The sequence below is a fragment of the Elgaria multicarinata genome, chromosome 1 (assembly GCF_023053635.1).
Source record: "Elgaria multicarinata webbii isolate HBS135686 ecotype San Diego chromosome 1, rElgMul1.1.pri, whole genome shotgun sequence".
In the NCBI taxonomy this organism is placed as follows: Eukaryota; Metazoa; Chordata; class Lepidosauria; order Squamata; family Anguidae; genus Elgaria; species Elgaria multicarinata.
Genome location: NC_086171.1, coordinates 179,627,094 through 179,745,489, shown reverse-complemented (window position 1 = coordinate 179,745,489; position 118,396 = coordinate 179,627,094). Strand labels below are relative to the sequence as shown.

The following is a 118,396-nucleotide window of genomic DNA, read 5'->3' as shown; positions in this document are numbered from 1 at the left end:
TGATTTAAACAAAAGAGCCAGCAATAATTTGTGTGAATTAAACACAGAGCCAGCAATTCCAGAAGTGGGAAGTGTGCATGTATGAGAAATATACGGAAATTAGTACCAGGACAGTAAGGGACAAAACTACAATGAAATTAAAACCAAGATTGCCGCTCTAGATATACCCATAGACCTTTGCTCTAGCAACCGCTACCAGTCAATTTCCTTTGTACAAAAAAAAGTCAATTTGTTGTTTTTTTCTAAAGCAAACTTCCTCAGTTTAACTTGTTATAAAATGAGTCATATAAAGAAACTTTATATGTGTGAGGTATATTCCACTTCTGTGAAAACATTACAAACCAAACAATTTTTTCTCAGTTTATTTAAGATGCTTTTGTTGCAAGCTGAGCTAAGGAGAGAACCCTCTTATGTGTGAAGTATTATGCGGTGTGTGTGAGAGATAATAACACCTTGTAATTCATTACAGCTGTGTTGTATTTACATAAAAGAAGGCTTAGCTGTGTAGGAATTTGCTGATTAATTTATTTTTAATGGGAGTGAAGTATACTGAGGACCAAAATAAACTTTACTGTGTGTATCTTGCTGCTCCTGGAATAGATGGAAAAAGTAATGGTAGATATTTTGGCACCAAAGTACATACATTAATTCATATCTAAAATACTCATTTCAACATTAACCCCCCTGCATCCAGGACCATCTTGTCACCCTGCGGTGCCATGGAGACATGTCTGGGAATACACCACTGCCAGTCAAACGTGTGGAGGACTGAGATGCACCAGTATGAGAAGTCTTAATTCTCCAGACATGCAGAGCCTGCAGTCCAGAATCCTCAAAGTCTCTCTTCTGTGCCATGGGGCCATGTGGAGCCCAGGGGACCCTGGCCTCCATATGTTGAATGCTATTGGCTTTAGAATTTGTGTAGGCATCCAGCACCTTCCATAGTTTATGGGCCAGAACATCCCACCCCATTATCATGTTCTCTGTCCCCAGAAAATCCTGGAGAGTTTTTGAGCTGCAGGAAAAGCCAAGAGGGAAATTAACTATTAGAATATCTCCGCTCTCAGTTGTGGTCATAGAATCATAGAATAGTAGAGTTGGAAGGGGTCTATAAGGCTCAATGCAGGAATCCACCCTAAAGCATACCTGACAGATGGTTGTCCAGTATCTCCCCCTGTTGACAGATGGTCAACAGAGGGAGATACTGCACAGATTGTAATATGAGGCCTAACAAGCCCCAGATTGCACGCTGTGTCAGAAGCAGCACTGTATTGTCATAAAGATTAACTGTCGGTCAGGTCCTATTAGGGCTCTTTTTGCAATGCAGCCAAAAATCTGTCATTTTCCAAAGTCAGAAGCTGAGTGGCAGCGGTCAGCAGAGGAAAAAGGTGGTGGCCAAACAGGCCATACTTCAGAAGACAGGGCTGGTCTGAAGTACACAGGAATGGGAGGTTTGCAGGGAAAGAAATTTCCCCTTACATAGAAATGCTGACAGAACAAAAGCACCACTTTGAATCAAGGACATGTTGTCTGTTCCCCACATGTGTCCCAAGGGTTTAGCACAAAACATAGATGCCTTTTTAACTTGGCCTGGTCAGGAGTTACAAGTGGGAAAGGCTGGATCTGAGTTTGCTTGTGTTTCGTGCCTCCTCATAGGTGTAGCGGCCAGGGCTGGGATCCAAAGATCTGCTTGCATGACCAGAAGTGTACACAAGCTGCAGATTCTTCCTACACACACACACTTTATTTTGCTTCCTGAAAACTGTTCCAGAGGTTTGTGGGACTCCACAGAGCAGGGTGCAGTGTACTTGGGGGAGGCTGCAGATAGGGGAGGTAAGCCAGTGACCTGCTTTCCGCTGTGTGAAAGATGCTCTTCTGTTTGTGGAGTTCTAGATCCAAGCCCAGTTTTCCAAGGATGTGTCTCTTCATACCAGCATTAAGCAACAGTTGGTGTGCCAGGGTGCTAGACTTGGTTCCACTCCGCCTCAGGGTGAATTTTAGCATAGCCATGAATATGTTTAGACAAGCCTATTTAGACAAGCCTATTTCATTAGAATAGAGGCTGAAGTTCACTGTGAGGGCAAGTCAACTGAAGATCATAAAACACTTAGCAAGTTAAAAGTGCTATATGTATCATACCTCCTCCTGTTCAATAAAAATTGTGATCTATTGTTAAAATATCTGTTGAAACTTGTCTTTGAAGCAAACTCATTTTAGCATTCAGGGCTGGGTAAATTCAACAGCACTATTCACTCTAGAAGGATGTTTCTCCTTAAAGTTTAGGTTTCCTTTACTTGAATAGTTAATAGCTTTTGCTTCAAATGTTTATTTGGAAGATTTTTATCTAGCTACAAAAGATTTCCTCTTGCGATCTTATAGCCTCAAAACTTCCTGAAATGTGAACTGGCTGGGGAAAAACTAGATGTCACAATTGCTACCATGAAGTTCCTTACTGTACTAAGAGAAAGTGAGTAGTTAGTTGAAAGTCGTATATTTATGGCATGATACTAATTTCAAACAACAGTACTTTTCATGATGAATCAGTGGGTGTGGCTGAGTACAGAAAGCTCTGGTAAAGTACTTTCTATCAGAACTGTGATCACCTTGATGGAATCATATCTTTGCTACTATTATTTGTATGGTTATTTTTAACACTGAGTGATTTGGAGTCTTTGTACCCCACTGCAAGAACCTTGTGAGGTAGGTTCTTCTAGAGATCCACTGCTTCTAACACTTGGAAATACATCCACATGGACCAGCTCTGTGGAGTCAGCACACACGAGAATAAGTTTCTGGCTAGTTGCGTTCACACCTACAGGCACCATTTTCTGACTGATTCATGTGAGCATGAAAGCACCCTTTTAAGCTACAATATGCAAAGTTAAGACAGCCAGGATTCCACTCAGTGGGCAACACTGAGATGAGTGAAAGAGCAAAACTGATATCTTTATACAGTTTGTACTTGTTGAAGTTACAGAGATCAGCTCTTGAAAGTTGCATATTCAGTCCATTCAATAACACGTATCTATAGCTAGCCAGGGCATACAAGTGTGGCAAACACTGTTACAAACAGAGAAAAATGTGCTCTTTCACAGTTAAAACAGTTTCAAGCTAACTGTTGAAGAACCATCATGCAATGTAAAGGTTCTTTTTGCAAATAAATAGGTTTCGCAGACGTGGGACAATTCCACCCTGTTTTCCACAAGTAAACCTTTGGTCAGTAAGAGCAGTGTTGAGTTATCTTACATTGCACATTTTCACTCTTGGACTTTGGTTCTTTCACATTTAACTAATTAGTAGACTATAACTGTTGCTGGAACACCTAGAATATATTTTTTTAATCTCGTTATTAAAAAAGTAGTCTTGATGTCATCTACAACCTAGGAAAATAAATAAAGGCATAGAGAATCTTGAGATTTGCTATTCCAAAGTATAATTAAATATGTTTGCTTATGGCTTGCTACAGCTCAGAAAATAAGTCAGAAACTAGTCCATGTCATCAACTATGATTTTGAATCCACAGGAGTTACTCAAAATATACATTTTTAAGCAATCTGTTTCAAACACAATACCCTTAAAGTAACAACAGCAAAGTTTCCCCAGGGTCTTTGTGTACTAAATGTATTTCAATGATCAGGTCTTCCAAAATCTTTAAATGACTGAACATGCCCAGAAAAGGATAAACATCCACATGGACGCCACCACATCACCAATCTAGACTTTGTGGGGAAATTATAAACATGACTCAATCTATATTATTGAAGATAAACTGTATTTAAGTAGTTTCTCTCTAAGATTTACTTTCAGTTTGTTTATTCTCATCTAACCCATCACCAGTACCACACACTGATTCAGAAATATAACGCCTCCCCAGAATAGGGTGGAAATTAGTTATAGAGTATAATCAACATGCTGATAAATCCATCTCCCATCAGTGGATGATCTTTCCCAGTAGATTCATGTAGATGCTGAAAAGCACAGGGGACAAAATTGAACCCTGTGGGAGCCCAAAGGCCAAAAGGTCAAGCACAATTCCCCTAGCATCATCTTCTAAGACCTGCCTGGAAGGAAGGATTAAGGCCGCTGTAAAGCCATTCCCCCTTAGCTCCATCCCAGATGGATGTTATGGTCAACTGTACCCAAAGCCACTAAAAGGTCCAGCAGAACCAATGGGCTTGTGCTGCCCCTGTTTAGCACCTGGTGAATGCCATCTACTAGGCCAATGAAATTAGCCTCTGCAGGTCAGCTCCAGATCCAGTCTTTGAACCATCACATGACCTGCAGAGGCGAATTGTTGTGTTTTCTTTTGGTTTGCCTAACAAAGGTATTACACTAATATGGATTTTGGAATCCTTAATGAATTTGCCCAGTTTATAAAAGGAAAAACCTTTACTCAACGATATGTTCATATTTATTACATTAAATCATAGAAAAGAAATAATCTTTTATTATTCTAAACATCTTGTATCTCTACCAAGGAATTCATAAACATGGTCTCTTGGCTTTTCTAGTTCTAGTTTTTGTTATCTGGCCTCTTACAAAAGCTAGGTCACAATAAACCTATCCCATTAAACAAAGGAAAAGGAAAAATGCTTCCGGTTGCAGCCTTAAGATTTTAAGTAGATTCCATTGCTTAATTAGAAGAGGAAATTATCTAGCATATAGATTTCAGATTACAAATGAGTACAGTCAAACCAGCAGAGTGAAAAAAGTTTAAAGGTGCTTCAAATTACAAACGTCAAATTACAAACACACAGTCAGTTCACTAGAAAAGGCAGAGAGAAGTTCCAGTTCGTAAACTCCAGATTACAAATGAACAGAATAATAAAAAAAGAGAAAGTGTTTCACCATGGATGTTTTGAGTTGCAAATGAACACAGTTCATCAAAAGGGAAGAGGAAAAAAGCTTCAGCTTGTAGTCTCCCAAGGGGGTGTCTTCACGGAGCTGAGTTAGCAATACCCTAAACCCCGTGATATTGCTCCTGCAAGGTGGGATTGGCTAATCCCCATGCCAGGGAGGGAGTGCGGGGTTTTCAGCTGTCATCTGGTATTGGAGCACCGCCTGCCTTTTTCCTGGCTTTTTGTGACCAATCACTGGATGCCATCCTCTAGGAACACCCCACCCCCTGAATTGACCACAGAGTGAGGTCACAGTGGAAAAGCCAGGGTAAGTCCTTGACTTTTTTTACCACGCAGCTTTATGGAAAAGCCCCACAGTGACTGCGAATCTGTGGCTGCGTCATATAGCTCACACAGCACCAATTCACAGCCACCGCGGAGCTTTGAGTGTGTATAGACAGCTCCCAGGTAACAAATGAGCTGAGTCAGTTCATCAAAGAGGAAGTGGTTCAGTTTGCAGATGTGAAGTTGCAAATAATATTTTAGAAGGACGGGGGAAAGATTTCTAAGCATGATAAGGATGAACCCATGGTGAATGCAGAAAGAAGTAGGTGTGGCAGTTGCATGAGTAGGGTACTGACAAGCAGATACTGAGTAGCCATTTATAAAGTCAAGAAATTGAATGAGAAGTAAGGGTAGTCATAGCAGTGAGGACCTTCAGAACCCTGGACAGGTCCCGGAAGAGAGGCCACTCATCACCAAAAGTGCTGGGCCCTAATATAGTTCCTGAGCTTGACTACCTCTCCTAGGCTCCACTTCCTTGTTGGAGAATGGAGATCCTTAAAGGGGCTGGTGGGTCTCTGTCATCTATCTATTATCTCTGGCCATGGATGCTGCCTGCGACGGTGGACAGGTTCACTTCATGAGGCCATTGGAAGCGTGGGTCCGTGGATGGGTCCCAGTTTGGGGATACAGTCACTGGGGTTCCTGGCTTGGAGAGGGGTCTTGGGTATGAAAGTCTTGAATTCAGATGGTCTCTGGTTCCTGGACTTGGCCTTAGTGTCCAGGCCCAGATCTGGTGTTTCTGTGGGTCGTGCTACTGAGCCAGCCAGACCCTCTCCCTCCGAGTCAGCATCCAACTCACCGCTAGCAACCTGGGTCATAAGCAAAAGTGCTTTAAGTCAGAACTATCCAATTGCAAGCAACCAGAGTCAATTCTACAAGAGGGAGAGAGAAAATACTGCTTAATTAACGACCCACTGCTCTGTAGCAATCCTCACTTCACTTAGTTTTCCTTGATCTTCTTGCTCCAAGGACAGTGACTATTTGTGCTTCTTGCATATCCTTTGCTACTTGCCTGGGAGGTCCTGGCTGCGTAGCGTGTTCCGGTGGAGCAGGAGCAGATGCTTCCTCCTCCCGTGGCAAGGCTGAGTCCAACGTCCCCCATTCAGAGAAAGAAAAGGGCCAATATCCACTGTGGGGTAATTGACCACAGCTTCCATGGGAGGCTTCAGATCACAGGCACCTCCACCCCAGCAGCTCCTCTAGCTTCTGCACCCTAAATTATCTTCCTTGCTATCTCAGCCCAGGCAAATTGGGGAAAGCAGGAAATTATCCTTCCTTTTTCTGTAACTATTCTCCTCTTCTGTTGCTATAAGGCAGGAGTGGGCAGTTTATGGCTCTCTAGATGTTCTGGCCTAAAACTCCTATCTGCCCTAGCCAGCATAGCCAATGATGAGGGATGATGGGAGTTGTCAGCCAAAACATCTGGCAGGCCATATGTTGCCCAATTAGGTATCAATTAGGGTCAGTCATGAACATAGCAAAGTGAAATGAAATATCTACATCGAGAGCTAGTATACCAACAAATAACCAGACTCGATGGGCCTTTGACCCGATTCAGCAAGACTGTTCTGGGATGTCTTTAAGGAGAGTTTACATGGCTATGGGAGTATATAAGAATATTAATGTATCTGCAGTGGGTAAATTATTGTGCTATTTTGCATGGATCATAGCTCATTAGGAAGAAATTATGGCAGCCTTCCTCAACCTGGTGTCCTCCAGCTCTGTTGGAAGACAACTCCCAGCGCCCTCAGCCGGAATTGCTGGCTGGGTGTTGTAGTTTGGCACATTTGGAGGGCACCAGGATGGAGAAGGCTGAATTAAGCTATTCATTACCAAGAGGAAATTGTCTCGCATCACTAACAAGTACAATTCCCAAGAGAAGCTTTCATACTGACCAGCGCCAGTCATTCACTTCCTGCTCTGCCACAACCATAACGATACTTCAGAGCAGCCAAGTGCAAAAGCAGAATGTCGTCAGCGCAACCTTCACGGCAGAAGTCCAAGAAAACTTCCTGACACTGTATTTCAAGTTACGTTCGTAAACTGGGATCGTAATTGCTTTCCGTTTCAAAACGTACCCACCAACCCATCAAATGTGGGCTCCACTTTTCACATTAAGGTGCTTTGATCAAGGCTTAACCTGAGGCTTGGCTTAGCACCATGAGCACTTTTGAATGCCAGGGCTCAGCCTTGGCACACATGAAGTGATTGCAAAAAAAGAGAGAATTGCACCTGTAAGTATGTCCAGCGTACATTTTTCTCAGTGGCAAGAAAATGGAACCAGTTCCCACATATCTGGAACTTAGAGGCATGGCTTTGAGATCAGTGAATTTGATGGTTGAGCAGTCTTGAACCGCTGTACCTGGTTTCAATACATGGGCAAGCAGTTTTGGATTTTCATTGGCTACAGTTGAAGCTGGAGGTGCTCAGAGGTACTGAGCATCATTCAGGAACATTAAGGCCTGCTTCCAATCCAATTGTCTTGGCAATTATCTCAGTCCAATAAACCATGGCTCATTGGACAAAGAACTAAGCATTCGCCCACATGCTTCCTCCTTCTCTTTCATTCTCTTTTTTCTCTCATGTCTTAATACAAGATTTCAGAATTTTTGTTAAACCATAGTTTCCCATTACTTTCAAACTGGGGAAAAGTGGTTTAAACTCTGGTGACAATCCTGGCCTGCAAACCAGGATCAAACCATGGCTTGCAAGCTTGTTTTGTATTCAGAGCATAAACACAATTTCCTGGTTCTGACATACTGGGAAACTAGTTTAACAACCCCAGAAGTTTTGCATCAAGACACATAAAGGAAGGGAGAATGGGCAAACTGGGAGAATGGGCATCTAAATGGTAAATGCAGTTCAGTTTAAGCAAGTCTAAAGTGATGCATGTTGGGGCAAAAAAAAATTCCCAATTTCAAATATAATCTAATGGGATCTGAGCTAGCGGTGACTAGCCAAGAAAGAGATCTTGGGGTTGTGGAGGACAGATCAATGAAAATGTCAACCCAGTGTGCGGCTGCTGTAAAAAGAAAAGAAAAAGGCAAACCCTATGTTAGGCATAATTAGAAATGGAATTGAGAATAAAACTGCCAATGTCATACTGCCTTTATGCAAATGTATGCTGCGACCACACTTGGAATACTGTGTACAGTTCTGGACATCACACCTAAAAATGATATTGTAGAGATGGGAAAGGTGCAGAAAAGGGCAACTAAAATGATCAAGGGGCTGGAGCATCTCCCCCACGAGGGAAGGTTACAACAACTGGCATTGTTTAGCTTGAAAAAGAGGAGGCTAAGAGGAGACATGATAGAGGTGTTCAAAATTATGCATGGTGTGGAGAAAGTGGATAGGGAGACATTTTTCTCCCTCTCTCAAAATACTAGAACCTGAGGTCATCCCATGAAGCTGATTCATAGGAGATTCAAGACAGATTAAAGGAAATACTTTCCCACACATCACATAGTTAAACTATGGAATTCGCTACCGCAAGATGTAGTGATGGCCACCAATTGTATGGTTTTAAAAGGGGGTTAGATAAATCCTGGATGAGAAGGCTATCAATAGCTACTAGTCCTAATAGCTATGTGCTACCTCCAGTATCAGAGACAGTAAGCCTATATACACCAGTTGCTGGGAAACATGGGTGCGAGGGTGCTGTTGCACTGTGTCCTGCTTGTGGGTCCCTGGTCAACAACTGGTTGGCCACTGTGGGAACAGAGTGCTGGACTAGATAAATGGACATAGATCTGATGTCAGAAGTGGGCAAATTTAGAAACCTTGGTCTGATCTGGCATGGCTCCTCTTATGTTCTTAAGGGAGGAGAGAGTGTATGGGGACAATGGTGTTCTTGGTTTGATCAACCTTGGTTTATATTGGACCAAGATTGTTACGTATGAATTGGGTAAGTCTTCCCACTGGCCTATATATCTACTATATAATATATTTTTGCCCATTAGAAAAGAATGTGCCCAGATTATTTATTAAATCCGCCATGGGAGTTGTATTATACTGACTGACAAGGTAAAATAATTCTAGGAAATAAACAGCCTACGAAGTAAATTAAGATAATGGTAATTTATTCAAGACTACCCTGAGAGTTTCAATGCAGAGCAATGACTTGGATAAATGCCACATATTGCTGCTAATTACTATATTATTATTGTTGTTAATATCATTCTTTTTTCATGTGCAGTCAGAGATGTAACTGTACACACCCATATGTTTGTGAAAATTGTCTAACAAGAATGTGTATCTTGCTTCCGTCCCTCTGCTCTCAGTTTTTTTGACTTCGCCATTGCCAGACTCACAGATGCCTCCAAACGCAAGACTGACTTTCCAGGCACACAGATTGGGAAAAATGGTTGGAATGATGAAAGAACTGAATGAAAGGCATGTGGCCTACCTTTGCTGTCTCACGTCACAGGAATGTTGGGAGTTGCAGTCCAAAACATCTGGAAGACACCAGGTTGAGGGAGACTGAGGGATTTATATGGTACCCATACATTTTGTCCTGTGAGGCAAATAGCAGCTTTGCAACCTGCTTGTTCACTTGTCTCTGTCTAGCCCGGACATTGGAGGTGGTGAGAAGGAGGAGCAGTAGAGGCCACGGCCGAATTGTTCACTGGCTCTTTGCCTGTCAAGCGGTAGTGATGATGAGAAAGAGAAGGAGGAACAAGAGGATCTGGTGACAATGGTGATGAGAAGCTAGGCTTGCTGAGGGAAGGGGCCCATTGAGGGTGTCTTGCACAAGGGCCCTCCAAAACCTGGAGCCAGTCCTGGTGATCACAACAGTGTTCGGAGGAGGAGGAGGAATAAATAAATGGACATAGATCTGATGTCAGAAGTGGGCAAATTTAGAAACCAGTGGGAGAACACTTCAACTCAACTTCCCTGGATACTCCCTGCTGACTTTAAACTAGCCATTCTTGAACATCAAAAGGATTTCAAAGGGAAACTCCAGCATGAAATCACTAGGTTACAATTGATCAGGAAATTAATTTCTATCAGATGTGGCTTGAAGAGAGATTATGGTTTTTTTATCCTACTACGTGAATGCAATAGTTTATGCCAGGATGTTTGTGTTATCACCAACACTGCTTTAATGATCACTGTAACTATTTTGCTTTTACATAATTGTCACTGGCTATTCTTTTTCCATTTATTTCCCTCTGATCTCATTCCTGTCCATTCCGCCCCCACTGTCCCTCAAACCATGTGTATATAGGCCTGCCAATTTAGGATAGCATTTCATGCATCTGATGAAGCAGACTCTAGTCCATAAGAACGTATACAAATACAATAATAAATTTGCTAGTCTTTAAGGTGCCACAAGACTCTTTGGGGGAAAACCTATGTTGGTAATCAGCACGCCTCAGTGTTCCAGCTGCCCTGCATTCTTGCTAGATGGGCTATTTCACCTGTGTAGCTGCAGCAGTTCGAAGAAGGAAAGAGGCTGGGACAAATTTAGAAAGCTATGGGAGGCAGCTTCCTGGTCTCTTCCCCTTCCCATCCCTTAGACTGCACCCTTTCCCCTAGCTCTGCTCTCAGGTTTCTGAGTGCAACGAGGTAGCCTGTAGCTGGCACGGTTCACGTGCTGGCTACAAGGAGGAGGGGGAGGGAACGTGATTTACTGGCTCCGAGGTCAGAGCCCTGTCTCCAACCTCAGAGCCAGAAAAACAAACGATTCTATGTCCCACCCACCCCAGACACTGTCTAGGGGCCACAGCATTGCTTTGCATTTATTGGCCTGAACATTGTAAGGTGGGAGCAAGTTCATTTCATACTGAGCAATTTGGCACTTTTTTGTTATCTATCTAGGAGCTGACACTTAAGAGCTAAGCCACACAGTATGCTGGGGGATCCTGGTTGTCCTTCTGACTTTGTTAAAAACCATATGCAGCTATATAAGGGAGGAGAGGGATGGGAGAGCCTCCTAATTTTATCAGGGAAGTAGCACAGGGGCTGGGCACATTCTTTTCTAAATTGACCCCCTGAAGCTGCTATTTGCTCTGGAGGTGAAAAAATACATACACATACACACACACACAGAGAGAGAGAGAGAGAGAGAGAGAGCATATGAGCTGGAGGGTAGTGTGAATTAGAGCAGGAAAATGGCATGGAAGTAAAAAATTAAAAATCCCAATCCAGTGCCACCCCCTTGATCAAATGATTACCCTAACACCCCATGGTTGCATTCACTATATAACCACACACAGAATTAGAAATGCATCATGGCTCTCCTGGTTTAACATCTAGTATGGTAATTCTTTGACTCAGCCAAAGAAACATTTTAAAGTCTTAGTTATTTATGCATGTGTTTAACTCTCTCACAAATAACAGCGGGGCTTCAAAGTGTGTAACTTTGGCTGGATGTTGATTGTTTGCTGCTGAAAGCTCAATATTGAAAAAAGAAGCATGGAACATAGTTGGACCTGGACTTGGCTTTCATCTATACCAACATTGGTAGCATACATAAGAATAGTATGACGTAAGAATGGACAATACGAAGTGATGGCAGCAGCGTATAATGCATTCCACTCCTTAATATAAACTGAACAGTCAAAATGCTGACTACACTGTCCTAAATCTAAACATCATGGTAATTAAAGCATTATGAAAAGCAGTTTTCCATATACATATACGTGTGTGTGTGTGTGTGTGTGTGTGTGTGTGTGTGTAATGATACTGAGCTGGAAGGAAACGGGAGGAAGACTGGAGAGCATTCCTTAGAAAGTATTATTACTATTATTATAATTATTGCAATTTTTCTCATGTGTTAAAAAAGACAAGTGACTGACTGTGCCATAGATTCGGCAAATCACTTCAATTCAGGGTAGGGCAGGGGTTATTCAGGGTCTCCCCAATGCAGCTCAAATGAAATATGTGCATTGGAGAGACCCTGAATAACCCCTACCCTACCCTGAATTGAAGTGTTTTGCCGAATCTATGGCACAGTCAGTCACTTGCCTTTTTTAACACATGAGAAAAATTGCAATAATTATAATAATAGTAATAATACATTCTAAGGAATGCTCTCCAGTCTTCCTCCCCAGTCTCCTTCCAGACTAGCTCAGTATCATTACATTGTTTTATCATTTGTGTATACGTATAATTATCACATAACTAAACATTGAACTTAGAACAGGTTTCAACATTCACATTTCCTCTCCAGGCACAATAACTGACAGAACAGGTTCCAGGATTTTGACTGCATGAGAGAAATTGCTTTAAGGTTAGTTAGGGCGGGAACTTAACTGTGTCTCATTGCTTGAGGAAGTGTGTCTACAAGCAGCAGCAGCTCCTGCAAAGACGATCGGAAAACCTTTCTTGGGATTTCCATGAGGAAGGCAACATCAAAACGGGCCCTCAAAACTAGAGTTTTCAGGAACTGTTTCTACTTTAGCAGACAAATTGGAACAACCCGAGGTTTCTAGAAGCCAGCTTTATCCCTGGAAAGGATGGATGCTTAGAAAAGACTAAGGATAAAGGAAGCAGCTCAAGGGAACTTCATTGTGGAAAAGCTCGGCTAAGAGTGACAGAATCCAGAGACTTAACAACAAGGCAGCAAAGGCTGAAAATTTCTCTCAGAAGGGGCAACACCAAGGGTTAACATGTTTGGCTACCCAACAACAGAGGCAACGAGTTGGCTCCACAGGGGCTATGGGAACTCCCAAGGGGCCACAGGGCAATTGAAAAGTCGTCTGGAAGATCTGAAAAAGCCTTGGCGAAAGGAAATCAGTCCTTCCATGTTGCAGCATAGTGAGACTGCCCGGCTGGCTGTGGATGCCTTTCTTGAACAGGGAGAAGCTGGCTATCTGCAAGCCATTGCAAAGGAAAAGGAGCTGCCATTTCTTTCCACATTGGATATGGATTACATGAGCCAACACAGCCAAAGCATCCCAGAATCTCCTCTCAAGGGACGAGAGGCTGGGCTCACAAGACAGGATAGCGGAGACAGGGCTTCTCTCCTCTCTGGAGTCACATCTGGGACCTATTTCCCCTTTATGTCAGACGTCGATCCCCCACAGCTGGAGCTGGGTTGGCCAGTGGCATTGCCCGTCACCACGTTTGACCAAACAGAAGTCACTTTGTATTTCCAAAGAGACAAGGCCAACAATGTTAAGGAATTACTACGGTCTCTAATAAGCAAGGCCAAGACAGTAAGTAGAGCATTTTGTGCAGTCTGAAAGACCATGAAAGGGCTGAACTTTGGGGTGCCTTAAGTTGCACTTTGGAATTATTTATATCTAGGTGGCTCCCATTTTTTATGTTATCCTGCATAAAATATTTAGGTATTATGTTAAATATTTATTTTAGTAGTTTATTCTTATGTGAATTTTATATTTGGTGAACACCAAAAAGGGGAAAAGGAATGAGTCACACTGTAGGCTCTGAGGCTCCTTTGATATCTCAGTGTTATAGGGAGCAGTAAGTTATAACCAGTGGAGGCTGATGGCTCCAATGTCAGTGGGGCAGTGAATCCATTCCGGGTTTCAGTCAGAACCAGACAGAACTCTAAAGGAGCTATCCAATTTGATTTGCACCTTGGACAGCTCCTTTAGAGTTCTGACTGAAACCCAGAGCGGATTCACCGCCCCACTAATGTCAGAGCCACCAGTAGAAGTGGCAAAGTGATATTATAGGAGCCATCCTAAGAAATCTGAGGGCAGAATGATATTTCGCTACACACTGATTCCTTCACAGGTGACTAGGCTCACTTATATTATTCTTTATAATAAAAGTCAGTGTAACCCAGTAGTAGGAATTTTATAATCATGGAACATATGTATTTGAGCATGGCCTAGATATTATATGCAAAACTCAAAGAGAAAAGTGGTGCTAACTTGTTGATTTATCTCTCTCAACCTTTGAAAATAATTTCCCTTATGCAATAAACTGTCGAGAACATGCGTATCACCCCATAATTAAATGTCGTTGCGGCCTCTGGGGACGAGACACAATTGCTCCATGGCCCATATCTGGCCCTAGAGCCTCCACCTGGCCACACATAAAACTGTTACCCGACAGAGGCTGTAGACAGGAGAGCACTTTGGGATGAGTCAGTCAAGGAATATATCTGGAAAATATTATGCCACAATGGCCAACCCGTGTGACTTTTCTAGGAAAGATCCATGAGTGGGATGCCAGATTTCTGCTGCTCCCGATTCTGGGATATTTCCTCTGCAATCCAAGTATATTTTCCACTCCAATGTAAAATGTTTTATGTATAATAATATTTTATGTATAATATCCCCGCACAGGAATCATTCCAAACTATACTAATGGGAGGTGGATGTTATGTTATAAGAGCACCCCAGACTTCTTGTATTGGTGAATTTGTTGAACCTACTTAATGGAGAATTGTAAGAGATCTGCGGATAGAGTTGAATCCTACATACATTTTGGTCATCGGGTGTTCTATGAACAAAATGGGATTGTACAATTAAGATTACTATCTAAGGCTGGCATTATGCATCACAAGGAAAACCCTTGCTTCCAAGTGGCATCCTCCCAGCAATTTTTAATAAGACAAAAACAGATGTAAACCCAGATGGGGGAAAAATTACGTGTGTGTGTGTGTGTGTGTGTGAATCTGTGGCTATAGGAGGGGTTTAGAACCAATACAGGGTAGGGAACCCATGAGATAAACAGGCTGACAGAGATGTGTCAGAATGGATGCTCATTAAACTTGCTGGATCAAGAAGCCTTCACAATTGCATCAGTTCTGAAGTGGGCCCCCAGAAATGGATAGCGGGAGGAAGCTACAGACATTCAAATTAGACCCTACCAGGTACAGAGATGGTTTCAGGCTACACCTAGGACCCTCCAAAGGGTTGCGGGGAAGAATATACATGCAATAGTTGATCCCTCATTTTTGAAAATATAAAATGCGGCTGCTACTCAAAAACCATCTCCACCCTTAGGCAAAATACAGTTTCCTTGGTAGGTGGAACTCAGAGGAGAAGCTGGACAGTTTTTGTATTTAAAAATATGATTCTCTTGCCTGCAATCTGAAATGGCAGAGTTCATTTCATCAACTTAGAACTCTACTACCTAATTCTGCTGCAGGTGTAGCCCGGGCTTGCATCAGTCCATAAAGGATGCATACAAACTGACAAGAAAAAGCTGTGTGTTGCCTGAAGAGGAAGTAGCGCAAACATGCAAAGGGTGGAGGGATCAGGTATAGTCCCAGTTTGTACAATTATTTAGTGCTAATCTAGATTCATTGTTGAGATCAGTAACTCAATGGCTTACTGGAATGTTGTCATTATAAAATTACCGCAGAAACTGGATGCAACACGGAAATGAAGCTCATTAGTCAGTAGGGTTGCCAGGACCAGAACTTCTGAGAGCTTCCTGTAACTTCTTGAAACCTAAGATAGATGGGGAAAAGGTCATCAAGTAGGAGTTCTTCTCATTCAAGCACTATGATGGGAAAAGCACATCTTGTGAAACCCTTGTTTTCATGCTATTTTATGGTAGCTTCAAATGTCACAGATTAAGACAATATATATGGTATAAATCTTCTCTTCCATTGCGACAAGAGAGCCCGGACTGCAACTTCCCAGTATGTGCACAGTGTGTGTGTGTGTGTAAGACACAGCATAACAATTAACCTCTATCCCACTTTATTAGTTAAGTATTTTTGGCCTTCCATTTTCTCAAAGCTAACAGTGCAATCCTATGTATGTTTACTGAGAAGCAGATCTACCTGTCACCAATGGGGCTTACTACCACTAAGAATAATAATGACATTGCTTACTAGTTCCCAGTTCCTTATTTGCATGAAACTTCAGAATAGAGCTCAAGCAGTAAACTGAATAAGGACCTAAAGTTTATAAAAATAAGGATTTGGTGGTAACCCCACAGTAAGCTTTCAGCCACTCCAAATAATACACCCACATGTCTAGGAGAGTGTCCTATATGTAATGGCATTGAATTGCATCTGGCCCAAAGTATTCTGCATGCACAGGTCACTCTTAAGCATGGTGCACCATGCCAATTGTAACTAAAATAAGTAGAAAAGAATAAGGAACGGGGACTTTCCATTCCAGAATGTGCTTTGGGATACTCCAAATCATATACTCACGCATCCAGGAGAGGGTCCTCTAAAAAATGGCACTGAGTTGCATCTGACCAAAAGTTTTCCATACATTCAGAACATTCTCAAGCAGGCGCACCCACACCAATTGTACCCCAAAATACATGGAAAAGACTAAGGAACAGATGCTGTGGACTCCAGAATGAACTTTAGGCCAACCTAAATCATACATCCACACATCCAAGAAAGTGTGCTCTACAAAATGGCATTGAGTTGAGTCCAGCCCAAAGATTTCTGTACACACAAGGACACTGCCAATCATGCTGCCCCCATACCAATCATGGCAGAAATTGGCAGAAAGCAAAAGGAAATTGGTGCTGTGCATCCCAGAATGAACTTTTAGACACCTTATAGCTACATCAACAGACCCAGGAGAGCATCCTGTACAAGATGGCATTGAGTCGGGGCTGGCCCAAAATGTTCTGTATGTGCAGCGCACTCCCAAATGGGCGCACCCATACCAAATAACCCATCAGTAACCAACCACAGTCAGTGAATCACGTACAGAATTTATTGTGTTCATTGCTGTTTTTGAGGACCACAGTTTAATAGGGTAGATCCATTGTTGATCTATTTAAAATGTCTCTTATTCCTACCCCCAAAAACTGTACAGGTGATTGCGATTGTGATGGACCTCTTTACAGATATGGAAATACTCAGTGATTTGATGGCGGCTTCAAGTAGACGACATGTTCCAGTTTACCTGATTCTTGATGAAAAAAACTTGGAAAACTTTGCAGAAATGTGCAATAAAATGGATCTCACTATGGATGATTTCCCAGTATGTTTCCAGTTGGCTTTGTTAATAAATTAAGGAAATGTTACTAACACTCTCTCTCTCTCTCTCTCTCTCTCTCTCTCTCTCTCTCTCTCTCTCTCTCTCTCTCTCTCACACACACACACACACACACACACACACACACACACACACACACACACCCTCCCCACAAGGAGTTTTCTCCCAGCCAAGCTTACTTTTGGTACTGGAGCTCAACTGAGGGGGGGGGACGGGACTGAGAAGACACTTGGTGAAGATAATGCTGGGCACAGAGATGATTTAGCCCATTACTGGTACATCTCTTTTGCTCTTAAAATAAAATCACACACATAATTTGGGCAGATCTAAGTTTAAACCAATGGGCCTATTTCTGTCATATCTAATTTTGCCCTTTACCTTCAATAAAAAAGATTTTTCCTACAGCCTCCTATATCTCCAGATATAGATAGATAGTGATATATAGATATAAATATATCATAAATTTTATATAGCTATACTCACTTACCTGGGAATTATTCCCATCGAACTCAGTGGAACTTACTTCTGAGTAGGTGTGTATAGAATTGCCCTGTTATTGTTGATGAAGCAAGGGACCATGGATACTAGACCATGGACACTTCCCCTTAAAATTCACACAGCATTGATTTAGGTATAGATTGTAACAGCAAATTCCAAGTTTCACATTCATTTGTATGCTACATTCATACATAGCCTTAGCATAAAAATGAATATGTCTTGGCTCATTTGAACTTCTTATTATGCCTTTTTCTTCCCATTTCAGAATATGCGCATACGCTGTGTGAGTGGAGAAACATATTACAGTAAAGCTGGCAAGAAGCTTACAGGACAAGCGCTTGAGAAATTTGTGATGATAGACTGTGAACAAGTTCTTGCAGGGACCTACAGGTGAGAAATCATAAACAATACATCTAAGGATGCTTTAATATGCTAAGAACACCTCTTTTGCCTCTAATTGGATTGTTTTGGTTCTTGTGAATATGGTAAATGTACTACCTAATGTGGCACATTTGAATGATTCTATCTTGCTGTATTACTATATGTGACAGATGCCTGTTTTTTTTTTTTTTTCTGTTCTAGTGAATAGAAGTGGCATTAAAAGATGTGCAATAGCTGTTGGCAGTTTCCATTTGTGCCCTAGAGAAAAATGGTCTCCCTTTAGTTAGGAAATGGTGGATATTCTGTTTGTAAGTGCATAGAAATGCTAACATATACAAACACATACCTCGAGTTGGTGTGATATCACCATGCAGATGTAGGAAATTAAAAAAACAATTTATGTGTGTCTTGTGAAAGTGGTTAAGGGCTGTAATTCTAAACACGTTTACTAAGAAGTAAGCCCCAACTGATCATAATGGGATTTTCTTCTAAGCAAACATGCATAGTATTGTGCTGTGAGGCTGCAATCCTATAGACACTTACCTGGGAGTAAATCCCATCGAATTTAGTTGGAACTGCTTCCTAGGTTACATTTTTATCCCACCCAGCCATCCAGGAACTGTATATAACAGGAGTGCAGAACCTCACTTCAGGGGGGCAAATCTACCCCTCTGGAGGTCCCAATCCATTCCCTCAACCACAAATGGTTTCCTAGCTTTCATGCAACCCACCCACCCCAATTCTAAACAGTTGAAAAATATGCTGGTATTTTGGCTATTTTGCCCTGTCCCTTTTGCCATTCCTCCCAACCCTCCCACCACTGGAATGTGGCTACCAAGAGCTTCTCAAAAATGGAATTGAGCCTTCAGGCTGAAAGAGGTTCTGCGTCCCTGATGTATACACTGTCCTGTGAGGTAGAATAAGTTGAGAGAGTGACTGACCCAGGCTTTGTGGTTGAACCTTGACCTCCCCAATCTATTTCCAAGTAAACATATAGTGGATTGCAGTGACCAAATTTTAATATAAAAGAAATCTCTAAGTTTCACAAAACACTGAAGCACACTCTGTCATTTCTTGCTGATGCCATTCCATCTTTATTTCATTATCAGCAAGTGTAGTTTTCATATCTCCCTTTGTATCTGCACGCCTCAATTACTCTGCTATGCATGCCACTTTCTTGGCTTTGCCTTTATGAGGAAATAGCTTTACTTTGTTCTAACAACCGACTGTACTTGCCTGACTGATAAAACTCTTTCTTCCACCCAGACAACCCACATCTGACTCATCAACATTTGAGACATCATGAAGCCTTTAATAGTGGCCTTTCCCTCCTATTTTACCTACAGCAAACCTACCAAGCTCATAGAATGTTCCCATATTACAAACCTATCTCAAAGAATCTCAATGCATGCAAGACTCCTTTCCAAAAATGCATTTTTATGTATAAGTTTTAATAAGAAGTATTACATTATTAACTTTGGGTATCAACACATCTACCCCCAGATCCTAGAGGTCCTGGGATTAGTTGTCCTGCTTCTTCTATTCTACATAGACTCTGTTCACTCCATTCCCTCATTGAAACTAAACCAGATGTAAAAGGTGGCTTCAGGTTTTGAGGGTCCTTAGGCAGTAGCTAGCCTGGGCTCATCCGATGGTAGTAGGTTATTTCAGTAACTAGTCCCAGTAACTTATTGATCATATAACTGAAAACATGAATAGCTACCTCCCAACTTGTTCTTCATCTTTGTTAAAAAGATATTAAAGAAATCATGCTCTATACTATCGAGACTTATGTGAAATAGCTTGCTTGCCTGTTCAAGTAATAACTTCAGTTATTGCCTAATGAACATAGTATATATGAAGTCATCCTGAGACACCGATCCTCAAACTGCTTGACCTATTATTTTCAGGGTTAGATGCCACCAAATATTACCCATGGTGTAAATGATTATTAGTGTCCGTTCAGCTTCCATAGTATCTAAAGACAATGCACAGTATCTAAAGACAATGCAATATATTGGTAATTCATGCGGTCTCTAAATCCTTTCCTTTTCAGTTTTACATGGCTGTGCAGCCAAGTCCACACTGGCCTGGTGACACACTTCAGAGGAAAAATTGTTGAGGATTTTGAGAGAGAGTTCCGATGCATATATGCTGAATCTAGATCCGTAAATAAACTCAGTATCCCTGCTAATGAAAAATCCAGCCCCTCTTCTCACAGAACCTTGCAGAAAATTGAGCCAGTTTTAAAGCACATTCAACTGAATGAGAATGAAACCACAAGCCTCTCAAGTAGTCCCTCCAATTCAAGCATAGTAAGCATAAAGAGATCGCCATATTTAAACCAGCTGACTTCCACTGCAGTTTGTGAAAAGAAAGAACTGACTCCCAGTGAAACAAGAAAGAATACTGCAGGCTTATTGGGGATTAGTGACTTGATATACCAGCCCAGGGAGCTGCCAGACTCTAGCTGCAGTACATCAGCTAAATTAAAGTATCCAATCAATGATGCATCTAATCTACGGAAAATTAAGACATCTTTGCTGTCAGTATCTTCACCAGCACTAGGCGACAACACAAGAAATGGGCATGATTTGCAATTTCTACCTGAGAATATTGGACTAAAAGGAAACAATAAATTCCTCTATACTGTTCAACCAGCGGATGATGTAAACAAAATACAGAAGGATGAAAAAACAGTAACTCGTGGATACACCAAACTAGATCTCATTAACAAGCCTACTAAATCAGTAAATAGTGAGATGAGGCCCAGAATTCATGTCTCCTACGGTTTCTCTGATGATGCGCCAATGGAAAACCACAGCAACATACACAGGGATGAAAAAAGGATGACTCTTGGTCACAGTAAATTGGATCTGATCACCAACTTTAACAAGTCAAAAGCAAAGCAAATTCACAGTAGATTTGAATTGTAATCTGTATTCTGGGTTTAGCAGAAATGCTTTATCTTTGACGAATGGGTAATATGTAGGTATTAAAGTCTGTAAAAATGAATACAAAAATATTGAAGTTAAACATCCCAAATTTTTGATTGGTGTGGGCATCAGATAATATATTCTGAAAGTGGGGGAAAATAATTTTCTGTCTGAGGACATGTGCCTCATGGACATATCTAGTGATGCTTGAAGTAACTGGGGGTGGGCAGGACTAGTTGTCTAATCTGTAGCGGTTAGAGGACTGGACTGGAGAGACCTGTTTGACAGTGACGCTATTTGGTTGATCTTGGGACAGTCACCATCTCTCTGCTTAACCTGTCTCACAGAGTGGCTGTGAAGGTAAAATGTGAGGGGCATGTACATCACCCTGAGCAACTTGGAGAAAAGGCAGAATGAAAATGTCATCAATAAGTAAATAAATAAGACGGCAAGTACAAATCTCACACATTAAAGGATTCATACCAATGTTTCAATGCAGCTCTTTGGTAGGACCAGACATCACACTGCACTACTGTGCAGTTCTCTCTACTCAGAGCAGCCAGAAAAATTCGTGTTTACAGAAGAAGCTGTAGTAAACATCTGCAAAACCATGGAACAAAAGCAGTGTCTCTTAATTTCTCCCTCATTCATTTCTGCTTCTCTTCTAGACATGACAAATACAGGTATTAATATCGATGTAATAGCTGGTAGTATATAAAACACCTGCTTTAAAGATGAGAAAAATCAGAAATTAAATGAAGCTACTCTTTAAATTCCTCTGCCTTGTCAATCATAATCTCTGTTCCTGCAATAAAAGCTGTTATAGTAGGTAGTGAGATGTCAAAAATACATTGGTTTGATTAGACTATCTCTATTTAAATAGCTTGTGACCTGTGCAGCGGAAGACAGAAAAGGAAGGGCCATACTAATTGGCTCATCTCTGTGTTAAAAACAGGTTTGGTTGCACAATGTGCAACTAATTAAGGTCTGACTACTGCACTTTGATGTCCAGTATGCAAGAAGACATTCCAAAGAGTGGGTGCATTTGACTGGAAATTACCTGAACATCAGCCTGTACTACCTGAATTCTCCCTTGGTTTTGTGCATTTTGTAATGTATTTTTTTTAATTACATGAACCATGCAATTAATTTATCTCAAATAGTGGTCAGCCAGATTTTAATAATAGATTTACACATTCATAGCAGTGCTCCTTCCACTTGAGTCACTGAAAAAGAATTGGGTCACAGTCCAGCCAAAGTTACACACTTTAAAGTCCCTCTGATTTCAATGGCAGGGTTAACTGCATCTGTAATTATCTGAAATCAGAGTACTTAAAACATGTTTAGCTTTGACTAACTTATGCCATTGTTTAGCAGGTAGAAACAGGTTGTATTCACTCATAACAGTTATTTATCAAACTCAAGATTGCAAGACGTTGGTACAAGTGGGTATTATTATAACTACTGTATACAGACAGAGCATAGCTCAGTCAGTCAGCTTGTTTGATTAAACCTACAGAATGGGAGGACGATGAAGAAAGAGAGAATGAGATGGGGAGGGAGATTATTGATGCCAAATGATTAAATCAGAGGATGCTATAGATCTAATAATAATAATAATAATAATAATAATAATAATAATAAATATATTTATTTCTTACCCGCCTCTCCCTCTGGAGCGAGGTGGGGCACAACATCAAATATAAAAATACTATAAAATATATAAAACTGATTAAAAACATAAAAAAACTACTACATTACTAAAATAACAGCCAGAGATTTTAAAACGTGTCTGGGTAGGCCTGCTGGAAGAGATCAGTCTTTATGGCTTTCTTAAATTCTGGAAGACTGTTAAGTTGATGAATCTCTCCCAACAAGCCTTTTCACAAACTGGGAGGGGCAGAAGAAAAGGTCCTCTGGGTAATGGTTGTCAGCCTAGTTTTCACTGATTGAAGTAAATTCTTCCCAGAGTACCTGAATGTGTGGGGTGGATTGTATGGGAGAAGGCGATCCTGCAGGTAACCTGGACCCAAACCATGTAGGGCTTTAAAGGTAATAACCATCACTTTATACTTCTCCTGGAAACTAATTGGCAGCCAGTGAAGTGATTTTAAAATTGGTGTAATATGGTCACCCCTAGGTGTACTGGTGACCAACCTGGGTGCCATTTTTTGAACTAGTTGAAGTTTCCGGACTAGGCACAAAGGTACCTCTATGTACAACGCATTGCAGAAGTTGAGCCTTGAAGTTACTAGCACGTACACTATCGTCTTTAGGTCTTCTAACTCTAGGAGGAGGCACAGCTGGCATATCAGCCAAAGCTGATAGTAGGCACCCCTGGCCGTTGCATCTATCTGGGCTGTCATTTGGAGCGAGAGATCCAGAAGCACCCCCAAACTGTGAACACAGTCCATCCGGGGGAGTGTAACCCCATCCAGAACCGATTGACACACCTCCAAACCCGGGTTGGGGCCTTTGACAGTAAGCATCTCCATCTTGTCTGGATTCAGCTTCAGTTTGTTTTTTTCTCATCCAGCCCATTGCTGCCTCCAAGCATTCATTCAGAGGAGACACACTATCCTTAGCTGACGCTGTTGTCGAAGGCATAGAGAAATATATTTGGGTGTCCCAAACCTCGCAGAAGGATACCATGGTCGACGGTATCAAAAGTTGCTGAGGGCCTAAAAAATATGACGGTCTATGGTTGTAGGCTTAATTATTAATCTGGCCTTCCCTTATCTTAATGACCGATCTGTACCTTTGAAGCAATAAACTGTGCCAGTCTGGGCTCTTTAATCTTATAAGGAACCACCGTGGGAGATTTTTTGTTTGTAGACATTCTGTTGTGAAGCTATACTGAATAGGGTGACCATATTAAAAGGAGGACAGGGCTCCTGTATCTTTAACAGTTGCATAGAAAAGGGAATTTCAGCAGGTGTCATTTGTATATATGGAGAACCTGGTGAAATTCCCTCTTCATCACCACAGTTAAAGCTGCAAGAGCTATACTCGAGTGACCAGATTTAAAAGAGGGCAGGGCACCTGCAGCTTTAACTGGTGTGATGAAGAGGAAATTTCACCAGGTTCTCCATGCTGATGTGGTCTCATTGGCCAGTCCCTGTTAATAAACATGCTGCCCTGTTTTGTACCAGTTGAAGTTTCCGGACTGTTTTCAAAGGCAGCTCCACGCATAACGCATTGCAGTAATCCAAACGAGAGGTTATGACAGCATGGATAACAGTAGCTAGGCTATCTCTGTCCAGATAAGGGTGCAGTTGATAAAAGGTGTTCTTTGCCATTGAGTTCACCTGTGCCTCAAGTGACAGTTCTGGATCCAAGAGCACCCCCAAACTACAAACCCAATCCTTTAGGGGGAGTGCAACCCCGTCCAGAACAGGGTGAACATCACCTAGCCAGACAGGCAAACCACCTGCTAACAGTACCTCTGTTTTGTCTGGATTGAATCTCAGTTTATTGGCCCTCATCCAGTCCATTACCGTGCTCAGGCACTGATTCAATGCAGCCACTGCCGCACCTGGGTTTGATGAAAAGGAAAGGTAAAGCTGGGTGTCATCCACATATTGATGGCACCTCAATCCACATCTCCAGATAACCTCCAATCAACATCGACTGTCCAAGAAACTCAGCCTGAGAATATCTCTTTAAACTGAAGATTCTATGAGTGAACCATGATGCAATTCTCAGGCTTGCTTCTTGGTTCTAACTGCTAGTTATGCTTTCCTGCTAAGTCTCAGAGGTCTTGTTTTGTTTATCTCTCCACCCCTCCTAGTTTATTGTTTCAATATTTGTTATAAGAATAATTCACCATTTTATTGTTCTCTACCATTAAAAGAATTGTCTCTAATATTGTTATTTTAAGAATACAGGAATTTAGACTTCCGCCAATAGAAACTGCAGTTGGTCCAGAGTAGGGCCATTAAATGATTAACCCGGACTGGTCATTTAAGGTGCAGCAAGGTAGATGCTATGGTTGAAGGCAGATCCACGTGAGGCGTCCGATGCCTCATCTAGGCATGTTTTGTGGGCTGAGTTTCAGTGAATGTGACCTTAACGCAAGTTACGTGAGCAACCATGCGCTCGCTCCGTGCAGGCTCTGGATCGCTACTGGATGCCGTGGTGGGCTGGATGGGGGCCAATACACTTGAATCCTAGCAAGACGGAAGCACTGCGGGTAGGTGGACCGGGGGGCACCGAATCCAGGACACTCTACTCCAAAGAGCAATAGTAAAGCTCTAGGATGCTCCAGTTCCGTTAGGACAGGAAGTCGCTCACTCCGGGAGGCTTCCGCCTGTCACCCAGTTCGTAACTTACTTCCGTTCCATCCAAACAGACCTTTTCCGAACCAAGGGGCGCTAGTAAGAGTCAGGGACCCTGTCAACCGCCGTGAGAGACGCTCTAGCCGCCTTTTCTACTACCCGACTGGAGGGTGGAAAGCAAAGAGATAGAAAAAACTTTAAAAAACTTAAAAACGAAGATAGCCGCGCTGGTTCGTGAAGGAGGGTGGGGTGGGGAATCCACAGTTGGGCAATATATCTTTGTTGTTTGTTGTTTATTCGTTCAGTCGTTTCCGACTCTTCGTGACTTCATGGACCAGCCCACGCCAGAGCTTTCTGTTGGCGGTCGCCACCCCTAGCTCCCCCAAGGTCAAGTCTGTCACCTCCAGAATATCATCCATCCATCTTGCCCTTGGTCGGCCCCTCTTCCTTTTGCCTTCCACTTTCCCTAGCATCAGCCTCTTATCCAGGGTATCCTGTCTTCTCATTATGTGACCAAAATATATCTTTAGGCTCAACCGAAATGCCACTCCTTTGTGACCTTTTGATTGCTATTGCTCAACAGCAGATTTTAGGGTGTGTGTGGGGGGGAAATAATTGATTCATCTTACTTGTCTGGTGGGGAATTTGCAGGTTAATGTGGGTAGATTTTTAACCCCAAACGTCGGGGCGGAATTAAGAGCTCTCTAGAAATCTGGGATTTTCGCGTAGCTTTGATCGGGTAGCAGACTGCTCAGAAACAAAAACCAAAGAGAGGAAGACGTGTTTGTTCTAAAGTCATAGTTTTCAAAAAGTTTTTTTTAAAAGCATTTTAAAAAATCCTTCCCAATGCAATATCCCTATATTGCAGTTTGTGGCTGAGAGCCCTGATACCTAGGCCACTGTTAAATTGAAGCTGAGGCTGGCTAGGGTTTCCAGCCCAAAACGCCCCTCACGGTGTGCCCCCTCAGGCGCCTTCTCAGCCCAAATCCAGCAAGCAGAAGCCTTGTGCTCCAATGACCGGCAATGTACACGCGTCGTTGTGTTGTTAAATGCTTTAAAACGAAAACACACACCCCGGTCCAACGAAATAAGACCTGAATTAAAACGAGTATGACCTACTATTTGTTAGGAATGTGACACTCTCTGTGCCCAATGATAAAACAAGCTTAAAAAAAGAAAAAGAGGTAGCCATATTAGGGCGCAATCCTATGCATATTTAGACAGAAAAGTCCTGGCTGAGGAATGTTGAAAGCTCTAGGGCATTTTTCTGCCTGAACATGCATAAGATTGGCGCCCTTAGTCCGTTGAAACAAAACAGCGAAGAGTCCTAACTAAGCAATCGTAGTCCACGAAAGCTTATGGCATAATAAATTTGTTACTCTTTAACCCAGCAATAACTAGGCTAATTGTTTTAACTCCCCAAATATTCCGGATTTCTCCATGGTTTCTATGGACAGAAGATCTCTCTAGTCGGCCAGGGGAAAGACCAAAAAGAAAAAAGAAAAAAAAAAAGCGTCTAACATCAACCCGGAACATGATCTCTGTTTGTTAGTCTATATATTATCAATCCATACGAGACGGCGAGATTGAAGAAGAGGAACTGACGTCACCCCTTGTTTCCGGGCGACGGCGTCGGCGGCCTGTCCGCGTGTCTAGGAAACGGGCAAAGGCCGTCTCCACCCTTCCTCCGCTTTGCCGGTCCTTGCAGGGTTATGGCGGTCCGGGCCAGCTTCGAGAACAACAACGAGATCGGCTGCTTCTCCAAGCTCACCAATGCCTATTGCCTGGTGGCCATCGGAGGCTCTGAGGGCTTCTACAGGTGACGGGAGGGACCAAACCTCAACCCAAGGCCCGCGCGCTCCCTTCCCGCCCCCCGCGAAGGGTTCCTTTAAAGGCCCGACTCGTGTGTCTGTTCGTTGGGCGGGAAGCTTCGGTCGCTTTTCTCTTAGGCTCTCCGGGTTGGAAGCCCAAGAGACCCTCGTCCGGGGCCGCTTAGGCCCCAGACGTGAGGAAGGGGGAGGGAGGCAGCTGCCCTTCTCTAGTCACCTCATGCCACTGCAACCGTTTCCTTGGGTTCCCCGCCCCCCTCCAAAATATTTATGTCGTTTATACAGAACCCTTCAAGGTGGCTTCAACTGCCAGTGGTGGTTTCCCGAGTTCTTGATGATGGGTTTTCATTTCCTCATTCGCTGCATTTAAGAGTTGCTGTTTTTGACCATTAAAGAATAAGGGTACAAGGGTCTTCCCTAATACTGAAAGAGCATAAGGACCCAATCCTATGCATGTTTAGACAGAAAAAACATGGCCTGGCTGACTGGGGAATGCTGGGAGTTGTAGGACTTTTTTCTGTCTAAATATGCATAGGTTTGCACCCTTAATGACTTTTACTAGTAGTTTCTATTACTTATTGGTTTTAGTATCGTTTGCCACTTAAAGTGCATTTATTTATTTATTTATTTATTACATTTTTATACCGCCCAATAGCCGAAGCTCTCTGGGCGGTTCACAAAAATTTATGTTAAGCGGAAGCTCCCAGTCTGGTACTAAATGAATGTAACATTCTGCTCCTTTACTTAGGTTATAACAGTCTATAAATTTAATTTGTTTTAGAATTTTAAATTTTGTATACTCGTTTTTGTCTTAATTTTAGAATTTCTGTAAACCGCCCAGAGAGTCCTGGCTATGGGAGCGGTATATAAGTGTAATATTTTTTTTTTAACTTTGCTGTTTTAAATTTGTATTTCTGCACTGCTGCTGTTTTTATCTTGGTTGTGCTGTTACTGTTTGTTTTATACTTTGAATGGTTTTAATTTTTGTGAACCGCCTGGGGAGCTTCAGCTATTGGACAGTATAAAAATGCAATAAATAATAAATGTGTTAGTCTTTAAGATGCCACAAGACATCTTTTGCAGCAAGTGACAAACAAGATTTCTCCTTGTTAAAGTTCTTGAGAATGTAGCCATGTTTAAGTCTGTTTAGATTGGATAATTTTTTAAAATAATGTTACCTGTATTTTAAACTTTGTTCTGCTGTGTTTTAGTGTGTTTGAAGGGGAGCTTTCTGATACCATCCCTGTAGTCCATGCTTCTATTGCTGGATGCCGGATAATTGGCAGAATGTGTGTGGGTAAGTTGCAATCTTCGAATTGATGATTTGGTAATACTGATGTTCTAGTATTGTAGCCTTAGCCTGTTTCCTGTTTTGAGGCAGAGGACAAAGCAGTACTGCAGCATTAAGACTTAAAATAAACTTAACCCTAGAGTACTGTTCATATTTCACCAAATATCTCTTGTCTGAGGACGTTCTATGACACTTTAAAAGTTCCTTATTCTTTTTCTTACAGTTTAGGATACGGTCCTTTGCATGTTTAGACAGAAACAAGTCTGACAACTTCCAGCGTATCTGAGTCAGACATAGATGGCTGGTGCATGCTGGGAGTTGTAAGACTCCTTTCTATCTAAACATTCATAGGCTTGCCCTCATAATAACATGTTATTTAAAGCCTCGGGTAGAAAATTAATATCATTAGCCAGTCACCACTGCTTTCAGGAAGAATCAAGAGCTACAGATTATCTTGCCACCCAATAAGAGGTACTTCAACCACAATAATGAAATTGCGGTGGGAACTGTTTTCCATATAGTCACTCTGGAGGCTTTAAAGAGCAGCAGTTGAAGCACAACACCTTTTCTAGTGAACACCACCTAATTTTTTAAAAAATATGTTTGTCTGAATTTTACTGCAAGCTGCCTTAAAAGCCTGTTGTCAGGCACAAAGATGGAATATACATATTTTAAATAGTGAAATAATACAAACTTATATAACTTAATAACTTTGTGATTTTGGCATTAGTTTGTTAGATACATATTTTTGCATTTATTCTAAATGATATTCTGAAGGTGGTAGTGTGTGACAATGAATTGGAGTGGGTGGGCAGATGGTTGCCCTTTCCCTATAATATATATGGCTTGGTTTACTTGCTTGCAATATCTGGAGTTATTTGCTTTGTGGGTGCATTTTGGTAAGCCAGCAGCTCTGACTACAGCACACTGGTCTGTTTAGGGGAAGGGACAAAGATGATGCTACAAGAGTTGGGCTATATGTGTTCTTGCTCTCTTTTAGGACTGTAATGCAAGGATTTCTTTTATAGCTTGGAGGATTGTTAGATGGAGAAAACTGAAAGTAGAAATTTAGACTCATTATTCCTGAATTTTAAGATGAGTCTTTTTCTTTTCTTTTAGGAAACAGGCATGGGTTACTAGTCCCAAACAATACCACAGACCAAGAGCTTCAGCACATACGAAACTGCCTTCCTGACTCAGTGCGAATCCAGCGCGTGGAAGAGCGTCTGTCCGCTTTGGGCAATGTCACTACATGCAATGACTATGTTGCACTTGTTCATCCAGACATTGACAGAGTAAAAAGATTTTTTATCTGAAATTTTCAATAATTAGCATGCTGTTACCGATAAATGTTTAGTAGTAGCAGCAGTTTAGAGGACATCCTGGCTCGGTTCGGATGACATCTTAGGCAGCGGTGGTTTTAGAACTCTGGGGTGGAGTTTTAACACCTCCATTGAGAAATGTGTTGTCTGACAGGAAAACTCCACACAATGGTTGAGGGTTTTTTTTTTGGAAAACACTCCACACAGACTATCAACACTGTGCAGAGATGAGTTCCTCCGCAGCCGTTGTGTGGTGGGCTCTGTGTTCCCAAGGACATGCACGTCCCTTCGCCCGCCCACCCCCAACCTGTGATCCATGTGGAGATTGGCTCAAGGAGATGGAAAGAGCTTACCTGATGCTCTCAGGGGAGAGCCCAAGCTTGTTCCATCCCCTCATGCTGATCTCTAAATGCTTTGCAGAGCAGGAGGCGAAGAATGTATCCCATGGCTTGACATGTAGTGTCAAATCGCACGAGATATCCTTCCTTCTTTCAGCGCATCCTTACTGAGTCGGTCCCCGTTCCAAATTGCTCTAGCCGTGCTGAAAGGAAGAAGCAGCGGATAGATCACATTTCCGATCCACCTGTTGCCCCTTTCTTTCTACGGTGATGGCTGTGTTGGTGACAGACGTGCCATGCCTGTAGCAACAAGCTGCAGCGCCTCACTGCAAGCTGGATCCATCCGCTGAGGCCGTCTATCCTTCGGTAGATGGATCCATTTTCTGGAATGTGTGGTGCCACCACTTGTTGCTAGGGCAACAGGCGCATTGCATCTTTTGGCTCTCCCCCCCCCCCCCCACTCTACCTTTCCCCTCCCCATGGAATGGCAGTAGGAACCAGCACCACCATTCGGTGGGGAAGACAGAGGTGGGGAGAGAAGACTACTCCACACAACTGGTGAACTCCCTCCACGGACAACTTTTACCATGATGCTTTAAAGCGACATGCTAGAAGTCCACACCACTCAGTCCGTGGGGTAGAGTTCACACCAAAGTGGAATCCAAAGCAGCCCCTCTTTCTCTCTTGCAAGCTTTAATAGTTAAGTGGACCTTGCTACAGCCAGCTCTATCATCCTTTTAAAATAATTGGGGCTGATGGTGTCGGCCTTGAGCTGACAAGTGTGAAGGTGACCCTCACCCATGAACATGTCTCTCTAAGCAGTCTGGCCTACCCCCCCCCCCCCCGCCCCCAATATGTTTGGGATAGGAAGTCATAGAAAAAGTTGAAGAGAGAAGAAATTCAGAGGACCAAAAACTTAAAAAAGGAATCAGAACATGGATAAACAGTGTAGTGAAGGCTCTAGAGAACCAAAGAACATATGTTTTCCAATCCTGAAATCTGGGAGTTGATCTGCCCAGTCAGCTATTCTCTCAGTAAAAGGACAGTTCCAATAGAGAGAAGGCATTTGAGGATATTTGGTCACATGCTTTTGTTCTCCGCCTTTGTTCATCCACATGTTATTTCTGGTTTCTTACTTTTTTGCATACCAGAAGGAAGTTCTCTGCTATTATTTATGTGATCACATCCCAGGATTATTTGCTCTTTGAAATATTACACAGATGTTTGTGAGACGTTATGTGATTGAATAGCCAAACATGTAAATAAGCCTGCACTTGAAGACAAGTTGCATGTCTTTACTTATAACTTATTTACTAGGCTGCTGTTATCCAGAAAAAATAATAATATTTCAGTTAGTGCTATTAAAGAAACACACATTTCTAATTCTTAGTTTTGTGTTATACTTGATCTGGAAAAATGTGGGTTACAGTTTGGGAATATAATTGTGCTGGGTGGAATGAAGACAAAAGATTTTGGTGCTACTTAAATTCCATTTAAACTAATGGTTTTCTAGTAGTGCTTCTTAGCTGTTTGCATTGAGCTGGTAATAATACCAGCCTATGTATTTGGCATCCTGTGTTTGAGTCAGTGTAGAGTTCAGCTTGTGTTGTGCAAGAGCGGTGAGAGGACTAGAGAAATCCCATACTTCTGTTAGCTAAGTAGTAGAGCAAAGGAGACTAACCTCCAATTAGGCTTCTTTGGTTAAGAACATCTAGATTCAATTCTCTTCTCAGCTGTTGAGACTCACAGATAATTTCCCTTATACTTTAATACCTAAAGATTCAGAAACTGTTTTGAAATAGGTTTATAAGTTGTAATTGATAGCTTAATCAGCTCATTCTTTATACATTTCAGTTTTTTCTACCCATCCTTGATTAAGTAGTGGAGCATAGCTGGAAAGGCTGTTATGCAGACTGGACAGCAGTGCTGGCTCCCTCCTCTCTGGTCCAGATAAGATGAAAACAAACGTAAAAATGACTTTTCTTTCTAATTGTTACAGATGCTTTTCATTTCAGGGTGAATTTATTAGGCCTTTCCTTCTGGTGATAAGGACCACAGGCTAGATGTACTGTTGATCCTTTCTAACTGAGAATGTATCTATGACCCTGTTCAGATGACGTGCTAAGTCACGGTGGTTAAACATTATGGCATAGTGTGTTGTGTTAAACGTGACTTAGCATATCATGTGAAACATTCCTAGACGTGGTGGCTACATAACCATGGTTTAAACATGCTCAGTAACCATTTGCTACAAAAGGGTTAGAGGCCTAACCATGGCATAGAGTGTCATTTGAAAAGGCCTTATGATTGAAAGCAATGAAAATTGATGTTAATTTGAAATCAGTATGTCTTAGCACCCAAACTCTGGATCTTCCTTCTGGCAGTGAATAGTAGTTCTTGTTTATTAAATTGTAAGTTTAATCCTCAGCAATGACCCTATGTTAAGTATTTGTTTATACATAATTTGTTAAAATAAAATTGAGATGAGAACAACATCTTATCAATGTTCTCAACGTGGTGGGTTTTTTTTCTTACAGGAGACAGAAGAGATTTTAGCAGATGTACTAAAAGTGGAAGTATTCAGACAGACAGTAGCAGACCAAGTGCTGGTGGGAAGTTATTGTGCGTTTAGTAACCAGGGAGGGCTGGTGCACCCCAAGACATCCATTGAAGACCAGGATGAGCTCTCCTCATTGTTACAAGTCCCACTTGTGGTAAATATTCTTTCTGTTCAGATTTTAGAGTGTTCCATTTCCTTGAAATATACTGTGAAGTAGATGCCAAGCTGAGTCTTTGAAATGTTCTAGCATCACTGCATTTGTGAGTGGGGGGAAAAACTCCTCTCAGTCCCACCAACATCCCAGGCATGCCTGATGGGTATGCGGGAGAGGGCCTTCTCGGTGGCTGCTCCAAGGCTCTGGAACTCCCTTCCCAGGAAGGGTAGGCTGGCTCCGTCTGTGCTACAGTTTCAGAGGCAGGCATAAACTTTTTTGTTTCAGCAGGCTTTTGGAACTATACTGGATCTGTGTTAATGTATTGGATCCCCCCTTTTAACCTGTTATGGTTTTAAAAAAACAAAACAAGATTTAAATTTTACTGTAGGTTTAATTCTATTTTAACTTTTGCAATTTATATTTATATGTTTTAATTGTACATGTTTTAATCTTGTAAACCGCCTTCAGTCCCAGTACTGGGGAAAAGGTGGGATATAAATAATAATAATAATAATAATAATAATATTAATAATAATAATAATAATAATAATGGCTCCTACCTCTCTGTGTCATCATAGCCACACTTTGGTTAAGTCCATCAAGAGATCCCTTTCTAAGGCCAGTTTAAACTGTTCCTGAATTTCTCACTAAATCTACTTCGTTGTTTATGCAGTGTGGTGCTGGGCAACCAGTAGAAGTGCAGTAAGTCTGGCCTTTCCCCCAAACAGAAAAATGGATGAGCAAAACTGCATGATAGGACAATCATAAAGGAAATACAAGGAGCAATGAAGAATAGGGTGAATGTATATAGTAGGAAGAAATTAAGGGTTATAGTTGTGGCAACGTCTGCTTAAAGGCATGTAATGCATTCTGCAAGTCAGAAAATTGAGTGGGGCTAATATTTTTCATACCACTATGTATAGGCAGGGCATTGGCAAGGGGAGCTGAGGAGAGTCTTGAAAATATACTCTGGAGATAAGATTGGTTAAATATGAAACAGCAATATGTCAAGGGTCTGCCATCCCTCTCTTAACATTTGGGGTTCATTTATCCTTAATTTGCAAGATTCATATGCTGTGTTGATTACATTTTGCATGCTGGAGCAGTTTGAGTGAGCTCCTGCTAACCTTGCTGATGTTTCTTTGCCGATGTTGGTGATTATAATCTGTGTTAGTGATTATAACCAGTTTTTAAATATCTGTTTGGAGCAGAAGCGAGGATTTCCATGTGTGGCTAGACTAGTATTCCTCTTAAAGGCCCAAAATAAAAGGGATGAAACTCTTTGCTGCCACTTCTCCTGAAATCCTGTAAAGAGAACTTCAGAATGCCATTTTTAATAAAACTCTTCAGCCGCTTAATCTTACTCATCTGCTGTTTGGAATCCTATCAGTCAATATAGCTTAAACTTTAGAACAACAAAATGTGCTATTGATGTTAAAGGTTAGGCTGATCACAGAGATCCATGATTATCTCTGCTTTCTTTTTAAATAATCCATCTGAACAGAAGGAAGGGAGAGGAGAGAGACAGACTGCTTAGCCTATTTCTGTGTTTTGCCTTTTCAATTCAAAATAGCTCTTCACAATCTACTTTCCCAACCATCGGGGGTGGGTGTGTATTCCCATATCCTACTGTATCTTTCTTCCTATGGTTGAAAGAGCAGTTTGCAGACAGTGGTTTTGAGATCAGAAGGTACTGCAAAGAAAGGGCGAGAAGTCGCAGAACTCTGTGTAATGTGTAACTTGAGCCTGAGTGGTTGGGGTGTGTATGTGTGTGCAGAAGGGGCGGGGGAATGCCGTGTCCCTGAAACAGATGCACTTGTTTGAGTGACGATGTTTCAATCCCACGCAATAGGCGTGAACTTTTGCTATAAATGGTTTGCAAAGGCCTAGTCGCTTCTCCAAGGCCACTAAGCAAGCTCAATTATAGATTATAGATTTGCACCTGGCTCTTCTGCATGTTGTGCTGTTTTATGTATGAGATGACTGTAAAACATCATGAATTAGCTCATACATGCCTTCCTAGTTTTGGAGGCCTTGGTTCTTGCTGACTTTAACTACTTTATTTAAAATATTTATCTTACGTTTCCACTGAAATGTTCTCAGGGCAACTTTTTAAGTTGGTTAGACCCATTCATTGTATCAGTTCCATATAAGTTACTTAATCCCCATTATACAGATAATCGTATATAATGAGAGTTGATCTTCAAATGGTAGTTTGATTATTACCTTCACAGCATGAGATAAAAGCTCATAGCCCTTCATGAAAATCAATGCCTCTGGCTATCTCTTTCTTACCAGGCTGGGACTGTTAACCGTGGCAGTGAGGTGATTGCAGCTGGAATGGTTGTGAACGACTGGTGTGCCTTTTGTGGTTTGGACACAACCAGCACAGAGTTATCTGTCATTGAGAGTGTCTTCAAACTCAATCAATCACAGCCAAGTGCTATTGCTACCACTATGAGAGAGTCTTTGATTGACAGGTAAGTCAAATATTCATTGGCTCTGAAATCAAGCAGTGCATTAAGGTGGGGGGCAGGCCGGCCTCTTATTTCGCTTAATATGGCTTTCCTGCCACTACTTACAAATAGTGTGATTGACTTTCTTCAGTTGACTTATAATACTTTTGTTGCTCTGTGTTACTTCCAGAAGACCATAGGAACCACTTTTAACATTAACAACACCACCCTAGTTTGTAAATGAATCTCACACTCACTCTTTGTAGAGCTGTTAACATTTGGACTGAAGTTTTCCATGACCTGATTCTTTCAAGGTTATTCTTGAAAGTTTTAAAAACTCTCACCCTGCTTGGAACTGCTACCAGTATGGGCACATTGTGCTTTATTGCTGACTTATAAAATGGCCAAAAGGGCAGTGAATGCGGTAGAAAGCCATTGGGCTGCCTGTAGATGGTCTGATCAGAATTCAGCACTGGTATTGATGAACACAGAATGGCAGACTCCTCTTTCTAGCTCTACAACTAATGTTCCTACATGTGTCCAATTAGTAACCTTCAGTGTTCATTCCAGCATGTGTGACAGGTTTTGAAGTCTCATTGGAACTTCCCTTATTTTTAGATGACAGGTTTGAAAATAAGGCAACCTTGATGGAGTCCTTTAAATATTTTTGGCTAACCTTAATTTCTGTTCCCTTTTATAGCTTGACATGATGTTCTCCCTGGCTGCTGCAGAAGCCAGTTTATGATATTGACTGTGCCCTGAAGTAAATGCTTTGTTTAGTACTCCTGCTGTCCTGGAACAGAAAGGCTACATCACAATCAACGTTTCAAAACGGCAATGTTATAAACTCCCTTTGGCAAACAAGACTGAAAACACTCGTGTCCTTTTTTGTTATTTTGTTAATGTGTTCTGTTGCTTTTGTTTATTCATGAGATGATAAATGCTTACAACTTGTGAGGTGTATATTTAAAAGGCAATGGTTACATCCAATAATGGTTTAAACAAAAGGGCAGTCATACATGTTGTTCAGTTTGCAGCTTTTCACAATAGCTTCTTATATAGCCAGCAGACTAGCATAGCTATACCCCATAGTATTAATAACTTGCATCTGTTCAGTAGCCATCCATTCACTTTTTAAAAGTTTGGAGAAGCCATGCATTCTGTAAAGCCAATTGGCATTGGCACCGCCAGTGCTCTGAAATGCCAGTAGCCCTTATCTGTCTAGAAAGTGGCATGCTCAAGGACGTTGCTTAAGTCGCTAAAAAGCCAAAGGATACTGTTAACCATTGTTTAGTGACTCTTTTCCATGGGGGAGATAGCAGGGCTAGCTGAACGGAATTTCTTTTGAGGTGCATGCACATCCTTAACAGTTCAGTCATACTGAGCTGCTCTGCTGCTTCTTAAGCACCTAGTCCACAGTGAGCTACTCTGCTTTTCTGTTTTGCTCAGGACTTGAAGAAATCTAAACTAGATGATGAGGGTGGGTGGGTGTCAGTGATGAGGTGTAATGTCAAAGGCAGTTAAAGTGCTAATGTTAAAATGAGAAAAAACTCATATGGCTGTTGAATGTAAACTGCATAAGTGCTAGGAACTGAAAAAGCTCTTAACATGTTAACTCTGATCTGTACTTGAAAGCCTTCAGTAGGGCCCTAATAATTAATTGCTCTGGCACCCTAACATCAGTGCATACCTATTGTTTTTTCTCTTTCAAATTAGTGTAATTTAACTGGCTAACAGTGCTGCTTATTGCACTTAGCCTAACTGTTTTCCCTCATTGGCTGTGTATTCCTTACCAAAACAGCCATCTGATGGGTGGTGATACTGTGTAGTAAGGGTGATGGTGATTTGACATACTCTTAATCAGTCTCTACTGATTCTAGTTCACATTGCATATCTAGATGGAAGGAAGGTGTGTGTTGGAAGCAGATTTTAAATGCTTGTAGGACAGCAACAAAGTTAGATAACTAACAGTGAAATCCTACGCATGTCAACTCTACTCCCAGGTAAGTGTGCGTAGGATTACAGCCGTAAGCATTTTAGTACCAACCATTGAAAACTTAGTACCAAACATTGAAAAGTTTGAAATTGCCATTGACAAGGTGCTGCAAATACAGGGATTTGTCTATGCTTTAGGGCAGGAAGTTTGGGACTCTCCAGGTGCTTTGGCCTATAATTCCCATGATCTTTTCTCATTGGCTGGGGCTGATAGGAGTTCTAGGCCTGAATATCTGCCTCCTTGTTGTGTGCTAAGCTTCCCCACCTTTTTTAAAACACTTTGAGGGTAGGAACACTTAACATGTAACAGCCCAGACCTGCCATCTCAATCCATATAGATTGTCAATTAGGCCTTAACCATGCTACTGATCTTGTCTGGTAAAACCAACCCATACTCCCTGGGAACATGGCCGGTGCTCCCATCTTGCTATGGTGGTCAAGCTACTATGGTCAGGAGGACATTTTAAAGAAGCAATCACTTCCGTTTTCCACAGTTAAGCCATAGTATGGGACCCAAGTAGATGGTGCTGCTTACTCCGCATAATGGGCGAGCCAGTCCTGCCCAGCAGTATGCTTCCTAGGGCTAATGGAAGTTGTAGGCCAAAACATCTGAAGGGCCATCTGTTGCCCAGCCCTGCAGCCATGATTCACTGCAGCTTGACTGCTCTGTGTATCGCAAATATAAATCTAAAACAGCTGCTCATAAATAAACTATGTTAAACAGATTGTGCCAACCAAAACCGATGCTGTAGCATCCCTAAGATTAAGGGTTGAATGTGATGTATCCTACTTAGAGTAGACCCATTGAAATGAATAGGGCTTAAGTTAGAGTAACATTGGATACAACCCTAGGTGAGCAAGAGAATTAGGTAATAACTAATTTGGTTTTTTAATATGAATGTGGAAAAAGGAGAAAAACACGTCTACTATATCCCATTTGCGGGAGATAGAATCCAGTGAACATTAACAATATGAGAGAGTGAAGAAAAGCAAACTCAGCTTAAAAACTTCTAGCAATAAATAAAAATAAGCTGCCTTAAATTCAGCAGATCCATTTAATTTGCATCTTGAGATATTGATAGGTTTACTGGAACGTTAATAAACTAGTAGTTTTTTAGAGAGGTTGGAAATAAACACATGTGCTACAAATGCCATGATAGGTGTTTTATTTTAAAATTCGTCTGACAAGATTGTAATCCTTAAAAAAAAGGTGACAAACTTCTTTAATAAATGTGGTGGCACTTGATTTAATGAGCATTTGCTTTTGGTGTGTATTACAGCATAACTAGATTTAGATTGTATAGAATCATGTAGATTAAGGAATAATCAAGTGATTTTATAAAGTTTAATCTTGCCCAGAGTTTAAAGGGATAGGGAATTATGGCAGCTCATTGATAGAACAGCATTATAAGATTAAGTAGTAGTGTAGGACCAAATATCTGCAAAGAAGTGAGGTGCAGGTATTTTTTTTATCCCATTGAGCCTTGTAATTACTACAGTTTGTACCTTATATCATCCCTAAAATAAGTAGATGTTCTGAATACAACAGATGTTGGGGAGTTTTGCCTATAAGCTATAAAGAGGTTCTGTGCTTCCTATCCACCAAGCATGGGCATAGTACCATATTTCTTCGACTGTAATACGCCGTTGATTGTAAGACGCACACTAATTTCAGTACCACCAACAGAAAAAAAGCTTTGATTCTAAGAATAAACGCACCCGCGATTCTAAGATGCACCCCGTTTTTAGAGATGTTTATATGAGAAAAAGTGTCTTAGAAACAAAGAAATATGGTACCTAATGTAATACTTTCTTAGGATTGTGCAACATTGGTAGCTTGCGTGGTAGGTTTAGGACCTATCTGCTATTAATACTAGGAAGTTAAACACTATGGCAATCGCTCACAGTATCTGAGCTTTCATTAATGTTTTCAGCATTTTAAAATAAATACTTCAGGCTGCAACCCTATGGTGTGTGGGGGGGGTTGGCATCCTATGGGCTCTGAGGGCAGGGAGAGAGGTCTGCCACAGGAGGGGGAGATCTGGTGGCATATGCACACACACACACACACACACACAGTTGCTGCAGAAACATCTGTAGCCAGTGTTTCTGTGGTGTGGGGGAAAAGGTATATTGGGGAGTGTGCTGGAAAAAGACCCACAGTCCTAGACTCTGGACCCATCCCCAAATCAGTACAGATTTATGACAGCTATAGAGGTGGTGTAGGTTAATTCCTTCCCATTGGAAACCAACAGGAGGAAATGCATTTAAAAACCAGGCCTGTAAAGGGCACCCCAGTCCAGCACTCCTCTTCCCTCCTTTTGGCTGCACAAGCTTGGCAGAACTTTGGAATTTTCACTTCCTCAGAGCTCACCCCCACCTACTGATAGGATTGTTCTTGCTGCATCGTTAAAAAAAGATAGTTTAGAATCAATTTTACAGATTGCAATAAAATACAGTTACACACCATTTTTAGTTCTCTTTTAAAGTATTTAGTCTGCAGTTTTATGCATGTCAGCTGTTGTCATTCAGAGCAGTAGGTATTAAAGGCAAAACTGAAGTACTTTGGCCACATAATGAGAAGGCAGGATACCCTGGAGAAGAGGCTGATGCTAGGGAAAGTGGAAGGCAAAAGGAAGAGGGGCCGACCAAGGGCAAGATGGATGGATGATATTCTGGAGGTGACAGACTTGACCTTGGGGGAGCTAGGGGTGGCAACGGCCGACAGAAAGCTCTGGCGTGGGCTGGTCCATGAAGTCACGAAGAGTCGGAAGCGACTGAACGAATAAACAACAAGCCATGTTTGGGCCAATTCATACCACTATAAACGTGTGCTAAAAGGTAGCTTGGTAGTAGGTAGCTTAAGTCTGTGTGCACATAAAATCGTATTAAGAACTTAATGTAGCTCGACTGAATCCCAGATTTGCAACATATATAGATATTTTACTCCGCCTAACTCTTGAAAGCCTTTGCAGTGATCCAATGAAATATCCATACACATTAAATAATGTCTTGGGCATATGCTGAAAAAAACATACGCTACCAACCTGCATTTCACTCTCATTCCAGCATGATCTGAGGCTTTATGTCACAGCCAGTTCAGGTTCATGGTACTAATAGCAACAGCATACTAACACCCACATATACTCTGCATTGAATTTTATGTTCAGAAAAGCAGTTAATTGCATGGCACTATGGCTAGTCAATATGTCCTATTGAAAAACCATACTTGTCTGTGAACACATCCTCTGAGTTGGTCTTTAATCTGTAGCAGCAAAAAAAGGCAAAGTGCTCTTTTATTTTATAGACTAAGTGGATTATTATGGCATGCGCTTTCAAGACAACATCAAATGTGTGAAGTGTATCTCTTCTGAAGTTTTACATGGCTTTGTTTTTGTTGAATACAGTCTATCCAGTATGAACTCCATTTCATCCAAATGTAAATTGATATAAAAGGAATTATCTGCCCGTTCCTCTGTTAATGTGCTGAAGCTCAGGTTCTCAATCCTGCATTTCCCTGTTAATGCTAATGTGTGGGCTTTGGAGAACTTGTAGTGGCAAATGGAGTAATTAATCTTGCTTTTATTCATATAATCTCTGCAAACCCCTTCTTGGATAGTCTTAAATAATTTTCCTCCAAGTGGTTTATGGAAGTGAGCCCAGCTGCGGGGAAAACAGTCTAAAGTGGAATTGCAAAATAAACATCTCATCCACTTACCAATCTCTTTCTGCAAGAGGACTCTGTATTACAAACACAAATATCTCTGATGATATAACATCTAGTTCTACCCTGGCAAAAGGGATAAAAATGCAATAAACTTTGGGCCACCTCACAGAAAATATTTCCATGAGGGAACTTGAAAATCTCAAATGCAAATTTTCATGTGTGGTCATATTGGCATATCACATGTAGGACTGTCATACAAACATGAGCAACATACAGATTCCTACATGCTGTGAGTGCCCTTAACCAACTTAGCACAAAACATTCCAACTTTTTAAATTACATAAGCATTTTTGCAGTTGTCTTGAATCTGTGTTGTAAAATTTAAAAATTATGCCCCAAACATTTGCCTCCCAATAACATTCCTATCATTTAGAAATGTCAGAGTAGAGAAGTAGAGAAACTCTTGAAGATATAAAAAAGGATGATGCCTGTCCAACTAGAATGTCAAAAAGCCACTACCTGGAAATAACCCAATTTACAGCACAATCTTACACATTTCTACTCCAAAATAATTCCCATTGAAATCAAATGGGCTTATACCCAGGTATGTGGGTATAAGACTGCAGCTTTAGTTTGTCTAGCCTTTGAACAAGCCTGACATAACTACATGGAAAGCCTGGCTGGACAGTTTTTATGAAGCCATCAAGATTATAACAAGCAAATATCCTATACTGCATCACTCTTAAAAAACATACAATTTTCTCTCCCCTTTTAAAGGTACAAATATTTGTACCATTATTGTATGAATCAATCACTGATACATTGATTAAAAAAACCTGGCTTGGATCCAAAGTGGAAATGGCTCTTCTGAGTGTCTGCAGCTCCTGCTGAATGAGGTGGACAGTGGAATGGGGTAAGCGGGCGGGGGGGGGGGGGATACTTAAAAATAGAGCAGAGGCACCTTGGGGGAAATCTGCTCTCAAAAGTTGCCTCACAATTTTCAGGGATCCCTCCCTCCCAACTCTCAGAGGAGCTTTTGCAGGGGATGAGCTGCTGACAGGGAGGTAGGAAAGGATAGATATGTTACCTTTCACCCATTCCCTTCCAGACACGATCCAATTCACTGACATTTCACATTTTGGAGAAGTATTTGTGGCAGTATCCTATTCAGCACTAGCGCTAACATAAATTATGTTGTGCTAGCATAAGCTATCTCTAGCGCAATGCTAATAGCAGTTGCTGGAATGACAGGTTTTGCAGGGAAATTGGACGTGTCAGCAAATGCTAGAGGTAGCTTATGCTAGCACAAGGTCATTTAGGTTAGCACCGAACAGAATACTGCCCATAGATGTGAAGTTGCTTTTCATTCATGACAGATTATCAAATTTCTAAATTGCAAGTTTCAGGATAACTCCAAACATGAGTTTCCTGATTTATGCCTCTCCTTTCAGTCACTGTAAACTTCATTACTATGAATAAAATTCTCATTTCAATGTCACTGAAGAAATGTCCACATCCTAACATACACACCACTTTTCCCGGTGCAAACAAATGAAAATATCAGAGAACTTATATTTAATCTTATAATGGTAACAATTAATTTATTGTTGCCAACTTAAAATTGTGGTAATATGACATTTAAATATTAATTACATGACAGGTTCTTAAAAACAAGAGTATTAAGGTCTGCATTCACTTTATTAGTGTTTGAACCAATTGCGTAGTCTTGCAGACTATGGTTGAATTCAGAATTTCAGTACTGTTACTTGCTGTTGTGATTTGATCTGGCTTTAGAGCTGTTTGAAGTTGTGGTCTACACAGAATTACCTCCTAAGAGCTCTTTATGTGTATCTGCTGTTGCAGAGTGGGAACATCAGCTAATTACCATGAATGTACAAAACATCTGACCAGCAGGTATTGGAAAAATGGTATCCAGGTAATTGCCTGGTTCCTGTAATAAATTAAATCTTTCAGAATGATTCAGCCTCAGAATGTCTTCCTCAGAAGGTACTGAAGTATTCCTTTTGTGTCCCACAGAATTACCTTTTTTTTAATGAGACAAGTGTAGAAAAAAAACTCGTTGAGTGGTGGTTGGCTACACTGGCAAATGCTGGGTTTAAAAGAGGGCACTGAAGAAGATTGCTCAGGTGAATTGAAAAAAGGTTGAAGCAAACTCCTCTTGAGGTCTCCGACACTCACTGAGTGGGTTGGTGAAAAATGTCACACCGAGACATACACGGCACTGAGGCAGTCAGTCAGAAGGAAAGCGGCTCTACCGTGCAAGGCCACCTGGGTTTAGTTGGTTTTTGTTTTCGTTCTTTTAGTCCCAGAATTCTATCTGACTCATCTAATCTCTTGAAGAGTTTTGCGTTGGCTTGTTTGTTTGGCAGGCTATCCTTCGATTCCCCTTTTTTTAAATGTCTGCAGCCCATCACTGTCGTCATGTGGATCCAAATGAGCTGCTGAGCCTGTCATACCCATTCTTGGACAGGTCGTCTGTAGTAGGTCACACTTTGCTGGACCTCTTTGTTCTTGAACTGGAAGATTGTGTATACCAGGACAAGGATACACAGAGATAAAATGCAGGGGATCACAACTGCAATTGCATTGACGGTGCTAGGCACATCATTTATAGTCACCATAATATCCACATCGTCATGAGAGAGGCGCCGGTCTTTGCTTCGTTCAACCTCCTTTTGGTTGCATCCCATCCAGTCTTTGAGGATTGACCTGGGGTATCCTGGCTCCACAGTCAGCCTCTGGTTATCGAACTTCCAGTATTCCTTACCTTTATAAAAGTAGGTATAAACTGAAAAAGAAAACAGAGATTACTCCATTCTGTGCCATTCACAAATTACAAAGGTGTGCAGACAGGAAAAGATTCTATACATGGCAGGAGCAACCACCTTGCCCAGTATTGAGGGCCATATGGGATATACAGATAACCTGTATCATAAATTGGATAACAAAGTAAAAATAATTTGTTGTCTTAACTCTCCCCATGCAAAAAAAAGTGGCTTAATGGGGAATAGGAATAGAATAAGCATCCATTAGTTGTTTAAGATCAGAGGAAAAACTCCTAGATGGAATCCAATCAATCACCCAGTTAGGAAGCATACAGTATACTAGAAAGGAAAGACCTGCTTCAAGGTTACTTTGAGAATATGTGCTGCTTGGGCAGGGGATCTGCCCATAGCCACATATGTCTGTCTGTCTTGTGAGTGGTCAAGCTTTAATGCAGCCTGAATGCAAAACTCATCAAAAGATCAATGTAATAAATGCTACTGAATTGATACATAAGCAATATGGTTAATACGTACAGCCTTCTTTGCTGACAAAAGCTCCTTGTGGAGATTGAGGGATCCCTTTCCATACAGTGATGGGTTTGGGATAGCCTGGATCTGTTGCTCTCTTGTCTTCATTATACCTCCAATATCGGTCTCCTTTGAAGAAATATGTTTTGCCTACAGGTTCCCACCGTAAAGCTGTGTCAATCCCTTCCCGGGGAAGACAGTTGCCCAGCTCCACCAGGCTATGTGGGTACCCTGGCTCTGCCGTCACCTCCTTAAAAACCCAGTATTTATCTCCTAGGCAAGAGAGGAAGAGAGAACATATATTTACTGAAAATTAATACAGTAATTAATATTTATGTTTTCTAATCTTCAAGGCTGAGGTTGACTGGACAGGAAGCTTAGCTATGATTACCACTTGCCAAACAAAATTATAACCTATCTGGTGAACTGCCCACAGAGCTTCAGCTATTGGGTGGTATAGAAGTTGTAGTTAATAAATAAACATAAAACAACTGCTTCATGTTGGCAATTTTCAAGTTTTTCTACAAAAAGTTTAGAAAGTAGATCAAAATATTAAATGCTTCCATTGAGTAGTCAATATCCCTGTTTGTTCAAATGATGAGGGTGAGCATCCAAAAGTTGTGTGTGCTTTTAACAAAGAATTGCTTTCCTACACATTTATGTATTTATTTAGCAAGACAGGTTTGTATTATGGAACACGGCCTTTTAAATTGAGTCAGGCAAGACAAGCTTTTCTATTCTTTCCTCCTCCTAATCATCTACTATTTAAATGGATATGAGATAGGCAAAGACAGACGCACAGGAAAACCTGGAGTAAACTGAAATAAGGAACTCTCTTAATTTTTCAGCATTGGCTTTGTATGTTCCAGTTTGATGCTCAAAGAATAAGACTTCAAAAATGTCCCATCTATGTACATGTGTGTGTGTGTGTGTGTATTACACTCTGCATTCTAAAGTGGCACAATTTAGCATCTAAATTCCTCTTAATGTTTTGTTTTTACCAAGAAGTTATATTACTGTCTTTACGTAGGTTGATAAAAAACTACAGCTCCCAAGACACAGGAAAGTGACAGAGGTGTTTCCTGCACCTTCCTTGCTCATCATTCAAAGAAGACTTTCTGTTTCCAACTGTTCTCATTTTCTTCCTATTCACTGCTCCAATCCTTTAAAATGCCTCAAAGTCCAATTTCCAGGATGCCCCTAATGGCCCACAACTCTTGCTTCCTCCCCTTCACTATTAACAACATTTTCCTTTCCTCTCTCTGCTGAGAGCAACCTTCAGTATCTGCTCCAGATTAGACAGAACGTCTTGGACAACTCCTCATCATTGCAAAGGCTGTTCATGCACTTCGTTCCTATATTCAGTGATCTGTGCACCACTGAGACCCTCTTTATGTTCCAGACTCTCTATTCCAACAATTCCTCCCTCCCACCACTGCCTTCGCCTTCATCCTTCATTGTTCTATAACTACTACTTCTCTGTTAATCAGGATTTCCTAATTTCTCCTATGTTCTTATTCTCTGACACACCCTAGCTATTTATCCCAATGCCTGTGAGCATTGACTCTTCCTACCTACTATGCTATTTGGAATCCTGATCCAGTAAAGTATACTAAGGGTGGGACAAACTGACACCCAAAAACACTATTCTGGAAAAGTGAAGGTCGGTTGAGAAATAACTAGGTGCCACAGAAAGAAGGGAACTAGTTTCAGCCCCAAAAGGCTTTTAAAAAGATAAACAGCAACCCCGCCCTCAACCCTTAAGTGCCCAGTTTTCTATCCAAGCTAGTTGTTTGTTACTCATGAAGAGTTTGGGATCCCCCCGCCCCAAAGCTTAAAAGAGCTAGCAAATGGCATTATTTCTATTGTAGAACTTGATAAAAATATTTCCCAGTCCTGAAGTTACATAGAATTTTGGGCTTCTTGTGAAGATGAAATGATAATGCTTCATGTAAGCACATGTTTATCTTGTGCATGGGCTTTTAAACTTAGGCCCTCTTCAGACAACACACTAAGCCATGATGGTTAAGCATTCTGAGCTAACCATGATGGCTGAGTGTGTCATCTGAACAGCATTTTTCTTAATCATGGTGGCTACATAGGAAGCTGCCCCTTGGTCCTTCTAACCCAGTATTGTCAACAATGACTGGCAGCCGCTCCCCAGGGTTACAGGTAGGATTGTTTTCCTAGCCCTATCTGGAGATGCCAGGGCTTGAACCAGGGACCTTCTGCATGCAAAGCAAATGCTCTAGCATTGAGCCACAGACCCAGGGTGTAACCACCCTTACTACCCATGCACTGCAAAAGGATTATAGGCCCTAAACATGCCTCAGCATGTCATCTGAACAGGCCACTGTGGTTAATCAAGCACTACTACAGAGCTTCTTGGCAAGAGTAGCTGAAAATAGCCCTGCTGCTCCTGCCGGATCTCTATGGTCAAAATGGGCAATCTCACCCTTGGCCATTAACAGTGCTATCCCTGTCAATGGAATCAATTGTCTTTATTTGGGAAAAAAGCATTTAGAACAAAACGGACAAAAAAGCACATTTACATATTAGCACAAATGCACCAGTGTGCAAATGCACATTTTTGGCCAGTTTTTTATTTTTGCATTTTTCCTAAAGGTTAAAAAATGGCCGCTGTCGACAGTCTGGGCAGATGAGGATGCTGGGATGCAGGAGGAAGTGGCCAGAGGACTGCAGGATTCTGCCTTGATGGTAGGTGGTTAGGAAGTAATTAAGTTAACCACGCTGCAGAGGGTGGTTAAATAGTTGCCTGGCAGCAGCGTGCATAGTGGTTAGTGTTAACCACCATGCAGCGTGGTTAGCCTAACCACCCTTCCCCAAGTGACATCTGAATAAGGCCTTTGTTTTGTAATGATTAATCCTCCATATGTCATGGATATCACTTGTGATAGTGCCCCCAAAATGAAATGGATGAAAAACCAGAGTGAAGCTTTCCTAAATTCTGATGCCCGGGTTAAATGTTTTAGTTTAACTTGCTAATATGGTAGATACACATTACAATAGAATTATTTCTATTAAATTAATTTTAAAAACTAAAGGTTGGATCCAGAATTGTTGTTCCACCAACATAAAGATATCACTGGCAGAACAGAACTTCTGTGTCCTCTCCTCCCCACAGCAGCCCTGCACGTGTCCGTCAAACGGAACGACAATTCTGCATAAAAGCTCAAATATTTACCTTTAAAGAAAACAAATTTTCCATCAGATCTTTCATAGGCAGCATCAATTTTTGCAGGGAGCCCTTTCCAGAACTGTTCAATCTGCATGGGGTATCCTTCTTGCACACGATTGTTACGGAGACGCCAAAACCAGCGGTCCTAGAAAAAGGAAAACAATATCCTAAGAGTTTACATTAGATTGTAAGATGAGATGATGAAACAACAAAGCCAAGATATATACAGTTATATTTAAAATACCATAACATCCCCTTTATCACAAGAATCTGTTTGTATTGCTAGCAGAACAGAGGAACTTCTAAGTGTAATTCCATCACTGTTGAAATCACTGCTGTTACCATCTTGATCTCTTAAAGATAAAATTTATTGGAACATTTTTATCTTTTCTCCTCTCCACACCATGCTGTTTGCCTCATTCCAAGTCCTTCTGTTCCACATTATGCTCCAAGGTTTCCATTCTTCCTCCTTGCTTTCTATCTTGACTCTTCTTTTAGGAGTTGTCACCACTCATTACCCGGAGTTCCTTCCAACCAAAATGACATATTGACTGTAATACCTAGTTCCCTGACGTAATATCAGCCAAGTAATTTTGACATGAGGCAGAAAAAGTCTTGTTGATTCCTCCTTCTTTTCCTTTGGCAAGAGAAAGTGCCAAGGACCTCCCTGGCATCAGGGGAGTATCTCGGTGTTTGGAGGAGGCAACGATCCCGTGGCAGACCCATTTTGATGTATTTGCTGTACAGTGTCTGACGTAGACGCCATTGAAGACTTAGGTTTTTCCACAGCCTCAAGTGCTTCTTTCCGCAGTTCCGCTCGAAGTCAGTTGGCACAGTGGCAGTGCTTTAGTTTGGAAAAGGCTTGACAATTTGGGCAGGCTTCAACCTTATGTCCCTTTCCGAGACAAAGCAAAAATAACTTATGCCTGTCTTATGGAGGCAGTTTGCTCTCACCTCAGGTGCATTTTCTAAAGGGGCCTGAAGGGCCATGCATCCCTTGAAAAAGGGTGTGATTGCAGAGATCGCTAAAATCAACAATTAAACTCAATAAAAACAAGTCAAAAAATCTTTTTTAAAACAACGTATGATAGTAGGATAGAAAAAAACTGGGGAGGGGGAGAGCTGAGCTATTTTCTTTTAAGACACAATCCAAATATAAGCACGCTCCCTATGAGGCAGCTGTAGTGGCGATCAAAAAAGAAGTGAGTGAATGGGCAGAAACCCTCTGGACATGTGCAGTAGAACAGTGGGGGAGGGTTCCTGCCAAAATTCTCAGCTATGGAATTTTCCTGAGTCGAGGCTCCGTGCAGGAGCAGAGCCCCTATGTGTGATGCACAGAGATATTTCCTGCCCTTTAATTGCCATCCAAATCAGCTGCCTAGGGTGGTGACCTCACATGACCTAGTAGTAGGGCTGGCCCTGGGTTTCCCTTTTTCCTTGGTAACATTACCAAATCCTTTCCCTTGCTTCCTTTATGATCCTCACATTTGAATCAAGTTTCCTACTTATTCGTATGTTCTCTCATGTACCATGATTTCTCAATCCTGCTTCTTTCACTTCTAGACGTGGCTTTTATATAACTTTACCAATGTTCCTTTTAGTATCAGGCCTCTCAGTGACTCTCCCTACTTCATTTTCTTATTCCTGGCACTAGGCATAAGACAGTCTTCCTGATTAATATCTATTATCTCCAAAAGTGCCAATTTTCCACCATCATCACCCCAATAGAATTTTCTTGCTCTTCTTTCACTAAGTCAGGGGTGGGGAACATATGGCCCTCCAGATGTTGATGGACTGCAATTCCTATCAGCCCTACCTAGCATAGCCAATGGTGATAAATGATGGTAGTTGGATGGCCACAAATTCCCCATGCTTGCATTAAATCATCTCCCCAGGCCAGACAATGGTACCACTTCTTATTTATGGTACCCTTCAGCTTTAAAAGTTTCAAGTAAAATTCACCAGCAGGCCAAGATTAAACCATAGCATGCCCCCACCATCACAAGTCTGATCTACACATTAAGTACAATAAGGTAGTCAGACCAGACTATTGTGAGTGGGGGTTATTTAAATTCATCTTTAAATAACCTCTCAAGTTTAAAAAGTCCATAATATAGTAAATTATTACATCAGGGAGATAGGTCTTGTGAATGGGTGGGCAACTTGTGCTTCTCCAGATGTTTTGGCCTACAACTCTCACGATCCTTCCCCATTTACTATGCTGGCTAGGGTTCATGGGAGCTGTAGGTCAAAACATCTGGCCTCTTGTTGTTGTGCTAATTCATTATATGCAGAGAAACTTCTTTTTAAAATCACATCAGGAGTGGGGACACCAAACTTGAAACAGTCCAAGATGTTACTATCTTGAGCTACCATCTCAATCTTCATAATGTGTACATCAGGCCTTAGCCCTGCTACCAATCTCCTAGACTCGTAACGGATCCTCCTGGGAACATAGCCAGCGCTCCCATCTTTCTACGGCGGACCAGCTACAATGCTCAAGAGGACATTTTAAAGAAACGGTCACTTTCATTTTCTTGTTAAGCCATAGTTAACCCAAGTAGATGCGGCAGCTTATTCAGCATAATGGGTGATCCAGCCCTGCTCAGCAGCTTTGCATGTTATATTTAAGAATCAATCACCAATTTTTCTGTACATCTGACTAGGATGTATTGCTAAGTGAACAATCTTGTATTGTGAAAACACACTCCTTTTTAAACTAAAACACATTGGTATGAGAGAGGAAGTCAGCGGACTTAAAAACAGCACATTGGTGCCCTTTGTTTTGTAGACCTTAACATTTAATGTGTGTTCTTAAATAATACTTAATACAAAGTTTCTTAATATGAAACTCATTAACAAAGCATGAAAAACCATTTTGGAAGTACACGTTTTTCTGAGGGTTAACAGATCTGTTCCAGTCGAAATGGAATAAACGTCATTTGTTTTTTAAAAAAAACAATAGGAAATTATAATGGCACTGCTGATCAGGTTTGCAGAGCAAAACAAAACATCCAAGGCTGTAAAAAAAATCTACCCTGATACAGAAGCCCAATGTATGTGTCACTTACATACGGTTTGGCCCTATTCGTTTTAACTGGAGCAGGACGCCATATCAGACGCCAGAGTTCTTTCTGTGCATCAGAGCTCCCCCATCCAGAAAAGATTGCCAGATCAGGAAAAATGCTGAGAACAGGAACATGGCTTATCCTACATCTGCACTGCTGCACAACACAAATCCTTAGAAGCTAGTAAAAAATTAATACTTTTTTGTCCTAGATTTAAGAACAGTTTTGCTTATTTAGGTATTCCTGAAGGAAATACATTATGTCAACTACCACAACGGACACCCTCTTATTTATGGTTGTTTCTTCAGACAAAGAATGCAAACTAATCCACTGTGTGGCATCTACCAGTAAACTTAACTGCCGAGATTAAAATAGCTAACAATTTTGCTGACATGTAAGTAATTATAGATGAACTTGCAATAGATAAGACTTATATATTATCTTATATTTTTATTACCTTAAAAACAAACATTTCTCCTCTGAACAATGCCACGGTATTGAAGTTCCCATCACATATGTTGGGTTTACTGCCTGGAGCAGAAGGCCTGTCCCCTAATGGAGGTCTGGGAGGTCTTGAATGCCTGTCATGCTTTCTTTCTGAAGTGGAATGGATTCTACGTACAGGAAGGGTTGGTAAAGGTCTGGTGGGCTCCAGTGGCTCAGCTGGTGGACCTAAACAAAACGAAAGGGCAGGGCAGAACAATAAATAGTTTCTCAAGTATTCTCAAAAAGCCTCCTTCCACCAGAGACTTCCAACACCATCCTCCACTTGCTATCCAAATGCAAGTCTCGCTGGCTGCAGACAAGGGGTGTTGAACCTCTATCAGCTTGAGAGCCAAATTTTATTCTGGAAGAGCTTTCCAGGGCCACATTCCAGCTGGGCAAAAGGAAAAAGGGGCGGGGGGCAAAAGGATGGCCCCCCAAAGCCAGCCAACTTTAGCGTAAAGCGCTTACTGCCAGTAACTAAGCCTCAGGAGAGACATTCAACCTTTTAGAATGGGTCAGGGGGACTGCACAAAAACTGGAAAACCATTGAATCATAGATGGTCAGGGGAGAGAGGCCAGTGCCAGAGGAAGGGGGCATGGCCATTAGAGGAACCCCAGGGAGCCAATTTTGGCCCCTGGGCTTGAGTTTCTGCACCCCTGCTGTAGACCAATCATGCTCATACATATCTAGCAGCAGTATCTGTTCTTTACAAAGAGACTGGCCCATCCATTAGTCTAATTCTGTCCCTGAAGTCACCATATTTCAGAGCTTTGCATCACCTTACCCCAAACACTTAATCCAGAAGCTTCATGATCCAGCCAAAAGGCTTCCAAGACCCCACTAGCAGGAATTAACCCACCCTTTAGCAATCACTGCTCTTGTCTAGTGCCCCTTGTCTTGATTGCTGTTCCCAATTTTTGCTATTGTCTGCTATATATAAAACCAGTCATGAATGTGCACATGTGAACAGGTAAGCTTTCAGTTGTGGAAATCTTCTACAGCACAGATTGGACAATGCATAATCCCGTAGAGGTCCAATATAGTTCAAAGCCTGCTTTCACCCTTATATTGCAGCACACAATCACCGAAGTGTTCGAAATCTCAATTTAATATCTGCAGAACGCTTTTGCATGGTACCCTTGATACAGCACCAACACCACAACATCCCACTCCCACATAATGGCAGGTAGAGTAACCATGCTGAAAGGAAGAGCTCTCCTTTTCATGGCTTTCTCTCTTTCTTTCTTTTTTGCTGCTCTTCTCTTCGCTGCTATTTTGAGAGGGGATGCCAGTAAAGACATGCATTCCAGTACTGGAGAGGGGAAGTCTGTATAACTACATGAAAGTAGAAAAAAGGAAGCAAAGGGTCAAATAATGGCGGGGCATTGTTAAGGGGGAAGGGGTAGCCTCACTGGGATTTGGCACTATAAAGGGCTAAATTTAGAAATCTGGCTGAGCATTCTGTTCTGCTGTGGTACGGCAGGCAGTATTCAGCCTAAAATAGTTTAATAAATTCTGATCTAGGCCATGGGGCAGGAGAGGATGTTGTGCTTATCACTAGTGATATCACAGGCACTAGTCAACAGATGTTTGTGACACTTGTGTAACTATATTCTATTTGGTGGTTATACTCACAACAGCTCAACAGCTGTCCTTGCTGTGGAGATGGAAATTACATAATACCAGGAACAGCATATTGGGGTTTGAGGAAAATGCAATTTCCCCACACTTGATGCATTCACAGAGGGAAACTTCATCTGCATCCTGCTCACCAATGAGTGACCACTGAACATTCCTTACAGTGAAGGAACATCATCGGAAAGGCCTCAGGTTCCCTTCTGAGAGTGTCCACTGCTTATCTTAGATCAAAATGGAGAGCATGTAAAGAGGCAGTTTTAGGTGGCTGCAGTTCAGCTTTAGAAGTCTTGTCTTTTTTACCGGAGGTCTTTCAAATCGAGCATTTTCCTGAAGATATTTGTTTACCTAAATAAGTGTTCGGTAATCAAAAAATAAGCGGAGGTTATTTTAGCTACACCTTTTTTTTTTTCTATCATAAAGTTCATTAAACATACTGGTACAACTAGTACATCCCCATACCCGTTGTATATTTTAGTACGCTGCCTGAACTTATGGGATAAGATGGGGAATTTAAAGAAAGAAAGTAGACACTATCTTACCATAGATCTTCTGAATTCCTTGGAGGTCATCCTGCGGTAATTTAAAGTTGTGTGTTTCCATATACTGATAAAAAGGAGCCATGATGGCACTGGGGTCATTGGAGTGCTCGAGGCCTAGCGCATGACCCAATTCATGCACCGCAACCAGAAAGAGGTCATTTCCTATCAAGGCAATGTGAATAAGGATTAGTTTCTACAGCAATAGTTCAATAGCACCAATCAAGTGAGACACATTCTGAAGAAGAATATGAAACACTTCATCACACAGCTACAGTGGCTCTGTGGGCATAACCCTTTAAAAAGAAGCTCAAATGGACCTGGGATACACCTGATATAATTGGGTATGCACTGTATCTTTTGCCTATTATTTATTCTTGATTAACAACATTTATATAGCACTTCTAAATATTCAACAGACTACATAGCCTCAGGGGCTATCTTGACATCTTCTTTGCCCTGGGATGGTTCCGAATCTGTGCAGCATTGGTTAGATGACGTAGCTGCAGATTTGAAGCCACTCCAGGGCAAAGAGCCAAAGAGGTGCAGCTGAAAAGTCAGGGATTTACCCAACTTTTTCAGCCAGAGCGACAGCAGCCCAGCTCTTCCACTGGCCTGGCCTTGCTCCGGAGCCACTCTGGGGTATTCCCAGCAGATGGCAACCCCTAATTGGTCACTGTCCGCCCGGACAGAAGACAGGAGGTGGGCCAGTGAGCGGAATAGACACTGGAATGCCCTGCACTGCTTTGCCGTGAGAAGAAAACGTTATTTTCTCTCCCCCACCCCACCCCATGAGCTGCTGCCACTGCCTACTCCTCCTCGCCCTAGTGTCAGGGAGAGACAAGGGAGGGGTGGCTGACTGCCATAAACCCCGTGCTTGCTCCTTACCGTGGGGATTATCTGGTGCAACTCCACAGGGGCGAAAGCGTGGGGTTTGGGGAAGGATGTGGGGCCAGCTCAGCACTGTGAAGATAACCCCTAAGTAATCCTTAAAACAATGTCTGCATTGTTTTAAAAGGGGTTTTCTCACTAAAAACCCGGGTGAGACCACATGGTTACAAAAGCATTGCTTGTATTCTTAGGATCTTCATATAGTTTGCTAAAGTTCTGTATTTCTGGGTTTGGAGCAAGAAAATCCACAGTGCCTTTCTTTAATTTTTTCTCTAGGGCTAGCATGAAGCGGGTGGGGTCCTTTGCTATAGAAACTCTCCAAGCAGGTGGGCACACTAGGGCAGGAGTGGGGAACCTGTGACCCTCCAGATATTGTTGGACTCCCAATTTCCATCAGCTCAGCCAGCATGGACAATGGTCAGGGATGATGGGCATTGTACACCAGTGGCTGGGGAACGTGGGTGGGACTGCCACCATGGAAGAGACAGATTGCTCTTGATAGAGGACTGAACTAATAATTTGCAGAGGGTTTTGAGATTAAGCTGAGGGCTTCATGTTGCTCACCGCCACACTGACAGAAGAGTACCTTTGGATCCAAGCCAGTGAGCCTGTTCATACATTAATGGTGGCAAAATTTGGGTTAATTAATCTAGTCCAGCATTTTGTTAATAGAGGAACCCACAAGCAGGATACAAGTGGAACATTTTATCTGTCCTGAATCTCCCACCAATCAGCTTCCTGGGTTAACCTCGGGCTCTAGTATTTTGAGAGAGGGAGAAAAATGTCTCCCTATCTACATGCATGATTTTGTACACCTCTATGATATCTCCCCTTAGCCTCCTTTTTTCCTAGTAAACAATCCCAGTTGATGTAACCTTCCCTCATAGAGGAGAGGCTCCAGCCCCTTGATCATTTTAGTTGCCCTTTTCTGCCCTTTTCCCATCTCTATATCTTTTTTTAAGTATGGTGACCAGAACTGTACACAGTATTCCAAGTGTGGCTACACTGTAGATTTGTATAAAGGCAGTATATTAGCAGTTTTATACTCAATTTATTTTCTAATTATGTCTAACACGAGGTTTGCTGTTCTTTACAGCATTCACACCCTGGGTTGACATTTTCATCAGGCTCTCCTCCACAACCCCAAGATCTCTTTCTTAGTTGGTCACTGCTAACTCAGATCCCATCAGGTTATGCTTGAAGCTGGGACTCTTTTGCCCCAACATGCATCACTTTATACTTGCTTACATTGAACTGCATCTGCCATTTGAATAGCCATTCTCCCAGTTTGATGATCCTTTTAGAGCTCATCACAATCCCTTTTTGTTTTAACCACCCTAAATAATTTGGTGTCATCGGCAACATTATAGTTATTCATGGGTTAAACAACCCACAGTTAACCTAACTACTAACTGTACATGCAAATCAGGTCATTGCTTCCACAGGTACAAAGGCTTAGCTAGTTCCTTCGTTTTGGTCTTTATTTTAGATTGAAACAGTTTGGAGCTGGAATCTATTTCTTACATAGTTTTGAACAGTGTCTGTTCTAACAGTGCCTTTTAGGTGTGCTCAAACAAACAAACAAATAAAAACCTTCATTGTATTCCATGGAAAAGCCCATTCTTAGCAAAAGCTCTGTGTATTTATGGAGTCTTGGGATCAGAACAAGGAAAATAAAATAAAAGGTTATTAATTTAGCAAACCAGGGGCTCAAGTCTTAATCAAGTTGAAAACCAATGTGCCTCATTACAGTATATGGGATACTTCATGGTCAAAATAGGAACAATCTATTCCTATCTGGTAAATAAAAATAAAGATAAAGTCAGCAGGCCAAAATATTAACCTCATGTGTGATTAGGAATAATGGTAGCAAAATCAGAGCAAAATGTAACCAATTTTAATCTGTCTACAACTGTCCTACTTTGTTATTAAGCTGCATTAAGCTGCCAGCAGGTCAAAAATGTGATTAGAGACAAATATTTCAGATATTTAATTTAAAGCAACTGAGAAATCAATAGTGTTTAAGAACTGCAGAAACACTGAAGTGTCATCTGCGGAAGAGGTGAGATCTGAAGGTAAACTCCTAGTTTAGTATAGCTTCAGGGAGTGGGACATTTTGTCACTGGTGACTGTCCTTTCAGTATTGGCAGTCCTTGAGGCAGAATAAAGTAGGACAGCCATCTGAAGTTGGAGAATGATGTCAAGATTTCTAACTTTCTCCAAATCATCTATTGAACAGACTTGAGAGCGCAATGGACAAAACCCATTTTAGCTATACAAAGGCAACAGAGACCCCAGATTGTTACTGCACTTAAAGAGAGCAAAGTGCTCCTTGCCCACACTAGTGACTGTGTTAAATCACCAAGGGCGGAATCCAACACTGCACAAGCGGAAGCCCACTTGTGTGATGGGACTTTCTCCCTCTCTCCTCTCTGCCCCCATACATGTACAAACACACACATATTTTGGGGGACAACTTTATTATATATTCCGCTTGAGCATTTCACCATCTTCCTCAAATCCTAATTGGTTGAGAATTCATCCCAGGTCACCAACAGTTGGGTTAATTGAACATTTTTCTTTGCTAACAAATCCCTTTATCAGCTATGCCAAAAATAGCCTGCATATCAAAACATCAAAGGAGATGTAAGTGTCCAGGCTTCAGCTGGAGCTAGGTATGCATTTGGCTCTGACTGATAGAAGTGGCAGTGTTAAATAAAATTAATTTGATGAGGGCCTCACATTAGAATTTTCAAAGAAAGGGGCAAAAATACCAGTTTACCAATCTTGAAGGGGAAGAATTTTGAAAGGACACATTTGTGGAGCAGGCTTTCATCTATATGGCAAACAGATTCAGAGAACAGTTTATCATGAAAGAGACCCCATAGTTTCACACAGGATGGCATGCAGGAGTGAACTAATCCAACTTTAGACTGAGAGTCTGGGTTTTACTTTGTGGTGTAGCTGTTCCATATTCCCTTCTGCCTTCTCTCTTATTCTTAATAAACATTATCCATTGTAACCGTTGGACACTGAAGGGCTGCCTGCTGATGGGGTGAGGGACTGAGGCAAGATGGTCAGGTTCAGGTATTTAAAAAAATCAAATAAAATGGTAGATTAATTGATAGTGTTTCAAGGTGGCATTCAGTAAGATTTAATTTCAGTAACTCTCTAGGAAACCAAAAATGGCAACTCCATAATGATCTGGGACAAACTATGAGCAGCACTTAAACAACAAAAGCTTGATACACATAAGCAGTTTTTGGCTGTAGCCACATTACCACCATAATATTTGTAACAGGCTTCCTGGATAGCAAGTCCCCAACAGCATTGCACATCTCTAGGACTCTGACACTAGCATGTCAGTGCAATATATGCAATTACATATATTATGGCAGTTGTGTAAAGCACCAAGCATCCAGAAACCAATTTCAGCAGCAGGCAAGAACATCACTGCTCTATTGTTTGAGCCACATGTGAGTTTTATGGAGGAGATACCAGGCTTATGTTATCTTTATGTAATTTCTATCCTGCCTTCTTGTTCAATGAAGCAAGGCAACGTAAACACACATTAGTAACATACACATAAAATGAAACTAGAGGTATCAGTACAATTATATTTTTAAAAGGTTATTGGGAGACTTATTAAAACCATTATAAAAAAAACACAATAAAGAATCCATTTTGTCCCCAGAACTCTCATCCCAGCTAAGCATGGGATGAGATAATCCAATTATTTCCCCCTGGCTTTGTGCAACAACCTCAGAGGGTGGCTGACTTCATACTGTGGTATTACCTAAATAAAGAATATACTGGGGATTTAAAAGATTTGTATTTCCAACATAAACAGCATAATTAGAAGAGAACATTTCACACTGAAGCCTTGTTTAAAAAAAAACCTGTGTTTATAGCACAAACTTTGCTTTAAAGACAGCACTGCACAGAACTGACTCTGCAAAAGATGCAACCATCAGTGAAGCGGTAATCTCACTCACTCCAAACTTATTTGGGCCAAGACTGGACAAAACTTTCTCCTCTCATCATCCCAAACACTGGGCAAGTGAGATTATGTCTTTTTGACCCACCCATCTGATTTTTCCACCTCAGAGATCTCTGAACATCGGCATACAAGAATAATGTTTGAATAGTTGTACATGCCTAAAATCTAAGTTGTGTAGATCCAAATCCTGTTTATCCCTCTCTCCTCCCCAGTCCTGGAATTGACTACTCTTTTTGGACTTAGGGCTGCTGGGTTTTTAGGAATGTATACTCTACTTAAATATTGCATTGGCCCATGGGAATACTGCATGTTCTAGTACACAGACTACCAGACAACTGTAACATGCAACACAGGAAACTGCAACCACAACAAAAGAAAAAAATACCACCAAAAGCAAAAGCAACCAGTAGAGAGAAATAAACTCCTACTCCTGCATCAAGGAGAAAAATCCAAGCGAGCAAGCATTTACAAGGAAAGAATGTAAATACCAAAAGAGGAGGACTCACAATGAGGAGGGATCCTAAATCCTGGGCGGCAAGTACTTCAACCACTTAGTGCCTAATAATGCATGATCCCAAACTTGGAAGCATGTCAATTTAAAAAAAGAAATAAATAGCAGGCACACACACCCTTTCATCCCAATGAAAATCAGGATGCCCAGCACCTATTAATTATTATTATTATTATTATTAAATCCAACATGCTTCCAAGTTATGAATTTAGTATTATTTACGTATATGTTGGCTGTCAAGGTTAAATCCATTTGAAACATTCCATGTGATAACTACTGAATACTTAAAAAATAATTCAACTTTATGTATACCCTTACAAAAAAAAATAGCTTAAGTTATTGCTAACTATGATTTGTTCTAAATTCTCCCAAGCGCCTGGCTCAGACAACAGTCATTCTTAACTTAACTTAACTTATCTTAACTTAGTCAACTCACATTAGTTTGGATTTATTTGTGAAGTTGGCTTTTGTTTTGTTTTTAAGAATAAGCCTATGTTTTTTTCAGAGTGCTCAATTTTCAAAGATTACTCTTTCATATCTTAGCACATCCGTGTAGAGCTGTGTAGAGCTCGTGGCCTTGAGAAAAGCATTTTTGTCCACCACAAGTATTACCATAGTATGGACCAAATTCTTATAGGAAGTCCTGTGGGGACACTTCTTCTTTTCTGAAATCCTTCTGCCAAAAGAAAATCCATTTTAAAATTACTGTTGTAAAAACACACACTTGTCATCTTACCATCATGGTTAGAATTCCCCAGTGTCCACGGTTCATCTGAGTCAAAATGAGTATCACCTCCTATTCCTGGTCCAGGAAAATAAGCGTGGGCTAGGAATCCACCCTCTCCATCAAAAGGAGAACTGTCGCCATGGAAACCGGAAGCAAAAAATATCATAATATCTGCCTCTTTTCTGTCACTTTTAACTTCATGGTAAGGAACTTCTTCAAAGGACAGCGGAGTCACCCTCTGCCAAACATCAAATGCTTGCCGAATGGCTTTCCTTGTATCAAGCTCTCCAACCTTGGGGGTGTAGTTGTGTACACTGTATGAAGAAGAGAAGGGATTTTTTTTTTAAAAAAAAATAATAATTCTCTGCTAATAACAAGCTTGTTTCCGGTCTAAGATTAGTACAGAGCCCTTTTGATATATTTGAAAGGTCTTTCACGTACATTTGATCAGAATTACAAATCTTTCTTCTATAATAAGTAGTTAATTTATTATTATTATTATTATTAAGAAAAGAACATGAAATATGGTACTGAATTTCAATAGTTAGACCATACTATAAACCATAAACCATACTGTAAGGAAAGGTAATTAGTATGTCATGGGGAGCACTTTGTGGGATTAATCCGAGATAATCCCAATATAATGAACTGTCTACAGTGTAACTGCTGAGCATCCCATCCAAGCACAATGCTCAATTCTGCCCATATCTACTAAGAAATCTGTTGGTATTAGTGGTTTCTTATGTGGATAAGTGTCACTGATTCAGAGACCTTAAATGACTTGATAGTATCTCTAGACAAAAAAGTATGTTACCATGGATAATGCAGAGGATGGGAAACATATGAAATGTAATAGCACTATAAATCAATGAATTGCCTTCATCTTGAATACTGTGATGAGTACGGATGACTGAGCCACAAACAGGGTACTGCAGAAATTGAGTAATGTCAGTAAAGGATGAGAAGGATTACAGATTCTCAAATGAGAAGAAAAACAGAAAGAGGGAACAATAAAAGTTAATAAAATAATGTATGTGAAAGAAAAGGGGACTGGGAAGTAAAAATTCTAGCTAAAAATTCTAGTAAAAATTCTCAGTTATTTATTTATTACATTTATACACACCGCCCCACAGCCGAAGCTCTCTGGGTGGTTCACAAAAGTTAAAACAGTAAACATTAAAAGTATACAAAATTTAAAAACCATCAGAAACATAAAAACAACAGTATAAAAACAACAGTATCTATTTAAAAAACAATAGTTCTGGGGTCCATTAGAAAACAAACTTAGCGTTGTTAAATGCTGTTTAATGCCTGGGAGAAGAGAAAAGTCTTGACCTGGCGCCTGAAAGATAACAGTGTTGGCAACAGGCGAGCCTCATCAGGGAGATCATTCCACAGTCCGGGGGGCCATCACCGAAAAGGCCCTCTCCCTTGTTGCCATCCTCCAAGCTTCCCTCGGAGAAGGCACTCGGAGGAGGACCTTAGATGTTGAGCGCAGTGTATGGGTAGGTTCATGACGGGAGAGGCGTTCCATCAGGTATTGTGGTCCCAAGCCATGTAGGGCTTTATAGGTTAAAACCAGTTCAGATTCAAAGCAGGGTATACTCAGTTATATGACACAGACATGCCATATGTCACAAATTATTGTGATTGGAGTGACCTGCAGTGAGCCTAGGGCTTGCATGGCTCCGCTTCCTCTCCAGTGTGGTTGCAAAGAGGAGACCAGAAGCTTTCACTTATGTTTTTGATTAACTGCAGTTCAACAATACATCCAAACCTTAAAATGTATCATTCTCAAACAAACTAGCTTCATAACCCATCATTTGAAATTGGCTTGTTTCAAATAAACCATAGTTAAGAAACTTAACTAAAACAAGTTGCAGTTAATAAAAAATGAAATGGAAAGCTTGTGAGAGGGGAGGGCATAAGCCTGAGACTTGCTACAGTTAATTCCTGTCATGATAAACGACACAGTCCATGAGCTAAAATCTCAGGATTAAATTCCTGCAAATTACCCCAAGCAAAGAAGCTTTTGATGCAGAGCATCATCATATGGGGGGAAATCGTGTTTGCTTACCGTCGCTTCTCCACCTGCACGTTTGCCCCTCATTACTTCCTCTTTTGAAAGAGGAAGTAAACAACATGCACATGGTCCATTCAGTGGGCAGTTTTGATTACATTTTTTAAATTTTTGATTTCGTCTTTAAAATAAGTCGGACTTACTGGGGGGTGGAGTTGTTGATTGAAGGGGCGGGAGACACGCGGGAGTCAGACAACGTGATGTGAGCGACCCAAGAAAATCCATGAGTGCCCAGTAATGAGCGTGCAATAAAATGCTCATCTGATGATGCCCACAGTGAATTTATGCTAATTTTATTTTTCTACCATAAAGTCTTTCAGATAGGCATTTCTCTCCAGAATAGAAACCAACATTGTTTGGTATAGATTTATGGATCTGGCATGAAAGGAATCAACTCTATAACTGTTCTTTATTTATTATACCAGTTTATCAATTTGTTCTATGTATAATATTTTCTTCTAGAAACCACCAATTAAAATATACAGGAAAATTTGATTGCAATCACTTAGCACAACCACTGGAGGGTAGGATGACCATATGCTATGTTAGGATTCTACATATTAGTCCTCTAGACACAATATAAGCGGCTCTGGGAGTCTTTTTGGCTGAAGAGCAAGGTAAAAATGGTTCAAGTAAATAAATATTCTAAAATGCACAATATTACAGTGTAATGTTTAACTAGAGACCCAAATGTTATAGTCTGGAATCCTACAAGGAATTGTCAATGCGAAAAAACATGGAGGCAATCAACAGGAAATCTTTTTGTCTATATAAAACTGTAGGAGAGAGTCGCTTGTATTTTACAACAGTTCTTTAAAATAAGCAATAGTTTTCAAAAATTGAAATGAGAGGTTTGTTTATTTTTCTATGCCACAGCAGCTTTCATAACAACATGTTACAACTTTGGCTTATCAAAGATCATTGACATGGAAATATGGCACTTTTCTCCAATTTAGCAATTCCCCTGCAGGCCTGGATTCTCAGATGTTTATGGATCAAGTAACAATGTAAGGAAACCTAATGATGAAAACATGGACATTTGTCACCAGAAATGTGACAATCAATCCTACAACAAACTTGAGCATAGGGTGGGTAAAAGGAAGCAAAGTTATTGTATATTTAATTACTGCCTGGAGAGCAACAGAACAGAACTGTCTACATTCACATGGAGCTCTCAGACTCATTCAAGAGGCAGCTGGACAACCATCTGTCAGGTATGCTTTAGGGCGGATTCCTGCATTGAGCAGGGGGTTGGACTCGATGGCCTTATAGGCCCCTTCCAACTCTACTATTCTATGATTCTATGACTTAGAAGTAATTTAAGAACTGGAGGATAAGGCTATCTATGGCCACTAGTCCTGATGGCTATATGCGACCTCCAGTATCAGAGGCAGTATGCCCATGTACACCAGTTGCTGGAGAACATGGGTGGGATGGTGCTGTTGCACTTATGCCCTGCTATTTGTGGCTTCCCAGAGGCAGCTGGTTGGTCAGTGTGTCAATAGAGTGGTGGACTGGATGGACCCTTTTTCCGACGCAGCACAGCTCTTTTTATGTTCTTACATTATTCCATAAGAACAGCAATGTTGGATCAGACCAAAAGCCTATCTAGCTCAGCATTCTGTTCCCACAGTGACCAACTAGATGCCTATGGGAAGCCTGCAAGCGGGGCCCAAGTACACTAGCATCCTCCCACTCATCTTCCCTAGCAAATACTATAGAGAGGCATATTGCCTCTGATACTGGAGGTAATATATAGCCATCATGACTTCTACTACTACTACTACTACTACACTTCTATTATTAGAATTATCATATCATCATCATCCCACCTTTTTCCTCTTGCAAGGAATCCAATGAGGTTTACATGGCCCTTTTCCTCTTAATTTTATCCTCACAACAAACCTGTTTGGTAGGTAATGTTGAGAGTCAGTGACTGGCCCAAAGTCACCTAGTGAGTTCTATGGCCGAGTGGGGATTAGAACCCAGAACTCCTGATTCCCAGTCCAACACTTTAACCATGACACCACACTGCTCTCAGGCTGAGTAGTACCCTTATCCTTCATGAATTTGTCTAATGCCTATTAAATTATGAACCTATTTGGCATACTTCCAAAGCAGCGAAAAAATAATTTTAAAAAAGATGGCGAATGGAATATGTGCTCTGAAAAGGGGGGTAGCAATCAAGGAGGGAGGGGGGCGGAAAAGTTTCCTGCGGCACACCAGAGTTCAAACACCGTGGCACAGAGCAGACATCTTCTGCCACAATCTTCTGGGATTTATCTGCCAGGTAGGTTTGAAGCTACTGTAACACTATGCCTCCTTAACGCAACCCAGCCAGCCAGTCTTGAAGGATGCCATGGTCGATGGTATAGAAGGCCAGAGACTAGGAGAACTACACACACACTGTCCGCTTCCTAGCACATCAGGGCAACCAAAGCTGTTTCTGTCCTAAACCCAAACATGAACCCAGATCAGGAAGGATCTAAATAATCAATACTTTTCAAGAGGCAACAACCTACTCCAGAACCTTACTCAAAAATGGTAGCTTAGACATACGGTAGCATTTCTCACAGTTTGTGGAATCCAAAATTCATAATTTACAGATGGGAAATGAAGGCTAAGAGATAATGACTTGACATACACTAGCTATTCATATCCAAGGGACCAGGGATCAGAACACACTCTTCCAAGACTATCTGCAGGATCATGGTGACTCTCAGAACTGGAAATGCAGGGAGCCGGGGGGGGGGGGGGGGAGAACGTGTAGTGAAAGGCCTCAGAATAAATTGTCTCCTCTATCTTAAAAAACAACAACACAGCATACCTGGCACAATGGCCTAATTCCCTATTACGCAGCAACATAGCTGTCACCTTTCAAACATGAGCTGATGCCCAGGCAGACTGTTTTATGTCACATTTATATTACACAACTCAGCTGCGTACCTACACAATGAACTTTAATGTATTGGACTATACCTGTATGTGATATGCTTCTGCCTCCATTTTTGTCCAGTTAGTGCATATCGCTTATTCCTTCGTCTATGGCTTAGATGGGGGTGATCAGGAACACCACAACGAGGCTTCTTCATCCACCTGGAAAGAAAAATAGCCCCAATGAGTCTGGAAAATATGCTAAACAATGTGGTTCTGAGCTATGTTGTTCTGCTTGGTGGCTCAGCCACTCACAAGGGATACTAACTGAAGGGTAATCAAAATCAGCTAGGAACACAGGGGCTGAGACTAGTGCTCTGCCTGGAGGGTGTGTGCCAAAGATGGAATAAAGACGCACTTTTGATCGGGACCACAGAATGAGGTTTGAGTTTCTGGAGCTGGCTAGTGAGTAGTAGACTTAAGGGCTTGCTGTTGCTGTTGTAGCCTGAAGATGTTTTAGAACTAGTATCACATGTATGCCTGCTATTTCTCTGATCTGATGAAACTGTTCATAAACCAACAGGATACAGGACACTATACATCTTCAGCGTCCCCTTCCTCCTAAAGGAAACTGCAAAAGGCAGACCCTGGGACTCATGCAAGGAAGTGGGGAGTATGAAACAATATTTTAACAATGATCTCAAATCTTTGAAGGGAGCCAGGGTGGTGTAGTGGTTGGAGAGTTGGCCTGGGAGTTGGGAGATCTGGGTTCTAGTCCCCACTTGGCCATGGAGCTCACTGGATGACTTCGGGCCAGTCACTGATTCTCAGCCCAACCTACCTCACAGGGTGGTTGTTGTGAGGATAAAATGGAGAGGAGGAGGAGGAGGTACGCCGCCTTGGGTTCCTTGGAAGAAAAAAGGCGGGATAAAATGCACTAAATAAATAAATCATTATACATTAGTCAAAGATGAAGGGCTCCTAGTGTTACCAGTCACAAGACACTGTGCAGCTATTCTGTCTTTCCCCTCTTAACTGATATTTTTTGTAGTAAGGAAAAAGATAGAAGCAATGGAAAAACAAAGGAAGGTTTCAAATGGAAGATGATGTTGTCTGGACCCCCCTACAAAATTCTGTGTTTGACACAGAGAGAAAAGGGTGCATTTATATGACAATGTATATGCAAATCAATTAACCTTAAGCTCTGATTACATACATGTGCTGAAAGATTATTTCCCCTGCATATATAGAATAATTTTCAACATAGAACTGCAATATCTCTGTGTAAAATATTTTTTTAAAAATCAATTAATGGTCATCAAGGAAGTGGTATTATGCATTGCATACCAAGTCTGCTGTCGCTTTGTACAAGCCTACGTGATGCACAGACTTCATGCTTGATAAACCAATTTAGTTAAACCAGTGCAAATCCCTGTATGAATACTCTTATTTTGGATTTAACATGGATTATGTCAGTTTATCAGCCCATTTCTAGTTAACTTTCTTTAGTGAGAAAAGGGACTTGGTTGGCTATTTCACCCAGGCCTCAGAAGCATGATCTCTTCCAGGGTATGCATAAATGCCAGGTGAAATTACGCAGGGCTGACACATTTTAAAGGCAAAGTGTTGTTCACACATAATGACAGCCCATGAATTAAATAAACCATGGGCTGTTGGGGATGAGCAGGATAGAGTGGGTGTGTTGCCTGCAGTGTATTGCTGGTGTGTTGCTCCTTTGTAGGTTGTTGAGCATGATGCCCGAACACAGAAAAAAGGGTCATTTAGGGGCTAAACAACTCAGATGTTAACCCATTTTATTTTATTTTTTAATTTCATTTAATTTTTAAATTTCATTTCTTTACTGCTAATAGCCAAAGCTCTCTGGGCGGTTCCCAATGACAAACTATAGGTTAACCGATGGGTTGTTAAGCCGCTAAACAACACATCACTTCAGATCACTTCACAGGTTGCTCAACAACCTATGAGAGAACCAATCATGGGTTGCTGAGTAAAAGTGGAAGAGGCAGTGAGGCATGTGTTATTAAAATCATGGGATGTCATGGTTAGTGCTTTCAGGTATTTACAAAAGTAACTCTTACTCAATAGTGGTCTGGTCCAACACTCCTGTAACCGGGATGCCATAAAACTGCTGCATAGTGGTGACTGCAGACTGCATAACTTTTCCTGAGTGCAGAGCAGACATTCGTGTGTCAGAAGGAAGCAGATAACCATAAGTTTTTAACCAGCTCTGAAAAATAAGATAAAACAAAGCCAAATTTACAACATGATTTGACAGTATAACTTAGAATTTATTTATTACATTTCTATACCACCCAATAGTTGAAGCTCTCTGGGCAAAGGTTACCATAGCATGGATAACTGTAGCTAAGCTATCACAACAATTAAAACCATAACATGATAAAAATAATAATATATTACATTATAAAAATTTAAAACTACCAAAATAAAACCTAGCAGCAGCACAATGCTTTAAAATACAGTAACTGATTTAAAACAACAGAAACTGAAAGATTAAAATGCCTGGGAAAATAACATGGTCTTCACCTGGCGCTGAAAAGAGCAGAACGCAGATTCCAGGGAAGCCTCTCTGGGGAGCTCATTCCACAACCAGGGGGCCACAACAGAAAAGGCCTTTTTCTTAGTAGCCACCCACATCACTTCCTTTGGCAAGGCCTCTCAGAGAAGGACCACTGAAGATGATCTTAGGGTTGAGCAGGTATATGTAGGAGAGGATCTTTCAAGTAACTTGGCACCAAGCCATTCAGAGCTTTGAATGTTAATACCAGGACTTTGAATGGGGTCTGGAAATAGATATGCAGCCAGTGCAGGTAGAAAAGTACTGGCATTATATGATCACACTGGCCAGTTCCCATTAACAGTCCCACTGCCTATAGTTAAGCTATCTATGTCCAGATAAGGACAATGCTGGATCCAAGATCACCCCCAAATTACAAAACTGATTCTTTAGCGGGAGCTCAACCCTTTCCAAAACAGTCTGAACATCACTTAGCTGGGCAGGTGAACCACCCACTAACATTACCTCCATTTTGTTTGGATTGAGTCTCAATTTATTTGTCCTGATCCAGTCCATTACCCTGCCCAGGCACTGATTCAGAACAGCCACTGCCTCACCTAGATTTGATGAAAATGAGAGGTAGAGCTGGGTGTCATCCACATTTTGATGACCCGTCAGCCCACACCTGTGGGTAACCTCCCCTAATGGTTTCATGTAGATGTTGAACAGCATGGGGGATAGAATAGAGTCCTGTGGAACTGCACAACATATAATAGCTCCTGATGCACAGAGCAATAATCCACCAGCATTACCTCCTGGAATCGGCCATCCAAGTTGTTAACATCTTCTGGCAGAAGGTTAGTTTTTTTCAGGAGTGGCATAATTATCAACCCCTTTCTCAAGGAGGAATTTACAACCTTCTGGACTCCTGTTAGATTTATTATTTAAAGAATGATATACATTATTAGTTTAAAGGTAAATTCTGAGCTAACACAGTTTGCTTCATATTTTGTACTTATTAATTTTACTTGATTTATCTGAACACGTGGGAAATAATAGCAATAAGCAGTGCTGGCCAGCTAACTTCCCAAAGGTGGTTGAATTACCATCTGTGGGCAAATTTAGATCCTTTGTCTGCCCACAGAACATTAATGTACAGATCTCAATTTTAACTGATGTGCTTATTTTTAAGCATATGCCAAATCGTTTGTGCCACACACAAAGGTTTATCACATTTTGTGATACCACAAGGGTTTCACACACTTGTTTACTGCCACACATGAAATGTATGAAACCACTTAGGAGGGCATCAGAAGTGCTGAAAGCACATAAGTTTCCCTCAGGCCTATTGATACCTTCCTCATGTGTGGGTCCTGTCAGTTTGGCTACAGCGGACCAGCACTGCTGTTAGCATATAGGCCTCTACAGGGAATTTGTAAGTGTAATGTTCTAGTTGTTAGATAAATAGCTCAGATTAAAAATTGAAATTAGATAGAAAAAAGTGTTAGTTCTGCCTCAAAGGCAAGTAACAAAACAACCTTAACTGGTGTTGCTACCTATGCATCCCATACTAGGCTTCACCAGCATAATGCACTTGGAGATTGCAAATTCTGATAGTAAAGTGTTTGCAGGTCTGTCAAGTTTTGAGCAGAGATCACAAGTTAAATAAATTGAACATATTTTCAACTGATTACTGAAGTCAAAGGCTATGACATCCACAAATGCAGATCTAATGTTTAAATATAACTATTTTTTACACAAAATAGTCTAGAATCACATTTTTAAAATAGCATGCTTAGTCCCTGTCATATCTTTTTCACGCGAAGCAACTCCGTGCAGGAGGCGGGGGGAGCCTGAGCTGAACCATGGCATGGTGAGATGGGGGATTTAACCCTCTCCACACTGTGTTGTTTGCCTGCTAAAAATCCCTCCAAAGCTGTTTTCCCACCAAAATCCCCCCAGAGCTGTTATTTCCATCCCCTGACTCCCAAAGGTGATATTTGCTGTAATATTCCTTCAATTGTATTTGCAATTTCCTTTTATTTTTATTTAGGGTTGTATCTAATTAATTCCTCCCACCAATACAATGGCTTTCATCAGTGGAACAGGGTGATTCTCCCTGCCCTCTGCATTCCTTTGTGCAACCTCAGAATATGCCCCAGAGGATTGGAGTACTCTCTAAAGGAGATGGGGGGGGTCTTCAGGGGGCAGGAGAGGAGGAAAAAGTCCTGTTGCACAAGCAGATGCCCACTCACACAATTACTACACTGTAACAATCAGTGGTGTCTGAGGCATTAGCTGGTACTTGCCCCCCCCCCCACCAGGTGGGAAATAAATCCATAGCCAAAATTCCCTTTGCTCAGGAGTTAAGTAAAAAGAGGGTTGGTAGCAGATGTTAGTGGGAGTATTGCAGGCTGTCCATAACCTAAAGGCAGCTGGGTATTCTCCACAGATCAGTCCCTCCACGTCTCCCCACCCCACCCTGCTTGTTACTCCCGTAGCTAAGGATTTTAGAGAACTGAGAATTATGCCCATTGTTTTGGTAAGCAGAAGGTCCCTTTTCAATCCATTCAGTTTAGAACTTAGTCAGACCTCTCAGAAATGTTTAGTCATCCTCCCTACACAGAGCTGAAAATATTATCTCTTCCCCTCAAGGCACTTCAGCACTTTCTCCAACTCTGCAAACCAGCAAACTATTACATATTTAAGCTAGAAAGGGGCTGCTGGGGACATTTAGACATTTAAAAGTAAAGAAAACTGGAAAAGGTTATTTTATTAGTCTTTAAATGGCCATGTAGTATACTAGATAGTGCTGCAGCCAAATAAAATTAAGGGTGCTTCCAGATTACTGTGCTATTGCACTGCCTCATTCACAAAATGTTATGGGGGCTCCAGCCAATGTCATGTTCACTTTGTAGCCTTTCTGTATTTTCTCAATAGTTCTGTCTTTTTTCTTACTAGAAAAATCTGTTAAGGAAGAAAAGACAGTGTAGATGCACAATATCTTTGGATTATTAGTGCTAGGAGTCCTCGGTCTGGAAGCATCCTAGATATGTTTGACAGAAAACAGTCACAGTTGCCCTTTTGGAGAGAAGATAGAAAGTACTGGACCCTTCCAACTTCAGAATTTAAGAAATGGAATCCAAAACCTAACAGTGCATTTCTTACAGCAGTTCCTGAACCACAGGCAAATGTTTCTCATTCCCAAAAGGGCAATTTAGTTCTTGTTTTAACACTGCCACTGTAGGAATCCAACAGGCTTACTAGTATATTTTAACTCAACATCTGAAGCATGCTTTTTCCATGGTTTATACATTTTTTTCTATAAGGTAAGAAAAACCCATTTATGAGTTTAATTTCCAGATAGAAGGCATTTGCACATCCAAAGCTTGACACTACAACCACAAAGCCAATTTTCTTCTAGACACTTTTAATGTGATACGCTCCTCAGAACAGGGAAATTAAAATATTATGATGCATCAGTTTCTATCATTGAAATGATTGAAACATAGGAGAATGTATTCAAATGAAACGTGAAATATGGAAATTGAAAACTATAGAATTTTATTTATTTATTTATTTATTACATTTTTATACCGCCCAATAGCCGAAGCTCTCTGGGCGGTTCACAAAAATTAAAACCATCATAAAAACAACCAACAAGTTAAAAACACAAATACAAAATACAATATAAAAAGCACAAAAAGCACAACCAGGATAAAACCACGCAGCAAAATTGATATAAGGTTAAAATACAGAGTTAAAACAGTATAATTTAAATTTAAGTTAAAATTAAGTGTTAAAATACTGAGTGAATAAAAAGAATGTTAAGCATCCCTATGGAAGAAGGTGCCGAAAAAGTAAACTAGTGTATATGGGTAATCTTAGGGTGCTTCTAGATGAGGTTTTTATGATGTAATTGCCCTGCCCTATTCACAGAATTTTACAGGGGCCCCCAGACAACATCATCTTTTGTTCGTAATCCTCTCACATTTTCCTACCACTTCTTCAGTTCCTTTTCTTTCCACAAAAACATCTGTTTAGGAGAAGACCGTAGTTGCACAATATCTTTTGACCAGTAGGGCTAGGAGCTCTCCATCTGGAAGCATCCTCATTAGTTTAAATCTTTCTAGTTTCAATTTCCAGACAGCGAAATTTCAATGCCTTTGTCAGCTATATTAAACAATTTTCAGTTATTTCCATACATAATTGAATGGAGGGGACAAGAACTCATTTAACTTAGATTAAAAGGGGGAAGGGGGATAGCTGGCATCTTTGATCTGTCTTGAACTCCATAAATAATGTCTAATATCTGAAGTATGCTGTTTAAAGCTGAAGATATCAGGGGGAGCCTTTATTCCAGGAACATTAGTAACAACAACAACAACAACACAATTCTACATTCTTTTCCCTATTTAGTAGCTATTTCATATTGTCAGCTGTTTGGGGACAATATTATTATTTACTAAAGGCAGATCAAGTTTGATGGGCACGGGAAGGGTGAGTTCCACATCTTTCCCGCAGCTTGAACTGGGAGTTGGCCATGTTTGACAGGACTTATTTGCTGTTACCTCTGCCAATTATCTTGCTCATGCTAGAATATGATGAAAAATGGCTGAGAGAGATGTCGCATTATCAGTGCATATGGTGCTTGAGCAAAGGAGAGAAAACAAATCTAAAGCATGACATTTGGGAGAGAGCAAAGGCATAGAAGGGATGGGAGAGACAAGGATAACATGGGACAAATGTGAACATGTGCAGTACTGCAGTGGGTGCTTCTTTGACTGCCTGATTACTGATTGCTTTCCAAGTTATAAGCTTATATCAAGAAGGATATCGTATATATTCAGGACATTAATACAGGAATTCCAAATCAAAATGAATGATCTTATAGCACAGGAGCCAAATCAGACTCAATTGCAAAACGCAAACACTTGTTTACTGGAGTCTTTGGTGAACAGTCAAAAACATTCAAATTACTGCATGCACTTTAGATTAACATTAGATAACACTATGATAGAAATTAGCCAGCCTAACAGTGTCCTAATTAATCATCTCTCTGTGTCTGAATATACACAGACAAATTATATTTCCTAAAGGTAAAGAAGGAACATAATTTTGGCAACACCAAGCTTCAAACACAAGTTGCTTGGGGTGGTGGTGGTGGAAGGACACTTTTTAGTAGTTTCTTCAAAGACGGGAGAATTCATATTAATATTATCTAAATTTTTACTATGAAAAATCTTGAAGTCAACAGAATTAAAGACACTATTCAATGTTTTTGAAGATGCATGTAGGGCCACAACAAAAATGCCAGAATTGGTAAGGATAGCTTCAAGATTAGTCAGCATCATTGTGATTATGTCGAACTGTTGCAGTTATTTATTTACCTCTTTAAAACAGAACCTGTCAGATTGATTCCTAAGAATCAAGGGATTATTTAAACATGATCACCACATCATTACGTAGCTAAAATTAGAAACTGTACGATAGTAAACATTAAGCATAAACTAAAAATCTATAGAGACATCTTTCAACAGAGGAAGGATATTATTATAGTAATAATAATAGCTGAGATCCAAAGAACCACACAGACGGTTCCACATGTTGCTCAAACAGAAGCACAAACCCCATGCCACACTGCAAACTGTTTCAAAGAGAGACACTTTTGAAAAGCAACTGTGGCATGGAAGGGAGGTCTACTGTTTAGAGGGAGGGAATTAAAATTCCGTTAGGCATGGCCAAGTTCTTAGGAGCACTTCAAACAATTCTTTAGATCCTGAGCAAGAAGCAGCAGCAATTATACAGCATATTTCAAAGTACTTCACAAATGTTATACTAGTGACATTTCAAGATCTTTGTAAGGTGTATTAATATTATCAATTAAACAATACAGAAGGCAGCAGTTGGAATTGGCAAAATAGAATAATGCTAACGAGCACACAGTTATGTTCTGGTTAGCGTTATTCTATTGTGTTAATATTATCACCATATTGCAGGTGGGGCTGAGAGGATTGTGACTAAGGAGTTTGTAGCAGACATGAAATTTGACTCAGGGTTTCCTAGTTCACTGCTCAGATGTAGATCAAAGTATTAAAATCACCATAAGAAGCAAGTCCCAAGACGTTTCTTTCAGAAGCAGTCCCTTATGCTTCTAAACCTATATTGCTAAATGCTCTTTCCAATGTTTTTCCCTCCAAATAATTTACAGACAAAAGAATTGACCAGCAGTTTGAACAGGGCATCCACTACTGGTTTGCAACAATTTCCGTTTTATAGATATTAATAATGAAAATATAATGTAAGAAAATGTCAACTATGGGTCACCAACCAATACCTTCACTGATTTCTAGATTACATGACTCAAATTACAAACAAATCAATCCTTATATTGCCTCAGCAGACAACCTCTTTGATAAGAATATATTGACTGCTGTGCCAGCATAATGTCATAAAACAGGATATGAGGCTGACATTGCAGACAGGCATGTCAATGCAAATAATCAGCCAGTCTACAAAACTCATCCTCATCTAGAATGGCATACCTAAATCCCCACTTGCCTTGTAGGAAGAATTATACTGCATTTTTTGTTGTTGGACAAGGTCTTCCTGCTATTGTCACACACAAAAACTTGGGTTATATCCAATGTTAGTCTAACTTAAGCCCCATTCATTTCAATGGCTCTACTCTAAGTAGTACTAATATTGGATACAAGTGTTAGTAGGGAGTGAAGAACACTACAATCAACAAACCTCTAAAAATGTAAAACCTACTGTTACTTTAGAGGAACTGTTCACACATCTGTCCTAAGGACCAATGCAAAAATATATGCATGTTAAATGTGTTCTCTGCCTTTTGGATTATGTGCCTTTTTCAACATTTTGCATGAAACTCTAATCAAGATATCAACTGAGGAATTAATAGGATTTATGCAAACAGTAGAAAACTATAGTCCTTTATAACTAGTCATCCACTTCCAACATGAAATGACATCTCCTGGTACTCAGAACACCAAATATATATTTTTTTAAATCAGCAAGACCTTTTAGAGCAACTTCAAGGCTATCTGCCGAGTGATGAAAATGCTCCATGCTACTTAATTTTATCCCAATACATTCTATGCAACTTGCATTCATTGGCCTGTTGCTCCAATCTACAAAGCGTTGCCTCACTACTTAACTTAATACAAGGAAAAGCACCAAGAACTAATTACAGCTATGACAGCATTTAATGTATCTATAGAGTTTCATCATATGGGGGGAAATCACATTTCCTTACTGTTGCTTCTCTGGCCACGCATTTGTCCCTCATTACTTCCTCTTTCGAAAGAGGAAATAAACAATTTGCACACGGCCCATTCAGTGGGCTGTTTTGATCGTGCTGCTTCTCCTGCACACAACGGGAGACAATGGCACGTTCCGTTTTTAAAACAAAGTCGGATTTTTGGGGGTCTATTTTGCAATAGAAAAACGAACAGGAGGAGCGGGAGGCACGTAGGAGGCAGACGTCATTGTCTAAAGGACATGCACACATCCTAAGTGGGCAGTAGAAATTGTGCAATAAAACGCTCATCTGATGAACCTCATACTGTTAATTAATACAGGAACATGTAGTGCTTCCAGAAAGAGGGCACCTAACACTACTAATCAGAAAGTGTTGTATAACTATTCCATCTTTTTCTCCTTAACGAATGTTCTTCAGTAAAAGAAAAGACAGAAGAAATGGTGGGAAAACATGGGAGGATTACAAGTTACGTTGTCTGGACCCTCGTAAAATTCTGTGACTAAGGCAGACAATGGTGTGATGAAAAACTATTCTCCATATAACAATAAAGCTGAGAAGAAACCTGTAAAACAATAATGCACAGAAGCAATGAAACCAGTTTAAAATGCCTGGGCAAAGAAAAATGACCTGGTACTGAAAGGATTGCAAAGTTGGCACCAGTCAAACTTCCCTAGGGAGGATTTTCCAAAACGAGGACACCACCACAGAAAAGGCCCTCTGCTATGAACAAGTATAATGGACATAATTTATAGTACTTGGAGAAGGAACACATCTAAAAATCTTAATACAACACACTATCAGTATAGTATGGGAGGAAGTATTCCTTCAGGTATTTGGGTCCCAAGCCAAATATCTGAAAAAATCTTTCCTTTAAGTCTTTAAAGGAACACACCAGAACCTTGAATTGGGCTCAGAAAGAAATAGGCAGCCAATATAATTAAGTGTTTGTGTAATATGACTCCACTGAGTAAACTAGCCAGAATTATAGCAGCCAAATTCTGCACTAATTGAAGCTTCTAGCCATCTTCAATAGCAGCTCCACAAATAATGCATTACAGTAAACCAAGTGGGAGAGTACCAGACTATAGATCACGATACCCAAACTATCCCTATCCAGGAAAGGCTATAGTTGGTGAACCAGATGAAGTAGGTAAAAGGTACTCTGTACGACTGAGCCACTTGGGCTTCCACTAACAATGCCGGATCAAGGACCACCCCCAATCCATGTACCTGTTCTTTCAGGAAAAGTGCAAACCTGCCCACAATAGGATCAATATTAATCAACCATTACGAAGACTAAAAAAATTAAACCATGCCTAATACTGCAAAAATGAGAAATTTGCAAGAACTTACATCTTAATTGGTACCCATTCTACTCTCACTTGAAGCCCATCAGTCAATACATATATACGACATCTTCTCTAACTAATGACATTCTTAGACCCTCTCTACTGAAGGCTACCAGTTACTGAAAATGCAGTGGGTTCACATCAAGCCATTATTAACTAACTAATGAAGTTTCAACATTTAAATCAATGTGCACCAAAGTAGACATTTTTATGGTTTTTATAATAAGAACTTCACTCTTTCCCCCACTTATCCTGATTCTTCCCACCATCCTGGATATGAAGTTCTTCTGGGAAATGTTTCCTGAAGTGCATTTGCTTTTCCTTTCTGTTGCTTGTGTGGCTGATGTTTTCCAGTGTTTTACTTACAAGGCTATACTTCCACCACAACACAAAGGAGGATGAGGCTATGCCTGATCATGGGTAAAACCTTAGTAAAGAAAGGTTCTACATGTTCACAAACTGGAATAGAATTCAGTGCTCCAAAGCCTACTGTTCATCCAAATATTTTTTCTAGTAAACACTTCAATAACATACTAGCAAATTATGTCAGTTCATTTTATTAGTATTTGAATTAAAGTGATAATTATATCTGCTCCTAGAGTTGAAATGGCTAAAACACAAAAGGTTCAGAGTTTGAACAAGGGCATCATTCATTTTTTTATAAGAGTACCACAAGACACACTTTCTGGATTAATATACCTAAAACAATCACTCTACCATGCAAGCTCAAAATAGCACCTAGAAGAACATACCTAGTTTTTCAGTGAAAAATGTAAGTTACTCTATTGTTATGATTCCCTTTATGTGTATTACATATTTTATTTTCTCCTCCTTTTTGATTTTTTCTCCTCCTATCCTATACTCCAGATATCATAAATACTTATTTTTAGATTTGTGTGAGCGTATTTATTGCATAATATCTAATTCTCAAGTTACTAGTAAAGAAAGAAGTAGTTAATCTATTGTTCATTCGCACTAGGAATTTTACAATGCTCCCTTCTGTTTGCAACTAAAGCAGAACCTTCTGTCAATAACTGAAACATAAGAACATAAGAAGAAGAGCCATGCTGGATCAGACCAAAGGTCCATCTAGTCCCTTATTATGATGGTTTTTGTTTATTAAAATTTGTATTATTAACAACACATATCTTCAAGTCATTCAAAAGTTGCAGCTGTTATTTTCATGATGGTTTTTGTTGATTAAAGGTGTTACCATTACAAATCTTCAAGTCATAAAAAGTTGCATCTGGTAGCACTTTCATCATGTTTTTTGTTTATTAAAACTGTTACCACTGGGAGATGTCCCACACAATACTACAAAAGTGTGTAAAAAGAACAATTAAAGGGTATGATTACAGACCACTATCAAGAACACCACAAACAATTCTTACACCGCACGACAATTAAAATTAAAATTCATCCTTTTTCTGTGGGTGCACTGCTTGCCGTAAAAGAACTATACATCCATTCGATGATTGATATATTAGCAGGTCATTCCATAGAAAATTCTAAACGCAGCCTTAGGGATATAAAGGAAACAATCTTTTCAAACTCCCCCAGTAGAGGATGGCTCATCCTCCTCGACAGAAGAGGGAATGATGTGCCCATCTCCATTAGATCAGGGCACCCTAATTCACCTTTTCGATTCCCCCAGAACACCCTAGCTTGCTCCATGACATTCCCCCTGACCCCCAGAATCGCCGTCCATTATTCCCTGCAGGCAGATAACTCAGCCCCTTCCCTCTTCTGCTTTTGGGAGGGTGCAGACCCCAAACTAGCCAGCCTGGATTTATCCAGACTGGTGGTACCCAAACAAATATTCCACATCCTTCTCCCACCCTCCATAGGGATACCTACTCCTTCCTCTAAGGGTGAGGGAGGGTGGGAGAGACCCAACCAATACCAACAAGGCACCGGGGACACTACGACCTGCCCCACCTTAATTTAATTTAAGATAACGCCATGTCAGGAGGAGAAGGGGAGGGGGGTGCCCACCTCAACCAGCTCCTCCCTGCCAACCAGACAGGAGAAGGCTAATTGGTATGGCTCCCTCTCCCATCACCACCAGGGGTGACTCAACCTACCCTCCCTTCGGCCGAGTCGCCCAGCAGGCTCGTGGGCAGTTGGCGCGACCAGGCTGAGACCGGGGCTGGGAGTGGGGGCGACGCCTGGCAGGGCTTTGCCCCCCTGAGGATGGAAAAGCGGCGCTCCGGGCGGCCCTCTGCTCCGCTTATTTGTCCCTCACAGCACCCACCAAGGCTGGCGGCTCGCCGCTCCCCATCCCTACCGGGCCAACGCTGGTGTCCCCAGAAGCGCAGAGCAGGGCGCTGAGGAGGGGCAGCAGGCGGCGGCACCCCCAGGCTGGAGCTCCGCGGCATCCCCGCTGCCTCCGCTCCATAGCGGGGCCCATCCCTGCACCTGCTCAGGCAGGGAGAGCAGGGCCTGGCCGACCGCGCATGCGCCTCGGCCAGAGAGGTGGGATGGGGATGCGATGCAATTCAACCCCATTCAATTCCTTGAGGTAATAAAGAAACAAATAAAAAACGTGGCCACCTTCCCTAGCCTCTTTCTTGCCGCGTGGCTGGAAGGTTTTAGTTCCAGGTCTGCCCGAGGTTCCCGTTGGTTGAGCTTTTCATGTTAGAACACGTGTGTGGCAAACACGGTTATAAGAGAGCGTCGCTTAAGGGAGGGGGTGAGTGAAGGGTTTGGTGGTGGTGGTAACTGGGGTAGTAAAGGCGATCCCCAAAAGGCTGAGGGGCTCAGCAAGACCTCAGCTCCGACAGCAGAAAGCAACAGAACCTGCTGTTTTGAGTATGTTAAAAGTTAGATGACTTGACTGCAGATGGTCAAGAAACCATATACAAGCTTCTGATAAGAGTTCCACAAGACACACTTTCTGCATTAATCAATCTGAAATAATCACTACGCTTTGGTCGGTTATATATCCACGCAAACTCAAATTACACCCCAATCCAAGTTTATTCAAAAGAAAGCCCCTGTGTTTAACAGGGCTTACTTCTCAGTTAAGTTTGCTTTAGAGAGCAGCCTTACAATACCTTCCTTAACTCATGAACGCGTTTCAAAAGTGGGGAGGATTAACTTTCTATTGCGTGGAACTACATAATCATAAGCCCCTCCCCCGCGCTTTGATGGTCCAGATTTGCACCTCATATACCAGGAAATGAGAAGCTAGGACTAATCTAGGTTCCGATAAATATTTTGGTTCTAGAGACAGAATTCCAAATAAGTCTGTTCCTCTGACATGGAGCGTCTAATAAAAAGTTTGAGCTTTTTGTAACTATGCATGGTTTCTCACTCAACAGCATCCTGGGGAAACAAGGTTGTTCGACCAATAACTTGGTTGAGGCATATGAGCTTGTTAGGTTTCTGTAGATGTAATGGGCATTCATAAATAATTTATTTTGCTGGAAAGTGTAGGAGGGTCCTGAAGCAGTTTTTTTTGGGGGGGGGGTTAGCACAACAAAGAAACCTTTGACTATATCATGGGTACACCAAACATCTATGACATTGACAAACACACCATTAGAGATCTATGAAAGCTACACCTTACCTTAGGAGATTCACTAAAGTCAAAGCTTGACCATCTTCCTCTCATGTTGAAAGGGAGCAGGGAAATGATTTTCACAATTCTTCCTTGCTGCAGCATGTCATGAAAAGCTGCTCTGGAGGAATGGGAAACCCTTTGCAGCAGTTTGAGAGACAATGCAGGGGACTGCAGGAGGAATTGCCAAAGATCTCATCCCTGCCCCATTCCTCCAGCAGGGTGTTTGTTGAATCCTGGTGCCTTACATGAATTGAAGGAGCCCTTTTGTTCACAGAATGGCCAATCTGGATCCAACCCTATGATTGTTAGAGGTGTGTATATGTTTTAAGAAACCTGAAATCAGACGCACAAAAATGGTTTTTGGTGGTGGTGAGGACATTTTCCCAAAGCCATTTATTATATATTGTGGGCTACATAAAACACAGAACATACTTGCTCATGATTGGGGTGTGGGGAGCTTGGAAGTGTGACAATGTATGCCCTAAGGAATAAGAACCCAAACCAAAGTTGTTTTTAAACCAATTATTATAACTTTAGCTGCTCTAACCTGACAACTGTTGTTTTTCTATCCTTGAACTGTTGTTTTTCTATCCTTGAATACAAACTACAACATCAAATGTCTTGGATGTATTTTCATTGTGGGGTTACATAATCAGTTTTCTGCATACATTAGAAAAGAACCTTGCTATTTAGATAACTTTCTAGAAGTACAACCAGGGGAAATATTTGAACCTATTGCAAGTAATCCTATGAATCCAATGCCCACTTTGGTCACACTCCTGGGCTTGTCCTGACTGCAAGAGAAAGCGTATATCCAGTTTATGGAAGTAGATCAAGCACAAAACAACCCAATCCATCACCTATATCAGAGCTGGATAACCATACCAGGGTAAGGGCTGGATGGACCCCATCCCCGGAGTCCTTTGTCAGCTGGATGTCAGGATGCCCCTGCCCACAGTAGCAACCAATGTAAACTACCCATGGCTGGGCTTGAAGTGCTCCATCTGTTGGTGGCTCACTGCACACACAAGGAAGCTGAGCTGTACCTGCTGGAGGGTTTCACCCAGGGTATTTTTATCCTCTACATGTGGTGCAGGACATTTTTTGTTTTTTATATTTCTTTTCTAGACACACACATCTCCCTCTTGAGCATCATGCTTTTGAAAATCCCAAAGGCATATGAGATAACTCACTACTTATCATAACCTAGGTGGAGGAACCCGAGTCTATGACGCCATCAATGATGCATCCATTTTATAAAGAGGTCTAGTTAACAGCATGCAACACCACTGTCCTTATGGCAAAATACAATATTCTATTTCCCCAATTGCTGCCACTATTACTGACTTTGGGGTGTTAAGTTGTAGGGGCAATTCTTCTTTGACAAGGTCATGTCAATGGGTCATTTAGTTACTTGCATAGCTTTCAAATAGTTTAGCAGCTTCTTTGAGCACGCAAAGATGGTTTGGGGTAGGTGGGTAGGTGTCAGCTAATTTCTCCCTTTTTCCTAATGTAAACACAGTGCCTTCTAACACATATGCCACATTCCAAAGTCAGATAACACCAAAGACATTTATTCATCTTAATGAACCTTACATTACACAAAGATTGACTGAAGCCAATGACAGAAAATATTACTTGATATCAATGCAACCCGACCAAAGGTGATATGGTCCCAACAAGGTAGATGCACTGGAACAATGCAAATGAAAGTTAACGTGCCATAAAAAAAGGGGCTCCAATTGTCTGGTTGGGATATAGAGCTTGGCCAGGACCATTTGTATAATATCTAAGTTGCCTAGCTCAGTGAGAGGATCTTGGCTGGTCTTCTTCATTACACAACTGCCATAATGAAAAACATAAGATGAACAAAACAAACAAACAAAATCAGGGTTGCAGGTAGGGGGCTGCCTGAATGGTGGCGAGTTGTTGCTGGATTTAAAGTAACCCCACACTTTCTCTGCTACAGATTGGCGGTGGCTAATCCCGATGCAGAGAAAGCATGGGATTTCTGGCAGCATTCAGCTTGCTGGGCCCGCCCCCCGCCCTGGTGGATGTTGAACAATCAGGTTGCCATCCACCTGGGAATGCCTTTCCCACAATGCTGCAGGGAGATTAAACAGCGGATGCGCCGTATTCACCTCACTCTGGCAAAAAAGTCAGAGTGAGTCCCTGACTTTTTAAACTCACAGCTTCGTTTCATTTCTATACTGCCCAATAGCTGAAGCTCTCCAGGCAGTTCTCAAAGGAGGCTTAAATTATTGAGACCCTTGGAATAGTTATATGTTGCTTAATGGAATATGCAATTCCACTGCTAAATAATATGAATATTCCCTACCACTATATATCTAGCATTTGTGTTTTGGTCAATAAGAATTGCCTTTACAATAATAAAATGGAAGAAGTAGTATACCCATACACATGGGAAGAGCCTTCAACAGAGATCCTGATAAGTGTTATTTGGAACTAGAACTTACTTCCAAGAATGGATATTTACAATCAAGGCATTAAAAAAATCACAAGGTTAGAAGGGTTCAGAAGATTATGCAGATCCAAATCTCACAGATTAATCCAGACACTGCAGGCCACATTTTTGCCACATCCAGAATGGAGGCACAAACAAGTTACACAATAAGGAGCAAGTGGAGAAAATCACTCTGGATCATACAAGGTTACCTCTCTGGGTAAACTCAAAGAACTTGCATACAGGCTAATTATGAGAACTACCAGTACAGATGTTGAATGATACTTCTATTCTTATTATGAAATTGGAGCAGTGTGTGTGACAGCTCCAACTATCACTTTAAAATGTATCATCACTGACTCACCTGGAGATTCAGAGGCAAAGAACTGCATGTGCTAGGGAAAATCCATTATCTACACTGCATCAGGATACTTCATTATTAGAAAATTGTCTGCGGACTTGTCAATAATACAGAGTCAGCACTACACACCAGTTTTAAGTATGAGTTTTGCTAAAATAACGTCTTTAGCTAGATAATATGCAAAATCTCAAACATAGTTTGGAAAAAAAAGTAACTTGGCAACAAAACATCAGCTCAATATTACTAAAGTGGAAAGACTTACATTTTAAATGGGATTCATGAATAGAAAGTATAACTACTGAGGTTAATGGTAATTGAGAAGTATAATTAACCATTTTACAGGCTTGTTATTACACAAACCAATCCTGTTGATTTATACCTCCCCTTCCTAATGATTGAAAGTTTCAAAATTAGATTATACAGGCACAGGATACATCTGATTAGTTCTATTTGTCCTTAAAATATGTACTAAGTCAAATGGCCTATCATTCATCCAAAATAGGTTTCCCACCCCTGGTCTAGAAGATTAAACCTGATGACCCCAACTAAAAACTCCTTACAAGAGCCCTGGCAACTGCTACAGCACTGCAACCACAGACCTAAATTCAGATGTTCAGAACATAAATATTACCTAAAATACTTAAATCTTTTTTATACTATCCTGTATGTTTTCTAAAAACTGGTAAACATAAATAGATCAGTAAAAAAAATATGAAATGTTACTCAGAATTCTTTCATTAAAAGTTTTATATAAAACTCAAAATGTGCATATTACTTTACCAACAGACGTGATCCCATAAAGGGTATCACCTCACCTAATTTCTCTCATTCTCTGGAACCACCATGTTAACTGCATGAATCTAGAGATCAAATAAAAGGGTAGTGTGCTGCACTCACATGGAAATGTTTTGTTCTTTTTACAATGTTCTGATTCTAATGGTTACATGTCAGAGTTCCATGGGTTATTTCTCCAATCTGACATACCTATCCATGCCTCTGTTATTAAAACCTAAATTGAAGTTTTTATTAATCCCCCAAATGTGCCCTTTTAGTTAACAGAAATAGCTATTTTATTCAGATAATTAAAAAAGACAGCACAAAGAGTACAGAAGAAGCCACACAAGAAAAACCTCAGCATTTCAACTATAACCTTTTGTTTGGAAATGTTTAAATTACTATTGATAGATTTTTTAAAAAAAACTCTGGTAGACAGACATCTTTAATTCTACCAGTTTCTATGTGAATCTTCCAAGCTACACTGAGAACTTAACTGTGGAAAATGTCAGGAAATAATGTTCCCTAATTAGAAAGAGAAGATGCTGAAGATTTCTGAAGTACTTCACATTCCAGAATGCATTTATATTTCTTTGTCACCGTAATTTCTAGGAAAATTATTAAATCTAACTATAAACAGACATACACCAAAAGGGACAACAACTTATTTTTTTGAAGAGAGTCTTTGGCAACATCTTCTTAGAGAAGTTGGGAAAAGAAGAATATTATCTGTTAAGCGAATATATGCTAGGTGCACCTTGACAAAAGATGCTCCATGTAGTGACTTGTTACACTGCCAGAGAATAACACCACCATTTCGGCTGCTCCACTGCATTCATTGTTACCTGAAAACATCCACAGCAGGCAGTGAGAGTTCTTTTCATCTTCTGACACAATTTTCCTGATTACTAAGAATTATGGCAGGCAGCAGAAGGGTACAGATGGGAAAATGAAGCAAATTTGTATACTGTGATAAAACCATCTTGTGGTGGTGCAAATTTAGCGATGGCATTTTCAGTGGCAACAAATCAAAGAGGCATTACTAATATTCATCAATAACTATGCAAACATTTCCTTGCTTGATTAATCAAGCTTGATTATTAGTAACTGCCATGTGCCCGGGAGATGCCTTATCATCTCTCCTTGCATCCTGACATCTGATTGAGGTTCAAATCTATCTTTAGAAAGACAAAGCCACAAAGTACTGCCACATATTCAAAGGTTTCTATGCTTTATAAGGCCATTTTTACCAAATTAGCACTGAATGAAAATAAAGATTAGAGATAAACTGATGATAGGAAAATTGCAGTCTCTTGAAGAAAAAGTGCAAGAAATGGAACCGGAAATCTCAGATATCTGAGCCAAGCTCAGCACATTGCTTGTCCGATATGTGATTTGCTAATGATTCTATGATGTCAAGTAGGAGAGGCTGACTGAGGGACCGAAGATTTGGCAACTTGGAAACCTTCAAGGGGAAAAAAGAGAAAAAAGTCTAGTTATCACAATGATTCCAGCCATATGTGAAACAAACACAATAATAAAATACATGTATACTACAGGCACCATTATATTCTAATAGTATAATATGTCATGTTTCAGTTATAATGTGGGAAAATGAGAACAGTTGCCCTGTTTGCACAGTCTATTTAAAAAAGCAAAACAATCTAAAATTATGATGAGAGCACTTGAACAAGATTGGAAATGACTACCCTTCATGTTCACTGTACCCCATTTGTACAAGAAAATTGTGTGTTATACTAGTTCCAACCCAAGAACTGTTTTTTTTTTAAAAATAACGTTTAATGTATTCAAAAAAGGTACATGTAAGAACACTATAGGAACATAGGAAGCTGCTGTATACCGAGCCATGCCCTTGGTCCACCTTGTCCAATACTGTTGACAGTGATTGGCAATGGGTCTCCTGGGTTTCAGGTAGGTTTCTTTCCTAGTCCTACCTGGAGAAGCTGGGGATTGAATCTGGGATTTTCTGCATACCAAGCATCTGCTCTAACACTGAGCTCTGCCCCCACCCTTACATTATGAACTGGGTACTAGCATATGCCTATGTATACCAGTTGCTGGGGAATATGAGCAGGAGGATGCTGTTGCACTCATGTCCTGCTTGTGGGCTTCCTGCAGGCAGCTGGTTGGCCACCATGTGAACAGAATGCTGAACTAGATGGACCTTGGTCTGCGTGGCTGTTCTTATGTTCATAACTAAAAGAATGGTTAAGTTTTCAAAAAGCACAAAATGCACACTTGGAGCCGACATACAGCTCCCATTTTTTTCTTTTTAGATTAAGCATCCTTCCAGTGTTTTTAAAATATATACCCCACGCCCAAACACACTTCTAGAAGAAATCTTGAAATTGGGTCACCTGAGACCAGAGTTTCAAAGAGCACTGCACTCACAGAAGTGAACATGAATATCTTCTGAAACTCTGACCTTATTTTAATCACTCTTTTGAAATTCTGAGAATGTACTAGACTGTACATTCTTAAGTGAAGCAGAAAAGAAACCATATTCCTTTATTCCAAAAGCAAAAATGAAAATTGCAGCATCAAAAGCATGCTGCTTTTTAGTTTATATCATTCTCTAATGTTTCTTCCTAAAACTACAGGGGTAGGTATAAGCAATAAAACATTCTGCATCTCTCACAGAAATCACAAGAAATGACCTCTTGCCTATTAAGTATCACTAGTTCCATCCACTAAGTTATGCATCAAGTAAAAATAAAGCTTTTCACTATATATAGCTTTTTTACTCATATATAAAAATTCTAGTGCAGGCTTTACAGGTCACTGAAAAGGGAACAATAGCATTATCAAAGGATATCAGAGCAGTGCTGTTAACTTTAGTGGAAGTATCAGAGTGTAAGCTCCAGAAAAATCATGTATTAATCATTTTATACTAAGCGATTTATACTGCTGCTGATTTTATCCTGGTTGTGCTTTTATTTTATATCATGTTTTTATATGGTTTGTTTTATACTTTGAATGGTTTTAATTTTTGTGAACCACCCAGGGAGCTTCGGCTATTGGGCGGTATAAAAATGCAATAATAAATAAATAAATAGAACTATTATACTTTGATTAAGCTTTTGTACAGACCCAAAAGGCTTTATCAAAATCAGTGTTTTATTTCTTTGGTTAAGCAAAATTGGTCTAAGCTTGAAACAGAAACCTAACAAAACATATTTTACTTATCATCACACAAGCAGGTTGAGTGATGGGGAGAGGAGAACTGATCACTAAAATTTCCCATTCATCTCTCCTAGGTCTAATCAACCTTCAACTATGTGAAGTGTTGGATTCTGAAATTTATTTTATGAGATTCTTCAAATGTCAAAAAAAAAAAAAGAATTAAAATTATGGCTTTTAACAGATTTTAAAAATATTAACACTTAATTTCATAACATTATAAAATGTAGATCATTTAAAAACAATGGGCCGGGATCCAAGGAACTAGAATAAAAACAGGACTCACAGTGGATCCCAGCTATAGTGCAAGGTTGGATTCCTCCTGTATTTATAACTTAGATGACAGATGTACACATCCAAGAAAATTATCCTCTGATAATTTCTTATTTATTTATTTATTTATTGCATTTCTATACCGCCCAATAGCCGGAGCTCTCTTAAAATGGACTGGGTATGTTTATCCATTCATTTTTAAAGCAGGCCTTTTAAAACTGCAAATCAGGTTTGGGACTGGAGGGACAGTTTCTTGGTGACATTACAAACATCAGCCAATCATGCACATCAGCCTTGCAGAACCATGCCCACCACCACCGAGAACTCAATTCTGGAAAAGAATATTTGGATTTAACACAGTAAGAGAACTTTAATCCATCCTATTGCTGTTAAATGTTATGTCTTTCTTCATCCTTATTAGGCTAACAAAACACATGGCTAAAGCCTCCTTGGATGCTCAGAACTAGTTTCATAGTTCTTCGGATCTTATTCAACAATATAAAAGAATTTGATGTCATGAAAACAGTACTACCAAAATTGCAGCACACCTATTTCCTTTGAACAAAATCTGAGATTCTATTTACACTCATTGCTAGAAAGAACATTATATGCTAAATAACTAATGCTACACACAGAAATAAGGTAGAAATGAGCAGTTAATAAAAAAGGTAAGAAGCATTGAAATACTGTTTAAAAGATAACCACAGACTTATACAAAGTGTATCATTAACTATATATTTTGTCAATATTAAAGGCACATTATAAAAGCATAGCACACAGTCCAAAGGGAGGAACAAGAATGAAATGGAGGACTACCTTAAGTTGCTTTCAACCATGGCAGTGAAAGGGGACAGCAGATGCCCAGAACCCCAGAAAACATCCAACCAACCTTGGTGAATTGGTGAACAATGATATGCAGGCAGTGTCTCTTCATGTCCAAAGCCTGGGTCTTGTCAGCTGCCTCTAAAATCTGAAACAAAGCATTTTTACTGTGTAAACATAATTAAATTTATATCCCAACATTCTGCAAAAAAAAAAAAAATGGAGCACAAGCTGGCCATATATTTTATATGCTTAAATATAGGAGAACAGGCTTTACGAAAGATTGTCTTTTTGGTTTGAGGCAGCAAACTGCATGGAACAAGATACTGATTGTGCACTGTCTTTGGGGACAGTTCCTAGTTTCAGGACATTATGTCAGGTCTAGAATGTTGGGGAAGTGTAAGGGCCTGGCCCTTTCATAGGGCCATTTCACACTATGGGCCATTCAGATGTAATTGCAAGCCATTGTTTGATGTTACAAGAATTACCCTGCATGTGCCTCAGGCTCATGTGCTCTCTTCTCCTCCTTGCCTTTCCCTGTTCCCCTTGTCTACTTAGATTCAAAGGTTCCAACTATGGCTTGCTGTTTCTCTCAAACCTGGCAAACGATGATTTGCAATCTGAGTTTGCACAAACCATAGTTTGCTACATTTGGACAAAACAGCCATTTATAGTTTGCTTCAAAGCAAAACTGGGAGTTCCTAATCCTGACATGTGAGGGGAGGAGGGCGAGGGAACAAGTGAGCTGTTTTTAGATTTATACCTCTCAGCATGTTTTAAGTGTTACACCTAAACATATATAGTGAATGGCTCAGTTTAAATGTTATGCCAAACAATAGCATTGCTGGGAATGAGCCGCAGTGAGCCCTGGGTTTGTGTACTCCCCCGTCCAAGACTGAATGGAAACTTCCACTTTCAGTCATATCCAAACTTGGGAAATCGGTTTATTGTAACTGCCTTTCTTAGTAGGGAATTTGTAAAGAGAATTGCAGGGAGTTAGCCACAACTATATATTTCAGTAGTAGTTCATCAGGGAGCCACTTTTTTCCAAAGTAAAGGTGCAATTCTATGGGTTGTGCCCTGGTGAGATGGAAGCCTCCAAACCCAGAGGCTTCTGTGTATCCAATGACCTGCTGGGCTGAAGCTGGCAGGGCAGGAGGAGCAGTGGAGGTGATCTTTGCCTCCCCATCCTCCGAACGTTGCATTTTTTGCTAGCTGAGCTTTTTTTGCCCATCTAGCAACGGCGCTTCAGAGGAGGAGGGAAGGCATCTGAAGGGGTCTCAGGATAGCTTGAATCCTGGCCTCTCTGGTCTCCCCACGTCCACACTCCCTTTCCCCCCTTCTCCAAGGATAATTCTCTGACCTTGGAGGCCAGCTGGCGTGATTCTTTCCTCACTGGCTGCAAGGGGTCAGGGGAGGGGGAATCGTATCTTTGACTCCTCCTTCCGAAGTTGGAGTGCTGTCTCCAACCTTCGAGGGAACAATTCCCACTATCCTATTGTCCCTCAGACAATGTCTAGGGGCCAGAGGTATGCTCCCTGAGAGAACAGGTATTCTTTATCATACTACTTGATTTAGAAAAAATCAGGTATATCAGAAGAACTTAAGTGCAGTTTTCTATAGGAAGGAATGTATTTAATTCTCTCTAGGCTGTGGCCATAATGTTTATCTGGGAATGTGAATTGACCTTACAAACCTTCAAGGAAAATTTCTGGGCTTTTTATTATTTCCCATAGAAAAAAATATGTTGGGGACTAATTATAATTAATTCCAAACTGATTAGATGGTAACAATTACCTGGAGCACATTTTCCACAGTAACATTCATTTCCAGGTTTTGCTTACAATATGCTTGAAGTCGGTTATTGTAGAATCCATAATAATAAGGAGCAGCAAAGAGGTAGCTAAAAAAAAGCTAGTTAAAGAGAATTCATGTTTCAAATTGTAAGGAACAAAGGTACCATAAACCTAAATGGAATGGCAATAAGGACAAACAGAGATCTGACCTCTGCCTGCATTCTCTCTAATGTGTTATTGTTATAATTACAGCTGGCTGACTTCTTGAAAATTGTCTTTGGCTTGGGGCCATGTATAGCGCTGCCACTTCAACCATGCTATATATGCAGCAACTGTTACCAGATTGTCTGTGAACTCAAACATTCTGGAAAGAGACAGCGTAAGCAAAACAAAAAATCTAGAACTGGTGCCCTTGAAGAAGGTAAGTTCTTAGGGTGAACTACAAGACAATATTGGATCTTAAATAGTATATCTGTCTGTTTGCCTGGGGAGCTTTTGCTACAATTGAGCTAATGAAGACCAGTGGGCTAGATCCAGACTTGCCTCTACAAATAAAAGGGCTCCTTCGGTTTGCAGAGGGGCCTGGAATTTAGTGGAGGTTTTCTGCTGGAGGAAGGAAGGGCAGTGATTTTCACCCTGCAACCCCCACTGCCACCTCCCATACTGCTCTGGAGGGTCATCTAACCCTCTGGATTTTGGGGGGGTTCAGGGGACTGCAGCAGGCAAGGCGAATCAGCTAAAGTTGCTGCCCCAGCCCCACTCACTTCCTCTAGGGTGAGCCGAGTTCTACTGAATGCATCTATTCCAGAAACTGCACAAACAGGCAGGAAAAGGTGCCTCGGGAAAATCATCCCACATGGGAGTGTTAACACCCAAAGTAGGCATCCTATGAGACTCCAGTCTTAACTGTGTTGGCAACTAGTTGAGAGGAAACAGAACTCATCAATTTTTCGGTTAATGCTAACAAAATATTATGTCTGTTAAGTAATGGGTAGAGCAATCGAATATGTGTCCAAGGAACACTCTGAACTTCCTATGCTCTGCTGGCAGATGCCCGACAGAGCAGGAAGAACAACAGAGACGATCTTCACCTCTCCATCCTCCTTTCACCTGGTTTTCCACTAGACACACTTTTGAACACATCTAATGGGAGTCACAGGGACATGGGCAAGGATGGAATCTGGGAGGCTTTAGGATCCTGTGGATTCCTTTCCTGTCCCCTCCCCTCCCCTCCCCACTCACTTCCCTCTTATTTGTGTCCCCACTCGGGGTTCAAACCTCAGGTGAGGAAGCTACCACAGTGCTTTCTGTGGTGGCTGCAAGGGGTGGGGAAATATCTCTGTTCAGATTTCCTCTCCTGAGGTTGTTGGAGTACCTATAGCCTTGGGTAGGAACTCTGCAATATCCTATGGTCCCTGGAACACTTTCCCAGGGACCATAGGATTGGTCTCTTAATGTAATGTTTCTGCTTGGATACACAGAGATAGCTCTCCTCTGTACCTCCTATTACAGACTTCAAGCTTAATTAAAACTTTATTAATTATTATTATTAACAATATTTATACACCGCTCAATTATCTAACACAGATTCCAGAACGGTGAACATAGGTATAAACAGTAAAAGAAAAAAGATTAAAAAAGCAAATTAAAATTGTTCAATTTAAAAACAGAGGAACCAGAAAAACAGTGACTAGTCAGTTGAGGAAGGCTTCTCGAACAGAGTTGTTTTCAGGAGGCACTGGAAGCATCCTAGTGTTGGTGCCTGCCTGACCTCCAGGGGCAGAGAGTTCCACAGAGAAGGGGCCACTACACTAAAGTCTCTTCTCCTGGTGGATTACAATTGGGCCACAGGTCCATATGAAACTACCAGGAGCATGCCCTCCGATGACCTCAGTGATTGGGCAGGTTGGTAAGGGAGAAGGCTCTCTCTAAGGTATCCTGGTCCCAAGTTGTTTAGGGCTTTGTACACTAGTACCAAAACCTTAAACCTGACCTGGTAGCCAGTGCAATTCCCTCAGCAAAGGAGTTAAATGCTGAAAAGAGGCAGCTTCTGAGAACAGCCAAGCTGCTGCGTTCTGCACTAGGTCCAGCTTCCGGAGCAGTCTTAAGGCAGCCCCACATAGAGTGCATTGCAGTAATCCAGTCTTGAGCTTACTAATACCCGTAACCACTGTGGTCAAGCTATCACTGTCCACAAGAGGCTGTAGTTGGCAAGCCAGCTGAAGCTGGTAAAAGGCACTCCAAGCGTCTGCAGCCACTTGGGCCTCCAACGACAATGATGGATTTAGGAGTACCCCCAAACTACGAACCTGATCTTCCAGAGGGAGTGCAACCTCATCCAGAACAGGCAATGAGCCTATTTACCAGACTCAGGAACCACTCGCCCACAGGGCTTCCGTCTTGCCAGGATTCAGCTTCAGTTTATTGGCCCTTATCCAGCCCATTACTGAGTTTAGGCACTGATCTAGGACTTCCACAGCCTCTCCTGATTCAGATGTCACAGGGAGATAGAGCTGTGTGTCATCAGCGTACTGACGGCATTTTGCTCCAAATCTCCTAATGACCAGCCCAAAAAGTTTCATATAGATGTTAAACAACATTGGGGACAAGATGGTGCCATGTGGTACCCCATAGCTTAATTGCCAAGGGACCAAGAAATTATTACCCAATGTTACTATCTGAAAATGACCCGGTAGGTAGGACCGGAACCACCATAACTCAGTGTTTCCAACGCCCATCCCACGGAGTCGATTGAGGAGGATACCGTGGTCGATGGTATCAAAAGCCAATGAGAGATCGAGCAGAATTAGCAGGGTTGCACGCACCCTGTCTCTCTCTCTATAAAGGTCATCTATCAGAGCAACCAAGGCTGATTCAGTTCTGTAACCCAGATTGAAACAGGTCTAGATAATCAGTGTCCTCCAAGAGTGCCTGCAATTGTTCTGCCACAACCCTCTCTAATACCTTCCCTAAGAAAGGGGTATTTGCAACTGGTCGATTGTTATCTAATACCATTGGGTCCAGAGTGGGCTTCTTCAGAGTGGATGGCAGGGACCACCCTTTCCTGTAGAGAAGCATTCACCATACCTTAGACCCCACCCAGACAACCCCCTTCAGCTAGCTTTTATTAGCCAGGAGGGGCAAGGATCAAGAGGGCATGTAGTCAGTCGCATTGCTGGAAGTACCTTGTCAACATCATCAGGCAGCAGCAGCTGGAACTGAACCCACAAAATTGGGCAGTTGGTGGTATCAGACACCTCAACAGGAATAGTGCTAATATCAGCATCAAGTTTGCTGCAGAGACAAGTGATTTTGTCCTCAAAGTGAGATGCAAAAAGGTCACAGTGGGTCCTTGAGGTAACCAGGGCTCCATTCTCTGTGGAGAATGTTAACAACGCCCAGACCACTTGAAAGAACTCTGCTGAACAGCTACTTGAGGACGCAATGGAGGCAGCAAAGTAAACCTTCTTTGCTGCTCACACAATAGACCCGAATATGTGCTCTAGAGCACGCTAGCTGACATCCAGCCAGTTTCACACAAAGGATATACAATATATTCATTACCAAAGAATTATTGGCTCACCTAAGTATGATTTTGTATGCTTTTACCTGAGAAAAATTAACTGGAAATACTACAACTCTGTTAGGTACATTTTTGCATGGGTATAAAATTAAATATCAAACTTAGAATCATAGAATAGCAGAGTTGGAAGGGGCCTACAAGGCCATCGAGTCCAACCCCCTGCTCAATGCAGGAATCCACCCTAAAGCATCCCTGACAGATACTTGTCCATTGATTTGATTTAACGTATCAAATCAGATAAAGGATACAGGGAATCTTCAGGAGGCATGTTCACTTCACCATAATAAATATATCTTAGCATGGACTCAAATGCTTGCTTGCTTGGAACCATCTCACCAATTGAAATGTTAACTTGCCCATCTTCTGGCATAAAAGAACGAAACATGGCTTCAAAGTAACTGGAAGGGGGGAAATGCAAACATGGCGATGTAAGAAGAAACAGTGTCAGATATAATAATCAGCTGGGGAGCTGGGGTTGTCCAGCAAGTAAAAAGAGGACAGCAGGTGGGTGGGGGCATTTCTAAATATCTTTTAAACAAAGTTTCTCAAAATGTAGCATTTTACAAAGCATTTTCAGAACAAATTTAACATATGCAGCTATTACCCAACATTTCTACATTAACTCCTTATCAAACTGATTTTATTATACATTCCTTAGGATGCAAAGTTACTTTTGTATTTCTCATTTCACACAACTCAATAGTTGCACTATTCCCTCTATCAAAACAGTTGCATCAAAAGTGGTAGTTAAAGTATGGTAACATTAATTATGGCACCCTGCAGGGATCTTTAACTGTTTTGGGTCAGTGGGCACATTTGGAATGTTGAGAGAGTGTTGTGGGCCCTCACAAAATGGCTGCTATCATGGGCGTGGCTTGTCAGAAAAATACTTGTTTTGTAGAAGCCAAACTGGTGAAACTAAATGAAAAGTAAGTTTCCCCAAAAGCTAATGAACAAGGCAGAGGTTTGGCCTGAGCTCCAACACACAAAACCAATCTTTTGAAGCCACATTTTTCTGCTCCAGCACTAATCCAATAGAAAGCAAATGGTCAGAGATGTGGGGTCCAGACGCATTCTTGGAAATAAAGAAGGTGCTGGAGGCTGACACTTGACTTTGCAGCACGCCAGAATTGTGTAATTGAAATATATTTTAAAAGATAAAGTCCAGGAGGGAAGAGAGCCTGGCAGGCACCAAGAACCCCACTCTTAAATATTGTAGTAGTAAAGTATTATCTTCCTTAGGGACTGTTTGACATTACTCTCTATGTCCCAATGCATGTTGAGATCAGGAGCTGTTTGGGGCTCAGAGACATCATCCTAACCCCCTCACTGCATATAAAAGCAAACTGGAAAGAATCGTGGCCATTTTGACATGGGGTCATATCGAATTAGCTAATGATGCTATACTAGTGTAAACCAACATTTGCACAATGTAATTAGTGCTTGCTAAGGCAATGGGGAAAAGTGGCAATGAGATAACAATTTCTTGGTTTTGTGTCTCTGGCTTTGCAAGTATGGTTAATTCTTGATTTACATTTCCAGTTCTTATATGTTTGGACAAAAACCTTTGTAACTGAAGGTAGTGAAAACACAAAGACTTCCTTGTTCCCATTTTACGTATTAGATTAGGCAAAGTTATTAATTTTCTACCCTTTATCACATCAACAAATGTCGTAATTTTATACCTTAACCAGTCTGATGCATCACCAACTAGTTCGAATCTATTATAATATAAAAAGATTGCATCAAAGAGATTTTACAAGACAACATCCTTCTAATATTTATCCCAAACTTGCAAGACAGCTAATACAGTAGAACAGAGTTTCAGGAAGTCATGGATTTCCTTAATATTCTTTTGGTATGCTCTGCAACAACTAACAGATAGTTCAGATTTTGTAACTGTTATCAAAACGTTATCTGCAAAACATACAAACTCATTGTATATGGAAATGAACCAACTTTAATACCCTGAATCTCCTCAATTAATATAATTGCAGTTGCCAGGGGTTCTACACTTATTGCAAACGAGACTGCAAATAATGGGAGTCACTGCCTTGTACCGTGATATCAATGTTAAAATTGTGGATTTTGTCCGTTAATAGTTACCTTGCGTTTGTGGTGACGGCAGGGGTGTGGCCCTGTGGGGTTGCATGGGGTTAAAATTGGCCCCTGGAGCCCCCAAATTTATCATCCCCTGACATACAATAATAGGAATGGGGAGAGCAGGAAGAAACTCTGCAAGCCTGAGGCCCACTTTTGATCTCACCATGCAAGGAAATGAAAGGAGGAAGTAATGTCTCAACAGCCACGAGTGTAATTCTATACCAGTTAATCTGAGCAGGCATACCTGGAGCGGGCTGCAAGGATAGCTTTATGAGCTGGTCTTGGGTGTCCATCTAAGAGTAGAATGATATCACAGAATTCTAGACCAGCACCTTCCAGATAGGCTTTCATATCCTGAACCAATGAGGTTCCTGAAGAAGAACATATAGGGAACAAGAGTAATATGCAGTGTTCCCGATGTTAAGAGAATAGTTTTTAACTTTACTGGAATTGCTGGAAATGCCTACCGAAAAATTACTAATTCACCTTCCTCAAAGCAATATAATGTAACTTGCTATGAAACGCCAAGGGGAAAACAGCTGATAATGAAAAATGTGAAATAAACAACAATTTGGAGATGTAAAACTAGTGATTGACCTTCATGATCATAGTTAGAAGCTTATTTGAAGTTTGAATGACAGACTATCAAACAAGCTTAGAAGTGTTACTTAAGGTTTGGCTTATCAATTAATGGTTTATAATTCATGGGCAAGAAATTGTGTGTTCAGGAATGCATAAACATGATAACCTGGATATGTATGTTTATTATAAGATAGCAGTAAATGCTGGTGAACAGTTAGAATATAATAAATTCTGAATTAAGACTTGAAAACAAAAACATGAATTTAGAAGTTATCTAAATGAAATATGTGTGTACCTTAATTACGCTTAATCTCTTAGGCATGTTTTTGAAAGCATGGGAGAGTTTAAGATTGCGAGCCTAATTTATGGCCAACTAGGATATGATCTCAATATGAGGTAATGTTCACATAAACATATAAATATGCTGTGATGTTAAGGAATATCAGCTTTTTTACCATCAGAAACTCCTTGCCTTCAAGCTGCTCAATATGGACAGAGCTGGGTGAAAATATATTTTATAATAAAAATGAAAACTAGATTAAAAGATTTTCCCCCTTACTAGTTCTTGTTAGTACAAAACCAGAACTGAATCCAACTAAAATTATTTTAGATATAATCTTTGCTGAAGTGTATTAATTAGGTAGAGATGGTTAACTAGCAGCCTAAGGCTTCCTAAATACTGGAGCTATCAATTGATAATGCTAAGCAAAGCAAAAATCATAACAAATTTGGATAACTATATAGTTTACATGAACCTAAATTACAGGTTGTTAATATCGGGAAAGAAGGTTTTCAAAAGGTAAAATATTAGGTTACACATTCCATAAGGTACCCTTTGGTAACCCTTGGAGTTATGCAAGGATGATTTAACCCTCACATAGCACCCAATGCCTGGGTTTGGATGACACAGCAGAAACCTATTGGGGGTTGCATATACAAAATGGCGCCCAGCATACACTGCAGCTTATGGTGGATTAAATAACTCACGGTGAGCTCGGCATGTTGTGCAAACTGGGCCACTCTCTCCTCCTATAGTTTGGCCAAAGATTATCTCCTGCAAACCCCTGGGGGTTTAAGTTTAAAGAGGACACCCTACCAGCATTAAATAATGAGAAGCCATGGGACTGAGTATGCATGTGGTACTCTTGGCATACAGTGATGGTATTTCAGCCCACAATTTGTGTAATAGCTATACCACCTTTCTCCAACTTGGTGTCCTCTATGTGTCATAGACTAGGTAACTTGGTTTATAGGAGTTATAGTCCAACACAACTGGAGGGCACCAGGTTGATGAAAGCTGAGCTAAACTATCATTCAATCTATCTACTACAGCCAGCTACAGGGGACTAAGCTGAATCTATGTCCTTCCATGGTCCTCTAGCAGAATGTAACCCCACTCTCGTCAGACCATCAGTAAGAGCTAGCCAACTATCAGATTTCCTTTCTCCTCACACTTTGCAAAAAACTGTGACATTAGGCTTATGGTTTTAGATACATTTTATTACAAAATGTAACATTTCCCTGGTTTTTACTCTATATTCTTCTCTAGACTCTTGTAACAGTTAAAGCAGCCATGCAGGCAAACTAAATGAGACCAACAACTGGAGGTATTCACATTCAGAATTTGGATCCTTATCTATCTATACTCATGCAAATGTTCCAAGCAATTATGAGAGCGTTTTACCCTTAAAGGCAGCCTAGAATAATTTTAATAAATACATATATAATTATTTGATTTAGGATGAAAGATACATTACCAATATCAAGAGGCTGGTCGGAATGTGTTCGAAGTGGAGGTTGCTGCTTTCTTCGTACTATTTCCACTATCAAAGATGAAGAAAGGTGCTCAAATTCTTTCATCATTATTACCTGATTAAAGTGTGATTCTTTTACCACAAAATTCAGGCAGTGTTCCTAAAAGAAACACAAATTCTTGTCACATGAAGAACCATGACCGCTTTATTAAAAAAACTAATTCTTCCATATGTTTCTTTTTTTTAAATTCCCCTTGAAGAATTTATGAACCTGCTGGCACGTATACAGCTGAAGCAAGTTATACACTTGTGAAGGTAGGATAGCTCTGTTTGCTCTGAATGATCATGACTATGACTGCAAGAGATAACCCTGGTAGTTTCATTCAGCAAAAGGGATCATGTTAACAATTGAGTACCTAGGAGAAAAATGAATTAGCTTGGTTTTACCTGGATTACCGTTTTTAATGAACTTTTATTCGAGGTCTTGCACAAAACCTACCTTTAGCTGATCTAGTTGAAGTTTGTTTGCATTTTCACACACAACAAGCACATTCTGCAGATCTACCGATGCCTCAATGTACTGGACACAGAGCTGTTCCAATCGTGACAGTTTGAAATTAAGGGCCAATTTGTACACATCCATGATTAGAAGAACGTCTTGCACATGTCCTGTACAATAGAAAAAATAATTAATTCCACATACTACAAAGAGAATGACAGATGTTACTGAAGCCAGGGATGGAAGTTATCTCATCCTGATAAGAAGATTGCACTAATGGAACTCTACTATCCCAGTATGAAAGTGCCATTGAAGCACAAGTCCCTTAACATAAAGTAATATAATACAGTGCAATGATACATTGTACTAAAAACTACTTTGATGGAAAGAGGAAAAATCATAATGGGATCCCTTACAAAAGGAGATATTTATTAGCATTCATGAGTATCTTAACACTGTTGTGTGTGAGAGACAGGTCCTAAGCTTCCTGTTGAATTCCCTAGAATTGACCACAATGGTTAGGTTACAGAAGCGATGGGCATCCAGAACAGAAGGGGGGGGAGATTACCCCCCTCCCAGGCCTTCAGAGGCCAAATGATGTCAGGGGCAAGCTCACATCCCCTGCTATCACTTGGTCAGCTTCTAGCACAGGTCAGACCTGAGTATAGTTACTTTTGACCATTTTGTGTTGACAGAAAAAATAAATGAACAATACGCTGATGGATCATAAGTAGTTATTATCTGAAAGAAGTCCAGAGATAGAAAGAGGGCCAAGATAGAAAAAGCATAGTGCTCTTCCTAGGGAGCAGTTCTTCTATCGTACCTCTGCGTGGGTATTTGATTTTGTCCGTGTAAAGGAACTGCATGAGCACCTCAAAGGGCTGTGCCTCTGCTTCTCGGATGGTCACCTCCAGCAGAGGCTGCAAGCGGCACACCTTGACATTGTTGCCTGCCGGCTCCTTCTGGGGTGTCCCTTGTCCTTCCTCATCAATTTCTTGCTTAGATTTCTAATAGGATGAAAAGAAAAGTCAATTCTACCCAGTCCAGGTAATTTATCTATCCATGTACCCAGTCATGTACGATACAACAGGCAGGTTTCCCCACTAAATGAAGTGAGGCGGGTAGCTACTAAGGAGACGGTCTTTTCACTGGTGGCACCCTGGTTGTGGAATGCCCTCTGCAAAGAGGCTCACCTGGCACCTATCTTGTAGTTTTTTTCAATGGCAGGTGAAGACCTTTTTATTTTCCTAGGCTTTTAAAGTTTTTTTTACTTGTTTTTAAATATGTTTTTTAATTTTTACTCTGGGATTTACTTTGATGCTGTTTTAAATTTATATTTAAATTTATATTTAAATAAGGTTTTATATTTATCATTTTTTAGGTCTTAACTCAGACAGCATTGGCTTTCGGGCAGTATAGAAATGTAGTAAATGAAATAAACAAACAACTGCCAATCATCCCAGAAAACAATCTGGAAGTCAAAGAAATATTTCTCAACAAATCATACCTGTTTCAACCTCTCTCTTGCCTGTGTAATTTTCTTTCTGAGCCACTTACAGCGAGCTGTGACAATGGCTGTATGCCCTCGAACCCTCTCTTCTTTCTGTTATCAGTGGGGAGACAAAGCACAGAAAGGAAATTATATAAAATATTATGTAAATAAAAATATAAGCAAATAAAAGGCCAGCTTGCAATTTCTATTCCTTTTCATTTCTATCAAAGTTGCTGAGTTTTTAACAATAGTACATATTGATACATATCTGAGATGTGGTATGGCCACAACTGTAGCTTTTTGTCCAGGAAAAAGACAACTTCCGTTCAGCATTTTCATTAGAATTTACCCACCTCTCCAAGAACAAACTCCAGATCACTAAATTGCCTGTTTTCCCACAGTCTTCCATAGTCATCATGTAAAGTACATTTTGGATAACAAGAAAACTGAAAATGAGAATTAAAGTTCTGTTAAGGGTCTGAAATGGAAAAACATTCCTTAAAGAAAACTGTTGAAACTGTTGCTTTAGCTTTCCCACCCTAATTAGGCATGAGGTGAAGACTAAACATACACTCTTTAAAAATGAATTGTTCTTTGCTGTTAAATTTATTTAAAGTAACTAATTCTTATATTCTCAAACTAATTGAATACTTTTAATATGTTACCTGAAATCTATACATTTCTCCACTCCTAATGTTATTATCCACTGTTCCACCAAATATGTACATTGCATCACAAATGACAGCTGCAGCATGAAAGAGTCTTCCAGTTGGCAACTATAAAGTAAGAAGAAAAACTCTGAAAAGGTATTTTATCCATCAAATATATTACATAATCTTTTGATATTCCACCCGATTCTTGCTGTCCCATCAACAACTTAGAATGGCTGCATCTCTCCCTTCACCTCTCCAAAAAGTACTTTCTTGAGAACTGCCTTTCTTTGGCGCCACCTGGTAAATATGATAGGAGTATATATCCCTCATTACGCATAATCCTATGCATTTTTAGACAGAAATAAGTTCCACAATTCTGAGCATTCTTCAGCCAGCCATGCTAGTTGGAGAATGTTAGATTTTTTAGGGCTTATTTCTGTCTAGAGAGGCAAGATTGCATCTTCAGTGAATATTTAAAGACCGAAATCCTATTCCCTCTTTTCATCACCGGCTCCTATTTATTTAATTTCACTTGTTTTTCAAAATTCTCTCTCTTTTTTTAACATATGGAAGAACATGTTTTGAAATGAATTAATAAGGAACATAGCAGAGTGAGACAGATATCTGGGAGATGAGCTATGTGCGGAACATTGTCCTAGAAAAATCTACATACTTTGAACCTTGAAAGTCTATAGTCTCTGGTGCTGCGCAAATAGAAAATAATTTCATATCAGAAATAGTATACAAAAATCTAGGATAGAAGATAATGGCAAGGGGGAGACCAACCTGGACCAATACATCCTCCATAGAGGGAGCATCTGCAAGGAGCTTGTGTCACCCCTCCCTGCCAGATGGAACACACAGCTGCAACTGACAGTTTCCTGGAACTGCAGGCCCCATCTATTGGCCAGAGAACCAAGGGATGCTGGGAGGCTGCCTCCCCTGCCTCCCAAAATAAACATCGTGACAAGGGAGAGACCAAACTAGCCCCATACATCAGCCAGCGAAGAAACAGCTACAGGGAGTTTGTATCACCCTTCCCTGACAGAAAGAACACCTATAAGAATCTTGAAACTAAGAACGGGTGCCTGAATTTTGCTTTTTTCCCCCTTCCTACCTCCCAATCCCCTTTGTGTCATATCTTTTGGATTGAAAGCCTGCAGGCAGAAAATGTTTCCTTATTGATCTTTGAAAGCTGCTTTGGGAACCTTTTTTGGCTGAAAAGTGGGGCAAAAATGCTGGAAATACATAAATAAAATAATGATTCATATCTTAAAAGTTAAGAATATGGCAGAGAGAAAACAAGTAGCCAAGTTTTCTTATTGTTTAAAAATTGTTTGGATATATGTGTATCTCTCTTTGTGTGTGTGCTGTCTGTTTACACAAATGAATGAAGTTGAGTACAAGATGGTACATTCGAAGCTGCAACTGGTCATGCAAGGAGGAGGAAAGGCCTACCAACTAAGATACTCTACTCGTAACTATTTGTTACTGCATGCCTTTCTCCTTCTCTCAACCTCCCTCCCCCACTCCAAAACCCAGCAAAACCCAGAAGATGGCAGTGGTACCACTGGTGGAATCTACTTTACAATCAACTGGTGACCCTTTTGTTTATGCTGATCAACCAGAGAAAGATCCACGGCTCTGCTATGGATTGTATGAAGCAACAGGTAATTTCCCCCAAAGTTTTCACCTTCTGTTATCATGTATGAAACAGATCCTTTATTTTTGTTTTGTTTCTTAGATAACTGATATTTGAAAGAAAAAAGTAGAATTAATCAAAGTTAAGACATTTTACCTCGCTATCTGGACTTGGCTGGATAACTTCCCAGGTTTGAGAGTCCACGTCATAGCAGTGAAGTTCGTTAGGCAATGTGTTGTCTGCTGCACCACCAAATACATAGAGATGGCGATCAAAGGCAACCATTGTGTGACCATATCTCCTTTGTGGTGGAGGAGGAGAGCCTCTTAATAAGTGCTCAGTGGGAATTCGTGTCCAACTGATACAGAAAACACAGAACAGTTACAAAATTAGTTTTCAGTGGCTCAGTCTCTAATGAAATGTATGCATCACAACTTACTTAATTTTGTAAATCTTCCTCCTAATGTTCAGTCACTGCAAGTTGCAATTTAATTTTTTATTATGATTTATCATATCTGTAGCTCTTTTCTTTCTGTGTGTATTATGTGTTTAGAAATTGTTGTCTTACGTAAGATATACTGTTCACTTTGGCTGCAATCCTAAATACATTTACTAGGTAGTAATTCCCACTGAATACATTTGACTCACATTTAAGTAAACATGCATAGAATTGTGCCATTATTTTTTTTGAACCCCTCTTATATTGGATGTAATGGTATAATGGCTTTATACATTTAAAAGCAATAAAGATAAGCATACAATGTATAGGAAACAAGGACAAGTTTGTGTCTGAGCCAAGTAACTGTAGTAGGTGCATATATTATAAATGGGATACACTGCAGCTACATTAGCAAAAGAGCACATCTCAGTCCATCACATAATGGTATCTTTGCCCTGCCTGGGCAGTGAGAGCTACACTACTTGGGTTTTCTGGCCCCAGCCTGGTGACATTTTCACCAATAGCGGATGATGCCATCATATAGAATGGACTCAAAGAACCCAAAGCAAATGTTTGCTTAGAAGCTGTTGGGTTTGGATTTGTAACATCAGAACATGTATGCTAGACCCAGTATCAGAGAGAACTCAAGCAAATTCCCCACTGAAGTAGATCCAAGGAACTCTACTTTTCTGATCCATTTGATAAAAGGTGTAGAAAGCAAATTTACATTACTGCATTAAACCTAATTGCAACAGACTCCATCTCCTGCCCCTGCTTTTTATTTCTTTTAGTGATTTCATAATTTATTTCACTGAACTAGAATTATTTTTGTGGGCACCTTATGGAAATCACACTAAGTACCTCAACTATTTATATCCCACGGAATCATTTTTAATTTAGCAACCATTTGTGTTTGCTTGGTTATTTTTCATACACACATTTTTTCCTTGAATTCAAACTGAAAAAGATTATTGGTGATCTTTGCTCCACTCTGGCCAGAAAAGACAAACATCTTCTCTTTACAAACAGCTACAGGAAAATTGCAGCATGAAGGAGGAATCTCTCCGGTCTGTTTAATCTGAAAAGCAGCAACATAGAAGTAAATTACTAATATTTCATTATGAAATTCAAGAATCTGGGTACTTACGCAGATCTATGTGTGGTGGAATTACTCTCAACTTAAAGTATACCAAAAACTCAAATCTTATTAGCAGCACAGTCCCATATATGTCTACTCAGAAATAAGTTCCATTGAATTCCATGAGACTTACTCCCACATAAGTGGGTATAGGATTGCTTTAGTTACTGAGAAAACAATCTTATGGCCCCTAGACAGCATCTGAGGAGCCATAGGATATTTTGGATTTCCAGCTCTGAGGTTGGAGACAGTGCTCTGACCTTGGAGCTGGAAATCAGAGCTCTGATTCAGCCCACCACACACACTTGCAGCTGGAGCAGAAAGAACCACGCTGGCTGCCTTTCTGAGGTCATGAATTCAACCTCAGAGAAGGGGAGAAGGGGGATTTTTGTAGATAGCGGAGGAGGGACTGGAGAGGCCAGGATATGAGCGATCCTTGGGCCTTTCCAGTCTCCTTCCTTCCCACTCTGAAACATTCACTAGATGGGCAAAAAAGACTGTCTAGCGAAAATGCAGGGTGGGAGGACAGGGAGGCACCCCCACTTCTCCTCCCACCCTGCATAGGATGATTGTAAGCTTCTGAGTTTGGGGGCTTATGAGCATCAAGTGTGCAACCCATAGGATTGCCCATTAAGGTATGATCCAACAAGAACAATATAGCTGGGATCCAAAAGAACGGCACACAACTAGTTCTGTAGACCCAATGGAGCTCTGACATTATGTTTCTCAAATATCAGTGTAACATGACCAATGGGCTTTGAAAGTTTGGGAACTTCAAATGCAGTTTGTGGTTTGCCAAGACAGTCTATTATTAAATGGAAACCGTTTTTTCAAATTCCATTTGGTGTGCACAAGCCCTTGGCCATGCCTAAATAACTCTTTTGAACCTAGACTATGACCTGGTTTGTAAACAAACTGTAGTTTGTTTTCTCAATCCCTGCGTTGGTTCCCCCCTCTTCACCAGCAACGTCCCTGTATCCCCAATGCCTTTACAGTGCTGTAGTACTGACTTAGAGAGCAGCTAGGTTTTTTTACTACTCTTGCCTGCCAGATTCTGTAGTCTGGCGGAACAATCCATGAACATAATGGCCCGGTTCGCACAATCACTGAGATGTTTGCTGAGCACCATTTGCCTGTGACCTGTTTTTGGGATATTTCACCCTCAAACAAGCCACACCATCTTGGTTCAGATGACAAGGCAAGCCGCACCCGGGTGGGTAATTAGGCATTCACTTGTTAAGTTGTGATGATCGCGCAAACCAGGTCAACGACAATCCATGATTTAAACAACCCAGAGTTCATAACCCAACAACCAACCATGGATTCTGTTTCTGGATTGGTCGTGGTTAATAAACCATGGTTTGTTAGCATGGATGGGTTTGCATTTTATGACAACCCAGAATTTAGCAACCCATGGATTAAATAAACCATGGGTTAGTGTTATGTGCAGAACCATATATGGACAAACACCATTGAAATAAAAGTCATTTTGCAAGAGCAGCCTTCCAAGCAACAAGATTTTGTGTGTTCCAAGTGGATTACTCCTAGTGCTACCAATCAAAAGGCATCGTGCACGTATTCTGTCTTTTCTTCCATAATGACATTTGGACCTCCAGTAAAATGTCATGAATAAGGCAGGATGATTGCAAGATAAACATGCAATGGATTTTGCTGAACTTGGTAGTAATAGATCCTGTTGCTATGAATCAACTTCATGAATGTTTAAAAAAATCTCCAGAACTTCTCGTCTTATCAAATAAAATTGGTTAAGCTTCACTTTCACTACGGAATTATATTCTGACACAACCAAGTTTTCTAGATCAGATAGTAATACAAACTATATCAAAAGCAGTAAAATGAAAGATTGCATTTTTTAAAAAAATTGTCTTACCTCTTCCCAACAAGTTAAATCCCTGTCTTGTAAACTAATAGTCCACATGTCATTTAATCTGTATTGGTGGAAAAGTCATATTTTAAAATACATGACAACCAGCCTGAATTAATATTCCAGTCCCTTCATTGGAATAAGTAGGAAGAGGTCTTCCCACTTGCACAAAACAATTACACGGACATAACAAACCCTCACACAAACTCCTTTTTCCCCACCCACAAGAAGCAGCTTCAGGAGGGGGGCAATACGAAGCAGAGAAGCATTACAGGAATGCTTAAATTGTTCCCTTCCTGCTGCTTTCCCGCTCCAAGGGGTCCAAACGTATGAAGCCTAGATCCTACTCCAAGGAAGCAGTTCAGAAAACTTTTGTAAACCGCCCAGAGAGCTTCGGCTATGGGGCAGTATATAAATTTAATAAATAAATATAAATAAAACACACACATCTCTGTTTTCCATACTGGAAAGTCAGGCTGCAGGTGAAGCAGAAAGAACTTGCTTGAGATGGGTTCCAGTCTGCCCCTAAGGAACTTCAAGTTCCCCTGAAAGTTTCTTCAGATAGAAGAAAAGTATCAGTCTGACTAGAATTAGAGAATCTATGTCCTATTAAAACCTACTTCAACTTCTTTTGGACCTTGACAGGGGAGGATTATTCAGTGGGGTAATCAATATCCAAAAGGTAGAAAGCTAGCAAAGAGATTCGTCAACTTAATAGTCTTCTGGAATTTAAGAAAGTCATACTGATCTCTTTCAGCAGGTCTGGAGGAAAGGAAAGGAACCTCTCGTGCAAGCACTGAGTCATTACTGACTCTTGGAGAGACGCCAGCGTTCACTGACGTTTTCTTGGTAGGCCTCATAGCGGGGTGGTTTGCCGTTGCCTTCCCAGGCCATTATTACCTTTCCCCCAGCTAACTGGGTACTCATTTTACTGACCTTGAGAGGATGGAAGGCTGAATCAACCCAAGCCGGCTGCCTGAAACCAGCTTCCGCTGGGATCGAACTCAGGCCGTGTGGAGAGTTTCAGCGGCAGGTCTACCCAGTTGAATTTTAAGATGCCTTTTAATAATTCCCTGCCTTTTAAAAATGTATTAGTTTTATATGTTTTAATCAATTATATGTATTTTACAGTGTTTTGTATTTGTGTTGTACCCCGCCTCAATCCAGAGGGAGAGGCGGGTGAGAAATAAAAATTATTATTATTATTATTATTATTATCATCATCATCAACAACAACAACCTAGGAAGGCATTTGGCACAAAAGATATTACTCCTAGTTAGTTCTCTATCACACAAGAAGCAACAAAAGATGGGAAAATATCCTTGTTTTCCAGTGGAGAAGTGAATGTATTTCAGAAATCATAACATTTTGTGCTTTATTTATTATTATTATTATTATTTATTTATATAGCACCATCAATGTACATGGTGCTGTACAGATAACACAGTAAATAGCAAGACCCTGCCGCATAGGCTTACAATGCAAACATGTGACAGTTTGGATGTTTTCATGTTCTGACACTAAACTAAAATTACTAATGAGGAATGGAATGGTCAGGAATACAAATGAGGAATGATCGGGAAATGTCTTTCCTATCAAACCAAGTGCTGCCACTTGTATAGGACTCAGTGTAGGTATTCTAGGAGACAAAACGGTTTATAACTTTATTAATAAAAACTAGCCTTGGGGAAAGGTGCAGGGCTCGTCTCACGTTTAGCAATAGTGAAACTTACATTACTATGAGCAAAACAATTAGGAAAAAGTCCAGAAGAAAGAATTATACCTACCGTGCATTCCCATCATATCCTGCAAAGATCCACAGTTTATCACTATAGACTGTTGCACCGTGAGCTGACCGGGCAACAGGCAATCTGAAACAAAAACAGACCTACCAATTATCTTGCATGATGTGATTATCCATGTCCAGTAGAGAGCAAATATTTGCCTTGTTGCCTAGAGAAATGGTTACCAGTATCTAAATACTAAATGTTTTGTGGGTAGTAAGCTTTGATCTCAGTAATTTTAATATAACAGAGCCTTTTAGTTTCATTTTGATAAAACGGCAAAAGAGTTCTTCTTCAGTAAATCAGTGGGAAAGCTTAACTTCAAGTTTCTGGTGCTCACAAGATTAACATGAGAATGAAAAACTCCAGGCTCTCTCAGACTGTGCAAGGCAGGAATTTAAAGAGTGCATTAAATACAAGACACATTAGCTGATGGAACCATTCTTCACTGCTCCAGTTGGATGCCAGGAAGAAAGCAACAGTCAAATAAATGTTTTTTGGTTCTGAATCAGCAAAGTCAAAGTCTCCAAAAGTAAGGTATTAGCAGCTACTTGCTAAACATATAGATCAAGTATTCTTCATAAGCTGATCCAGTTATACATTTATTTTGAAAAATGATATTTCATCACTGAAGATTTAGGTAATTATTTAAGAATTAGCTTAAAGAAGCAGTTTATTACCAAAGATAATACATTTGCAAAATAAATCTATGACACTTAAACCTGAGATCCTTAAGATTACAACATGCACTTGGAATATTTGCTTATTTAATTCAAAGAACAAAAGTAAAACCCAGTTAATATAATTCTGAACAAACTAAGTAGAGCAGGTGAAAATATATTTTATTTTTGTAATTAAAGTTGAATTCTGATTCTCTCTTATGTTAATATAACATGAGACTTAAGTTGAAAAGTAAAAAAAAAACTAATATATATTTACATAATGTATGAATTTTATAGTGTTATTGTTCATATGTTCTGTAATTCTCTTAATTATACATGTGCTTTACTTAGTGGCTGCTTTTCCATGTAACACAGAGGGAGCAATCCTATGGCCCTTTGACAGCGTCTCAGGGAGGGCCATGGGATAGTTCTGAGGTTGGAGACAGCAAATCCATGCTCCCCACCCCCTCTCTGTTGGTGTGGGGAGAAATGCACCAGCTGCCTCTCCAAGATCGGAAAAGCAACCTCAGAGAGGAGGTAAAGGGGACGTTTCTGTGGGCAGGGAGGCCACTGGGGAAGTGTGCCTACGAAATATCGCCATGCCACTTGAGCCTCCGTCCCTCCCCCTCTGCAGCACCCTAGGTAGAGAAGCGAAAAAGTCCATCTAGTGAAAATGCAGAGTGGGAAGAACAGAGGTAAAGGTCACCTCTACTGCTCCTCCCAATCTGCATTGGACGCCCTTAAACTTCCGAGTTCGGAGGCTTACAAGCATCATGATAGGACTGTGCCCTAAATCACGTTTTAGTGTTACAAGGACGAGCCTGTGCAAGTCCTGGGCTTGCATGCTTGCTCCTCCACCTCCAGCATAGCTGCGTGAAAGAGTTTAGAAGCTTTCACTTCTATTTTTGACAAACTGCAGTTTAGCACTGCATCTGAACTCAGACACTGTGGTTAGTCTTAATTATGATTTATTAAAACAAGCGAACTTCAAACACTGGTTTATGAACCTGGTTTGTTTTAGTACATCCCAATTAAGATTAGCCACAGTTTAGGTTTTAGTTGTGATGCTAAACTGTGAATACTTCTAGTACTAGAAGATGATGATGATGATGATGATGATGATGATGATGATAATAATAATAATAATAATAATAATAATAATAATAATAATAATAATAATAGCTTCTGATCTCCTTATGGACATGCTGGAGGAGGAGAAAAGAGAAGTGCATGCGCTTGATGCTTGTTCTCATAATACTAGAACATAGTTTAGTATTATGTGCAAACACAGACTGTGCCTTCCTGTCAGCCACTTTTTTGTTTTTTAAGCATAAACATTGACATAAGTTTTGTGCTTTAAAAGTACACAAATTCTTGCTGTCTAACAATGCAGTTATTTTAAAACGCCAAGAACAGGAAACAGCAAAAGTGTTTTTTTCTAGAAACCACCTTGTACTCTTTGTAATTATATTCACAAATAGTACCAGGATAACTATTGGTGTGTGAAACCATCTCTTTTTAAAAGGTTGGTACTAATACACAGGCTCTTACCTTCCTTCAATCTTCCACTCTGTCCACTGGCCTGTTGCAAGCTTATATTCAAAAAGATCATTTTTATTCTTCAAGTTGGAGTTGGAATAAATATCTCCAGTATAGCCACCTAAATAACAATGTTATTACAGTAAAATGCTTATTTGGCACAATTTCAAAATGAAAAGACAATTTTCTTATACATAACAATAAATATGGAAACTGAGCATAAGGTGAGGGACTGACAAGTGACTAGAGGAGGTTGAATACGGCCTACACTAGCTGCCGAAGATTGCTGTTTCACTGCTGTGAGATGCAACAACAAGTAAAGGAAGTTTTGATCAAGCTTCAGGCTGTGTCACACAACTGAGATTTCTAGCTGAATTAAAAGAAAAACAAGCCACTTGCCATGTTGATCTAATTAAACATTTAGTTGGTGCTTCTTTTTCTTAAACCAATCAATATTTGTGCTACTGAAACACTGGTTTAGAGAGGTGGCTGTGTGAATGTCACATAGTCCTGCCAAACCAGCAATTCCCAACCTGGTGCCCTCCAGATTTTTGAACTATAACTCCCAGAATTCCTGAACATTGCCCATGCTGGCTGTAGCTCATAGGATTTGGAAGTCCAAAACATTTTGAGGGCACCATGTTGGTTAAGGCTAAGCTAAACCCTACTCTGCCCAGCTGTCTAGGGGAGAAGTGGATTCATTATTGTCACAAGGGCCAGTCAATCAGCACATTGCACAGCCTGTTTCCACTGAAAATAGGAAGAATGGGTTTCTCCTGACCTTGATTCTCTGAGGAAGCCTGTACATCTGACTAAAGAGCAATGGGTACAAATCCAAAACAAGCTTACTACCCAATCTATGTACATCTATATATAAGTGGAATATAATACAGATAGTTTTCTTTCATTGGGCCTTTTTTCTTTTTCAAACTACAAATCAATGTTTGTATCTCTTCATTGCTCAAACTGTCATAATTGCGTGTTATCTGTTTTAGCCATGATGGTATAAGCACTTTATGACTGCAATTCTCAATTGTTGTATTGGTTTTAGGTACTTTCATTGTGAATATCTTACACAAATCTGGCAAGACTACCAAGCTATATTTAATTGGACAAATTGCTCATTGAAAATGATGTTGTTGTTGTTGTTGTTTATTCATTCAGTCACTTCCGACTCTTCATGACTTCATGGACCAGCCCACGCCAGAGCTTTCTGTCGGCCGTCGCCACCCCAGCTCCCCCAAGATGTAGCCTTCTGATAACTTACCAAATACAAACATGCTGCTTCCATAGACTACAGCTGAATGGTGATACCTGGGTGCTGGTGGTGTCCCTGTGGTAAAAGCCCTGTGCAATACAATACATAGAAATAGACAAAAGAAACAGCTCTCATTAATATGGCACTATTTTATTTGTAAGGGGTCATCTCATCAAGCTGATTGGTGGAAGTTTCAGGACAGCTAAAAGGAAATACTTCTTCACACAGTGTATAATTAAACTATGAAATTCATTACCACAAGAAGTAGTGATGGCCACCAATTTGGATGCCTTTAAAAGGGGGTGGTACATTCCTGGAGGAGAAGGCTATCCATGGCTAATAATCCTGATGTCTGTGTGCTACCTCTACTATCAGAGACAGTAAGCTTATATGCATCAGTTGCTGTGGAACATGGGTGGGAGGGTGCTGTTACACTGTGTCCTGTTTGTAGGTCCTTGGTCAACAGCTGGTTGGTCACTGGGTGAACAGAGTGCTCGACTAGATGAATCCTTGGTCTGATCCAGCATGACTCTTCTTATGTTCTTGTGTAAAGACATTTAAATATTGATACTTTGGTGTATATTTTTTTAAATTGTAATTTCTGTTACACCAGGAGCAGACAGAAGGTAGTTCAGGATCTATTGGTAGATTTCTGGATAATCAGCCAGGGTTTCTGACTACCCCAGAAATATTTGGGGGGGGGGGGGCTAGATCCGGAAAACGTTGAATTGGGCAATTCTTTGATGCAAATTAGGCTAATTTACATAGGGTCATTCGCATTGGATTTTTTTTTAGTTTGCATTGGAAAATTACTAGGGAGTGATCTAATTTAGCATCTTTTCTAAATAAAGTAAAATAAACAAGGCTAAAAAAGTATCCCATGTTAATTTTTTATTCCAATACACAAGTATTTGAGCTGAAATATTTCAGGAAAATATTAAAGCACAGTTAATGAGATTTAAATGTTATATTATGTAAACATTTTAATTCAAATACTTGTAAACATTTAAAGACAATAGCATGTACTTCCCTTACATTGTTTAAGTGTAAGAAAAAAACAAAGGTACTGAAAATTGTTGATACACCAATTCAGCCTTCCTTAATCTGGTGTCCTCCAAATATGGTGGACTACAACTCCCAGCATTCACCAGTCAGCATGTCTGACTGGGGATGATGGGATCTGTAGTATGACACACTTGAAGGACACCAGGTTGGGTAAGGCTGCACTAATTTTAGCAACCCAAAAAACTGTGCAGGATATGCTGACAACCACTCATCTATTTCAACAGAATTCAACTCTCCTCCATGATGGTTGTTGGGGAACCTTCAGTTTTGCTGTCACTATTCACCCCTGTGTTAACCCGAAATTATTCAACTTAATTTTACTACAAACCCACAACAGACAGATGTGAAGTACAGAACAGTCATTAAAAAAATGCACTATGCCAACAATATCGCATTTTGACTGCCACTTAGAAGTCCTAATCCATTAGGCTTTAGGGATAGATTATTTAAATAATAAATGAAATATGCATTAGAAATGTAGCTATACCTGCACCATGAGCAGTCCTTCACATCAAATCTCAACAGGTCATTCAACATGGTTTTTCTTCAGAATAAGGGAAAAATATATAAAGTTATATTCATATACTATGAAATGTTTATTACTAAGAACCGTTACAGAACTAACAGTTTAACCAACCAAGGTCTACATAATATTTTGCTTCTGGTCTAACTATGGTAAGTAGTACACAGTACAAAAGAGATTTTTTGCAACCAAAATGAATGATAGCAGAAACATTTACTGGTACTGTATATATTATATCAACTTCACCAGCTATTACATAAAGTTGCAATAGATTATACATTTACCTTTCATTGAAACTACGCTAGTTGCACCTATCATAATTTGTATTTCTTTATTGCTTACTAATTTGCCACGCACATATAAGGTTCCCTTGTCTTTTTAGTAATTTACCTTGAAAATGACAAAGCACAAATTCAATAGAAACTGCACGTGTTTGCAAGGAATACTACCACTTACGTCTTTGAATTTTATCAAGGTCTGATGACTTACAAATGCTTTTTAGTATAATTTTCTTCCAGCACATCTGTCAATAACCACTCCCTTACCCTGTCCAGGTTTGGAACGTGTATATGGATTGACTTTCCCTTGTGTTTGGAACCGTGGAGATGGCAACGGGGAAACCACATTGATGCAGATCTCATCACAGTAGTAGTGATTAGCTTTTGACTGTTCTAGAATTTCTTGGCGCCTATAGCTACTGACCATCAGCTATATGGGTTTCTGAAATATGGAACCATTAAGCTTTTACCATATTTCCTGCAATGAAAATGTCTCACTGATTTGGGTGTCCCATGTCAGTTTACCAGAATGTGTGATTATCTGAGCGACTGGGAAACCTGACAACAACCTCCTCCAATATCTTACAGAGTTTCAGGGAATAGTTCTTCTGTTGCAAACCAGATTTGCTAGTTATTTTTGAAGTTTTAGCCATCTCTTATTAAAGTGGCAATACAAACACATGCTTATAGGAAACAGAAAGCTAGGACTTTGTAGTTGCAGTGATGTGCCCGTATTCATCCCCAACAAATTCAAAGTAAGTTCAAATATAGAATGTCATACTCTTTCAAACTCAAGTGTTATTGTGAGAGACAATTTTTTGGGTTTGTTTTTGAAGTATTCAGTTAAAAACTGCCATGCCAACAGTTCTTAAGAACAGAAAGGTATGAAGCAATGGAGGAGAAAATTACTGGCCTGTGGGGAGGGAACTGCTACTATGGTGTCCTATTATGCTTTTGAGACTGTGCAGGGGGAAAGTTTCTGCCTCTTTCACCAACCCCCCATCTTTACGGAGGCACTTTGGCATCGCGAGGTGCCATGCACCCACACTTGCCTTCCTTCCCGGCATCTGCACGGGAAGGAAGGCAAGTGTTATTTTTCTGGCCCCGCACCTCTGGAAAAGTAAAACAACAACAACAACAAAACAATGGGGGAGGGGAAGGAAAGGAATGGGGGTGTTCCTCCCCCCGTTTTTAATTCTATAATCTCTATCTGCGGAGCTCTGCCGATACATATAATAAAAAATAAAAACAGGATGGGGGAAAGGAATGAGGCAGCAGAGGAAGACGAGAGAGGGACTGGGAGAACCACTTCCCCCACTGGCTGCCCGTTCCTCCCCCCTCCTTTTTATTTTATTTTTTATAATCTCTATCTGCAGAGCTCCGCAGATACATGTAATTAAAAATAAAAACAGGGGTAGGGAAGGAACGAGGCAGTCAGAGGAGGATGTGAACGGGACTGGGCGAACCACCCACGTCTCCTCCCTCTAGCTGCCCGTTCCTCCCCACCCACCCTATTTATTTTTATTATATGCATCTGTGGACCTCTGCACATAGAGATCATAAAATTAAAAAAGGGGGGAGGAACAGCCCCGTTTCTCTCCTCCCCCCCCCTTTTTTTTTTTTTTTTTACTTTTCTAGAGGTGTGGGGCCACCCATGGCAATCAATCAGGGGGCGCCATGGGCTCCACTGCCAAAAAAGTCGGGGTAAGTGCCCAACTTTTTTGGAGTGGAGTTTCCAGGGTTTGCCCCCGGATGGCTTCGCAATGACAGCTGCATCATGTAGATGACATGCCGCTACTGCAAAGCGACCCCGGGGCAAACCCTTTGTGTACAAGTTGTTTTGGGTTTTTTTTACACACGATACCTTTAGCAGCCAGCCAGCAGCAAGTTTCCCAGGGCCCAGAGAAAGTCAACAGGGGAGAGGGGGGGCGCAAGATACTTTACAAAAACCTGGTCCTTTTTATGCAGTGCATGGAACTAGCACAAAGCACAGAAAAACATTGGCCCATTGGTGCCATGATGGTTCTTTCTGCTGGACAGGCCTGGGTATTTATGCAGTGTTTCTGTCAGTCACGGGCACACCTAGAGAAGAGGGGAGGGATGTGTCTGCGAGAGAGGGCGAATATTTTTACATGGATGAATAGGGCGTGTGTGTGTGGGGGGGATAATAGGTGGGGGGTGGGGGTGCACGCAAGCGAGAAACGTGTGTGTGTCGGGCGGGGAGCTCATTTCCGGCTCTGCCTCAGGCAGCAAAAGCTCTTGGGCCAGCCCTGAGAGCAGCACCGGAGGACTCACCCATTATCTCCGCCAAACACGTAAATAGCATCCCGATAGGCGACCACGGTGTGTTTGCTGCGGCTGTGAGGACGAGAAAGCGAAAACTGCCGTTATTATTTCTATCCCCCTCCTCCCCTCAAAACCCTTCCGCCGCCCGCAAGACCCATTCGTCCCCCCTTCCCCCCCCCCCCAAACCTCTGACATTTCCACCGAGTCTCCTCACCGGGCTCCGACGAACTCATCGCAGGGCGGGAGGCGGCGCCACCGGTGCACCGTCTCGAAGGGCCCGAAGTTCAAAGTCAGGTACTCGACGCTATCCGAGCAACTGTGGTCGAAATCCACACTGGGCGCCACTTTCGAGCGCTCGCCCGAATCGGCTTCCTCTGCCTCGGCCTCCATGGCCCGAGCTTGAGCTGAGGAGAGGGAAATACAGCCAGTAGAGACCAGAACCAAACGCCAACTACAATTCCCAGCATTCCCTCTCGTCTCCGAGGGACTAAGGCTACTAGGAGCGCTTCTTGTTCTGCAAACAACAACTCCCAGCATGCCACGCGTGTCCTGAGGGAGGTTCTCTGGTGTGAGAGCAAAAACGCAAGACGAAACGAACGACGCCCCGCATTTGGTTAGCACAGCTTCCCCAACCTGGTGCCCTCAGAAGGAGCGCACTAGTCAGAGAAGGCTAGCTTAGCTGGTGGTCGAAGAGTTAACGTTGTCCCTTCGCAAACCACCTATTATTTCAGAGACGCCGCGAAGAATAAGCAGTGTGAGCAATAGGCCAACAAAAGCAGAAGATAGTTAAATGGGAACTACACATGAGTGGCCCTCTTGGATCAGTCCTGTGGCCTTTCCAGCCCATCACACTGGACCAGACCTGGCTACTTCCCAGGGAGGCTACGGCTGGCTCCCTCTGTGTTAGCTGCGGAGGCAGGCAAAAACTTTTTTGTTTCAGCAGGCTTTTGGAACTATACTGGACCTGTACTGGATCCCCCCCCTTTTAACCTGTTACAGTTTTTAAATTTTGTAACATGTTTTTAATTTTACTGTAGGTTTAATTCTATTTTAACTTTTGTAATTTATATTTATATGTTTTAATTGTACATGTTTTAATCTTGTAAACTGCCTTGACTCCCAGTACTGGGAAAAAGTCAGAAGAAGAAGAAGAGGAAGAGGAAGAGGAAGAGGAAGAAGAAGAAGAGCAGCAGCAGCTTTATAGTGGCAGAAGGGTAAAAGCAGGGCCGGTGCTAGACTATTTTGCGCACTAGGCAAGGTGAGCTACTTTCATCCCCCCCAAAAATGCCAACTTTGATTTTTAAGAACATATGTTTTGTGGAAAAAATAAGAAGCACAAAACTTGAAACTGCTAAATTTATTTTAAATTTATTTTAATACCAGGAAGACAATAGGATGGGGCAAAATCTTGACAATACTCACAGTATATTCAAGACTAGACTTTTGAGCTAAGGCAGGCTCAAGGTTTGCAATAACTTATCCAAAGAATTCCCAGGCTGATGCCCTGAAAAACTTACAAACAAGGCATGAATGGGTTTTTAATTTTTGTGAAACACCCAGAGAGCTTCAGCTACAAGGCCATATAGAAATATAAATGAAATGAACATAGCAATTTCATGTTTACTGAATGCTGTGGACAAGGCTTATCTGTATTCTATTTTTAGGTAGTGCTGAGCCACCTCTCGTTTGTAGTCTTTGTTATCTAGGTAGTGGCAATCAAACCATCTTATGGCAATGAATCCCCCAATTATGCATTTATACTTTATTGAGAGCTCTTCCACAGCTTGGATTGTATTAGTAGTATTCCCACAAAGGCTCTGTTTGCCTATAGCATCCCAGGGGCCAAGGCTGCAGTCCTATATATTCACTTAGGTGTAAGCCCCATTGAACTCAAAATGACTAACTTTAGAATAAATATGCATAAGATTGACGGACTGATAAGGTGATACACAAATACACTAGATAATAAACCAAGTTAACTAAACGATAACCCTTGTTGCAATAAGATATCCATGAAAAGCCCTCAAAAGGCCAATTCAATCGTATGCAATTTTCTGAATGAAGCAGCAGTGGATGTATATGTGCACAGAATGGCCTTTGATGTAGAATAAAGCAGACTGTTTGTACACTTAAGAGTTTATTAAGTTTTAAATATACATAAAACACAAACAATATTTTAGATAGCTGTAGTTCAGATTCTAGAATTGCATTTGATCTGACCTAATTTGTTTCATTTGTATGAAGCTGTGAGAGTTCCTTAACAAGATAAATCCATATAAAAATAGGAAAGTTGCTTGCATTTTTCTTCATCAAGGTATGGCATAGGTGTAGATGTATCAGGCATTCAATTTAACTAGCAATAAAAATGTGAGGTACTCTAAATCAATTCTCTAGTATGCAAAGATCATTCTCATATTAATAATCTTATACTATAAAATAGGATAGCAAATGTATAAGGGACAAAAGCTATTTCTAGTACCCTAAATAATCATTTAATATGCCATCCTGAGCTATTAACTCCTGAGTGTGCACTTTAGGTTTATGTACTTCAAACACAAGATAAGTTATGATTTTTACAGTTCTTTTATGTAAAACACGTATCACATTTTATGGACATACCTTAGAAATCCTAAAGAACAGAGTGAGGAAACCAATGAAGAAACCATTTAAGTGGAAAAAGTTTAATACTTGCTCTTTAAAACTGGCTGTATCACAGGCTATGGTTTATTTGTTTTTTTTACTAACTTGCCTTTTCAAGTTTCCTAGTTTGAGCAAAAAAGAAGCCTTAAGTATCCATTTTAACTCTTCACCCAAATATTTTTGGCAAGACAATAGAAAAAGTGTAACATGTCATGGCGAAGTAGGGCAGTGTCCTTTTCAAAAAGATAGTTGATGTCAGCAGGCTGTATATAAAGTAAGACCCATTCATTTCAATGGGTCTATTCTAAGTAGGTCTAACACTGAATACAACCCAATACTTCAGGCACCCCACAATTTCCATATATTCCAAGTTCAAATAGTTTATAAACTATATCAAGTCTTATTCTCAACTACATCCAATCTAGTTACATGGACTGTAGTTAACAGGAACAACAGATAGGAATAATGGAAGCAACTGGACGAATAAACACACACCTTCACAAGAATATGTTAAATATAAATAACCTTGAGTAAAAATTATTCAGTCTAATCTATAGGCTATTAATGGTGTTAAATTTGTAGGGTGCTAGAAATTACATTGGATTTTGTGCCACCCAATAGAAGGGATAACTCATCTAGTTTGGTCCAGTGCTCTCTTTAGCTTATTGGCTCAATGAAACAATATGCAACTGATGCACATGCAGCTAAGTGCTGTTTTGAACCCTCTGCAAGTTGAACAGTCCTGGCACTTTTGAGGAATTAAATTACTTTAAAAATTCTTCCTGCAATAAGCATTTAATAGATTATGTTTTGCAATGGGAAATGGTTTAAAAATTATAATGGTATGGACTGGTGTTAGGAAAGTGAGGTTGGTGTTTTATTCTACATGGAAACTTATTAGACAACATTGATTTGTATTTGGATAAAGTTGACTTAGTGAAAATAGAGATTTATGAAATCCTGTAATTCATGTAACAAATGCTTATTGGCAGAAGTAAATTTGTGGGATCAAAGAGGCAATCCCAAAGCAATAATCAATTCCTAATGTTTCAACATAAACATGTATCTATTTTTTGTAAATTACCCTTTGAACATCCACTATGCAAAATCAAGTAACAACTAGAGAAATGTACCCTGCATATAGCATATCAAAAGGGCCTGTAAATATGTTAATCTGTCTCAAATCTGCCTTTTTAGTTATTTTTTTTTATGGGGGAGGGGAAATCACACATTGGTCCCTCAGTTTACATTCTCTCTCATACACACAACATACAAAATTATATTTGGCCCTCATACTTTATTTTATCCTTATTTTCTGTATTGTGTCATGACTGCTCTTTCTCCTTGATATTGTCCTATAAATATGCAGTCCAAGTTTCCAGAATACAGGGCTGAAGAGTCTGCCAGCTAGTGAACTAAAATGACTAAAACCTTCAGCTTCTTTTGTGCTATAATGACTCATGGGACTTCAGCCATTAATGTGGCTCAACCCTTTGAATTAAGTACAACAGATGCAAAGCCTTTAGTACTGGCAGTAGCCAACTTGCTACATCACTCATAATGACTAACTATGGGTAGTTAAATTCAGTTAATTGTGGCTGCACAGCAGTGATCAAATATTAGAATGTAAGCCTATGCGGCAAGGTCTTGCTATTTACTGTTTTACTCTGTACAGCACCATGTACATTGATGGTGCTATATAAATAAATAATAATAATAATAATACTGCCTCCTGTTTGCTTGTTGCTCTCCTAAGCAAACCAGGAATTCCTGTTCCTGACTTGGTGTTATGTCCGAACCCTGAAACCCTGGGTTGTTCAGTGCTTAAACAACCCAGAATTAATCCAATAACAAACCATGGTTGTTTAACCCCTAAACAATGCAGAGTTTCTGGGTTCAGACATAATGATAACAAACCAAGAGTGGACTGTTCATGTTTTTTTTTTAGGGAAGTAGAAGCATCAAGTGTGTGCGAACCAGCACACTTGTCCGCTTGTTCAAGCTCACAAACCACCCATGATTTATGCAAACCGGGTATCTAATCCAAAC

The 118,396-nt window shown here is 40.6% G+C and overlaps 4 protein-coding genes across 5 annotated transcripts; 2 read left to right on the top strand and 2 right to left on the bottom strand.

The window, feature by feature from the left end:
• The first annotated feature begins 12,492 nt into the window (after positions 1-12,492).
• Positions 12,493-20,987, top strand: FAM83C (family with sequence similarity 83 member C). Its single transcript, XM_063119830.1, has 4 exons — positions 12,493-13,348; positions 16,904-17,071; positions 17,850-17,974; positions 20,022-20,987. The coding sequence occupies exons 1-4, from the start codon at positions 12,800-12,802 to the stop codon at positions 20,899-20,901; spliced, it is 1,722 nt and encodes a 573-aa protein (XP_062975900.1). The 5' UTR covers positions 12,493-12,799; the 3' UTR covers positions 20,902-20,987.
• Positions 20,988-26,829: 5,842 nt separating this feature from the next.
• EIF6 (eukaryotic translation initiation factor 6) lies at positions 26,830-35,992 on the top strand. Its single transcript, XM_063144466.1, has 6 exons — positions 26,830-26,997; positions 28,219-28,304; positions 29,418-29,593; positions 32,496-32,672; positions 34,971-35,152; positions 35,829-35,992. Exons 1-6 carry the CDS (start codon positions 26,891-26,893, stop codon positions 35,836-35,838), a joined length of 738 nt encoding a protein of 245 aa, XP_063000536.1. The 5' UTR covers positions 26,830-26,890; the 3' UTR covers positions 35,839-35,992.
• A 6,255-nt stretch (positions 35,993-42,247) lies between these two features.
• On the bottom strand, positions 42,248-77,703 carry MMP24 (matrix metallopeptidase 24). The gene is made up of 9 exons (XM_063119817.1): positions 77,573-77,703; positions 66,215-66,363; positions 64,221-64,337; positions 59,171-59,475; positions 53,036-53,197; positions 50,829-51,043; positions 47,310-47,448; positions 44,111-44,377; positions 42,248-43,599 (listed from the first exon to the last, which is right to left on the bottom strand). The coding sequence occupies exons 1-9, from the start codon at positions 77,693-77,695 to the stop codon at positions 43,262-43,264; spliced, it is 1,815 nt and encodes a 604-aa protein (XP_062975887.1). The 5' UTR covers positions 77,696-77,703; the 3' UTR covers positions 42,248-43,261.
• A 2,700-nt stretch (positions 77,704-80,403) lies between these two features.
• On the bottom strand, positions 80,404-114,161 carry LZTR1 (leucine zipper like post translational regulator 1). 2 transcript variants are annotated; one of them, XM_063144504.1, is made up of 21 exons: positions 113,922-114,161; positions 113,717-113,779; positions 111,108-111,164; positions 109,565-109,644; positions 108,310-108,418; positions 106,100-106,183; positions 104,318-104,375; positions 102,227-102,366; positions 101,006-101,207; positions 99,220-99,330; positions 98,908-99,000; positions 98,570-98,665; positions 97,886-98,069; positions 97,063-97,232; positions 96,567-96,723; positions 94,472-94,598; positions 93,810-93,845; positions 92,373-92,522; positions 88,543-88,648; positions 86,813-86,893; positions 80,404-83,914 (listed from the first exon to the last, which is right to left on the bottom strand). In XM_063144504.1, the coding sequence occupies exons 1-21, from the start codon at positions 114,095-114,097 to the stop codon at positions 83,798-83,800; spliced, it is 2,397 nt and encodes a 798-aa protein (XP_063000574.1). In that variant the 5' UTR covers positions 114,098-114,161; the 3' UTR covers positions 80,404-83,797. The 2 variants fall into 2 exon arrangements, with proteins under 2 accessions (XP_063000574.1, XP_063000582.1); XM_063144512.1 differs by lacking the exon at positions 93,810-93,845.
• Between the last annotated feature and the right edge of the window lie 4,235 nt (positions 114,162-118,396).

Bases quoted from the DNA above. Each gene is read 5' to 3' on its own strand.
- MMP24 (XM_063119817.1), bottom strand. From the start codon at position 77,695: ATGGGCCCCGCTATGGAGCGGAGGCAGCGGGGATGCCGCGGAGCTCCA. The intron at 51,044-53,035 runs GTAAGATAGTGT...CGTTTTGTTTAG, and splicing joins AGGAATTCAGAAGATCTATG to GTCCACCAGCTGAGCCACTG. The intron at 43,600-44,110 runs GTACGTATTAAC...TTTCTTTTTCAG, and splicing joins TTTTGTCAGCAAAGAAGGCT to TTTATACCTACTTTTATAAA.
- EIF6 (XM_063144466.1), top strand. From the start codon at position 26,891: ATGGCGGTCCGGGCCAGCTTCGAGAACAACAACGAGATCGGCTGCTTC. The intron at 26,998-28,218 runs GTGACGGGAGGG...GCTGTGTTTTAG, and splicing joins GGCTCTGAGGGCTTCTACAG to TGTGTTTGAAGGGGAGCTTT. The intron at 32,673-34,970 runs GTAAATATTCTT...CTTTCTTACCAG, and splicing joins TGTTACAAGTCCCACTTGTG to GCTGGGACTGTTAACCGTGG.
- FAM83C (XM_063119830.1), top strand. From the start codon at position 12,800: ATGTTTGGCTACCCAACAACAGAGGCAACGAGTTGGCTCCACAGGGGC. The intron at 13,349-16,903 runs GTAAGTAGAGCA...AAAACTGTACAG, and splicing joins TAATAAGCAAGGCCAAGACA to GTGATTGCGATTGTGATGGA. The intron at 17,072-17,849 runs GTATGTTTCCAG...TTCCCATTTCAG, and splicing joins TCACTATGGATGATTTCCCA to AATATGCGCATACGCTGTGT.
- LZTR1 (XM_063144504.1), bottom strand. From the start codon at position 114,097: ATGGAGGCCGAGGCAGAGGAAGCCGATTCGGGCGAGCGCTCGAAAGTG. The intron at 96,724-97,062 runs GTAGGTTTTGTG...TGTTTCTTTTAG, and splicing joins TTCAACTAGATCAGCTAAAG to GAACACTGCCTGAATTTTGT. The intron at 88,649-92,372 runs GTATCCTTTATC...GCTTTTTTTTAG, and splicing joins ATGCCTCCTGAAGATTCCCT to CTACCTCTTTGCTGCTCCTT.